Genomic DNA, 106475 nt, shown 5'->3' with positions numbered 1-106475 from the left:
GAGGGAGGTAAGCCAGTCACAAAAAGACAAATACTGTGTGATTCCACTTATATAATAAGGTGCCTAGAGGAGTCAAACTTATAGGGACAGAAAATACAGTGGAGGTCGTCGGGGGCTGGTGGAAGTGGGAATGGAAAGTTGGTGTTTCCTTGGGACAGTGTTTCAGTTTGGGGAGATGGATTTTCGTGATGGCTGCATAACATTGTGAGTGTACTTAATGCCACTGAACTATACACCTAAAAGTGGTTTAAGTGGTAATTTTATGTATGTTTTACCACACTTAATGTTTTTTGCTTTGACTATTTAATTCCAGCTTTATAAATGTTATAGACATTATGTAATTGAAAGCTCAGTGGAGAAAAAAACCACTATTGCTTTAAGTCTATCGTTCTGCCTTAATTGGAAATAACTGGCAGATTTGTGGCTACTGTTGTAGCCTTGGCTTGAATAATTGGAGACAACAGCTTCTTTGCATATTGCATGACTGTCCCTCCAAGAGACCTTTTTGGTGTCAGTCAGTCCTGTGGGCACAGTGCTTGTAGGTGTTACTCATGGAAATGTCTGCCACCTGCAGTGTCCTCACTGGCCCTTTGGAGTTTCTTCAGTAGTAAAGGCAGTTTTGGCCTAAATACAGACTATGCAAAAGTTTTCATATTCTACTCTCAACATAACTCTATCACATTAATTCCTGAATAAAAGGAAAGAGACATATATAATGTTTGAGTGGAATTTAATCATTTGACTTTCAGCAATCTTTGGTGAGGTCAGTATTTCCTTTTTTCCTGATATGTTGATTGGGTTTCATCTCAGAAATGATAAAAAATAGCTGTCTGTACAGTTTCAACACCAGTTACCCTAGTGCTAAGCAAAACAGTAGCACTGAGTTTTTAAGTTTTTGGTGTCACTTTTTCTTTTTCTTTTTTTTTTTGAGATGGAGTTTCACTCTTGTTGCCCAGGCTGGAGTGCAATGGCGCGATCTCAGCTCACTACCACCTCTGCCTCCCGGGTTCAAGCGATTCTCCTGCCTCAGCCTCCCGAGTAGCTGGGATTACAAGCACCCACCACCATGCCAGGCTAATTTTTGTAATTTTAGTAGAGACGAGGTTTTGCCATGTTGGCCAGGCTGGTCTTGAACTCCTGACCTCAGATGATCCACCCGCCTCAGCCTCCCAAAGTGGGATTACAGGTGTGAGCCACCGCGCCCAGCCTGGTGTCACTATTTTTAAGTAACATACCTGACAACCAGTTCTTTATATACAGCAAGATTGTGCAGTTTAAAAAACTGCCATTTTTGTGCCACGCATCTTATGATGCATATTTCTTTAATCTTCACATCAACCTTTTGTGCTATTGCACTCCCCATTTATAGATGAGGCATCTGAGGCTAAGAAAGGTTAGGAAGCAAGCCCTGGGTGACACAGCGGATAAGTAATTTTGAGCTGCTCAATTTCAGGACTCTATACTTGGATAATGATGGTGAAAGGTTAGGAAGCAAGCCCGGGGTGACACAGCTGAAAAGTGGCAGAGGGGAGTTTTGGGCTGTCAGTTTCAGGACTCTATACTTGGATGATGATGATGATGATGATTGAGACATGGTGTGATCACAGCTCCCCACAGCCTCAAACTCCTGGGCTCAAGTCATCCGTCCACCTTAGCCTCCCAAGAAGCTAGGCCTACAGGCATACACCACCACACCTGGCTAATTTTTTTTTTTTTTATGTTTTTGTGGAGATAGGGTCTTGCTATGTTGTTTTATGCTGGTCTCCAACTCATGGCCTCAAGCAATCCTCCCAGCTTGGCCTCCCAAAGTGCTGGGATTACCAGCATGAGCCACGATACCTGGTCGTATACTTGGATTATTACATATTGTAAAAATCACTGTAGTAGCATTAACCTTTCAGTGATTTCTCTGAAATCAGCTGCTTCTAAGATCTCGAAGATTTACACTCCTGTTTTTATTTATGCCTTTATTATACTTAGAAAACGCTTTTCCTTTCATAAATACCACATTAAAATGTACCTCAAAATACTGCCTAAAACATTTTGTGATTAAACATTTTATTCCTGAAACCCTAACTTCACATGACAGACCCAAAGCAAAGATGATGATTGTAGCAACAAGTGGAAAATCCACCAAGCAGGACTGTGGGAGCTGGAAGTAGGTCTCTATAACCAGTAATAACCTAGGGTGTGAATGTCTGTTTCCGAACCGACAGTCTCGGTTCTCCTTTGCTGCTCTGTCGTCCTGCTTACTTGGCTCTGCCTGTTAACAGCAGTGTTCTTGTGGAGCTTGGGCTTTGTACGTAACTCCTCACAGGCAAACCTGGTTCTTCCCACCATGGTGCTGAGAGAGTGGGGGTGAAGGGAAGGCCCCAGAGCCAGGCGCAGGGACAGCAGTGCTGCTGCAGGCCTCTCATCCTGAGGGCCAAAAGGCACTGGCAGGGAGGTGTTCTTCTCACCATCAGCATCCCGTCTCCTGCTTGGCAGCAGGAGGGTAAAAGGGGATTATGCTCAGGAAAGGCAGCCTCCGTGGCAGAGGCACCATGGAGAACCCCCATCTGTCTCAGTGACACACACATCACATCAGTAGCCTGTAGTTGCGGTATAAAATTTTTAAAAGTGTATTAAAAAATGCCTCGCCCTCTTGCCTTTCAATATTAATTATTCAGCCTCTTTGGACTCTAAGAGATTTCAGAACACCATTTGGATGGTGGTACAAGGAGCAAATGGAACTCACCCAGGCCCCTCCAGCAAAGCCTGGACCCTCCCTCCATTTTCCCTTTTGGGCTGTAGGATCCAAGGCTGTGTGGCGGCCAAGTAGTAACCGGACAGGTGTGGACAGGAGAGCCGAGGCTCATTACTTTACAGCAGTGCTCTTCTCAACCGGGGCAATTTTCTCCTTTCCTAGGACCATTTGACAATGTTTAGAGACATTGTTGTCACAACTGGGGGAGGGACGGCGGGAGAACAGTGCCCCTGGCATCTAGTAGGTAGGGCCAGGGATGCTGCCAAACATCGTACAAGGCACAAGACAGTCCCCACAACAGAGAATTACCCAGCCCGAGACGCCGACAGTGCCAAGGCTGAGAGCTTGCTCTGCAGCCCCGTTTCAGGGGCGTGTATGTGTCTGCTAGAGTTGAGGGGGTTCACAGTCAGAATCAACAACACTGTTATCAGCCCAAGACACCAGAATCCATTCCGACAGCCAGACTGACCATCACCACACCCTTCTCGTCCTCCCTCTGGGGAGAGCTAAGCACACGGCCTTCCCTGTCTGTTTAGCAAAATGCCAGTGGAGACGCTGAGCGGCCCACCCAGCTTCAGTCTTCTGAACTATTCTAGCTCCTTCATCCACCCCCAGGTTTCAGGTGGACGTTGAAAGGTTGGGTGCTACAGGCACAATTCCCACAGTCAGTTGTCCTTTTTCACTCTGGCACACAGAAAAATATGAAAATACTTTCACGGTACAGAGTAAACCGAGGAAGCCACTCAACAGTGTCAGCCCTGAGGTTCTGCTCTCACCCAGGCGTAGAGATCAGCATTTCCTGTTCCCTCTCCAGGGCACCCAGACTGGGTGAAAGTACCAGAATGCCAGGAAGTAACTTTCAAAGTCAATCAAGAATTTCTGTTGTAGTCACAGTTAGTAGCAATTCCTTGCAACAACTGTCTGGGAGATCTGATGTTTCCCCCCTCCTTGGTACCCCTTTAAATCTGTTCGGTTAATTTGAAAACTGAATATAAATTCAATTAATTTAAAAAATAATCGATAATTTAATGGAGTGAAGACTGCATGTGATTCTTAGAGCCTATAATGACTGATACAGTATTTGATATCCATGTTAACAGACTCTGTAACGTGGCAATGAGCTGCAGCTGTGATTCAAAAAGTCTCTGAACAGGGCTTAGAATTTTACTGTACTTTGTTCATAACAGGAGCCTACGTGAAGAAGAGAGCACACAATTTTAAAAGTTGATTTTATGTTCTCTGAGTCTTTCTTCTTGCTTCAGCAAAATTCTAGGAAATGCCATAAGCTGAAAGAAAATGACCTTCCTCAGACATCTCTTCTCTCCCTTTCCAAACCCAATCAGGAGTCATTTTTTGATTGGTGCTAGGCCATTAAGAGGTCTTCCTGCTTATGCTTTCCTCGGAGCGGATTGTTGGCTGGGCCCAGTGGCTCATGCCTGATATCCCAGCACTGTGAGAGGCCGAGGCAGGAGGATCACTTGAGTCCAGAAGTTTGAGACCAGCGTGGGCAACAGAGTGAGACCCCTTTGCCGCAGACTTCTTTCCCCATTCCCCAGCTATGAAATACAGGAAACAATATTTCTGCAGACACAGAACCCCCATCAGTGAGGACAGAATTCTGAATGCTCCGAGGCAGCCAAGTTTCTGGGGTTATTCACTAAGTGAGGAGTCCGCTTCAGCTGCCATCGCCTATCCAGGGTTAGTTCTGGCTGACGTAAATCAAGTGGTGCAGAAGGTCGATCCTGGCACACTGGTGGAGCACCTGGGCCAGCTTCCCCACTGTGGCTCCCTTAATGCCTTCCCTCATCACCCACTTTTGGAGCATCTGGTAAACCTTTTCTTTTAGTCCATCTCGCTCATAGTCATGGTCAATTTCATCAATCTGAGACTGTGTGAAGCCCAGTTTCCGGGCACAGTTTTTCCAGTGCTTTCCCAGATTTTCCCTGATTGGGTCCAGGTGTTTATCGGTCAGACTAGTGGTATTATCTGCCAAATGGGAAAGAGAAGAAGGTGTCAAGCTAAAGCCCATTCAAACATTCCAGCTTCCTGAACTGCTAAAAAACCCAAGTGAAATGAAGAGTACGAGAAGACAGGGAAAAGGATAACTTCTTAGTTCTATAGCTGTTGATGCACTGGAGACATTTCACATGCCTACTAGCCCACATGGAGTCTTTATGTGAATTACAATAGGGCATTCCTGGCCTGGCGTGGTGGCTCATGCCTATAACCCAACACTTTGGGAGGCCAAGGCAGGAAGATCACTTGAACCCAAGAGTTCTAGACCAGCCCTGGGCAACATAGCAAGACCCTGTCTCTATAAAAAAAAAATTTTTTTTTTAATTAGCTGGGTATGGTGGCACATGCCTGTACTCAGTTACTCCTCAGTTACTCAGGAGGCTGAGACAGGAGGATCACTTGAACCCAGGAGTTCAAGGCTGCAGTGAGCCATGATTGTGCCACAGTACTTCAGCCTGGGCCATAGAGCAGGATGTGGTCTCAAAAACAAAACAAATAAAAAAGAATAAGGCATTCCTTCCTCCCAGTAGACACATCCCTGAGCCATAGCTGATGGCTCTGTGAACAAAACCCCTATGTGGCTACGAGGTTGGGTGTTCTATTCAATCTTAGCCCGTGACCCTGTTGGTATTAGACGTTCCTGGATGTAAAGGGAAAAACCACCATTTTTGTTCCTTTTAGACATTTTCCACTTACATCTGGCCAGAGTGAAAGCCACTCAACTCCTGACCACCACCCCCACCCAACAGTTCACTTTCCTCTTACTTCATCAAGGAATTGTCCAGCAGGTGTGAACCCATTCAGTTACAATGCCTTCCTTGTCTTTCAAACGATGAGGTAACTACTCTTCAAGGTCTGTTTCTGGACCCTTCCCCTCCTTTACCCCACCCCGCTGCCAACTGACATTGCCTCTTCTCAAATAGCCATAACCTCTCTCCTTCTACTGGTTCTTTCCCTTAGCCCTTTGTAAAAATAATAAAAGGAAACAAAAATGTAAAACAACCACAACAAAATTCCTTAATCCCCACACGACCTCATTAAACAGAACATAAAGAAGAAAATATTTCATTTTTCCTTTCAACCTCTCTTCTTTCCTCAGCCCTCCATAATGTGGCTTGTATTGCCACCACTCGATCGTCAGCAGTCCAAGAACTTCCCAACATACTTTCCAAATTTTGTCAATATTCCTGTAGGGGGTAGATCCCGCGTTTCATTAGATTCTCACAGGTGCCCTTGACCATTCAGAATTTCTGTTCTAGGTATTTTAAAAGCAAACTATGGCCTGTGGGCCACATCTGGCTCCCTGCCGGCGTTTGTAAATAAACTTTTATTGGAACACAGCCAGTGCTCATTCACGTGTGTATTGTCTGTGGTTGCTTTTGCACTACAATAAGAGAGTTGAGTAGTTCCAAGAGAGACCTCAAAGACAGCAGGGCCTAACATTTACTACTGGTTCCTTTACAGAAAAAAAAAAAAAAAAAAAATAGCCAATCCCATGGTTAATTAGAAAGCTGGGTTCTTAATCAAGTTGTTTTGGCCTCATGACTTTTTCCAGACTGTACTTTGGGATTAGCATTATGGGCCTACACAGTAGAACCCTGTAAGAGATAGTCCTCTTGATTTTATTACAGAAGTGCTGTGGAGGGCACAGTCTTCTATCTTGTACAGGATCTCCTTTGATGAGGGCCTGACACAGCTGTTTCTTCCAGGTCTGAGCAGTAATACTGATGATGCTAATGATGAAAGTTTAACACTTTTTATAGAACTTACTATGTGTCAGGCAGTCTTCTAAGCTTTTTATACATACCAACTCATTTAATTTTCACAACAAATCCATAAATACTGTGATTATCTCCATATTAAAAACAAATAAATTGGCCAGGCGCAGTGGGTCACGCCTGTAATCCCAGCACTTTGGGAGGCCGAGACGGGCGGATCACGAGGTCAGGAGATCGAGACCATCTTGGCGAACACAGTGAAACCCCGTCTCTACTAAAAATACAAAAAAAAATTAGCCGGGCGTTGTGGCGGGCGCCTGTAGTCCCAGCTTCTTGGGAGGCTGAGGCAGGAGAATGGCGTGAACCCGGGAGACAGAGTTTGCAGTGAGCCGAGATCTCGCCACTGTACTCCAGCCTGGGCGACAGAGCGAGACTCCGTCTCAGAGAGAAAAAAAACAAACAAACAAATAAATTACAAAGGAATTATATGGAAATTACAAAGATATTTTGCAGAAGTAACATGAGAAAACTTTCAAGAAGAATTATCAGAGAAATTTTAAGATTCCACTATGTCCTTCTCACAAGTAAGAAAGTTCAAGGTTGCTAGACATGGGGTCCCTCCAGGGTATCTTACCAAAGATAGCTTGGTACTTGGAAGCTGGCTCTTCTTTAAAGTTCGTATTTGTGCTGTCTAGTAGTGATGAACTCGTCCCACCAACCTCCATATAATTGTAGGCTCCAATCTGAATGCCAGTACTATTGTATATGGCATATTTTATAGATTCATCTGAACAAAGAGAAACACATAGGTAAGTAATTCTGGATCAAAAGCAAGAGAAAAAGTACAGCATGGCAAACAAGCAGGGCTTTACCCCAAACATTAAGTTCATTATCCTATACCACCGTTCAAACTGTTCTTCTTTAAAATCTGGCTAAACCACCTCATACCCATTAGGATGCCTACAATTAAAAAAAAAAAAAAAAAAAAGACAGAAATAACACATATTGACAAAGATGTGGAGAAAATGAAGCCCCTGTGCACTGCTGGTGGGAATGTGAAATGGTGCAGCCACTGCTATAAACAGTATACTGGGCCGGGCGCAGTGGCTCACGCCTGTAATCCCAGCACTTTGGGAGGCTGATGTGGGTGGATCACCTGAGGTCAGGAGTTCAAGACCAGCCTGGCCAACATGGTGAAACCCCATCTGTACTAAAAATACAAAAATTAGCCAGGCATGGTGGTGGGTGCCTGTAATCCCGGCTACTCAGGAGGCTGAAGCAGGAGAATCACTTGAACCCAGAAGGCGGAGCTTGCAGTGAGCCGAGCCGAGATTGTGCCACTGCACTCCAGCCTGGCGACAGAGCGAGAGTCTGTCTCAAAAGAAAAAAAAAAAGAGTTATCGTGATTCTTCAAAAAAATTAAAGATAGAATTACCATATGATCCAGCAATTCCATTTCTGAGTATATACCCAAAAGAACTAAAACAGGTTCTAAGAAATATTTCTACCCATGTGTTCATTGCAGTGTTATTCACAATAGCTGAAAGGTGGAAGTCAGCCAAGCACCCATGAGCAGATGAGTGGATAACCCAACTGTGGCCTAGCTACACAATGGAATAGTCAGCCTTGAAAAGGAAGGGAATCACATCACATGCTACAACATGCATGAACCTTGAGGACATTTCCTAAGTGAATGAAGCCAGCCACAAAGACAAATGCTGCACGATTCCACTCATATGAGGTACCTAGAATAGTCAGAGTCACAGGAACGGAGAGTAGAATGGTGGTTGTCAGGGGCTGGGAGGGGAGCTGGGGAGTTGGTGTTTAATGGATACAGAATTTTAGTTTTGCAAGATCAAAACAGTTACATAGATAGATGGTGGTGATGGTTGCATAACAACATGAATGTTAGGTAATGCCACTGTAAAAATGGTTAAAATGGTATATTTTATGTTTTTGAATTTTACCATAGAAAAATGTGGCTAAGTCAGAAATCAGAGGTGGATGAACAGCACAGCACAGCTCAGCCACACTTCCCAGCAGGATCCCACGACTCTGAACATCTGTGAAGGGTCCTCCTCCTTTACCTGATAAACTCAAACCTCTCAGGTTCAGTATTCAGAAGCTAGCCACAGCTCTGCCCTACCCTCTGTCTCTGATCTTCCTTTCACTGTCTCTGCCCTCTCTCCACTCCAGAGACTCCAGTCCCACCAGATTTCCCACTGATCTGCTGACATGGTGCTCCTGCCTCTGCCTGGACTGTTGACCTTCCGACATGCTTCTCCCTATCTGTGATTTTCTGCCACAGGCCCAGCACAAATTCCCCCTCCTTCCGTGAGCCTGCACTGTAATCCTAGACTCAGCACTCTGCCCTGGGCCGCTCTGTATCTGAGCTGGGTCTGCCTGACTTCTCCACTAGAATGTGAGTCCCGAGAGGGCAGCAACCATACCCACTTGTTTTTGTATTCCTTACACTCGCTAGCCTGGGACTTGGTACGGGCATGGGCTCAGTGACATTCATGCTGAGCTGAATTTGTCAAGTGTTGGTACTGTCCCTAAAGAGCACTTAGCATATCCTTGTAGGAGAGAGAAGGTGGTCGAGAAGACAGTTCTGAGGAGGGAAATGAATAGCAGCTCTAGGTACCTTCGTCAGCACACCTGACCCTAAGATAGGCCGCCCTCTGGACCAGGCACCGTGCTCATTTGTTGCATTTTCTCTGAGGAAGCCAAGGAAACTAGGGACCCTCTCTAGAGACAGGTGTAAGAAATATAGGATGTGTACACACACACCATCTGTATGTAGTTCTGGGTGTTCGTGAAGCTGCTGAAACTGGGGTCCTTGGAATCCTAGCAAGGAACCCCTGTGACAGTCTCTGAGGTACCTACCTTCCAGCACTCAAGGCTGTCTAGGTGTTCTTGTTAACAGTGATAATAACAGTGCTAATAACAGCAGCTACCATTTACTGAGCACTTATTCTGTGCATCGGCAGGCACAGTGCTAAGCTGCCTTACCCTGTTGAATCCTCCTGGCCCACCACCTCCAGCTTGTACTGACACTGTGTTTGTCACTCACAGTCTGCGTTCACCACGGGCTTACATGGAGGTCTACCCTGAACCTCCCTACTTGGAGATTTGTTTTCTTGAATCAGTGCTTTCTGCCCAAATCTGGCCACTGGAAAAGCCATGAAAGTTATGAAACGGAGCAACGAATGCAATATTAGAAACACACTAGAGCTTACAATGTATAAATTTTCAGTCATAACATTTACATTTATAATTGAGGAAAATGAACTCTGGAAAGGCAAACGACTTTCCCAAAGTCACCCACTGCAGTGACTGGCACACGCAGGTCTCGACTTGGGTCTCCTGACCCCTAGCCCAGTGAGCTTTCCTTTTCTAACCTCACTTCAAACAGCACAGTGAATAGAAACAGTGGGTCTAGGAGCTCTTTCACTGAGAGGAAGACATTTATTTTCCTTTTGTACTTACTGGATACACACACCCTTCTTCTATGGTATGGCAAATCAGAAAACTCACATTTTGGTACAGAGTCAGGACATTTTGATAACAAAAGCAAGCAGAAGACTTATTTAAATTTGCAAGGAGAAACTCAGCATGTTCATTTACTAGCTCAATACTTAGCAGGATCATCTTTGGGAGCAGAAACACAGAAAATTCTATTATTTATTATAGATCCAAGTGCCCCCTCCCCCTTGAAAGCATCTCAGAATCCTGAAGAAGCTGGATGCCTGTACATCTGTCACTGGCAGAATCAGGAACCACAGCAAGAGTGAAAACAGAAAGCGATTTTGGCACTAAACTAGTGTATTTGGGTTGCTCATGTAGAAAGAAGATAAAAAATTACACATTAAATATTGGTTTAGGGTCTGCCTTCTGTCTACTAGGATTTAAACTGTATGAGGGAAGGGACTCACTCAGGCTGTTGGCTCAGTTATAGCTCCAGTGCCTGGAGAACTGCATGGCACAAAGTAGGAAGTGCTTTGGAATATTTTTTTTCTTTTTTCTTTTCTTTATTTGAGATGGAGTCTCGCTCTGTCACCCAGGCTGGAGTGCAGTGATGCGATCTCAGCTCACTGCAACTTCTGCCTCCCAGGTTCAAGTGATTCTCCTGCCTCACCCTCCCGAGTAGCTGGGATTACAGGCGCGTGCCACTATGCCCAGCTATTTTTTTTGGTTTTTCTTTTTGTATTTTTAGTAGAGATGGGGTTTCACTGTGTTAGCCAGGATAGTCTCAATCTCCTCACCTCGTGATCTGCCTGCCTCAGCCTCCCAAAGTGCTGGGATTACAGAATTTTTTTTTTTTTCCCTGAGACACAATCTCACTCTGTTTCCCAGGCTGGAGTGCAGTGGCATATCTCAGCTCACTGTAACGTGTGTCTCCAGGGTTCAAGTGATTTTCCTGCCTCACCCTCCCTAGTAGCTGGGGCTACAGGCATGCACCACCACGCCCGGCCAATTTCTGTATTATTTAGTAGAGATAGGGTGTCACCATGTTAGCCAGGCTGGTCTCAAATTCCTGGCCTCAAATGATCCACCCACCTTGGCCTCCCAAAGTGCTGGCATTACAGGCATGAGCCACCATGCCTGGCCAACCATGGCCCCAGCTGAAATTTTTATTGACTTAATCATGAATGAATAAAATGATATGGCAATACTAATGAAAAATTTTCTCCCCAGACATGAAGGAAACAAAAGGATATTCTGCTCATAGGATTATACATGACTTGGATACTGCTTAATGTCTAATCCAATATTTTGCATTCTACAGATCTTATAATAAAACCTATGGGAAAAATCGAGGATGTTTTCAAAGGATGTTTTTGGAGAATTTGGCGTTTGAAAGAAATTGTAACTAAGCTCTGTGGTTCTCAAAGCTTCCTGGACCTGAGTTGATTTCAGGATCTCCAGGACACTTGTGGGTATCACTGGTAGATGCCGTCCAGGTGGTTAAGGTGATGTTGGTGAGTATTATTTGATAAAAATGCTGGATATTACATTAAATCACTTCCATTCTAGACTGCCAGTAACTACTATCACGTACCTTTTACTTCACCTGATAGATATATGGGAGTTAAAAAAAATTTTTTCATCACTAATGGTAGTCTTTGAGCTATATAAGGTAAGAAACAAAAATATCCAAAACTGATTTCTTATCTTCAAAAAACAGCAAGCAAGGTAAAAGCAAATAAGCAGATAACTTCCCATTTATCAGAGATTGGGTGAAATAGGACTACTATGCACTCCACATTAGAGTCAAAGACGCCTGCCAGTCACAAGCACCTCCTGATGCTTGTGGACATCTGTGATGAATCCTAGCCCCAGATGAAATACTCCCAGACCAAGTGGCCTGGTGGAGTCCATTCCACAGTGGCAACTTGCATCTGGCAGTGGACGATACCCTCTGTCCCCATCACAACCCACAATCTACAATAGAGCTGGTTGGTTGCTTTACTTTCTGAAAAATAAAAAAAGACAAGGTTGTGACTATCAAAGACCCATTTACCTGTTAGTGGCAAGGAGGTGAATGGCATCGTGGGTGTGTTTCCTACATAGTTGGTCTCAGGCACCGGGATTTTATACAGACTAGACATAGGACTTGGAATTGGCCCATACCAAACTCTGGGACCTGCTGTTCCTGGATCCAGCGGTCTTGTTCCAAAGCCATGTGAGCTATATAATACATTGTTCCGATATGGCACTTGAGGTTGGCTGCTAAGCCCTGAGGGCTGGGGCACTGCATTACCATGACTGGCTGCACTAGAATAAGCGGTGCCTTTTACCTCTGTATTCTGAAAATTCTCATAAGGTCTTTGCTGTGCAAAAGGGTCATGGGAGACCCTTCGTCTCCTTTCCTCCTCTCTGTTGTAAGCCACATTCTGTCTGGGCTGCTGTTTCATCTGCCTGTCCATGCGGCTGCCATAGAGATGGTAGTTGGCTTCCTCTTGGAGTTTACTCTGCAGACTGGGCTCATTCTCTTCTTGCTGGTGCTCCAGGGAGGGGGCAAACCAGGACTCCTCCACAGGACCCATCCCAAGTCCCTGGGAACTGTGCAGTGAACCAGGCTGTTCTGTGGCTGAGAAGAAATGATCAACATTAGAATGGGGTTCGTGAAACATTAAAACGTAAAATAAAATCTGAGCACCATCATGAATCTGTATCTCAGAGGGACGCACAGAAAACAAGTAAGAGACCAGTCCAAAGCATTTAGGAGATGGTCCTCTTCCCACAAGCTTTACAAATAATAGGAGCTCCTCGCTGGCAGTGAGAGAGTACTAGGAAAATTATAGCAAGCAAGAGAAAAGCGGCTGTTGCAGGGATGATCAAGGAAAAAAGGGACTTGGTTTGGAGCAGAGAAGGTGGTTGTTTCCTTGGAGCGATTCAGGTGGAAAATAAGATCTGCGACCGGGCACGGTGTTCATGCCTGTAATCCCAGCACGTTGGGAGGCCGAGGCGGGCGGATCACCTGAGGTCAGGAGTTCGAGACCAGCCTGGCTAACATGGCGAAACCCCGTTTCTACTGAAAATACAAAAATTAGCCAGGCATGGTGGTGTATGCCTGTCATCCCAGCTGCTTGGGAGGCTGAGGCAGAAGAATCGCTTGAACCTGAAAGGCAGAGGTTATAGTGAGCCAAGATCACGCCACTGCACTCCAGCCGGGGTGACAGAGGGACTCCGTCTCAAAAAAAAAAAAAAAAAATTTGCAGCAGCTCTGTTCTAAGCACGTCCCATGAATTCTTTCTTTCTTGAAGAGCCCTATGAGAGGAGGAGCAATTATGATGATTTGATGGGTGAAGTTTAGAAGAGGTTAAGTAATTAGCCACAGATCAGGTAGCTAAGTGGCTGCAGTATCCTATACTCTGCCATCCTTTTTGTTACAGTGAAAGAGGTATTCCTACTTGACCTGAGACGAGCCTGTCTGCTTGGAGTCTGGCTCTAAGTCACTACGCCCTCCTCAGGGACTTTGCTCTCACATATGTCCCTTACCTTCTTCTGAATCGCCACTTCTCCCCATCAGATACGTTAGGCCTTTTGTTCAGAACACTATGACTGGCGAGCACACTGTTACTTCGTATTTCAAATACATGTAACTTGACTCTCGAATATGATAAATTCCTTTAAGGCAGGTGTTCACTTTTATAGTTTCTTCTGTTTCCCATGTGGTCCTGAGTAGCATTTTAGAGCGGAGTGAATGAGTAACCAAACAAATACATGAATGGATTTTGAGCACAGTGTAATTTACCTGAATTTGACCTGCTCGGAGGCACTGCCACACAATCAAGTTGGAGAGACTGCATTCTCTTCACAACTGCATTTTGGTTTGAATACTCTTTCTATAATTAAGAGCATAAATACACACTTTAGTGAACAGCAGAAAAGACTGAGTCCCAGAAAATTATAAATGAGAATTCATATTTTCAGAAGGTAGAAATTTCACATAGATCTTACAAGTAGTAATTTTTTTTTCATTATTGTTTTTCCCAAATAGCCAAAATGACCTTTAAAAAGAACAAGGTTGGAGGACTCACAGTTCCTGATTTCAAAACTTACTACAAACCTACAGTATTCAAAACGGTGTAGTACTGGCATAAAGACAGGCACATATGCCAGTGGGGCAGAATGGAAAGCCCAGGAATAAACCCTCCCATAAACAGCCAATTGATTTTTGACAAGGTTGCCAAGACCATTCGATGGGGAAAACTGAATATACACATATGAAATAATGAAGTTGGACCCTTATTTCATACCATATAAAAATTAACTCAAAATGGATCAAAGACTTGATTTAAGGGCTAGTGCCACAAAAATTCTTAGAAGAAAACACAGGGAAAAAGCTTCATGACACTGGACTTGGCAGCGATTTCTTGGTTATGACGCAAAAGCACAAACGAAAGTAAAAAGTAAAAATACATCAGAATTAAAAGCTGTGCATCAAAGGATACTATGAAGAGAGTAAAAAGATAACCCACAGAATAAGGAAAAAATACTTTGGGAGGCCAAGGCGGGTGGATCACATGAGGTCAGGAGTTCGAGACCAGCCAGGCCAACATGGTGAAACCTTGTCTCTACTAAAACTACAAAAACTAGCCAGGCGTGGTGGTGTGTGCCTGTAGTCCCAGCTACTCAGGAGGCTGAGGCAGGAGTATCTCGAACCCGGGAGGCAGAGGTTGCAGTGAGCCACCATTCCGCCACTGCACTCCAGCCTGGGTGGCGACACAGTGAGAGTCTGTCTCAAAAAATAATAATAATAAAAAAATAAATAAATAAAATAAAATAATGGGGAAAAATAGCAAACCATATATATCTGACAATGGATGAAATCCAGAACATTAAAAAAAAAAAAAAAATCCTACAACTCAACAACAAAAAACCAACAACCCAATTCAAAAATGGGCAAAGAACTTGAATAGCAGTTTCTCCACAGAAAATATACAAATGGCCAATAAGCCATGAAAAGATGCTCAACATCATTAGTCACAGGGAAATGCAAGTCAAAACCACCATGAGGTACACTTTGATACTCCTTAGAGTGACTGTAATATGAAAATGATAAATAAAAACTGTTGGTAAGATGGTGGAGAAATTGGAATCCTTGTGCATTGCTGGTGGGGAATATAAAATGGTGTAGCTACTGTGTAGAACAATTTAATAGTTCTTAAAAGTTAAACATGGCCAGGCATGGTGGCTCATGGCTGTAATCCCAGCACTTTGGGAGGCCAAGGCAGGCAGATCACCTGAGGTTAGGAGTTGGAGACCAGCCTGGCTAACGTGGTGAAACCCCCATCTCTACTAAAAATACAAAAAATTAGCTGGGTGTAGTGGCATGCGCCTGCAACCCCAGCTACTCGGGAGGCTGAGGCACAAGAATCACCTGAACCGGGAGGTGGAGGTTGTAGTGAGCCCAGATTGTGCCACTGCACTCCAGCCTGAGTGACAGAGTGAGACTGTCTCAAAAAAAAAAAACACCAAAAAAACCCCCAAAGATTCAAACAATGCAGAATCACACAGAATAACACCCAAACATTCCTTGAGCACCTTCTTCCATTCCCTTGAGGTAAGCCTTATCCAGAGTGTGGTGCATATCACTCTTATTCTCTCTCTAGGAATTTGCACACACATTCCAGAAATATACTATATATATGTGTGTGTGTATATATGTGTGTGTGTGTGTGTGTGTGTGTGTGTGTGTGTATTTATATATATTTTTTTGAGACACAGTTTCACTCTGTCGCCCAGGGTGGAATGTAGTGGCACGATCTTGGCTCACTGCAACCTCCACCTCCTGGGTTCAAGCAATTCTCACGCCTCAGCCTCCTGAGTAGCTGGGATTACGGGTATGCACCACCACACCTGGCCAGTTTTTTTGTATTATTAGTAGAGACAGGGTTTTGCCATGTTGGCCAGCTGGTCTCCAACTCCTGATCTCAAGTGATCCGCCCACCTCGGCCTCCCATAGTGCTGGAATTACAGGCATGAGCCACTGCACCCGGCATATATATATATATACACATATATATATATATATATTTTAACATTAAAAGGACCACACTGTAAGTATTGTTATGTGACTTATTTTTTCACTAACAGCTAATCTTGAAGATCTTTCTATATCATTACATGTTAGTTGCCACCTCTTTCTCTTAAATGGCTATTAGTATTGTGTAGTTTAGATGAATCATAATTTAGGGCATTTACTTATGGGCATTTGAGTTGTTTGTAATTTTTCACTCTTATAAACTAAGGTGCAAAGAACGGAAGCTACAACTTTGAGTGTACATGTGAGTGGTACAGATTACTGAGAGTAGAACTGCAACAAAACTTATGGGCTTGTGGAGTTTGTTGGATGCCACACCTTCTAATAAACTTCTCCAATTTACACTCTTACCAATACTGCAGAAGACTGCTTATTATTCTGCATTTTCACCAACACATTGTATCACCAGTCTTTCGAAAATTTCAATCTAATGGATGAAAAATTGTAACAGGTTCATTTTGCCTTTCTCTGCTGGCAAGGCCAAATATCTTTTCTGAAATGTGTTGTTCAGTTTCTTTTTTGAATTGTCTGTGTTGTCTATTATTTTTCTTTTGAATTATTTTTTTGTTTGTTTGTTTGAAACGGAGTCTCGCTCTGTTGCCCAGGCTGGAGTGCAGTGGCACGATCTCAGCTCACTGCAAGCTCCGCCTCCTGGGTTCACACTATTCTTCTGCCTCAGCCTCCCAAGTAGCTGGGACTATAGGCTCCCGCCACCATGCCTGGCTAATTTTTGTATTTTTAGTAGAGACGGGGTTTCACCATGTTGGCCAGGATGGTCTCGATCTCCTGACCTTGTGATCCGCCCGCCTCGGCCTCCCAAAGTGCTGGGATTACAGGTGTAAGCCACCGTGCCCAGCCTATTTTTGTTTTTTATTTGTAGGCATTCTATTAAATATTCTAGATATTAATCCTTTGCTAAACACAATTTCTCCTTTTCAACTCCCTTTCCATTTTCATGAGGTCATATACAATAATCTTTTTCTTTATACTTTGCGAATTTTGTGTGCAGCTTAAGAAACATACATGGATTGATTCTGGACTTTGTGGTAGACACAGTGATGGGCCTGTCAGATTCCCCAGCAAGGAGGGAGTTGTTGCCCTGTTGCAAGGAGCTGAGTGAACAAACAGCCTGCAGCTGTGAACTTCTTTGCCCCAGGTACTCCCCTTCTGAGCCAGTGACTGAGAAAGGCAAGGAGATAAAGCCTTGGCCATTTCAGCCTGACGTGGGATAAGCCTGAGGGGCATTTGCTCAGCGCTCCCTGCTGCCAGAGCTCTGTTCAGGCTTCGTTGCCCTCTGACTTCTTCCTCTGCTCATTCCTGCTTCCCACTCCTTCCTTGCACCCCAGTCTCCAACTCAGTGGCTGCTTCTGGAAAACCCAACCTGCAAAGACTCACCTTTTCTATTAATCTATTTGATTATCCTTGCTCTAGTCTACACTGTTCTGATCTCCTTCTTCAGAATTTTCTTAGCTATCTTTGTACATTTCTTCTTTCACACAAACTTAAGAGTCAGCTTGTTGAATTCCATAAAGAATTTGGTTGTGCTTTTAATTAGGATTGCACTCCTTTGTAAATGACGTTGGGGAGAATAGACAGCTTTAGTATGTCAAGTCTTTCCATTCATCAACACATTTCACTGTTTATTTGGATTTATTTCATGATGTTTAGAAAAGCCTTGCCATGTTTGCCAATGTTTAGATACATAATATTATCTTATTGTGGTTTTAATTTGCATTTCTCTAATTACCAGTAAAGTTGTGCGTTTTTTTGGTATATTTATTCTCTTTGGTGAAGTGCCCATTCAACTATTTCATCCCTGTTTTAACTGGGTTGCGTACCTTTTCCTTTCTGATTTATAAAATTTCTCTAGATTTTATGTATTCAAGTACTTGGTCAGTTATGTGTGTGTCACACTTCTCCCATTCTGTGACTAGTTTGCTTGTTTATTATTTATTTATTTATTGGATATGGGGTCTTGTTCTGTAACCCAGGCTGCAGCACAATGGCGCAGCCTCCCAGGCCCAACCAGGCTTCTCATCTCGGCCTCCTGAGTAGCTGGGACCACAGGTGCACACCACCATGCCCAGCTAATTTCTTTTTTTTTTTTGAGATGGAGTCTAGCTCTGTTGCCCAGGCTGGAGTGCAGGGGCGCAATCTCGGCTCACTGCAAGCTCCGCCTCCCGGGTTTACGCCATTCTCCTGCCTTAGCCTCCGAGTAGCTGGGACTACAGGCGCCCGCCACCATGCCCAGCTAATGTTTTGTATTTTTAGTAGAGACGGGTTTCGCCGTGTTAGCCAGGATAGTCTCAATTTCCTGACCTTGTGATCCGCCCGCCTCGGCCTCCCAAAGTTCTGGGATTACAGGCATGAGCCACCGTGCCCGGCCCTAATTTCTTAATTATTATTTGTAAGGGGGTCGTCTCACTATGTTGCCCAGGCTAGTCTCGAACTCCTGGCCTCAAGCGATCCTCCCACCTCAGCCTCCCAAAGTGCTGGGATTACAGGTATGAGCCACCATGCCCAGCCTCCATTCTCTTAATAGTTTATTTTGATGAATGAAAGTTTTTAAATGAATTTATAAATTAATTTAAACATTTTATAAATTTATAAATGTATTAAATGTATCTATAAATTTATAGAATTTTACAATGAATTCATTTACAAATTCATTTTAAAAATTCATTTAAAATTTTGTAAATTTTAAAATTTATCAATTCTTACCACTACAGCTAATGCTTTTGTGTACTGTTGAGGATTCCCTGTCCTGATATGAAGAAACTCTCCTATATTTTCCAATAGCTTTATAATTTTATCTTTCACATTTCTGTCAGTAATCAACCTGGAGCTGATTTTTTGGTATGGTGTAAGGTAGAAGCCCAATTTCATTTTTGTACCGTGCGGATACCCAGTTGTCTCAGCACCATTTATTGAAAAGACTGTCATTTCCCCACTGCTCTGCAGTGCCATCTCTGTCAAAATCAAGTTTCTAGGTATGTGTAAATCTATGGGTTTTCAACTCCATTCCAACAGTATCTGTCCACCCCACACCAATACCACTGTCTTTTTAATATAGCTTTATAATTCTTGACAAGAATCTGATAAGGCAAGCCCTTCACTACTAGTCTTGTCCTTCCTCAAGGGCATTTTGGCTGTTCTTACGCTCTTCTTTACCTTTTCATATGGATTTCAGAGTGGGTTTGTCAAGTTCCACTCCTCACACCCACTTTCCACACACACAAAACTAAAAGGTTGAGATATAGGCCTGGCGTGGTGGCTCACACCTGTAATCCCAGCCCTTTGGGAGGCTGAGGCAAGTGGATCATTTGAGGCCAGGAGTTCAAGACCAGCCTGGCCAACATGGTGAAACCCTATGTCTACTAAAAATAAAAAAATTAGCCGGGCATGGTGGCGCACGCTTTTAATCCCAGCTACTCGGGAGGCTGAGGCAGGAGAATCGCTTGAGCGCAGGAAGCAGAGGTGGCAGTGAGCTGAGATTGCGCCTCTGAACTCCAGTTTGGGCAACAAAGCAAGACTCTGTCTCAAAAAACAAAAAACTTGACTGGGCACAGTGCCTCACGCCTGTAATCCCAACATTCTGGGAGGACAAGGCGGGCAGATCATGAAGTCAGGAGATTGAGACCATCTTGGCTAACATGGTGAAACCCTGTCTCTATTAAAAAATACAAAAAAAAACAAAAAAAAAAAACAATTAGCCGGGCGTGGTGGCGGGCACCTGTAGTCCCAGCAGCTACTCGGGAGGCTGAGGCAGGAGAATGGTGTGAACCCAGGAGGTGGAGCTTGCAGTGAGCCAAGATAGTGCCACTGCACTCCAGCCTGGGGGACAGAGAGAGACTCCGTCTCAAAAAAAAAAAAAATCTTCAGTTGTAATTGTGGATTTGTCTGTTTTTCTTTGAGTTCTGTCACTTCTTGCTGTGTTGACTTTGAGATCATGTTATTGACGATGGATTCACATTTAAAGTGGTTATACTTTCCAGATGCATTGGGCCTTTTATCATTATGAAATATTCCTGATTGTTTGAGGGAATGCTTTTTTGCCTTAGAGTTTATCGTAGCTGATTCCAATCTTTTTTAAATTATATTTTAAAATCTGTTTGCCTGTTTCATTTGCCGTAGCCTCCTGTTCATGACTATGGGGGTAAGTTGCTGGAAGACGTATGGCAGTAGCCTGATTCCAGAGTCGGCGGGGGCGGGGCAGGGTGGTCTCCATTCCTCTTAGTTGACTGGTTCCTAACGGGGCCTTGTCATGCCCCTCTCACCCCAGACACCACCTCCTTGCTTCAGTCTTGGGCAGATGCTACTGCCATCTGTTGCTAAGTACAGGGGAAGTAGGGAGAGAAGCCAACTTTCCTAACTAGCATAAATGAGGTTCTCAAGTGACTCCCCTGTCAGCGTCCCAGGTGACTGTGCTGTTACTTCTGTACACTGACCCAAGACTGCCCCTCCGGTACTTCTTCCTCAGCATTATGTCGTGGGTTAGTATTCCTTTTCTGTTATATGTCTCCGCAGAATAAATCTGTGGTCTTTCTATCTTTCAAGAATTCCTCAAAATGACTGACCCACTTATGGTACTTTCCATTCTTTGCCAGTGACACTGTGCTTTTGTTTTCATATTGCTATATATTTGTTCTCTCATTTCATGAGTTTTGAAGGAGAAATGGGTCCAGTATGCCAACAGGGTGATATTTGCAGACAATTGCTCATTTTGTTTTATATGTTTACCAAGCTAGCTTACCTCAAATCTCAATAACAAATCACATTGTTTTGGTTTTCACGATTGACAGTATATATTTTGATATGTTAATATTTCAAGCATCTGCTATATTGCCTACCTTTAAACTCTTCACATCCTCTTCTACACTTTCTTCTAATTGACTTAAATAAAAAGGCCTAAATTTTTCTTCAATGCCTGTAAGAATAAAATGTACTTTAAATTTCTTAATTATTTTCTAACGTAAAATAAAAAATATTAGCCATCTATTATCTTTGAATTACTTACCTCAGTCTGTGGGCAAAGCAGTAAAATAAAAACTTAAGCTCCAAATCACTGACTCTGATAGAGACTAATAAGATGAATAGAACAAGGGATGGGCTAACACAGGAAACCAGGGGTTTCTGCTGAAATAGCCTGTGCTCTTTGTGCTTTTTATTCGTGCTGCAGTTTCTCCGGCTGCAACACAAACCGCTCCCTGATGTGAGTCCATCTCCAGCTGGACAGGGATGGGCGAACTCCCTGTTTCTGTCCCTCTGGCATCAGATTTATGAGAGGTCGGGATACTCAGAGCAAGGATTTAGAGTAATGGGTTACAGCTGTTAGCCTTCAAAGAAAAAAGAAACTTCCAGTTCCAGGAAGATGAAGTGGACATACTTTCTTCTTATTCTTCCTTCTAAGCACAACAAAAACATCCTCTATATTATTTATATAGACGTACAGAGTCTCTGAAAGGAGAAGAGAAGAAGGCAGACCAGCGGGAAACCTCGGGATCAGATGAAACACACGATAGCGAGTTCACTGGATTTTCTCTTTTCCTCATATCTCAGACTTGGCTGAAAAGGTGGCAACCTCAAACCATCAATGGCCACAGATAAAAAAATCTCCAACCAAAGCCTGCTCTTTCTAGCCAAAGAACTAAGCAAGGGGCAGACAGAAAACTAACTTTAGCCAGTCTACAGCCATGCCATCCTGAACGTGCCCAAGCTTGTCTGCCCTTGGAAGTTAGGCAGGGTCAGGTCTGGTTAGTGCTTGGATAGGAGAAAACTTTTAGTCAACAACCACTCTATTCCAGCCAACCCCCACAGACAAACCCTGTGGCTGCACCCCGACCCACAGCAGCTAAGGCCAAGTGCAGAGCCTCCACATCCAACCACGTGAGCCAGTAACAACGTAACCCAACAAACCCAACATCCCCGCCGGGGTAATGTCAGAGAAGGCCCAACAGGAAGCCAGGGCTGTCCTACCCTGCCAGCTGATAATGAGCCCCTCCACTCTTACGGTGTCAGGAGAACACAAGAATAGCCTGGATTTGCTCCACATGGCAGTAACAAGACCCCCCTTCCCTTCCCCACTGGGGAAGTGTCAGAGGAGGTCTAGTGGAGAATCAGGACTTTTAACATTGTCCAGTCGTAATGAGGTGCCTTCACCTCTGTGTCAGTGGGGACTATGTGGGCTCTGCCAGAATTCCCACCCCTCACCAGCAGGGAAGAGGAGCCTCTGACTTTGGGCGTCAATAAGGGCTGAGTGGAGAGGCTGAACTTCTACCTCCACCCAGCACTAGTAAGGTGGCCACCACTCTTCCCTTGTCAGAGCAGTCTCAGAAAAGCTCAGCCAAAACAGAAGGCTTAAAGAGGATACAGATTCTCACAACACAGTAACAAAATGTACAAGTTTCAACAGAAAAATTACTCCTTATATGAAGAACCAGAAAGGTCCCAAACTGAATGAAATAAGACAATCAACAGATGCCAATACTGAGATGACAGCAATGTTAGAATTACCTGTCAAGGATTTTAAAACAGCCATGATAAAAACAATTCAATTAATAGTTATGAACCTGCTTGAAACAAATGAAAAATAGAAAGTCTCAGCGAAAAAGGGGAGAATATAAATTTTAGAGCTGAAAACTTCAATGACCAAAATATAATAAAAAGCTCAGTAGGCCTGGCGCAGTGGTTCACGCCTGTAATCCCAGCACTTTGGGAGGCCGAGGCAGGCGGATCATGAGGTCAGGAGATTGAGACCATCCTGGCTAACACGGTGAAACCCGTCTCTACTAAAAATACAACAAATTAGCCGGGCAGGGTGGCGGGCGCCTGTAGTCCCAGCTACTCGGGAGGCTGAGGCAGGAGAATGGAGTGAACCCGGGAGGCGGAGCTTGCGCCACTGCATTCTCCAACCTGGGGGACAGAGGGAGACTCCATCTCAAAAAAAAAAAAAAAAAAAAAAGGCTCAGTAGATGGTTCAACTGTGGAATCAAGGAGAAACAGAAAAATCAGTGAACTGGAAGACAGAATGATAAAATTATACAGTCTGAACAAGAGAGAGGAAATTAACTGAAAAAAAAAAAAAATAGAAGGCCTCAGGGACCTGTGGGACTATAACCAAAGACACAGTTTTTATGTTGTCACAGTTCCAGAAGGAAAAGAGAAAGAGAGTGGGGGCTAAAAAGTACTTACAGAAATAATGGCCAAAAGCTTCCCAGATATGGTAAGAGGCATAAACCTACAGATTCAAGAAGCTGAGCAAAACCTAAACAGAATAAACCCAAAGGAATCCACACCAAGACAAATAACAACTAAATCTCTGAAAAATAAAGACAAAGTCTTGAAAGCAGCAAGAGAAAAATAACACCTTACCTATAAGGAAAAAAATTTTGGAATGACAGAGTTCAGACATATCCTAAAAGAATGATTAAGGAAAGTTCTCTAAACAGACAGGAAACAATAAAATAAGACACCTTGGAGAATCAGAAAGGTTTGGTTTTGTTCATGGCAGGTAGCACCTAAAATCCTTGGAGTCTTCTAAGAGTGTCTTTTGGGTGGGGTCAGAAAACTAAGCAGCTTCAGAATGGGGGCTAGCAACCAGAAAGACCAAGCTATAATTAGAAGGTTGGGACTTTGAGCTCCACCTTTGACTTCCAGTGAGGAGAGAAGGACTGGAGATTAAGCTCAAGCACCAATGACCATGATTTAATCAATCATGCATATGTAATGGAACTTCCATAAATCACCTTAAATGGGAAGGTGTGGAGAGCTTCAGGTTGCTGAACACATAGAAGCACCAGAATGTGGTGTGTCCTGAAAGGCTATGGAAGCTCTGTACACCCTCTTCCCATACCTCACCTTGTACATCTCTTCCATTTGGCTGCTTCTGAATTGTACCCAGTACAGTGAAAGGGGAGACATAAGTAAAATGTTTTCTTGAGTTCTGTGAGTCTTTCTAATGAATTCCCAGACCTGAAGTGGGGCTTGTGGGAATACTCAAATAAATTTGTAGTTGGCTGAGCAGAAGTGTGAGTAGCCTGGGTACCCAATGCTGGTGAGGATGCAAGAACCTGCATCACGCGGACACCGAATATAAAATGGCACAGCCCCTCTGGGAAAATGTTTGGGAATTTTTTAAATAAACTGTACATGAAACTACCATACAACCTAGCTATTGCACTCCTTGGTATTCCAGAGAAATGAAGACTTATATTCACACAAAAACATGTACATGAATATTTACAGCTGCTTTAGTCCCAACAGTTAAGAACTGGAAACAAGTCTTTCAAGGAGTGAATAGTTAAACTGTGGTACATCCGCACCATAGAATACTGCTCAGCAAACATCCAGGCACCTTTCCCCATCCCTGTATGACAGGGCCAGTCTAAATGGCAAAATACTTTCTAAAGATGCCAGCTAAACAAGGGAGGGGATGGAAATAAAAGAGGTGAAGAAGCAAAGAAGGCTGGTGAAAGCTACCGAAGTGCCCATACACGGATGAATGGAGAAACGAAATGCAGTCTATTCATACAATGGAATATTATTCAGCCTTGAAAAGGAAAGAAATTCTGACATCTGCTACAACACAGATGAACCTCGAGGACATCATGCCAGGTGGAATCAGCCAGACACAAAAGGACAAATATTGTATGGTTCCACTTATATACGGTACCCAGTGCAGTTAAATTCGTAGAGACAGAAAGTAGGATGGGGGTTGCCAGGGGCAGGGAGAGAGATGATGGGGAGTGAACGTACTGTGGGACTGTACTTACTGCCCCTGAACAGTGCACTTGAAAACAGTTACAATGTTAAATTTACTGTTATGTATATTTAAACCCAAGTTAAAAAGTTAGTTACAAAAAAAGGAAACAAGAAGGCCTTATGTGCCTTCATGCTTTTGAGAGAGATGGCTTCTTTGCATTGAACAACATGTCTGAAATCTAGAAAATCAGTTTAAAACCACAAGTAAAGTTGAACTTAGTTTTCTGAGGATTCAAACCAAGTTCCTAACAACATCTTACTAGGAAAATCACCACACAGGATGCATCCTACACAGTCAGAAAAGATGCTCTCACCAGGAAATGTCGGCCGAGCTTCTGGATTCGCTTCCCAGCAGAGCTTCATGAGGCTGATAATTTCTCTTGGGCAGTGCTCAATGATGGCGTCCACATCTGGCCTGTTTCCCGATTTTATGCACATTATCAACTGCTGCTCACAGATAGCATCTGTAAAGCAAAGAGGAGCTGAGGTTGAGACTTTCTTTCAGGTCTTGCTCCTCTCTCAGGCAGGAAGGTGACAGAACTTGAACAATACTGCTCATTTTTTTCAGCCTCTGGTATGCCTGTGGTACAGCTGCCTCATTCTATAGAGTGGAATATGTCAGACAAAGAGCTGACATATTCCACTACAGAGATGACCAAACAATAGCTTAATGTCTGCAGATAAAACAAAATTCTCAACAAAGCTACCTGCTGATGGAACAGAGATTATGTGGGCAAGGCCAGTGGCACGCTCCATGTGCAAAGGCAAATACGGGACAGTCCTTGCCTTTAGGAGCTCAAGTTAATGAGAGTGGCTTAAAACACAAGAGTGATCATTGCTATTCAAAAAGGATGGGGCTGGGCACAGTGGCTCACGCCTGTAATCCCAGTACTTTGGGAGGTTGAGACAGGCGGATCACGAGGTCAAGAGATCAAGACCATCCTGGCCAACATGGTGAAACCCCGTCTCTACTAAAAATACAAAAATTAGCTGGGCGTGGTGGTGCACACCTGTAGTCCCAGCTACTCGGGAGGCTGAGGCAGGAGAATTGCTTGAACCTGGGAGGTGGAGGTTGCAATGAGCCGAGACTGCGCCACTACACTCCAGCCTGGTGACAGAGTGAGATTCTGTCTAAGAAAAAAAAAAAAAAAATTTGTACAAGGGGCTCCAGTAGCACAACCCTGACTAAAAAGGTCCAGGAAGGCTTTGTTGAGTCCAGAAAAACTAGCAGGTAAAGAATGGGAAAGGGGGACTTAAGGAGGAGAACTCCAGGCAAGAGAAGCAGGATATCAACAGACTAGAAGTCACAGAGATCATGACACATCCCAGAAATTCCTCACTCAGTCTAACTGACAAAGAAGGGAGGGTTAGGGATGAGGCCAGTAGAGAAGCAAAGGCCAGAATATGAAGGCCTTGTATTCCACATTGAGGAATTCGAACTTCATCCTGAAGACCATGGAGCATCTGGGAAGGATTTCCAATATGTGACGGAAAGGGTCACATGTGCCTTTTAGGACGACCATTTTGGCTGCCACATGAATGGTGGACAGTGGAAGGAGTCGCAGAAACAGTGAGGGTTTGAACTAAGCAGAGGCCAGTGGGGACAGAGAGAGGCAGATGGGTTGCAGATATATCTTTAGTCATATATATATCTTGAATTCATAGGTTTTGAGATCTGATAGAATGTGGGAGAGAGGGGCAAGGGCAAGTCTGGGATGACTCTAAGGTTTCTTATTGGGCAACTTGGTAAAAGGATGGCCATGCCACTTCCTGAGCATATGAGGAGGAGTGAAGCAGGGCGAGCTGCAGGACAGTGTCGACAAGATGGGTGTGTTTGGGGGATGCTGCTTTGGAGGTTCCTTTGGTGCCTGCAATGGATCTGACCATAAGACAAGTGGATATCCAGGCCAGAGCCAGAGACACACATTTAAGAAGCATTTGCAAAGAGATGATCATCAAACCACGGGAGCTGATGATCACTCAAGACGAGTATGTAGGAAAACATCCATTAGTTCATGCACTTAACAAACTGAAGAGTGTCTCTGTTCTCCTACACAAGCCACGACTTACTCATCTTTATATTCCCAATGCCGACTAAAGTGCCCACAGTAGGGACTGAAAAGAAAGAATTCTTGAATGAAGGAGTAAGTGAATGAGTGAAAGTATGAAGTGTATGCCTTGTAGTGTGAAAGGCTAAGTCCTCACAAGCAGAAACAATCAACTTTCCTATCTAGGAAGAACCCTGGAATTTTACAGCACCTCTCAAGCTAATGACACGCTATCAAGAGTCCTATTCATCCTATGATCACTGATTCCTAAATGGGGTTACTCATTCATTCAACAAAAATTTACTGGGCACCTATTAGTTCCAGGCACCGTGAGTGTAGATGCTGAGGAGACAGCAGAGGATAAATCAGATATGGTCCTTGCCCTCACGGAACTCACAGTTGAGCAGGCAAGACTGACATTAAAAGAATAAACAATTATAAACCGGCCGGGCGCGGTGGCTCAAGCCTGTAATCCCAGCACTTTGGGAGGCCGAGACGGGCGGATCACGAGGTCAGGAGATCGAGACCATCCTGGCTAACACAGTGAAACCCCGTCTCTACTAAAAATACAAAAAACTAGCCGGGCGAGGTGGCGGGCGCCTGTAGTCCGAGCTACTCCGGAGGCTGAGGCAGGAGAATGGCGCAAACCCGGGAGGCGGAGCTTGCAGTGAGCTGAGATCCGGCCACTGCACTCCAGCCCGGGCTACAGAGCAAGACTCCGTCTCAAAAAAAAAAAAAAAAAACAATTATAAACCTTAACTGATTTCACTGAAGTCCATTACTTCATATGGCAGTGTTGGTTCATATCAAACCCCACTCCTCTAATGCCTTACTTTCATATGGCTCCTTATTTGCAAATATCGCCCAAAGTACGACAGCAAAGCTGTACACATCTGACTTCTCCGTGGGCTTTGCGTTGACGTCGTTCAGGTGCTCGGGTGCCATGTAGTAGAGGGTGCCGCCGTTCTTCTTAGAGGTACTGTCCACTTCCTTCAGCTCATTGTGCTCTTCTTTACTCAGTTTGCTCCACATCTTAAAGGAAGCAAGGCCGAGGTCTGCAATCTGCGAAAGACATCAAGCCACGGGGATTATTTGGTGAAGGCCATAAGCAAATCAGATCTGACTTTAAATCTAGGGCTTGTCCAGTATACATAAGGTATGGTAAATTTTCCTGAAACGGTTTCACTGGGCAGGTTCAAAATGGCGACTTGTCAACAGACTCATAGAAACTGTGTGTCTCCTCAGCCATTTGTAAAATCTCCGCGCAGGAAACGTTACATGAAATTCTGGTATCGCATTCCTTATGCAATAAGGGGGAGGGGAAAAGCAGAAGAGGTTTCTGACAAGAACAGTAACAACCAAACATATTTGTTCTAATTCCCCATTGACTCTGCATATGTTTTTCAACTATTTCTGGGGCTTGGGGGAAAAATGGTTATTTTCTTCTCTGCACATTTATGTAGCAGACAGTGGCTAAGTACTACACCTTCTATTTCCCCAAATGGCGTCCAGAGGCCCATGGATGCGAGTGTCCAAGGATCCCAAAGACACGCTGAGGATAAGGACTGCAGTGTTGCTTGTTTTGAGCTGTAGCCTGAACCTAAGAGAAGAAGGGGTGGGAAGGAGGAGAAAAACAGACAAAAAGCAGAGAGAAAAATACCAAAGTCAGACACAGAACAAGACAGAGTTGGCAGGGCAAAATGACAGAGCAGTGCAGTGAAGAAGAGAACACAGGTGCCAGTTCCACTTCTGCCTGCAGGAATCCAAGCAAGCATGTGGGGATGAACTGTGGCACATGATTACCTAAAATCCACAGATTCTAACCCACGACATAAGAGGGAAGTCACGAATTTGAAGATAGGTTATGAATGAGGAATTTTTATTCCTAGGCCTTTTTTTAAAGGCCTGTCCAAGACTAGGACAAAGCACTAGACGTAGAACCTGCTGGTGGAGAGGGGCCCCTGTGTCAGCAGCTCCTGAGTGCCTCCCCCAGGGCTGCTTCCCCTTTTGGATGCTTGTGCTTGGATTCCTGCTGCGAAAGCCAATTAGATATGACACTCCCCGCTAGCTAAATCCTGCCCTTGAATGAACAAAAGAAAAATCCCTTTCCCTTATTCCCTTTACGACAATGGAAAGAACGTGTTCAAAGGAAACTGATTTTTTAAAACACAAAAGTAAATAATCAAATAAAAATATAAAACAAAATTTCAAAGTAGAAGTTTTTGATGTACTGCTGATCTCTTCTTTTTTTTTTTTTTTCTTAGAGGCAGAGTTTTGCTCTTGTGGCCCAGGCTAGAGTGCAATGGCACAATCTCGGCTCAACACAACCTCCGCCTCCCGGCTTCAGGTGATTCTCCTGCCTCAGCCTCCCAAGTAGCTGGAATTACAGGCATGCGCCACCACGCCTGGCTGATTTTGTATTTTTAGTAGAGATGGGGTTTCTCCATATTGGTCAGGCTGGTCTTGAACTCCCAACCTCAGGTGATCTGCTCACCTCAGCCTCCCAAAGTGCTGGGATTACAGGCGTGAGCCACCGCACCTGGCTGCTGATCTCACTCTTAGGCCATATCTGAACTCTAAAGATTTTCTGCACACACCCTCACATTCCCCTGCATTTCCAGAGGAGGGGAGTCTTGGTGACACATTATGGCACCAATGGCCCATTCCAGGATGGAAAGGGCAACTTTTGAATGTTTCTAACAGAGGAGAAAAACATAATCTAGGAAAGAGGACTTCTCATCTCCCCCACTCAATTCCACTCCTCCCCAAAAGATATGAGTTATCCTGACAGTTATCTCCTGATCCCATCAAGCCTGCGTCTTTCCTTTCAATCGCTGGTAGAGCCCTTCAGCACCATCATCACCAGTTATAAGCTGAGCTAGGTCTTCCTTTAGCTTCTCCAGTTTACAAGAATGGATTTACACTGGAGAATTAAAACCAAAATCACCCAACTTTCTGGAAGCCTACAGATGATGGTTTACCTTAATGTGGAAGTCATCATCAACAAGGATATTTTCGGGCTTCAGGTCCTTGTGTATCACGCCTTTTCCATGTAAGTAGCACATCCCTTCAATGATTTCCACAATTATCCTTCCTTTTACAGAAAGCGGGGTACTCATCTAAAACAAGTGACATTAAGTCTATGAAATGGAAAGGTAATCAAATAGGCCAAAGCAACTGTTTCATGAAAGGGTGGTGGGATCTGAGCCTGAGGAGAGGGTTACAGGTTTCCTTCCAGCAGACGCACCACAGCACTGCTGTCACTGGAAAACAAGAAAGATTGCATTCTTGGAGGGCAAAAGGTATTCATGTTGTATTTTGTTAGTGTAAAAACAAAAATCCCACAATAATTTGGTAATGCATAAAATACTATAAAATTAAGCTCCTTGAGAACAAAAATATATATCATTTAGGACTGTATCTTTAGAACCTAGGATTATACCTGGAATGCTTGCTGAATGAATGGATGAATAAATACACAAGCAAGCATTTTCTATGGGATACTCATACGATGTCATACTAAGTTTACATTAAGGATATGAACAATGCCATGGAAATGTCACATGTAAAACAACATTAAGAGAAAAAAGAATACAAGGGAACATGTTCACACTGATTACAATCATGGAAAAATCTGAGATAAACATGATGTTAAAACGACAAAGCTTCAGTGAATTAATATCTATTTGATGACCTGGTAGCAGATACTTCAGGCTTTTGTAGAGTCTCAGGTCACTGGTTCCTATAATTGTATTCTTCTTATGTGAACATCAATATTAACAGAAACAATTCCAGTTTCTATTATAGTGATTAAAATACAGTTTTGCTTAACAACAAAAAATCAGTATACAAACAAGATGTTTCCTAAAACTTTATATGTATTTTGGTTGTTGGTTAACAGGAAAAAAATTTTAATGACAAAAGTGAGATTCCAAGTCTATCCCTGAAACCATATTTATGACATAACGTAGCTGAGCGACACTGTTAATAGCTTGATCACCACCAAACAGAAAGTAGCAGAAGAGATGTTTTCCCTTCTTCTTTGGTATACCTTTGGACTTAGGGAAAACTTCTGAGCAAGCAAAGTAAGTTGGTCCCCCTCTCTTCTCTTTCTGCTTCTCTCTCAGGTCCTCCTGATGTCCTGACTGAGTCCAAACAGGCACACCTGAACTTTCCCTGATCCTGCAGAATGCCTCATGTCCCAAATGATTTCTCTCTCATCTCAGAAACTAAGCAGTCTGAGTTAGTACTTGGATGGGAGACCAAAGACTTATTTCCCAATCAAAATGTTTACTTCAAACAGCTGATTTTCTCTCGTTCTGGGGTGGAGAGCAATCTGATCAAACTATAATACCATGAGTGTAAGTGATCACCTCTTTTCCTTCCCAAAGGTATTTTTGTGAGATGCCTGTTGGCTTGGCAATTGTGGGGTAGGAGAAGAAAGTGGAAAAGTGGGAGTATTTGCCATAAAGGCAGCCATATCCCGCCACCCCTCCCCATACCTTGTGCAATCTATGCTCTAGCCAAACCCAGGAATTTACAGTTCCCCAAATTTGGCAGTCTCTACATGGTATTCTCTCTGCCTAGAACACTTGTTCCCTAATTCTCTGCTTCAAAACATCTACTTGTCATTCACATTAGAAGCCCTTCTTGTCTATCCCAAGCTGAGTGGGTGCCTCTCGTCTGTACTCCCACAGCAGACGATGAGTATGTCTATCAAAACACCCTCAGCTGGGAGTGGTGGCTCATGCCTGTAATCCCAGCACTTGGGGAGGCCAAGGCGGTTGGATCACGAGGTCAGGAGTTCAAGACCAGCCTGACCAATGTGGTGAAACCTTGTCTCTACTAAAAATAAAAAAATTAGCCAGGCATGGTGGTAGGCGCCTGTAATCCCAGCTACTCAAGAGGCTGAGGCAGGAAGATTGCTTGAACCAGGGAGGTGGAGGTTGCAGTGAGCCAAGATCGCACCATTGCACTCCAGCCTGGGTGAGAGAATGAGACTCCTCTCAAAAAAAAAAAAAAAAAACAACCCCCACCACATAGCTGGGTGCAGTGGCTCATGCCCATAGTCCCAGCTACTCAGGAGGCTGAGGTGAGGGGATCATTTAAGGCCAGGAGTTCAAGCCTCCAGTGCACTGTGACTGTGCCACTGCATTCCAGCCTGAGCAACACAGTGAGATCTCGTTCTCTTAAAAAAGAAAAAAAAACCACCATCACACCATACCACTCATTTAGTTACCTGCCTCCTTTTACTGCCTGCATCCTATTAGCTATTGATTTATAAGCTACTAGCACAAGGCCTTCATCTTAACAGGCACATTAGCTTTTAAAAATGTTGTCAAATAATTTGATCTTGGTAAACAATTTTTATTTTTGTTTTAAATCCTATCCAGTGTTGTTGCTGCTAATGTTCTATAATTATTTTAAAATAAAACTTTGTTGAATGGTTTCAAAGTGCAACCACGAATATTCTGTCTGCTCTTACAGTCATTTATAGTGTACATCCTTTCGTTAATCAATCCATATTTAATTGTCATCCCATTGTGCACACACTCCACATCAGATGATGTCTGCATCGTGAAGACAGGGCCTATCTCTGAACTGTAGATTGCAGAACAGCAGACAGGTATGGGAAACAGCCAATCACATTCCTAAGACACAGACTACGGAGGACGGTCCGCAGGATCGAGAGGATGAAGAGACCACTCTCAAGGCAGCAAAAGGCAAGGAAGAGTTTCTCTTTTTTTCAGAGACAGGGTCTTGCTCTGTTCACATGCACCTTTTATTTTTTGTAGAGATGGGATTTCACTGTGTTATCCAGGCTGGTCTTGAACACCAAGGTGCAAGTGATCCTCCTGCCAAAAGTGCTGAGACTACAGGAGTGACCCACTCACTGAGCCGGATCAAGGCAGAGATGTTTTAAGGAGAAACTGACTTCAGGAAATTGAGCCTGTAATCCCAGCTACTTGAGAGGCTGAGGTGGGAGGATCGCTTGAGACCAGGTGTTCAGCCTGGGCAACATAGCAAGACCTTGTCTCTATAAGAAAAGGAAAAGAAAATTCAAACTACCAAGCAATTTGCAAATTTTATACTAATGAGCTGCAAACACACACCCCAAGGACAGCCATAACAGACAGCCAGGGCCCAGGCGCTGGGGATCCCCGTGTGGGGGGGCACTCTCTACCTCGGCTTTTAGCACGTGCATCAGGTTGCCCTTCTCCATGTACTCCATCACCAGGGAGTAGTTCCCTTCCTCTATGATGACGCCCAGGAGCTTTACCACCCGGCTGTGTCTCAGTCTGTTCATCATCTTCGCCTCCTCCAGGAGGGCCTCGTTGTGCCTGTGGGCAGGAAAGGTGCTATGCTGAGGTTGGCAGAGCCAGCACCTCAAGAGCCTGGTGTACACCTCCAACGCATCACTCCCACCTGCTGGGCTCATGCTTGAGTCTGTACCTATCTCTTCCAGGCACAGGCCAGAAGCATTAGAAGGCAGAGCAGCTTCTCACTTCTTCATAGTTCTCCTACCCAGTAACTGGCAGTGCATGCTCAAAAAATGTAAATCAATGAAGGAATGAATGAATGAATCAATGAATGAAAAGTACATGAACAGCAGCAAGGTAACCTGAAAAAACACCGTGCTGGACCGTGTGATTGAAAAAACAAAAAACAAACAAAAAAAAAAAAACAGCCTCTCTCAAAACCACTCTGACAAAGGACGGATAGGGGTAAAACCACTCTACTGGTTGCTTTCAAGGGAAGGTTCTCAGAACCTCTCAGGAATGAACTGCCTTTTTATTTTCATACTTAGGGCTGGTCCTCACTGAAAATGTGAAGAAAGTGAATAGGTCTGTCTTCACCCATCCTCCTGTTTCCTTTTCATTGTCCCCCTCACCACACTTATCTCTTTGTCTTTCTCTATTTCCTTCTTGTTCATGTCTCTTCTGTTACTCACTAGCTGTGAGCCCTTCACTACCCAGCCTCGGAGTCCGCGTCAGTGACAATAACATAAGAGCCGTCGTCACCCTGGCATCTTGGCAGGCTCTCTCTCACTCTACCCACCAGCGGCTCTACAGCAGCCAACGTCCCCACCCCGCTCCGAGCTTGCCCACCCACCCCTGCTCCCCACTCACTCAATGCAGTTGGGCCCCTTGTACACTGTTTTCATGATCACGAATCCCTGGGTTCTGTGGAAACACAGAGACACCTTCCCGAAGCCTCCGCTGTCCAGTTCTGCGCTCTCCAGGAAGTCACTGGATTTCATCTTAATGACATTCAAGGACATGTCTGGTTGCATTCTGAAGCTCAAGAATATCCAAAATGGTGCCACTTTTCTCTCCCCTGTCAGAGCTGTACCCTGTGAAGAAAACAGAGACAACACCTCAGGGCAACAAGAATATATATATTATTATTATTATTATTATTATTTTCTCCTTTGGAGACAGGGTCTCACTTTGTCACTCAGGCTGGAGTGCAGTGGCACAATCACAGCTCACTGGAGCCTCGACCTCCTGGGCTCAGGCAACCCTTCTCCCTCAGCCTCCTTGAGTAGCTGAGGCCACAGGTGCACCCCACCATGCCCGGCTGATTTTTCAATTATTTGTAAAGAGTTGGGGGCAGGGGCAGAGTGGTCTCACTATGTTGCCCAGGCTGGTCTCGAACTCCTAGGATCAAGGGATCCTCCCACCTCAGCCTCCCAAAGTGCAGAGATTACAGGTATGAGCCATTGCCCTTGGCAGAAAAGATCATTTTTAAAAACTTTTGTAACATTCTACATGCTTGGTGTGCTTTGAGGATAGACTTACAGTCATCTGATGAGCTAATTTTCATATTTTTAAGAATCACAGAAGACTATAATATTTATTCCCTCAGCCTTTTTATTTCTGGCAATATGGAGCATTAGGAAATTTTAAGAACTCTCCGGCTATAAAGGACATAAGTATGTTGGACAACATAATACAAACATTCGTTGAAATGCATACCAGAACTCCGTGGAAAGGAAAAGAACTGTGGGGACAGAAACGGCACCAGAGGCAGGCAGTAGCTCCCACAGGGCAGTGCCAATCTCACCATCCAGAATTCAAGGTTTAAAGCCCAGCTGAGGTCAAGGAATGCAAGAAAAGCGGGTAGAATGAAGACTCCTCGCTTAACATGGCACTGCTCAATGTGCTACCCCTTGATGAAAGGATGAACTAGAAAAAAAGCAGCCTGTGGCAAACAAACATATTTCTCTTCGACTGGGCACAAGGTATTTAAAAAAAAAAAAAGTCTGTGCAAATTTATAACCTTGGGCCTGTCTTCAAATAGATACAGACTTTGAAATGAGAGGATCCCCTAAACTATGAACAGGAAGTGGTCATAGGCTGATGCCATCCTGAGGTTATTGGCTAAAGCAAACAATACCCTCAAGCCAGGCCAGACAGAATTCCCACAAATACAAATTTAACATAAGCTCCCTTTCCAAAATTATAAAACACAAAAGAAAAAATTCGCCGTGAGACAGAGCCTGCAGCTACAGCAAACAGCAGTAGTAAGCACCAAAGAACTTCAGTAAATTAACAACTGAAAGGCAGTAGAAAATGAATAGGTTTAAGAAATTATGAACAAAAGGAATCTGAAGAATATAAAAAGCACAATGCAAACTCTAAGAAGAAAATGTGAAAAAGGAGTAGAATTTGGAGAATATCCATCAGGGCTGTGAAGTATACAGTGTCAGATCTCAAAGCACAGCTATTTGCTTCATCCTTCCTCCCTTCTTTTCTTCCATTCATTCATTTTCCCCAAACTGAAATGAAGAATAAAAACCCATGGAGAACCACAATGAGACACCACTACACAACTACCAGGATATCCAAAATTAAAGACTCATAGCACCAAATACTGGCAAACATGAGAAGCAACCAGACCTCTCAAACATCATTGGTGGGAGTATAAAACGGTACAAACACTTTGGGAAAAGGGCTGGCAAAGAGCTTCATGGCAAAACAGAAACTCTATGCAAACCAACAGGACACGGACACACTGGTGTGTGCATGTCAATGTGCATATCTGTGTTTTGATTTGAGAGTAGGAGGAGGGCTATGAATGTTTTGTATTCCAGGAATACCCAAATCCCAGCTGGGCGCGGTGGCTCACGCCTATAATCCCAGCACTTTGGGAGGCTGAGGACGGCAGATCGCAAGGTCAGGAGTTCAAGACCAGCCTGGCCAACATGGTGAAACCCCGTCTCTACTAAAAATACAAAAATTAGCCAGGTGTGGTGGCACGTGCCTCTAATCCCAGCTACTCAGGAGGCTGAGGCAGGAGAATTGCTTAAACTTGGGAGCCAGAGGTCGCAGTGAGCTGAGATCGTATGCCACCATACTCCAGCCTGGGCAACAAAGTGAGACTCTGTCTCAAAAAAATTAAAATGAAATAAAATAATAAATATGTACATCCAAATACAGACCATGAAAAATAACCTTTCTGGGGCATAAAATACTCATAGAAATTTCACAGGCATATATTTTGTTTATAAAACCACGAACACCTGCACTATGACCCAGCAATTCCAATCCCAAGAGAAATGAAAACGTATGTCGGAAAACACTTGTAAAATGTGCATAGCAACTTTATTCATAATAGCTCCAAACTGGAAACAGCTGTCCACCAATAAGAGAATGAGTGAACACAGTGTGGTATAGGAACACAATGGGATACTACTCAGCAATAAAAATGACTGCTGATACACATGAATGAAAACAGCATGAACGAAATGCAAAAACGTGATGAGTGAAAGTATACGAAAGAATACATACTATGTAATTCTATTTATATGATGGTTCAGAAGTCAAAACCAATCTGTGCCACAAAAAGAACACTGGCCGCCTGTGAGCATGGTGAGGCTGAGCGGGCAGGGGCATGAGGGAACTTTCTGGGGCGAGGATAATGTTCTAAGATATCAGTGGGGGCTAGGGTTGCAGGCATACGCATCTGCCCATACTCAGCAGATGTACTCCTAACAACTGCAGGTAAATTTTACATCAAAAGACAAACCTGTGAACATGTTGAACTCTAGCTAGTGGTATGCATGCTGAAGTATTTAGAGATGTGTACTTGGAAATACATCAAAAAGTCAGATAGAATGATGGACAGATGACGGGAAGGGAGATGGAGAATTACATGATGAAGCAAGCGGTGTTAAGACAATACTCGTGGTGGACGTAACCTTCGGACTTTGGTGTTTTTCATGATAAAATGTTGGAGGGCGGGGAGTTAAAAGTGAAAAAAATAAATACCTTGGGGAGGGGGGATTCTGGACACCCCTTGGCTGCCCATAGTGGTGTGCAGTGGGCGGCTCCAGGTGACTCAGGTAACCAGCCTTCTACGCCTCATCTAAAGGCTGTGGGCCAGCTCTGTCTAGCAGAGGAAGCTCACACAGCAGCATCTATGCGCCTTCTTTCCTAGGACATAAGACATTACCAAACAAGAGGAAGTGCCCTCAGGAAACAAGTACATCAGTGGGACATGGGCAGTGGGTGGAGGTGAGGGGCTGCCTAGATGAAGGCCTGAAGACTGAGGGGTGGGGTTAGGCAGGCGCTCGAGGTAAGTGACCAGGGGCCATAGCTCCAAGAGCACGGGCCCTCCACTATGAACGTGAACTCTAGCTCTGTGACTCACCAACCTGTGACCTTGGGGCACTTGTGCCTCAATTTCCTCATCTGCAAAATGCAACAATGACCGCCTCACAGAAGTGGTAAGGATTATGAGAAAACAAAATGTATACATTTATATATGTAGACATATATACATATATTTGTATATGTATAAATATATATGATACATGATATAAAATATATATTTGTGTATATATACATATATTTGTGTATGTGTATACATATATTTGTGTATGTGTATATGCATATATATTTGTATACGTAGACATAGCTATATTTGTATATATGTATATACATATACGTGTATATATTGTATATGCATATATATGTACATATGTATATATTTGTGAAAACACGTTTGTTACCTGCTTTATGTCTCTGGCTATGGCTGGCCCAGCCACCCACGTGTTTATCCACACGGATGGTATTTCCTTGGGCTTTGAGAATGCCAACATTCTCAGCTGGGATCACTGTCAGCAGGGCCCTACTGAGCAATCCTAGTGAGAATGAGGTAGGAGGGGGTGGAGACAGAGGGCTTAAAAGATAACATTGATTTTAGGCCTCCTTTTTCATTCACTACAGATCACTGGAGCATGCAGAACTGTGAAGTCTTCCCCATTCCATAAAGGTCATCTGTCCCACCCTCTTAGGCCACACTCTTCCAACTTCTTGCCTGGTTAGGTGTCAGGGAACTGTCATTTTGTCAAGGAAGCCATCCTAAGTCTTCCCATTAGACATTTTCACAGGTAAGACAGTACTGTAATTGAGAATTATTTCTCATGAAGTTCACGGAAGGCAGGAAACTTGTCTTGTGCACTGTTTCCAGAGCCTAGCAGAACCCAATGTATGCCGGCCCATCATCAAATGAATAACTATTTTCAAAAGAGAACTATTTAATTGTCCAAAAATAAAAAATATTGTTAAATGAATTACAGCACACTCCTAACAGAATATTGTATAGCCATTCAAAATTGTTTTTGACGAATAAATCTGTAAAAATTATATTCACATTTGTGTGATATATATGTATGCAAATAAAGATGTAAGTACAGAAAAAAAGACATAAAGACACCAAAATGTTAACAAGGATTGTATCTTGATGGTAGGGTGATTTTTGCTTTCTTCTTTACACTTTTACTATGTCTTCCAAATTTTCCCCAGTAGACATGAATTAAATGTAAAATTAAAATTTTTTTTTGAAAGGAATAATTCCTTGACTCAGTATTTCTTTACTCTGAGGGATCAAATCAGAGACGCTGATAAAGATTATGTGCAAAGCTGTTCCTGGTAGCATTACATAGAACAGCAAAAGTAGGTAAAACACTTAGCACGTACAGAGAAGAGAATCAGTTATGTCCATCAACACTCTGAAATATATCTAGCAGTTTGCAAAAGTGATGCTGTAAGAATGTTTAATAATATTAAAAATGCTCACAGACAGTAAAGAAACAAGCAGGAACTACAACATGCCCTGAAAAATGCCCTTTTGGGTAAAAGGTTTCTACTTTATGAGGAGTCCTATCTGGTATCTCTCCTTCAGTCTCTGCCACGTCTCCTCAAATTTGTCAAGACCAACTAGGACCTGCAGGTGCTCCTGAGTGTGGTGGAGCTTGGGAAGGCCTCTAGTTGGGTCCACTGGATTTTGGGAGCTTAACTCCTGACCCAAGTCAGTTCTCCTTACAGTCTTGCGGTTTGCTAGTTTAGTCTCATGTTAATCTTATGCATCTTTTGCATGGTTTTCAGTGATTTCCTTCGTTTTTGCCATCCACCCCTCTTTTTTCCACACGAAAGATTCAACTTTATGAGCACTGTGTATCTTAGGAAGGCCTTGTGAGTAGCTGAATGAAAGAAATCCAAAAACACTGAATTTAGGCAGCTTATATAGACATATTGCATAACCATATTATTACAAAGCCACGTTACAGAGTAAGAAAGACGTGCTGGCCTGTTATATCAACTAATTTTAACTAATAATTATGTCCATTTGAATGCAATTTGTAAATGTTTTCCATAAATAAATATTAATTCAGGGACTCAGGACAGTGAATTTTTTTCTATTGAAATTAATGTGAAATCCCAAGGAATTTCACAAATTACCTTCTAAGGCAGGGTGAGTATACATATAAAAATATTCTAATTAACTTTTCCCCATTTTTCTGTGATGACCACACATAACAAGAGAATGGCAGAAAATGCTAGTTGCCCACCTGCCATTGCCCTCTTTCTTCCCACTAACAGAATTCTGATTTTGCTCAGTTATCCAAGTGACCAGAGGATTTCTCCAACTTCCTTGATTACAGCAGCCTGATGCTTTCCCGGGATAAACAAAACTTCCGAGCAAGGAAGAGACTTAAGGACCAGCAAGAGACAAGAATTGAAACAGAGTTTAAATAAGCATCATGACCCCTGAAGCAAATTTTATCATGATTTCAATTTGCAAATAAAGAAACTAAGATTTGGAACTAAATGATCCACCTAAAGTGGCAGGATCCTGGAATGAAATCTTTGTCCCTTCATTCAAACTTTCACTGTTGGCTCACTAATACATGCTACTTCTCTAGATAGCAAATAATCTGTCTTCGGAAAAATCCAGATGCAGAGACCCACTCTTACAGCCTTACTCATCTATATTAAATGAATATGCCACAGTCAGAAACACGGAGAAAGTGCAGAATAAATTTTTTAAATACAGGAAGGCGGGGCGAAGGGGCTCATGCCTGTAATCCCGGACTTTGGGAGGCCGAGGCGGGCAGACTGCCAAGAGCTTGAGACCAGACTGGCCAACCTGGTGAAACCCTGTCTCTACTAGAAATACAAAAATTAGCCAGGCGTGGTAGTGTATGCCTGTAAACTCAGCTTCTTGGGAGGCTGAGGCAGGAGAACTGCTTGAACCCCAGAGGCGGAGGTTACATTGAGCCACAATCGTGCCACTGCACTCCAGCCTGGGCGACAGAGCAAGACTATGTCTTCAAAAACAAAAATAAAAATAAAAATACAGGAACATACGGCTCAAAATCAATGTTCTACAGATTAATACAGTCAACCATTTTTGCCAGAATGTAATATCCAACTAAAGCATGGGAAGTTAAATATTTTCTTCAGATTCCCAGATCATATGGGTGTTAACAGGTTATAAATTAATAAGCACCAAAATGTAAGCTGCCCAGTTTGAAAGAGGCTATTTAAGAACTTTTCTTAATACTCATTAATATTCACAATCCAGAAAGTACAATATATCTCTGGGGCTCAGTATAGTGCAGAGGAAAATGAGTATTAAAGTTATCATTTTTGCCATTTTATCAGTAATAATGATACACTCCAAATTTCATTTTAAACAAGCCTAGTCTTCTCTTCACTTTTTGTGAAGAGTTGCAGTACTCCACATTATTTTATTTTATTTTTTTTTGAGACAGAGTCTCCCTCTGTCGCCCAGGATAGAATGTAAGTGGCACTATCTCTGCTCACTGCAACTACCGCCTCCTGGGTTCAAGCCATTCTCCTGCCTCAGCCTCCCGAGTAGCTGGGATTACAGGGACCCGCCACCACATTCGGCTAATTTTTGTATTTTTAGTAGAGACGGGGTTTTGTGATGTTGGCCAGGCTGGTCTCGAACTCCTGACCTCAGGTGATACTCCCACCTCGGCCTCCCGAAGTGCTCGGACTACAGGAGTGAGCCACCGTGCCCGGCCCAGTACTCCACATTTCTAATATGACAATTTCCTCTTGACTCAATCCATCTTCCTAGCAGTCACAGAACGCAGGTGAGTACTAAGTCACTGCACATTTCAAAGTTCACCTCCTGCCCTGGCTTCTTCAAGTGTAAATCAGGGAAGAATTAATCGTTGGAGCAGCCTCCTTCTTTGCCCAAGATAAAAAAAGCTCTGATTAAGGGAGAGTCAAACGGTCAGCAAGAGAGAAAGAACCACCCCAGACCTTCCCCTGCCCCCGCAACCCCCGCGTCCCTCTGAAGCTTTGTCAAATGCTGAGGGAAGAAGGATGCAGCCTATCCTCTTCCCAACCCTGAAGAGGGTCTGCAGCACTTCACAAAAGCACATGCCAGTGACCACCAAAGCAGCCTGCTAGGGTTACCACATTCGTCCCCTCAGTCGTCTAAGATCACGCAGAAAAGGTTTTGTTTTTGGAACCTGCTGTGGCCTCAAGTGCAACAGTAAAAGGCCCTTTCAAAGGGTTGGTGGGAAGAGCCCAAACTGTTTTTTCTTAATGATAGGGCAGTAAGGGCCCACCGTCTCCACCAAAACAACAACGACATTAACGGCGTCTGGGACGGCCTATTCCACCCTCACGCCGTAATCGCGGCCCAAACGCAGGTCTCCGCCCGCTACCAGTCCAGCACCCAGACCTCCGGCGCAGAAGCAGCCAGCTGACCCCGGATAAGCTGGGCTAGAGGCGCACCTCCGACTTCCGGGAGCGCCCGGCCCCGCCCACTACCCGACTTCCGGTACCGGCGGGGCCCCGCCCGCCGCGCGCACGCCGGGCGGAGTCCCCCTCCTTCCCGGAAGCCCGCGGCCGCCCCGGCCTCCGCGCAAGCACCTGAGTTACTTTCGTTTCCGCGGCAAACGTCTGGAGGCCCGAGTGAGGGACGAAGCGGCGGCGGAGGGTTGGGGATTACTCCGACGCTGCGGCAGCCTTGCCGGGGCGTGCTGGGGGACGGCGCGCGAACCCCGACTAGGGGGTCGCCGGGACTGAGCGCGGCGGCGGCCTCCGGAGTGTTCTGCGCGCGGTGCCAGCCCGCTCACCGCGCCCGTCTCCGTAGCCGCGCCGTCCAGCCGAGTCCCGCCGCGCTCCCTCGGCCCCGCCCGGATGGCCGCGCTCTGGCGCCCCAGCTGTGGGTCCTCTGGGCTCGCCGCGCCCCGGGAGCTGGTCAGCCGTCCGCCGTCCGCGTCGAGCGCGCCCGGCAGGTGGGCGTGGACTGCTCGCGCTGCCTCCTCCCCCTGCCGCGGCCCTTGCCAGGGAGGAGGACTGCGACAGCGCCGCCCCGCCGCTCGCGGGACCTCGCGCCCAGGATCTGAATCCCGGAGCTCTCTTGCGGGCTAGAGGATCGCGGACTTTGTTTTACCAGTGGGGCGGCCTACGTAAAAGAGGAAACCGAAACCTCCGCGCGCACGAGAGGGAGATGGGCCTGGAGGGAAGCACTGGGTGAATTACAGCGGAGGCGCTATCCGGAGGATTCGGAGCTCTGCGGGTTAGCATTCCTCTCCCTTCACCTGTAAAGTTGGGCTGTCGAGGAGGAAATGTGATTATTTTGCAGCCCTTTAAAGTGGTAATTGTGAACTCGAGCAAAATTGGAACGTCATGCTATTCATGTTATATTAAAAAGAAAGTAATAAAATTACATGCACAACAGGCCGGGCGCGGTGGCTCACGTCTGTAATCCCGGCACTTTGGGAAGCCGAGGCGGGCGGATCACTTGAGGTCGAAGTTCGAGACCAGCCTGGCCAACATGGTGAAACCCCATCACTACTAAAAAATACAAAAATCAATTGGGCTTGGTGATGGGCACCAGCAATCCCAGCTACTCGGGAGGCTGAGGCAGGAGAATCGCTTGAACCTGGGAGGCGGAGATCGTAGTGAGCCGAGATCGCGCCACTGCACTCCAGCCTGGGCGACAAGAGCGAGACTCCATCTCAAAAGGAAAAAAAAAAAAAAGCACAACAGGATTACATACTGTACAAAGATATGTTTGTCAAGAGTTCGCAGGAGCCACATTCACAACACGAGCCACAGACTGGGAGAAAATATTTGCAAAAGACATACCTGATAAAAGACTGTGACCCAAAATATGCCCAAAAAACCCTCTTAAAATGCAACAATATGGAAATGTGCAACCTGATTAAAAGTGGGCAAAAGCTCTGAACAGACACCTCAGCATATGTACATGCATATGAAAAGATGCTCAACATCATAGGTCATTAAAGAATTGCAATAAAAAAACTGAAATACTATTACTTATTAGAATGGCTAAAATTCAAAACACTCTCAACACCAAATGTTGATGAGGATCTGGAGCACAAGGAACTCTCATACATTGCTAGTGGGAATGCCTAATGTTAGAGACTTTGGAAGACGTTTTGGCAATTTTTTTTTTTTTTTTTTTGAGACGGAGTCTCGCTCAGTAGCTCAGGCTGGAGTGCAGTGGCGCGATCTCGGCTCACTGCAAGCTCTGCCTCTCGGGTTCATGCTATTCTCCTGCCTCAGCCTCCCAAGTAGCTGGGACTACAGGCGCCCGCCACCACGCCCGGCTAATTTTTTTTTTGGCATTTTTAGTAGAGACGGGATTTCACCGTGTTGGCCAGGATGGTCTCGATCTCCTGACCTCGTGATCCACCTGCCTTGGCCTCCCAAAGTGCTGGGATTACAGGCGTGAGCCACTGCGTCCGGCCCATTTTGGCAATTTCTTAACCAAGGTCTTCTTACCATAAGATGAAGCAACTCCACACCTTGATATCTACCCAAACGAGTTGAAAGCTTACGCCCATACAAACACCTGGACAAGAATGTCTATAGCAGCTTTATTCATAATTGCCAAAACTTCAGGGCATCTAAGATGTCATTTAATAGGTGGACAGATAAGCTGTGGCACATCTATACAATGGAATATGAAGTGCTCAAAAGAAATGAGCTCTGAAGCCACACACACACACACACACACACACACACACACAAATTCTGGAGCAATCTTAAATGTATAAATCTAAGTGAAAGAAGCCAATCTGAGAAGACTACATAATGTATGAGTCCAACTATGCGACATTCTGGAAAAGGAAAAACTATGGAGATAGTAAAAAAGATTCGTGGTTGCCAGGGATTTGCAGGGAAGGAGGGATAGGTAGGTGGAGCACAAGGGATTTTTAGGGCAGTGGAATCTGATATTACAGTGTTGGGTACATCTCATTATACATTTGTCAAATGTATCTTGAATGTACACAAAGAGCAAAACCTAACAAGCTCTGGACTTTGATAATGTATATGTTTTATCCATATTGGTTCATTTTTATAACCATGTAGCTATGTTGGTTCATCAGGTGTAACAAATACCCCACACTAATGCAGGATGTTGATGGTAGGGGAGGCTATGCGGCCCAGGATGTTTGTGGGAGGGGATATTTTCTTTCTGCTTTGTTTTGCTGTAAACTAAAACAGCTCTAAAAGTCTATTCATTACTTTTTAAAAGATGTATACATACCAAAAAAGACGAAAGGCAGAGCTATTCACTCAACAAAGCTTTCTACTGTATGCCAAATAGGTACTAGATACAAGAGTATCTGGTGATAGATACAAGAGATACAAAAAGGAAGTCATTCCTTCAATAAATATTTACTGAGCATCTGTTCTAGGCAGTGAAGCCTCGGTTGTGAATTAAACATAAAAAAAAAATCTCTGTTCTGGCTGTGTGGAGTGGCTCCCTCCTGTAATCCTAGCACTTCGGGAGGCTCAGTCGGGTGGATTGCCTGAGCTCAGGGGTTACGGACCAGCCTGGCAAACATGATGAAGCTAAAAATACAAAAATTAGCTGGGCGTGGTGGCGCACACCTGTAGACCCACCTACTCAGGAGGCTGAGGTGGGAGAATTGCTTGAACCCAGAAGGCGGAGGTTGCTGTGAGCCAAGATTGCACCACTGCACTCCAGCCTGGGTGACAGAGCAAGACTCCATCTCAAAAAAAAAAAAAAGATAAATAAATAAAAATCTCTGTGTTCCATTTGTGGAACTTGCATTCTAATGGGGAAGACAAAAAGTCATTGCCCATCACTGTCCTCTGGACATCATGTGATCTTGGAAGATTGGAAATGCATTGTTTTTGCTTCATTTTGTTTTCAGTGCTCTAACTCAGAAACATCTATTTGGGAGCTTTACTCATTACTCCCAGCAAAAGCCATGAGTGTAGATGGTGCATGAGACGAAGGAACTGGTCCTTGCAGAACGCCAGAATGGAAAAGGCAAGAAACAGCCCAAGGTGAGGAAGGAAAACCAGCGAGAACAAAGAGCTAGTACTACCTCTGAAGCTAGTGGAAGCCAAAGTGTGAATGTGAGGGGGTGGGTCTCTTGGCCACAGGTCTGAAACCAAATGAACCCCCACCCCCCAGGCTGCAGTTCCCAGTGCCCTTGGAAATGAGACCCTCACTTCTCCAGGTGAGCCTGGGAGACCTCCCTGACCCCTTTCCATCCCCCTCGTCCCCCACACCCATCCCCAAGGCCTGCCCTCTACGCCCACATTTCGCCCACATTTCTTTCCACTTCGGATCCTGTGCCTGGCCTAATGCGCAGGCCCCCTCCCGAGCCTCTGGTCACCTTAGAGCCACTCCTCACTGTCGGGACACCTCATGTGTGCTCCCCAAAACGCCACGCAAAGCACTGGAGAGCCTTGGACAATGAACACAACCCGCTTCCCTCAGCCACCACCGGGCCACAGCCACACAACATCCTCAGAAAGCGGTGTCTTAATCCTCTTGTCCTTCCTCCTAAATCTCCCGGAACCCTTAGGATCCGCTCAAAGCCACCTTGTTAAAACGGTTTCTTCTCCACCTGCCCCCTCCCTGGATCCAGCCTCGCTCAGGTCACAGCCTCCACCTCTGGGCATCCTGAACCCCTCCCAAAGTCACCTCTTCACAAACTCCTGGTCCCCCTTAGAAGGCCCCATGTCCATCACGGGATTAATTCTACTCACCCTCAAACACCGCGGCCCGGAGGCTTGATTCCCACCCTAAAGGAGGTTCCCTTGACCCCGCGGGCGCAACCCTCCCTAGCAGGACCGTTCGTCCCGAAGGTGACTCCTCATCTTGCTGGCGGTCCCCACAGACCGCAGGCCCTGCAGGCGACGGCTGAGCCTGGCTCCGCGGATTCACAGTCCCTGGAGGAATGCTCCGGGGAAGGACGGGCCCCATCCGTTTCGCTGAATTATTGAAAGAATTAGGATGGGTAAGAGTGCTCGGATTTGGAACTGGAGACTGGTGACTTTGAAAGACAAGTACCGGGACAGACGTCATCCTGCGGATCCCAGAGCAGAGAGGAGCAGTGAGAAAACAGGGCTGGCAGGTGGGGAGGGGCTGCAGGGGAGAGCTGCGGCCGGAGAAGGGCAGCTAGGAGGCGTCGGGGAGGGCGGCGTCCCCGCTGGCGGGGAGCTGCGGAGGCGGAAACCGGCTGCGCGCTGCAGGGGACCCCCCCCAGAGACCGTTGCTGACCCCGCCGAGACACCACCGCTTCCCCGGGCTCTTGGATGAGCGACCTCTCCTGTCCTCAGGTCCCATCTTTCGGTGGCAGCCGGGGGACCTGAAGCTCGCCATTCCCGTTCCCGACCCCGGCCCTGCGCGGGGACGCCCTCACCTGCCACCTCGTCTCCGTGCCGCGCTCCGAGCCTGGACGCCGATCCCCGGGGCCCAAGACGTGACTCTGCTGCTGCTGTTGCCGCGGACTCCCGCTCGGGCCTTGGCGGGCGCCGCCTTTTATACTGCAGTGCATCCAGGAGCTTTTACGCTCCTCCCATACTTGACAAGCCGCCTGACTGGGGCTGCGCCTACCGGGACTAGCCAGGGAGGCGGGCGCGTTCGCGCGGGGGCGGCGGACAGGGTATGAGAACATGGGAGGGTCAGGGAACCCCCAGTCCGCCCCGCCCAGAGCTAAGTCCGCGAATGCTCCCGCCAGTCTGAGGCCGGCCAGGTCCCCAAGGCGCGCGCCCGGCCTCGGCCACCGGCAGCTCCAGGGCCGCTTCGGGATCGGGTTCTGAACCCAGAGAAGTTCTGAGCCCAGAGAAGTGGGTGGGAGCCTGCGGGGCCCAGGGCCTCCGCGCCGAGAACAAGGGGTCTGCGGGAAAGGAGACAGAGCCTGGAACCCTGGGCTTTTCTACCTCAGGAAGCAAAGTCGGGTGACAGCCAAGCTCCATGTTCCAGTGGGAAGGCCCCATGGGTCTGTGTTCCACACCTCTTGTCATGAATATGAGGGATTCACTTAGAACCAAAGCGTTTGTTCCAGGTCCCACCACTAACTAGTACCATTTGTTCCAGGTCCCACCACTAACTAGTACCATTTGTTCCAGGTCCCACCACTAACTAGTACCAGTCCCGGACCCAGAACCAGGCTCCTCACTCCTGGCACCCGAGCCCCTCTCCAGCCACAGGTGCTTGGGCTGCGGTGCGGTGTAAGCAGCCCCATTTTCCCACGAAGTGATGGGAAGAGACACTGAGTCACATGGGCTCCGGACACTCCTTGTGTCCTCTATCGGGGGTCCAGAGGCAGGGACTCGGGGGAGTTGATGCAGCAGTTCGTAATGTCATCAGATATCCCCCCACCCTGCTCCATCCTAGGTTGGACGCAATTGGAAGCATTTCATGTCGGCACGGTGACGTCCAGAGGAAGAGAACGGACCAAATGCCTCTCTCTGGAGCACGGAGTGTCTCCCAGAAGCCGTGTCCTCCTGTTTCGAACTGACCAGAATTAGAGCTTTCTCCTGAGGGCCTGAATTAGGGAGAGGCAAGCCAGGTGCCTAAGACACAACATTTCAGGAGGGCCACACTCATAGGTGCCAACCCTGCATTTTGCGTGGCCCTGAGAATCAGAGCCTCCTTCAATTTTATACCTTAGGTGCCTAGCTTGTTTTTTTAAAATAACACCCTTATTAAGGTTGGGTAGGTGGTTCATGCCTGTAATCCCAGCATTTTGGGAGGCCAAGGTGGGCAGATCACGAGGTCAGGAGTTCCAGACCAGCCTGGCCAACGTGGTGAAACCTCATCTCTACTAAAAATACAAAAATTAGCCGGGCATGGTGGCGCATGCCTGTAGACCCAGCTACTCAGGAGGCTGAGGCAGGAGAATCGCTTGAACCCAGAGGCAGAAGTTGTAGTGAGCCGAGATTGCACCACTGTACTCCATCCTGGGCGAGACAGGGCAAGACTCCGTCTCAAAAAAAAAAAAAAATCCCAAAATATAAATAAATAAATAAATATATATATAAAAAATAACACCTTTATTAAAATACAGTGCACATACCATAATATTCATCCTTTTAAAGCATACAGTGGTTCTTAGTATATTGATGAAGCTATCCAACTCTTACTACTGTCTAACTCCAGAAGATTTTCATCACCCGAAAAGCAACTGTGATACCCATTAGCAATTATTCTCCATTTCCTCCTCCCCATAACCCCTGGGAACCATAGATTTATTTTCTGTCTCTGTGGATTTTCCTAGTTTGGGGATTTCATGCAAAATGAACCATACAATATGTGGTCTTTTGTGACTGCTTCTTTTACTTAGCATAACGTTTTAAAGGTTCATTCATGATGGTTCCAGGTAGCATATATCAGTCTTTATTTCTTTTTATGGCTGAATAATATTCATAATAATATGTATATATATATCCATTTTTTTTATTCATTCATCAATTGACAGACATTTGGGTTTTTTCCATCTTTTGTCTATTATGAATAATGCTGCTATCAACATTCATGTTTGAATATATGTATAGATGTATGTTTTCTTGAACTTATCATAAATATATACCAGTGGGTAGAATTGGTGAGTCATGTGGTATAACTCTATATTTAACTTTTTGAAGAACTGCCAAACTGTTTTGCAAAGCTACTGTGCAATTTTACATTCCAGCCAGCAATCTACAGGCATTCCTCAGAGATATTGTGAGGTAGGTTCCAAACCACCACAATAAAGTGAATACCACAATAACGCAAATCACACAAAGTGTTAGCAGCCCTATGCATATAATAGTTATATACTATACTGCAGTGTATGAAGTGTGCGTTATGTCTCAAAAATGTAGATACCTTAATCGTAACACATGTTATCACCAAAAAAATGATGACAATCATCTGAGCCTTCAGTGAGTCATAATCTTTTTGCTGGTGGAGTGACCCACCTCAATGTTGATGAACCTGACTGATCAAGGTGGTGGTTGCTGAAGGCTAGAGTGGCTGTTGCAATTTCTTGAAGTTTGCTTTGTCAATTGATTCTTCCTTTTCTGAAAGATTTCTCTGTAGCATGTAGCGCCATTTGATAGCATTTTATGCACAGTAGAACTTATTTCAAATTGGTATCAATCTTCTCAAACCCTGCCACTGCTTTATCAACTAAGTTTACGTTATATCCTAAATCTTTTGGTTTTTGTTTGTTTGTTTTGAGACAGAGTTTTGCTCTGTCAGCCAGGCTGGAGTGCAGTGGCAGAATCTTGGCTCACTGCAACCTCCGTCTCCCGGGCTCAAGCAATTCTCCTGCCTCAGCTTCCCGAGTAGCTGGGATTATAGGCATGTGCCACCACACCTGGCTAATTTTTGTATTTTTAGTAGAGACGGGGTTCCACCATGTTGGCCAGGCTGGTCTCGACCTCCTAACTTCAGGTTATCTGCCTGCCTCAGCCTCCCAAAGTGCTGGGATTACAGGTGTGAGCCACCACACCCGGCATGTTGTCATTTCAACAGTGTTCACAGCATCTTCCCCAGAGGCAGATTCCATCTCAAGAAACCACTTCCTTTGCTCATCCGTAAGAGGTGACTCCTCATCTGTGAAAGTTTTGACATGAGATTGCAGCAATTCTGTCACATCTTCAGGTTCCATTTCTAATTCTAGTTCTGTTGCTATATCCACCACATCTGCAGTTACTTCCTTCACTAAAGTCTTCCATGAGCATTGGAATCAGTTTCTTCCAAACTCCTGTTATGTTGATATTTTGACCTCCTTCCGTGAATCGCAAATGTTCTTAATGGTGTCAAGAGTGGTGAGAATCTTTCTAGAAATTTATCAATTTACTTTGCCCAGATCCACCAGAGGAATCACTATATCTGGCAGCTAATAGCCTTATGAAGTGTATTTTTTTATTATTTATTTATTTATTTATTTATTTATTTATTTATTTATTGAGATGGAGTCTCACTCTTGTCGCCCAGGAAGGAGTGCAGTGGCGCGATCTCGGCTCACTGCAACGTCCGCCTCCCGGGTCCAAGTGATTCTCCTTACTCAGTCTCCCAAGTAGCTGGGATTACAGGCACCCGCGACCACGCCCAGCTGATATTTGTATTTTTAGTAGAGACAGGGTTTCCCCATGTTGGCCAGGCTGGTCTCAACCTGCACACCTCAGGTAATCCACCCGCCTTGGCCTCTTAAAGTGCTGGGATTACAGGCGTGAGCCACTGCGCCCGGCCGGAAGTGTATTTTTTAAATAAGACTCAAAAGTTGAATTTACTCCTTGATCCATGAGCTGTAGAATGGACGTTGTGCTAGCAGGCATGAAAACAGCATTCATCTCCTTGTACATCTCATCTCCATCAGAGCTCTTGGGTAATCAGGTGCATTGTCAATGAGCAGTAATATTTTGAAAGGAATTTTTTTTTCTGAACAGCGAGTCTCAACAGTGGGCTTAAAATACTTAGTAAACTATGCTGTAAAGAGACATGCTGTCACCCAGGCTTGGTGGTTCCACTGAGAGAGCACAGGCAAAGTAGGTTTAGCATAATTCTTTCTTTTCTTTTTTTTTTCTCATTAAACTTTTTAAATGGGTCTCAAAATTCTGTGACAAATTTTTGGTCAAGTTGTTTTCATTAAAAAGTACTGATTTTAAAAACTAATAACTTAAAACTGCCACACGCAAAAAAGAAAACCAAAGTGGTCCACAAAACATTCTCCTTTCCTTCTGAAGGTTTTACGAGGCATTGTTACCATTAACCAGTCTTTTACTACTAAACTTAAATGGCCAATTGAAACAAACAGTTCTGAGACCGTTCTTCCACCACTGATTAAGAGTGGGGTGGCAGGTATTAGAGATAATATTCATTTAACCTTCTGAGCTTTCTGGACAGACTTGGTGACCTTGCCAGCTCCAGCAGCCTTCTTGTCCACTGCTTTGATGACACCCACCGCAACTGTCTGCCTCATATCACGAACAGCAAAGCGACCCAAAGGTGGATAGTCTGAGAAGCTCTCAACACACATGGGCTTGCCAGGAACCGTATCAACAATGGCAGCATCACCAGACTTCAAGCATTTAGGGCCATCTTCCAGTTTTTTACCAGAACGGCAGTCAATCTTTTCCTTCAGCTCAGCAAACTTGCCTGCAATGTGAGCCGTGTGGCAATCCAATACAGGGGCATAGCCAGCACTTATTTGGCCTGGATGGTTCAGGATAATCACCTGAGCAGTGAAGCCAGCTGCTTCCATTGGTGGGTCGTTTCTGCTGTCACCAGCAACGTTGCCACGACGATCATCCTTGACAGACACATTCTTGACATTGAAGCCCACATTGTCCCCAGGAAGAGCTTCATTCAAAGCTTCATGGTGCATTTCGACAGATTTTACTTCAGTTGTAACGTTGAGTGGAGCAAAGGTGACCACCATACCGGTTTGAGAACACCAGTCTCCGCTCGACCAACAGGAACAGTACCAATACCACCAATTTTGTAGACATCCTGGAGAGGCAGGCACAAGGGCTTGTCAGTTGGACGAGTTGGTGGTAGGATGCAGTCCAGAGCCTCAAGCAGCATGGTTCCACTGGCATTGCCATCCTTACGGGTGACCTTCCATCCCTTGAACCAAGGCATGTTAGCACTTGGCTCCAGCATGTTGTCACCATTCCAACCAGAAACTGTCACAAATACTACTGTGTCGGGGTTTTAGCCAATTTTCTTAATGTAAGTGCTGACTTCCTTAACAATTTCCTCATATCTCTTCTGGCTGTAGTGTGGCTCAGTGGAATCCATTTTGTTAACACCAACAATTAGTTGTTTCACACCCAGTGTGTAAGCCAGAAGAGCATGCTTTCAGGTCTGCCCATTCTTGGAGATACCAGCTTCAAATTCACCAATACCAGCAGCAACAATCAGGACAGCACAGTCAGCCTGAGATGTCCCTGTAATCATGTTTTTGATGAAGTCTCTGTGTCCTGGGGCATCAATGATGGTCACATAATACTTGCTGGTCTCAAATTTCCACAAGGAGATATCAATGGTGATACCACGTTCCAGCTCAGCTTTCAGTTTATGCAAGCCCCAGGCATACTTGAAGGAGCCCTTTCCCATCTCAGCAGCCTCCTTCTCAAATTTTTCAATGGTTCTTTTGTCGATGCCACCGCATTTGTAGATCAGATGGCCAGTAGCGGTGGACTTGCCCGAATCTACGTGTCCAATGACGACAATGTTGATATGAGTCTTTTCCTTTCCCATTTTGGCTTTTAGGGGTAGTTTTCATGACACCTGTGTTCTGGCGGCAAACCCGTTGCGAAAAAGCTAGCATAATTCTTCAAGCCCTAAGATTTTCAGTATGGTAAATGAGCATTGATCTCAAAGTCACCAACTTGCATTAGCTCCTAACAACAGAGCCAGCCTATGCTTTGAAGCGTTGAAGCCAGGCATTGACTTTTCCTCTCTAGCTATGGAAGTCCTAGGTGGCATCTTCTTCCAATAGAAGGCTGTTTTATCTACATGGACAATCTGTGTAGTGTAGACACCTTCATCAATGACCTTAACTAGATCTTCTGGATAACTTGGTGCAGCTTCTACATCAGCACGTCCTGCTTCATGTTGCACTTTTATGTTACAGAGATGGCGTCCTCCCTTAAACATCATGAACCACCTCTGCTAGCTTCCAACTTTTCTTCTGCGATTTCCTCACTTCTCTCTTCCTGCATAGGATTGAAGAGAGTTGGGGCCTTGCTCTGGATTCGGCTTTGGCTGAAGGGAGTTCTGTGGCTGGTTTGATATATGCAGACCACTAAAATTTTCCCCACATCAGCAATAAGGCTGTGTTACTTATCATTCACGTGTTTACTGAAGTAGCACTTTTAATTTCCTTCAAGAACTTTTTCTTTGCATTCACAACTTGGCAGGTTGTTTGGTGCAAGAGGCCTTGCTTATGACATATCTTGGCTTTTGACATGTCTTCCTAACTTTAATCATGTTTCACTTTTGATTTAAAGTGACAGGCATGCAACTCTTCCTTTTATTTGCAGGTTTAAAGGTCATTATAGGGTTGGTCAATATTGCTGTGTTGTCTCAAAGAATTTGGGAGAGGGAGAGAGATGGGGAAATGACTGCTCGCTGGAGCAGTCAGACCACACAGAACGTTTATCCATTAAGTTTGTCAACTTATATGGGTATAGTTTGTGGCACCCCAAAACAATTATAATAGTAACATCACAGATCACTATAACAGAGGTAATAATAATGAAAATGTTTGAAATATTGTGAGAATTACCGAAATGTAACACAGAGACAAGAAATGAGCACATGCTATTGGGAAAATGGTCCCCAAATCCTGCTTGACACAGTTGCCACAGACCTTCAATATGTAAAATACACAATATCTGTGAATTGCAATAAAGCAAAATGCAATGAAATGAGGAATGTCTGTATAAGACAAGAGAAAATCATAAAAGCAGCAAGACATGTACAAGGGATCCTCAATAAACTCATATATCTGTGGCCAAGGGTGCTAAGCGATATTCAGTGTGGGAAAGAGTAGTCTCATCAATAGATGACAGGGAAGGACTGTATTTCCACATGCAAGAGTAAAGTGAGACCCTGCTTCACATCTCGTCAACAGATGACAGAGAAGGACTGAATTTCCACATGCAAGAGTAGAGTGAGACCCTGCTTCACACCATATAAAAAAACCCCTCACAAGTAATGACCTAAATATAAAAACTAAAATCATAAAATTCTTAGAAGAAAACGTAGAAGTAAATCTTCATAATTTTGGGTTTGGTAATAGGCTCTTAATATGATACCAAAATCTCTGGCAAAACAACAACCAAAAAAACAAAAAGAAACAAAATCCATTGGGAGTATACTTCATTAAAATCTGAAATTTTGTGTATCAAAGGATATTACCAAGAAAGACAACCTACAGAGTGAAGGAAAATGTTTGCAAATCATATATCCGATAAATTCAGAATATAAAGAACTTCTGGCCGGGCGCGGTGGCTCAAGCCTGTAATCCCAGCACTTTGGGAGGCCGAGACGGGCGGATCACGAGGTCAGGAGATCGAGACCATCCTGGCTAACACGGTGAAACCCCGTCTCTACTAAAAAATACAAAAAACTAGCCGGGCGAAGTGGCGGGCGCCTGTGGTCCCAGCTACTCGGGAGGCTGAGGCAGGAGAATGGCGTGAACCCGGGAGGCGGAGCTTGCAGTGAGCTGAGATCCGGCCACCGCACTCCAGCCTGGGCGACAGAGCCAGACTCAGTCTCAAAAAAAAAAAAAAAAAAAAGAACTTCTACAACTCAACAACGAATAGACAAACAATCCAATTAAAGTATAAGCAAAGGACTTGAATAGACATTTCTCCAACAAACGTATACAAATGGCCAGTAAACACATGAAAAGATGATTCAAGTCATTAGTTATTAGGGAAATGCAAATCAAAAACACAATGAGATACCACATCACAGCTGCTAGGATGGCTATAACTTAGAAAAAAAAAAAAAGCAACATAACAAATGTTGGTGAAAACATGGAGAAATTGGAACCCTCATACACTGTTGGTGGGAATGTAAAATTGCAGACACTGTGAAATGCATTTTGGCTATTCTTCAAAAAGCTACACATAGGATGATGATAGAATTGTTGTAGTAGCAATTCCATTCCTCGATAGAGACAAAAACTATTAAACGCAGGGAGTCACACAGACACATATATGCCAATAATCATTGGTACATTATTCACAAATCTCAAACGACCTGTGCATTTTTAATATTCAGCCAAAAAGAAGTGAAGTTCTGACTCATATTACAACACTGATGAAACTTGCCAACAAGGTTTTCAAGGGAAATAAGCTGAGTGTAAAGGCCCATTGTGTAGGATTCCATTTAAGTGAAGTACATGAGATAGACAAATCATGGAGACAGAAAGTAGATTAGAGGCTACTGGTGATGAAAGGAGGGGGGAATGGGAAGTTACTATACAATGAGTACCGTGTTTTTATTTGTTCTGTTGAAAAAGGTTATGGAAATAAATAGCAGGAAAGGTTGTACAACATTGTCAATGTAATTAATGCTTCTGAACTGTACACTTAAGAATGGATAGGCCGGGCGCGGTGGCTCACGCCTGTAATCCCAGCACTTTGGGAGGCCGAGACGGGCGGATCACGAGGTCAGGAGATCGAGACCATCCTGGCTAACACGGTGAAACCCCGTCTCTACTAAAAAATACAAAAAACTAGCCGGGCGAGGTGGCGGGCGCCTATAGTCCCAGCTACTCGGGAGGCTGAGGCAGGAGAATGGCGTGAACCCGGGAGGCGGAGCTTGCAGTGAGCTGAGATCCGGCCACTGCACTCCAGCCTGGGTGACAGAGCGGGACTCCGTCTCAAAAAAAAAAAAAAAAAAAAAGAATAATGAGACTAAGAAAACTGGAGTAGGCTGGGGTGCAGTAGCTTACCTCTGTAATGCCAGCACTTTGGGAGGTTGAGTTAGGCAGATCATTTGAGGTCAGGNAAAAAAAAAAAAAAAAAAAAAAAAAGAATGGATAAAACAGCATATCTTATGTTGTACATATTTGACTACAGAAAAACAAAGTTAAAAAGTACAAAAATCTCTGTTATTAAGAGTCAGTTTCCCAAAGGGATGGGGATGCTGGTAGCAGAAGGGAAAGAAAGCTCATTAAATAAAAACAAAAGCAATGACCTCTTCAGGAGGTGGCTCAGCTAGTTTAGCCTTACCTTAGCTCCACAATGGTCCATTTTATTCGGAAGTATAAACATGGGGCGTTGGGGAGAAGAGATGTGTACCTGCCTCAGCTGCCTCCCTGCCCAGAATGCCGACTCCGACTCTTGCATTCCACTAAGGCTGGGGATTAAATGAAAAGTGAGAATCTGGAAACCCCCAGATATGATGTTTGTCGTTGGAGCTGATTTTGTCTAGTTTTAGTAGCATGACCTCCTCCTCAGACTCAGGATGCAATTATGGTCACATCTCATTTGTTTGCAGTAATTGCTCAGCTCCAATACCAGATTAGCAGGAAGTTCTGTTATTTTCCTTTTGACGATGGGCTCCTCCTGAACTGTCCTGGAATCTACCACCGTTCAGCTTACACGATTCAAAAGACCCAGGGAACTAGGCCAGTCCAGCTTCCAACCCCAACCAGGGAGCAACTTGCTCAGTCCACGTTGTGATATCTCCTCGCTGCCACAAGGTGGTGACGTTGCGTCACAGACTCGCCTGATGGGCGCGCAGGCGCCAATGCTCCCAGGACCTGCCGTTCCATTCCTAAATGAAAGCTGCTCCCAGGATCTGGACTCACGAGACAAGGCAGCCTGTTCCCCGCTGGGGAGCTTAGGGGCAAGAGGGCATCTCAGAGAGAGGGCACATTCTCACCTCTGAAGACAAGGAGAACATCATCAATACATAGACTAATGCCAGCACTGCACCTTAGGATGGGCAGGGCCACTGTGAGTTAAAGCAAAATGAACGAAAGAATGAACCAATAAGTATATGAGAGGGAAAGTCCCAACGACCCTCAGGAAGTGCAATCAACAGTTGCAGTTATTTTCATTAGGAACATTCTAAACACAGGGGAAACCTTCCTTCTTTCTGCTCTGTTGTTGGAGTAGGACATCAATGGTTCTGGTCTCTATTTGTAGAGACACCAGAAATCAAGGTATAGAGTTTGGAGTTTGGAAAGGGGTCTTGGGGAGGTCACAGTGGGAGGTGACTGCCAAATGAGGTGGCAGAAGCCAGCAAGCTCTAGAAAAAAAGACAATCGGCCCAAACTGTTCACCAGCACCGCCCCTCCCCCAACCCCCCATTGGCTCTGGTTCCAAGACTCCATTTTCTAGGTATTTACTTGTCCTTAAACCATTTTCCTTTAATTGAACTTTTTCTGTGGAGCCATGCACCCTTTATCCGGTTTCCCACAATGGTGGCATCTCATAGCCACACCCACCCGCCTCCCTAACTCCTGGGCACCGCTAAGGAGTCCTGCATTTCTCTCCTCTGTTCTTTGGAGAAATTGATCATCCGTCTGTGATCTTTGGGACTGGTTTCTCTCACCAGCGTAACTCCCCGGGAGATCTAGCAGGCTGATGGGTGCGGAGTACCAGTGGCTCATTCATTTTGTCGCACCGCAGACTCTCATTCTGTAACCTGGATATCTGCCAGGGATGGGGAGGGGAGGCACAGGGCAGGGGCGTCCCTCCCCGCACAGCATCAGCATCCCAGCACTCCAATTTTTTTTTTTTTTTGAGATGAGTCTCACTGCACTCCAGGCTGAAGTGTAATAGCACCATCTCGGCTCACTGCAACCTCCGCCTCCTGGGTTCAAGCAATTCTCCTGCCTCGGCCTCCCAAGTAGCTGGGGCTACAGGCGCCCGCCACCACTCCCAGACTAATTTTGGTATTTTTAGTAGAGACGGGGTTTCACTGTGTTGGCCAGGCTGGTCTCGAACTCCTGACCTCAGGTGATCCGCCCGTCTCGGCCTCTGGGATTACAGGCGTGAGCCACGGCGCCCGGCCTCTGCGATCCATTCCTGTGGGTCCAGTTTCCACCTTCTCGAAAGCCAGCAGGGTCCTCCCCAACCCGGAAGGGCTGGACGAGACCGGGGGCGGACTGCAGTGGTGTGGCGTGGGCGGAGCTGTATGGGCGGGGCTCGGGGGCGGGGTGCGGCCTCGGCATGGGCGGGGCCTGCGTGTGGCCGGAGCTGCGGAAGCAGACCTGCAGTCCTGCGGCCCTGGTCCTGGGTTGCTTGGGTGTGTGCGGGCCACTGGTCCCCGCGGGTGGAGCCGCAGCGCGCTTGCCTCCTCGGCGTCTGCGGAACGCGGCCCTGTAGCTGGAACCTGGCGCATCTCCGAGAGCTCCTCGCAGAGGCGCAGGTTCCAGCCCTGCGGCTCCTACCCGGGCCTGCTCTGGCCGGAGGGTGAGCGCCCTACCGGGGACCGGGGGACTTGGGAGGGGCAGTTCCCTCCTGCAGCCTCCCCGGAGGTTCTACGTCACCATTCACTGTCCCTGCTCTGAGGCACCTTCCTGGAGCACTTATGTAAAATAGCAAACATTCCCCTGCTGTTTGATCAGCTAGAGTATTTTATTTGCTTATCACTATTAGGTGCCATGGTTCTGGTACTTACCGCCACCTGGAATTTTGTGGTGCTTTCTTTGCCGGCTTTATTGTTTCTTGCCCGCCCCCCACCCCCCCGCCGCTTACCCTCCCCGAAGAGTACAAAGTCCATTCGTATCTCCCTTGTGGTCCCAGCACCTGCCCAGAGATGAGCCCACCTGCCAGGAGGGGTCCAGCTGAACGAACGTGTGTGTGGGTTATAGGAACTGTGTCCCTCTCACTGCTAGTAACAGAGTCAACTCCAGCGGCTTTCACAGAACTCGTGAAGAGCCTGGAGCTTCTCAGAAACCATCACCCGCTCCGGAACCTCCGTGACTCCGGGCTCCATACTCACCTTCCAATCTTTTTTTTTTTTTTTTTTTTAAACAATCATAGCTATTTTTAAAAATTATTATTATTATACTTTAAGTTCTAGGGTACATGTGCACAACGTGCAGGTTTGTTACATGTGCCATGTTGGTGTGCTGCACCCATCAACTCGTCATTTACATTAGGTATATCTCCTAATGCTATCCCTCCCCGCTCCCGCTCACCTTCCAATCTTAGTTTCGCCTCCACGTTGACCTTCAACCCTCCTGGGGTCCTGTCCGTAATAGTGCTTAAGATTCTTCCCCTGGTTTTGGCCGGGCGCGCGGCTCACGCCTGTAATCCCAGCACTTTGGGAGGCCCAGGCGGGCGGATCACGAGGTCAGGAGATCGAGACCATCCTGGCTAACACGGTGAAACCCCGTCTCTACTGAAAATACAAAAAATTAGCCGGGCGAGGTGGCGGACGCCTGTAGTCCCAGCTACTCGGGAGGTTGAGGCAGGAGCATGGCGTGAACCCGGGAGGCGGAGCTTGCAGGGAGCCAAGATCGCGCCGCTGCACTCCAGCCTGGGCGACAGAGCAAGACTCCGTCTCAAAAAAAAAAAAAAGATTTTTCCCCTATTTTTAACCTAAGAGCACCTGCCTCACCTTAGACCTGCGCTCCGCTGGCCTCAGGGTCCCTCCACGGTGTGCGCCATGGGCAGCCGCCTTCCCTCTAGCTTCCCGATAGATTGGGAGTGAACTGAGAAGGTGGCCAAGCAGTGGGGAGAAGCAAGTCCTGAGCTGCCTGGCCAGGCCACGCCCGTGGGGTCAGAAGAAGGCCCCTCCTCCTCGGCCTCACCGACCAGACTTCTGCTTCCCTAGGCTGTGCCAGGCCTCCCTGTGCGCTGTGACAGCCAGAGTTTGCTTTCTACAAAGTCACCTCCAGGCAGTGACTGTCTACCAGGGCACTCCTGAGCCTCCCAGCTAATGATGAGGCCATTCACTGTCCTCTCTTTTTCCTTTGAGATAAATCCCTTTCCCGACCCGCCGTTTTGGCTCGCAGCCCTACTTAAGTTACAGCCCTACTTCTCACTGCCAAGCATGGGTGTCACTGCTGGCTCAGGGAGTGTGGATCCTGTAAACTTGCCTCATCAGGAGGCTTTAAGGAGTGACCTCCAGGGACTAGAAAGTAGCTTGTTCTTCACAATCAGTGCCCTCCCAAGAACATCCAGGGTTTCAGCCTCAGTGCTAAGGCAACTATGTCTCTCCTTGATGTATGCTCGCTGCTGGTAATTCTAGGGAAGGCAGAGGGCTGTGCAGGTGCCCCTGCCCCCAGGCTAGGAGAGCTGGCAAATGCCTAGAGACCCAAAGGCCTCATCCTCAGGGAGGCCAACTCTTCTGTTTTAGTGATATTTTATTGTGATTTACAGTGCAACGTACCGATTCAAACAATACCACCTGTATTCATAAACTTTCTTTTTCCTTTCCTTCCTCACTGCCCAGCTTTAGTTCATCCTTGTAAGTGTTGCTGGTGTCAGAATAGGAACCTCCCTGCACTTTGAATGGATGAATGTGACCTCTCCCACATTCTCCGGTGCTGTGATGTGCCTTAAACACAGCACGGTATTTGGACACAAAGCCTGTGCCCGGAGCCCTTATGCAGTTTCAGACTGACAGGCCATAGCCCTCCCTACAGACTCAGTGCCATTGTAGAAGTTCCTGCGTGGAAAATACATAAACACAAATATCTGCGGTTAGCAATCCACCACTGTGTTGCAGCCCCAAGAAAGCCTCAGGAATCCAGGTTCTTTTGGTATTTCTGCTCCCTGCCCTTGGTGCATAGCCTCCATCCCCAGGATGACAAGAAGGCTGACAGCCCTAGCATCATCCCACAGTCCAGCTGGGAAGAGAGCCAGGGACAAAGCCGGAGGGAACTAGCTCCACACCTCCCAGCCCCAGCTGAGTTAGCTTCTTGAGGGTATTTCCCGGAAGCCCTGCCTGTCACTTCTGCTGACACCTCACTGGCCATCTCAACTGCAAGGCAGCCTAGGAAGTGTAGTGTTTCCCTGGACGCATGGATTCCTGGAATCAATTCAGGGTCTGTCCTTAGGGAACCAGAGTGAGGATATTCAGTCACCAAAGATGCAGGTTCCCAGCTGTCCAGTGAAGTCAAGCGAATGGGGAAGGGTTTGAACTCACCTTTGGGTGTTTGGAGTGATCAGAGCTGTCTGACTCCTTAGGGGGTGACAGTGCCCCACTCTGTTAAACCCCATATTTGCCCCCAACTCAGCTTCAGCCACAATTAGGCTCTTTTCCTTTATGTCCACAGGGCACCTGGCCTGGGTGGAGCCCACTCCTCCGCGCCCACCTCACTTCTTGCAGTATTCTGCAGACCCCAGCCCTATGCCTGTGCTCTAGGCAGCTGGAGATAAGGAGTGGGCCCTGGAAGATGCTCAGTCAGGCTCTGCTCCAGATTTTAGTTTAGGAGATAAGCACAACTATGTCTCTGTTCTTTTTGTTATGCTGTAAAGACACACTGATAGGTTAAAATTGTTGTTTGGACACAACGTGGATCATGCAGTGTCTTCACATTAACCCCTAGTCACACACTCTTAAGTTGTCTGTTTTCTTCCCCCAATATTTTTATTGTCATAAAAACATGCCGAGTATAAAAACCTTAACCAGGCCAGTTGTGGTGGCTCAGACCTGTAATCCCAGCACTTTGGGAGGCCAAGATGGGTGGATTACTTGAGGTCAGGAGTTCAAGACCAGCCTGACCAAAATGGCAAAACCCTGTTTCTACTAAAAATACAAAAGTTGGCTGCGCACGGCGGCGCCCGCCTGTAGTCCCAGCTACTGGGGAGGCTGAGACAGGAGAATCTCTTGAACCGGGGAGGCAGAGGTTGCAGTGAGCCAAGATCATGCCCCTGCACTCCAACCTGGGCAACAGAATGAGACTCCATCTCAAACAAACAAACAAACACCGTAGCTTTTTATCTTTCAGTTGTGTTCTCCCTGTGTTTTCCAGGCTGGAGAGTAGTGGCTTTTTACAGGCATGATTATGGCACACTGCAGCCTCCACCTCCCGGGCTCAAGTGATTCTCCTGCCTCAACCACCTGAGTAGCTGGGGCTACAGGCATGTGCCACCATGCCACGGTATTAACAATCTAAACAAAAATATGATCATCTCAAAGATACAAAAAAAGCATTTGACAAATTCCTACATCCATTTCTGATAAAAACTCTCAGCAAACTAGAAATAGAAGAGAACTTTTTCAACTTGATAAAGAGCATCTGTGAAAAACCTATAGCTAATATCACACTGAGGAAAAAATGCCCTTTGCTGTAGGTTCTACTCAGTGCAGTAAGCCAAGAGAAAGAACAGATTGGAAAGGAAGAAGAAATGTTGTCATTCGTAGCAAGAGATATAACTGTCTATGTAGAAAATTCAATGGCATCTATAAAAGGCTACTAAAATAAGTGACTGTAGCAAGTTATCAAGGTTGAAATACACCTGCTGTGTGAATGCCTGGCTGTCCTCACAACAGCTGGCACTGCACCTGAACATGAGACCCTGCGTGTTCTGCATGTTCTCTCTTTCCAGACTCTTCACCGTGGAGTCCACCACCTCCTGCACCTGCAGCTGCTGCAGCTCCACCATGGCGACCCTGCGCTGCCCTGCTCTGCTTAATTTTTCTAGAAATCTAAACTATTCTAAAAAAATTAAGTCTTGCCAGGCACAGACCCACAGTGGCTTACGCCTGTAATCTCAGCATTTGGGGAGGCCGAGGCGGGTGGCTAGCTTGAATTCAGGAGTTCAAACCCAGCTTGGGAAACATGGCAAAACCCCATCTCTACCAAAAATAAAAAAACTAGCTGGGCATGGTGGTGCACACCCATGGTACCAGCTGTGGGAGGCCAAGGTTGGGAGGATCACTGGAGAGCAGGAAGTCGAGCCTGCAGTGAGCCATGATTGTGCCACTTCAGTCCAGCCTGGGCAACAGTGAGATCCTGTCACGAATAATAATAAGAGTAATAATAATAATGGTCTATTAATTTTAAAAAGGATTAAAAAAGTCTATTGGCCATATGTATGTGGATCTATTCCTCTCACTCTCCTCTCTCTACTGTTTCATTTACCTTGCATCTATTCCTTTGCCAATATCATACTGTGTTTGTTAATTAAAGTACCTTTAGAGTAAATTTTAAAATTGTGCAGGGTAAATCCAATCTATTCTACTTTTTCAAAATTGTTCTAACTATTCTAGCTTCTTTGCTTTTCTGTATAAATTTTTTGAATCAACCTGTCTATGTCTCCCAAAAATTCTCTGGGATTTTGATTGCAATTGTATTAGTGTATGTATAAATTTGGGAAGAATTGTCATCTTTTTAATATTGATTCTTCTAATTCATGAACACGGTGTCTTTCTCCATTTATTTAGACCTTCTTTGGTGTCTTTTATCAGCTATTTTTAGTTTTTAGCATAGAGAGCATGTACATGTTTTGTGAGATTATTTTATTTGAGGATCTACTGTGAATTTTTGTTGGTATATAAAAAGACAATTTACCTTTACACATTGACCTTGTATCTTGCTAAATTCTCTTATTAGTTCTAGAAGGGTTTTTGCTTTTTCTTTTTCTTTTATTTTCTTTCCTTTTTTTTTTTTTTTTTTTTTTTGTTGAGACAGTTTTTTTTTCTTGTTGCCTAGGCTGGAGTGCAATGGCACAGTCTTGGCTCACTGCAACCTCCGCCTTCTGGGTTCAAGTGATTCTCTTGCCTCAGCCTCCCGAGTAGCTGGGATTACAGGCGCCCTCCACTACGCCCAGCTAATTTTTGTATTTTTAGTAGAGATGGGGTTTCGCCATGTTGGCCAGGCTGGTCTCGAACTCCTGACCTCAGGTGATCCACCCACCTAGGCCTCCAAAAATGCTGGGATTACAGGTGTGAGCCACCATGCCTCGCCTTGTTTTGTTTTTTCTTTTATATATTCCTTGAAATTTTCTACATATACAACCATATGATCTGCAAATAGGGATAGTTTTATTGCATACTTTCCAATTTGTGTGCCTTTTTGTAAATTTTCCTTTTCATTGCACTGACTAGGTGAGAATGGATATCCTTGCCTCATTCTTAATTTTATGAGAATAGCATAATGATAGCTGTAGATATTTAGATGTCTGTTGTCAAATTAAAGACATATTTTTCGGCCCAACATGGTGGCTCTCACCTGTAATCCCAGCACTTTGGGAGGTTGAGGCAGGTGGATCACCTGAGGTCAAGAGTTCGAGACCAGCCTGGCCAACATGGTGAAACTCCTTCTCTACAGAGCAAGACTCTGCCTCACACATAAAAAAAAGACTTTTTTTCCTATTCCAAGCTTGCTAAGAGGTTCGTTTTCCCCATGAATGGACATTAAGTTTGGTCAAGTGCTTTTTCTACATTAATTAATATGATCATGTGGGTTTTTTTCTCCTTAGTCTATGGTAGATTACATTGGTTGAGATCCAAATATTGAGCCATACTTGCATTCCTGGAATAAACATTATTATGTCTTGCTATGCTATTCTTTGTATACATTGCTAGTATAATAAACATTATATCATGCTGTACTATCCTTTTTTTTTTTTTTGAGAAAGAGTCTCACTCTTGTTACTCTTGTTGCCCAGGCTGGAGTGGGGTGGTGCGATCTCAGCCCACTGCAACCTCTGCCTCCCAGGCTCAAGTGATTCTCCTGCCTCAGTCTTCTGAGTAGCTGGAATTACAGGCATGCGCCACCACATCCGGCTAATTTTGTATTTCTAATACAAACGGGGTTTTGCCATGTTGGCCAGGCTGGTTTTGAACTTCTGGCCTCAAGTGATCCACCCCTCCTCAGCCTCCCAAAGTGCTGAGATTACCAAAGTAAGCCACTGTGCCTGGCCTATACTATTCTTTTTATACATTGCTCATATAATAAACACCATTATGGCATGCTGTACTATTCTGTTTATATGTTGCTGATTTGCAAATGTTTTGTTGAGGATTTCTTTGTATTCAAAAACACATAATGGTATAGGTATAGTGGTTTATAATTTTCTTTTTTGTACTATCTTTGATTTTGTTATAATAATAATGAAAGCCTCATAAAATAAGTTGGAAAGTGTCCCTTTTCTATTTTCTGGAAGAGATTGTATAGAATTGATGTTTTCTTCTCATTTAAATAGTTGGTAGAATTCATCAGTAAAATCATATGGGCCTGGAGGTTTCTTTTTAGAAGACGTTTAACTATACATTTGATTTCTTTAAAAGTCATAGGATTATTTAATTATGTCTGTTTCATCTTAGGCATGTTTTAGCAGTTTGTAGTTTTCTAGGAATTGGTTCATCTCATCTAAAGTGTTTGTGCCTAGAGGTTCTCATGGTATTTGTTGTGGGGAGCAACAACTATCCAGGATAGTGGTGTGGGGGTATAAGAATTTAACCAAGACAGGCCGGGCACAGTGGCTCATGCCTATAATCCCAGCACTTTGGGAGGCTGAGGCAGGCAGATCACCTGAGGTCTGGAGTTCAAGACCAGCCTGACCAACATGGAGAAACCTCGTCTCTACTAAAAATACAAAATTAGCCAGGCGTGATGACGCATGCCTGTAATCCCAGCTACTCGGGAGGCTGAGGCAGGAGAATCGCTTGAACCCGGGAGGCAGAGGTTGCAGTGAGCCAAGATTGCACCATTGCACTCTAGCCTGAGCAACAACAGCAAAACTCCATCTCAAAAAAAAAAAAAAAATTACCAAGACAGTTGTTGGTGGTAAAGAAAGGCAGGTTTATTAGAGAAAGTAGGACAATACATTGCCAGAGAGATAATGGGCATGTCAGCAGAAGCTGACTGCAAAGAAACAAAGACTTGTGGAGATTTTGTAGGGCAGTGCTTGTGCTGAAGAGGGTTTGTGTAGTACTGGTAATACCAAGATTGCAGTCAGTTAACTTGCAGGTGTCCTGTGATAGCTGGGTGCAGGAAGACTGTGAGTTATTTGCACAGGAGGGCTGTGTATCCCAGACCTTGAGAAAGGCAGACTTGTAGCTTATCTGCTTTCTCTTTTTGCTTTCCCTTGGTCCTGCAAACCTGACTCCCTTCCCCGATTAGGACTCCACATCTCCCCACTAACAGAGCAACAATAAGAAATCTTTAGCATGTGGGTGAGGATTTCATCTTCCAACTGCTTCCTGCTGACCAGAGGCATCGAGCTGGCCCGACCTAATCCTGCTAGTCTGTCAGTAGGTTACAAGGGCCTAAATCCTTGGCTTGGGAGTTAATTGGGCAGAGTCATTGTGTAACCATGGGTTTGGGGGCAGCATTTGTAGCCTGAAATTTTGTCCTGCTGTATCCAAAGGAGAGTCATGGAGTTCTTTTAGTCCTGATACCCTCACTGCAGTGACATTTTAGTTTGAAATTGTTGTATTCTAGAAGACACAAAACAAGATATTGCATTAATAATACATAATACAAATAAGCTAATATAAGCATTATTATAGGTGGGAGAAGTGGGGCCTGAGAGATAAGATTTCTAAATGTTAAGTCAACAAGAGAAAATCAAGGAAAAGTTTGTAGATGTACTAGTGAGGAGTTAGTTTAGTTTTGACCTTTATTTCTATATATTCCATTCCAGTTGCTGAACTATGTACAGGTATGAAAGAATTACTACACATTTTGCTGGCATTAACTTCATTGTTTCCCCACCATAGAAAAAACCTGTGGAGGCGCACAGTGAACTTGTCTCCCATTCCTGGTGTGTCTGATTATAGTTGAGGGTGTAATTGCAATGGGCTCGAATTAAAGCCCCTAGGACAGGGCCAGACCCCTTGGAGTTTGTGGTATAGAGGTGAGCCTTACAGCCTCTACATATGATGAAGGCAAACAAATTTTTAATAAGAGGCATTTTTATGGAAACAGAAGGAAAAAACAAACATTAACATTGGGCACAATTTATCCAGATGTTAAACTCAACGCATTTTTAGTTATAGAGGAGGAAGGCAGTGGCCATCTTACCCTTTTCATTCTTTTGCTTGTATTTTAAAGAATGAACTGTAGTTTGCAGGACCTTAGGAAAGAGGCAATAGCAACTCCATTGAGTTTAAATTAGAAAAATAAAAGGAAAAAAAATGTTGAATGCATTGGGAACTTGTAGTGAAAGAATTCAGGATTTGGTTAAAATTGTGAAAAATAATAAAAAACTTTAAAACAGTGGACAAGACTAGAATTTGATGACAGGTGTACTACAGCTTTTCTGAAACGTAATTTTTCTTTCCAGTTTACTAAAAACAAATTATAATAGAAAAAATCTATTGGTAAAATAAGTTTTAGTCTTATTATACTTGGCTTGAGTATTTGCATGAAGTTAGCAAGAATAATTATTTTGCATATAGACTCTTTTATTTTTTAAATTTGATTTTGCTGAAACTTTATTCCGTAGAGAATCTCAGATTTGACTTTAATGCCTTAAGCCCAGTTATGGGTTTGTGCCATTAAACACCCGTATGAGTTGGGTAAATTCTTTTCCTTTTGAGGTCCCAAGACAACTTGGGGCTCCCGGGTCTGTTAGAAAGTGACATTCTTTACTTATCACGGTTAGGAACCCTGCACAGGGACTGCGTAGATAAGGTATGAGGCCAGCTTTTCCAAGGAACTTTTATTGGCTTTATAAGTTAACTTTGATTCCGCCTCCCCACCCCCCAAAAAAGGCATGCCATTCCAGTTAAAGCTTGGTAAAAATAACCAGTGTCTCCAACTGTGACCTGCTACAAAAGAAAACAGATCTTTTTTCTTTTCTTTTTTTTTTTTTTTTCGAGACAGGGTCTCGCTTTATCACCCAGGCTGGAGTGCAGTGGCGCAATATCAACTCACTGCAGCCTCGACCACCCAGGTTCAAGCAATCTTCCTGCCCCAGCCCCCCAAGTAGCTGGAACTACAGGCATGTGCCACCATACCCAGTTAATTTTTTGTGTTTTTCATAGAGACAGGATTTTGCCACATTGCCCAGGCTGATCTCAAACACCTAAGCTCAAACAATCCAACTGCCTGAGTGCTGGGATTACAGGCATGAGCAAGGGCACACAGCCAGAAAATAGAAAATAGATTTTCACGCCATGGTGTGAGCCACGGCACACAGCCAGAAAATGGGCCATAGCACACAGCCAGAAAATGAGCCATGACACACAGTCAGAAAATAGATTGTTAATGAATATATGCAAATAACTATAGTTTTTAGTTTTTTTTGTTTTTTAGTTTTTAGTTTTCCATTAGTTTAGTTTATGTAATTAACTTCTGTTCTGCTCGATATTTATGAACACATTAGCTTTTAATGGGAGTCTGGGAAGTTTTTTTCTTTATTCTAACGTTACAATTTCCAAAGTTATTAGAAACCTGCACTCAAGAGCACCTGTTAGAGTTCTACAGGTGATTATAAAACCACCTTGATCTAAGGCAGACAGAAAAAGAGGACAATAAAGAGCTTTAGAAAGCTTTATTTAACTCTATAAGGCAAGTTAACCATTTGAGCTCTGAATTTTTCTTGTTGCAACTTGCTCATAAGTTTAAAATGTACATGAAAACAGGCCACAATACGCAAGCAGCTGGAGTTTTAAAGAGAACAATAAAATCAAAGATTAGGATGTTAGAAACTGTCTTTCCCTTTTAAGGCTGGATCTTTGGATTGAACAGAAAAAGAGAAAAGGAAAAGAATGAATGGAGAGGCAAGGGTTCAGCTTTACAGGAGGGTTTGTGAGCCTCCCAGTTACTGCACGGTGTGGAGCTAGCACTCTTTTCCACTTTATCTCTGTCACGGAGAGCTTCAGCACTTCAGACCTGCAGAATGTGGAACAAATGTGTCCCACCTCCACAGGTTACTCGTTAAGCTGCGCTGCTTTTAGCTGGAGCAGAGAGCGCCTTTAGATTAAAGCCACTGGCGGTTGAATTTTTGTTCTGGGGGTCCTTCAGCTTTCAGGGCAATCCTGTTTCCAGTGGCCAAGCTTGTGGCAGAGTGGGTAAGCTGTGCACAGCTTCTCCTCATTTATTTTATGGGGTAAGTTGCCCTTTAGTGGCCTGACCTTTTGCACAGATGGCAGTTATTTGGAGGAGTGTCCTTAGGGAAACCTGGAGAAGCTGGGGGCTTGTAAAGCAGCCAGCCATTGAGCCTGCCTCTTGTCCCTGCATTTTCGTTTTTTTCTTTTTCTTAGCCCTGTTTTCCTTATTTTGCTTTTGATTATAAAGACTGAGGAGGTTCATTTGAGGATTTCCTGAATAGGGGCCATGCTGTGTTACAAAAGAAAATTAGGTATTTCTTTTTTTGAGAGTCTGAGGGTTAAATTTGTCTTAATGCTTTAGGATGCAGCCTAGCGGTGAGTCTGAAGGAATAGACGGGGTGTGTCCCACGGTGGAACTGGAAAACACACGCCTCGGGGGCAGTGCCACTCAGGGTCATGAACCGCCCTTCTGCTTGAGACGTCCTGCCAAGACGAATGCGGAGATGTATGCCAAGTTCCACGGACGTCTGCTGAGGGACTTGGCGTGCACTTTATAAAGGGGCATCCCACCTATTAGTAAAGATCATCCAGGGGGCCCTGCGGCTGGACAGCCAGTCCAGGTTCTCACTCACGCCGGGTGATCAGCCCAGGTATGAGGAAGGAGGGGTACAGGAAGATCTACACCCGTGCTGGTCCAGGAAAGGGAGCGGGCAGGGGATCACTATTCTGAGGGTGTCTGAAATTACCTAATTTGGCAACATCTGGAACAGGATGGCTGGGTGACTCTCCAGAGTTTTTCTTTGTTTATTTCTTAAGGTATAGGCTGATATTATTGATTCAAGACCTCCTTTTCTAATATAAGCCTTTTAATGCCATGAATTTCCCTGGAAACTTTAGTTGCATCTTACGTATTTTCATTTTCATTCAGTTAAAAATACTTCTAATGTCTCTCAAGACTTCTTTGACCCATGGGTCACTTATAAGTATGTTTAATTTCCAAGTGTGTGGTATTTCTTCTATTGTCTTCCTTTTATTGATGTATAGTTTAATTCTATTATGGTCAAATGACATATTTTGTATGATTCCAATTTTCCTGAATTTGTTAAGCTGCAGGATATGATCCATCTTGGTAAATGTTCCCAGTGTGCTTAAAAAGAATGTGTATTCGGTCATTGTTGGATGGAGCGTAATATACGTGTTAATTAGATCTAGTTGATTAATGATTGCGTTAGTCTGCTTTGCACTGTTATAAAGGAATATCTCAGGCTGGGTAATTTATAAAGAAAAGATGTTTATGTGGCTCATGGTTCTGCACGCTGTACAGGCACAGCACCGGCATCTGCTTGGCTTCTGGGGAGGCCTCAGGAAGCTTCTAATCATGGCACAAGGCAAGGGGAACCAGTTTATCACATGGTGAGAGAGGGAGGAAGAGAGACGGAAGGGAGGAGGTGTCAGGTTCTTTTAAACAATCAGCTGTCATGTGAACTGGATAATATATAAGCTGTTTCAACTGGATAATAGAGTGAGAACTCACTCATCACCAAGGGAACGGCACCAAGCCATGCACGATGGATCTGCCCCCACGTCCCAAACACCTCCCACTAGGCCCATCTCCAACATTGGAGGTCACATTTTAACATGAGATTTGTAAGGGACACACATCCCAATCACACCAATGATGGAATGGCATCTCCTTGATGATTTTCTGTCTCTAGTTCTATGTATTGCTGAGATAAATGGTTTCTGATGAGAAATCTACAGCCATTTGAATTGTTGTTCCCCTATGGGTAAGATGTATATTTTTTATTTGACTGCTTTCAAGAGTTTTTCTTTATCCTTACTTTCATGTGGTTCTCTATGATATATCTGGATGTGTATTTCTTTTGGTTTATGTTGTTTGGAGTTTGAAATTGTATTTTGGTTATTGTATTTTTCAGTTGTAAAATTTCCATTTGCTTCTTTTTCCTTTATTTTCCTTTTCCAGACAGTATAAGTCTGTCACTCAGGCTGGAGTGCAGTGGCGTGATCACAGCTCACTGCAGCCTCATACTCCTGGGGTCAAGCAATCCTCCTGCTTCAGTCTCCCAAGTAGCTATGAATACAGGCACGTGTCACCACACCAACCTAATTTTTTTTTTTTTTTTTTTTTTCTTTTCATAGAGATGGGTTCTCACTACGTTACCTAGTGAGAACTCCGGGTCTCAAGTGATCCTCCTACCTTGGTCTCCCAAAGTGCTGGGATTAGATGTGTGAGCTATCGTGCCTGGCCTGTTTCTTTTTTATATCTTCCATTTCTTTACTGAGACTTTTTCCTTTCCCCTGGTTTCTAGAATATTTGTGATTGATCATTGGAGGGTATTTTTGGTTTTGGTTTTGTTTTTTCTGTTTCCTTTCCTTCTTGTAATGACGGAATTTTATTGTCTTATAGATCTAGCCAGAAGTCTGAAGTCAAGATGTCGACAGGACTGGTTCCTTTTGGAGGCTGTGAGGGTAGATTTGTTCCATGCCTCTCTCCTGGTTCCTAGTGGGCGTAGGTAATCATCAGCGCCCTTGGCTTGCAGCAGCCTCACTACAGTCTCTGCCTCCATCTTCACATGGCCTTCCCCTTGGGGGTTTCTCTGGGTCTCAAATCTCTCTCTGCTTTCTCTTATAACAACACAGCCATTGGGTTTAGGGTCCACCCTAAATTCAGGATGGTCTCATCTTGAGATCCTTAACTTATTTATGCCTGCAAAGACCTTGTTTCTAAATACGATCTTATGTTGTGTTTCCAAATACGACATTCTTAGGTATCAAAGGTTAAGACTCGTGCATGCCTTTTGAGGGGGATACAATTCATCCCACTACAGGGAATAATTTACATATGATAAAACTCAACAATTTTAAGTGGCCAGGCATGGTGGCTCTCCCCTATAATCCCAGCACTTAGGGAGGCCAAGGCAGAAGGATCGCTTGAGCCCAGGAGCTTTGAGAGCAGCCTGAGCAACACAGAGAAACCAGACCCCACTTCTACAAAAAATAAAAGATAATATTTGCCAGGCGTGATGGTGCATTTCTGTAGTCCCAGCTGTTCAGAGAGATCTCTCACCCTATTTCCACCATGTGAGATAGAACGAGCAGTTGGCAGCATGTAATCTGGAAGACGGCCCTCACCAGGACTGGACTGTGTTGGCGCTCTGATCTCGGACTTTCAACATCCAGAACTGTAAGAAATTAATTTCTGATGTTGATAAGCCACCCAGTGTATGGTATTTTGTTATAGCAGCTAGAACTGACCAGGACACTCTTTTAAGAAATCTGTACTTGACATTTGGAAAATATTGAGAAAGGCAAATATGACCAATGCCAAATTTGGAGCCAGATGAAATTGTTTCTTTCTTTTATTTTAAACTAGAGACTGGGTCTCACTATGTTGCCCAGGCTGGTTTTGAACTCCTGGGCTCAAGCAATCCTCCTGCCTTGGCCTCCCAAAGTGCTAGGATTACAAGTGTGTGCCACCACACCTGGCCAAGGTTGTTTTAGTCTAGTAATGATGAAAATGCATCTCAGGCGCATAAGCTTGGCAGGTACCTCCTGAGTAGTGGCTGAGGGCATTTATTTGTCTGCACTTGAACTATGGGTGTATATTTTTACCTTGGAAATGTTAAGGAGTACCATTAGTTCTTTTCTCTAAACCCCTATTCCTGGCCCTCGTTCTGCCATTCAGTATGTGGTCATAGTTGGACAGTTTCTTATGAAGAAAGAAAGGGAATCCTTAAGGAAGAGACTAAGACGTTAATTAATCCAGTAATTCACCAGCGATGTCTTTCCTTATAGCCCTTGGCTCAAAGTCCATGGCATGTAAATCAGACACGGTGACTGTGCAGCCCTGCCTGCTCAGTTCACCACACCCATGTTATTCAAGGATGCACATAGATGTACACAAGAGGGCACGTAGATGATGACCACTTTCTTACCTAAGTCACGAGCAGCGAAAGAACCTCATGGGAAAAAAGTTCTTCTTAGTCATAATTCAAGGAAGAAGAATACCATTAGCAAATGCATCGCTGTAGTCAAAGCTGAAAAATAAGACTTTCAGTACACACTCTTAAAATGGTGATCGTTTTACACTATTTTAAGGGATAATTTATAAGGTTTACTTTCAGCTAATTTTACAATACACAGTCTTGGAAAATAAAATGGAATAAATCTATGCCCTCTCCAAATGAAATTACTAAACTTTATGAAAAGTCTGATATAATGTGGCTATTCTAGGTGAGAGGTTTTAGCCTTGTCCTTCTGAGAATAATAATAGTTCATGCTGCATGTTGAATTCACCAGGGCACTGACTTTTGCTCTTAGCCACAGTCCAACCCTGACAAATATCAATCTGATCATAAGAATGTTTAGGTTTTCTTCTCCTCCAAGCACAGGGGAATTTGGTACCTAACACAAAGCAGAAAGAATGGCCAAATATCCCGGGAGCCTGAGGCCCATCCTCTTTGGGTGGTGATACAGGTAACGGGGAGAAATCTGGCAGTGGCAATGTCTCATGGCTTCGATTATGTGGGCACCTCACCCATCCCTAGTGTGGCGCATTCTCATTTCAGAAATCCCTAGAAGACTTCTCGTCTTTCTGGAAGACAAATGGGCAAACAGCTTCTGTGCCAGAGAGAGTTGAATGAAAGGCAAAACGCTGAAGTGTGAGCTAGGGCAACTGTGATTATAATGACAGAGTCTGGATTTGGAACCGTCTGTTCAGGCCCTTCAAAAGAAAAAATATTGTACATAACGCTAAAATCACTGGTTTCAGTCCAACCTACCAACAATAGGAGTTGAGAGTTAAGCAATGTTATTGTTAAGGTTTTTAATCCTGATCCCCAGAGTCCATGTTTCATGTCTTCTAAAAGTAGCTTAATTTCTTTTCCTGAGAATTTAATTTATGGCACCAGTCTGAATATCGCAAAAAGGAGGAGCCCCGATAGATAGGCCAGCAACAACCTCTCTAGGAGCCAGCCTCGGTGGGGCGGGTCTGTGAGGTTGTCCCAGGGCTCTGCTGCCACCTGCAGCCCGTGCAGCTCAAAGGCATATTCGTGACAGCCAGCCGGATGTCAAGTGCTCCTGGCGTCCTCTGCGGCACAGGAGTGGGGATCGGATCCTGGGAGGTCCAGGCTGCAGTGGGCCGTGATCGCGCCACTGCACTCCAGCCTGGGTGACAGAGTGAAAACCTTGCCTCAAAACAAAAATGGAAACAAAAATCCAGTGAATCTCATCGGTCCCTAAATGCCCTTAATAACCGCCCTTCCACCCTTAATAGCATAAGAATGCTGAGCGTTTTCTTTTTTTTTTTTTTTTTGAGACGGAGTCTCGCTGTGTCTCCCAGGCTGGAGTGCAGTGGCGTGATCTCGGCGGCTCACTGCAAGCTCCGCCTCCTGGGTTCACGCCATTCTCCCGCCTCAGCCTCCCAAGTAGCTGGGACTACAGGCGCCCGCCACCACGCCCGGCTAGTTTTTTGTATTTTTAGTAGAGACGGGGTTTCACCATGTTAGCCAGGATGGTCTCGATCTCCTGACCTCGTGATCCACCCGCCTTGGCCTCCCAAAGTGCTGGGATTACAGGCTTGAGCCACCGCGCCCGGCCGCTGAGCGTTTTCTTTCAAACCTTGAGAGGTGAACTGATAGCAAAGTCTGATGTAACCACGAGCACGGGTGCTTTGACCCTGCCATTCTGGGGTCACTGTTGAGTTTACATCCTGCACGGGCTCATGGACATGGGTCCACTAGGGTGGACATGCCCTTGAGTGCTCAGGGCTCACACTCTTGAGGAGACCCCCGTGTGAACTCTAAAGGTGCCTCTCTTTCAGGTCCATTGACTCAGCTGTTGTCCCCAAAGCAACATCCCCTGCCTCAGTGGTAGGCCTCAAGAGGTTTGTTTTGACAGGGGAACGAGTGGTGTTTTGTTTTGAGACAGGTTCTCGTTCTATCACCCAGGCTGGAGTGCAGTAGTGTGATCATGGCTCACTGCAGCCTCAACTTCCCAGGCTCAAGTGATCCTCCCACCTCAGCCTCTCAAGTAGCCGGGACCACAGGCGTGCACTACTATGCTCAGCTAACTTAAAAAATATATATATTTTGTAGAGATGGGATCTCGCTATGGTGCCCAGGCTGTTTTCCAACTCCTGGGCTCAAGCAATTCCCCTACCTCAGCCTCCCAAAGTGGTAGGATTACAAGTGTGAGCCACTGTGCCTGGCCAAGAGGATTTTTAACACAATGTGCATCCAGATTTATTTTATTATTATTACCCTTTCTTATCACAAACTATTTCACACGTACAAAAGTAAACTTTATAGAAATTGATTTATACATGACAGTGAAATGAATACTTGAATACTCACCATTTAGCTGAAGACATAGAACATTAAAAATACCTTTAAAGACTTGTGTGCCCCTCCCATCACATTACTATTCTGAATATTTAATTATACTTTTCCACATGAATTTGGCAGGTGATTTTTTATTTGATATGGTTTTATACTTGAACTGAGTGATATCTAAAACCTGTATTTTTCACTCAACTTTATAATTATGAAATATACACATCTTGATGTGTGGACCTGTAGTTAATTATTTGTTAATTGGGTAGTATAGTGAGATGTGTAAATGCTCAATTTTACAGTCAATTTTTGAACAATGGACACTACCCACCAGTGGACTATGAATTCATCTGTTGACCCACAGTCTTACTAACACCTGGTATTGTCTACACTGCTGGGTGCAGTGATTTTTTTATACCTATGAGATCAATTTTGTTCAAAATTTTTTTAGACAGAGTTTTGCTCTGGTTGCCCAGGCTGGAGTGCAATGGTGCGATTTCGGCTCACTGCAACCTCTGCCTCCCAGGTTCAAGCAATTCTCCTGCCTCAGTCCACTGAGTAGTTGGGATTACAGGCATGTGCCACCACACCTGGCTAATTTTGTATTTTTGGTAGAGACGGGGTTTCCTCCATGTTGGTCAGGCTGGTCTCAAACTCACAACCTCAGGTGATCCGCCCACCTCGGCCTCCCAAAGCGATCGGACGACAGGCGTGAGCCACCGCACCTGGCCAATATTTATTATTTTAATGGCATCCATTTGACTACCACTTACTAAGAGATGTGTCCTGAAATCTACCACTCTGAGAGTGGATTTGTCAATTTCTTTTCATAATTCAGTGTTTGCTTTACATACTTCAAAGCTGTTTATTAATGCATACCAAGTTTGGAAGTGGTATAACTTCATATTGAATTGATACATTCATCATTACACAGAGACCTTTTTTATTCCTAATCATGATTTTTGCTCTAATGTCTATTTGTGCTTGATATTAATACAATGATCCTACCTGCTTTTGAGTATTTGCGTGGTATATCTTTTTACATCCCTTTACCCTTAACTTTTTGTGTGGATGGCTTAGATATATCTCTTGTAAACTGAAGGTAGCTAAATTTAAGCTTTTTATCCAGCTAGACTCTTTTAACTGATATTTTTGTCCATTGACCTTTTTTGTGATTACAGATATATTAGGATTTTTTTTTCCACCATTGTATTTTGCATCGCCAATTTGTCCTTCTTTTACTGTTGATTTTTTTCCGTTGTCTTCTTTTGGATGATAGCATTTTTTCTTATTCCATTTTTCTCCTCTACTAATTTGACCTCAATTTCTATTGTTTTAATACTTATCCTAGAAACTTGAATATACATATACCACTTAAAAATCTAAATCATTAGCGTTATCCCCCCTCCCTGAAAAAAGAACTGACTGTTTTTATTTAGATTATACCCTCTATATGTTATTTTTGCCCAGGATTATAGTTTTATCTGCTTTTTAACCCTATAAATTAGGCTATATTGTTATTTATTTACTTTTGAGACAGGGTCTCACTCTGTCACCCAGGCTGGAGTACAGTGCAATCATAGCTCACCACAGCCTTTAACTCCTGGTCTCAAGGGATCCTCTCACCTCACCCTTCCAAGTAGATGGGACTACAGGCAAGCACCGTCACAGGCAGCTAATTGTTTTTAATTTTTTTAGAGATGAGGTCTTGCTATGTCGCCCAGACTGGTCTCAAACTTCTGTTCTCAAGCTGTCCTACCACTTTGGCTTTCCAAAGTGCTGGAATTACAGGTGTAAGCCACCGTGCCTGGCTGCTAATCTACTGTTTAATTTATTCAGTCTTTAATTTCAATGTTTATGCATTTCAATTCTAGACGTTCCTTTCAGTTGTGTTTTAAATCTGGTCACTTTTGAATGTCTTTATTTCTTTAAACATTTTGTATGTGGTTATTTTGTGTCGTGTGTCCCATAATGCCAATATTTGAAGATCGTAGGTGATTAAACCTATTGCTTAGTGTTTTTATTTCCAATCATAATGTTTTGTTTCCTCATGTGTTTGGTCATCTTGCAGGGCATATATTAGACTCCGCTTAATCAAAGGGAATCCTGATAGGCATGAGGTCATGATTTTCTCCAGAGAGAATGTGCGTTTACTTACTTACTATACTGAAGGTGGCTATCACTTGGGATCACTTAACTTCTTTAGATTTTGCTGACTTGTGGATGTGGGTAGAATAAATTCCAAATCCAGACCCTATGGAATAGGAGGGGTTTGTCTTTCTACCCAGAGCTGAGACGGAGATAGGCTACCTGCCTGTCTCCCTGTAAGGGCGAACGTATTTTTCTACCCAACTTGGAGCCCCTCTACAAAGTCCTGATTCCGCTGCCCACATGGCACAGCCCCCAGGCCTGGTCTTGCTCCCTTTCGCTCGGTTATCGGTACCAGTATTTGATGCCGACGCAGCCTAAGTTTCCACACTTACTTTCCAGACCGCTGGCAGCAACTTGTTTATTGTTGTTGTGGTGATGGGGGTGGTGGGGTGAGGGGTGGGGGATACGCTTGGGTATTTTCCTTCACTTTTTATGATCTTAGTAACACATTTAAAAGTATATTTGTTGTGATTTACTTGGCATCTAGAAGTGTTGCTTCAGCAGAGCTTTCCAGATGTCTTGTCTGCCACGAACAGGAAGTGAAAGTCTCTGCGTGGATTTTGACCTCACCCAGCCATGACACAGAACAATCTCTGACCCACAAAACATGAGGCCCTTGTAGACCCGGGGACCCCGCCTTAGGTTTCTGCTGTTCTCACTGCGAACTCCCCAGGAGAGTCTTTAAGGGTCGCTTCTTAAAAATGGCCTTTGTTCCGTGCTGCTTCAGTTCCCCGAAGGGTTCCTTGCCCCAGTGGAGCAGAGCACAAGCTTTGGAAAAGGCTGCCTGGGTTTTAGTTTCCACGCTGCCTCTTGTAGGGGTGGAGCCTGGGTCAAGTGACTTGAGCTCTGTAAGTTTTGGTTCACCGTCCGTAAAATGGAGATAACAAAACCTTCTTACAGATTGTCAACTCAGGCTGCAAGACATCAACAGAGGACATACCTTCCATCCATGATTCAAGAGTTCGGATGACACACACTCGGATTCTGACCAGCTTTACCTTCAATAGATTCTCATCGAACACGTCACTGGCTGCATCGACGTTCCAGCATATCAGCCCACTTTACGGGAAGAAAGAAATGAGGAGAGATGAGCAGAAATCAGACTTCCCAGCAGACACAACCCGAGGCAGGGTCAGCACCTGGGCCGTTGGGATCCCAGACAGGATTTCAAGCTCCTCCTGGGATCCTAGAGGGAAGGTTTCTCGTGACAGGATTGAGGACACGCTGGCACCTAGCGTATCAGGTGGGGCAGCTATGGAAGCCAGACTCCTTTTCTTTCATAGATGGGGAAACTGAGGCCCGAAGAGGTGTAGGGGCTTGTTCAGGGGTACTCAGCTGCTGGCAGAGCTGGGCCTGGATGCAGGACTGCATCAGCCTCTTCTCCCTCTGTCACTTCCCCACAAGGGCAGATTCTTCCTCACGTTTTCCTCTTCCTTCTTTGTGTATATACTTAACCTGCTTCATGAGGAGATATGCTACTGTAAATTTTGTTACAATTTTTTTTTTTTTTTTTTGAGATAGAGTCTCGCTCTGTCGCCCAGGCTGGAGTGCAGTGGCCGGATCTCAGCTCACTGCAAGCTCCGCCTCCCGGGTTTATGCCATTCTCCTGCCTCAGCCTCCTGAGTAGCTGGGACTGCAGGCGCCCGCCACCTCGCCCAGCTAGTTTTTTGTGTTTTTTATTTGTTTTTTTTTTTGAGACGGAGTCTTGCTCTGTTGCCCAGGCTGGAGTGCAGTGGCGCAATCTCGGCTCACTGCAAGCTCCGCCTCCCGGGTTCACGCCATTCTCCTGCCTCAGCCTCCCGAATAGCTGGGACTACAGGCGCCCACAACCGCGCCCGGCTAATTTTTTGTATTTTTAGTAGAGACGGGGTTTCACCGGGTTAGCCAGGATGGTCTCGATCTCCTGACCTCGTGATCCGCCCGTCTCAGCCTCCCAAAGTGCTGGGATTACAGGCTTGAGCCACCGCGCCCGGCCCTTGTTACAATTTTTATATACCTCTATGAATGTTTTTAGATTATGGTCTTCAGATTCCAAAATTAATTTGTTTTGTTTTCACTGGAGTACTGCATATTCCCATGTAGATAGTCACCATGCTTGCAGCATTATTTAGGATTCTTTGATTGTAACTGCTATACGCTCAACTCACAGCACTAAGCAAAAAAGGCAACATTTTGCCTCACATAACTGAAGAGCTGAGGAGGAAAAGCTCCAGTTCAGGCAGGGGTGGATGCAGGTGTTCACAGCGTGTCACTAGGAAGTTGTCTCTCTGTGTGGCTTGGCCGCACCGTCCTCTGCCTGGGCGCGTTTGTGGGCCAGTGCTCTCAATGTGTTGGCCCCTGACCCACTTGCCTCATCACAGCTCCAAGTCCAGAAGCAAGAAAGGCCTCTCTTTCCTGATAGGTCCAGTGAACCCCTGAGTTCAGTCTCACTGCCTGGGGTGGTTAGGCAGTGCCTGGGCTAGGCCACGGAACACTGTGGTCAGTCAGGGCTGTGAACTGCCACTCCTGGGTTTGGAGGAGGGGCTAACCCTATGAACACCACACAGCTTGGTGAAAGGGCCTGGTTCCCCTACACGCAAAAAAAACCAAGGTGTTGCCATCAGAAGGAATGGGAATAGATATGGGACAGGCAAAGATGACTCTTCACAGTGTCTGCCATGTAGCAGCTCAGAGTGCTTCGTCACCACCCCAATCACAGGCACTTTGGTTGCTTCCAGAGAGGAACCAGACACCCTGGGTTCAAACCACATCAGCCCTTCTACAGCTGTGACCCTTGGGCAAATGTCTTTTTTTTTTTTTTTTTTTGAGATGGAGTCTCACTGTGTGGCCAGGCTGGAGTGCAGTGGTACGATCTCACCTCACTACAACCTCCACCTCCCGGGTTCAAGCCATTCTCCTGCCTCAGCTTCCCGAACAGCTGGGATTACAGGTGTGTGCCACCATGCCCAGCTAAGTTTTGTATTTCCAGTAGAGACAGGGTTTCACCATGTTGGCCAGGATGGTCTCGATCTCTTGACCTCATGATCTGTCCACCTTGGCCTCCCAAAGTGCTAGGATTACAGGCGTGAGCCACTGCGCCTGCCCTCCTTGGGAAAATGTCTTAGCTAACTTTGCCTCAGCCTCCTCACCTGTCAAGTGGAGACAGCAATAGCTCTTGCTCTGAGGGCTGTTATGGGGACTAGATGGGCCACTAACACACATAAAGACTACATCAGCCCTGGCACCTCGAGGAAGCACCCAACATATGTTAGCTGCTGCTTCTCACTTATAATCAGCATTGCTAAAATCAAAACATTTAATTTGCAAGATAGTGTTTACTTTCTCTGTATTTCCCTAGAATCCCTTTCTGCACATGGAATTACCTGGCTAAAGGTCCAGCTGTGTTCAGAGTGCTTGTATTTCACTGCCGGATAGCTCTCAGCTGCACGAGCTGATGATACCGTCCTGGCACGGTGCCTTGTACGGTGCAATACACATGACCTTGAGGCCGAGAGTCTTGCAACACTTTTATCATTGTTTTCTTTTCCTTTTTTTTTTTTTTTTTTTTTTTAGACGGAGTCTCACTCTGTTGCCCAGGCTGGAGTGCAGTGGGACGATCTTGGCTCACTGCAACCTCCGCCTCCCAGGTTCAAGCGATTCTCCCACCTCAGCCTCCCAAGTAGCTGGGACTATAGGCATGTGCCACCACGCCCGGCTTATTTTTGTATTTTTTAGTAGAGACGGGGTTTCAGCATGTTGGCCAGGCCGGTCTTGAACTCCTGACCTCGGGTGATCCTTCCGCCTCAGCCTCCTTTCAAAGTGCTAGGATGACAGGATGGAATAACACTTTCATTTAAGGGCCGGCAAAATCACTTGAGCATGCATCCATCAGAGGGAGGGCGGCTTTTAGGAGAGGTTCCACACAGTGTCCACTGCTGAACTGTTCATTAACTAGCTTTTTTTCTGCATCCTCCTCTTATTGCTATTTTCTGGGGCTTGGTTTTGCCCTCTTGAGAAAGAAATAGCCCTGTGCTTATTTCCCTCTCCCCTGGAACAAGGCACCATCCACTCTCCTGAGCTGCCGGGAACTTCTCCAAAATTCCTGGTGCTTTCTCACATTGAGCAACATGAGTCTCTTTCCTGTTTTTACCAGCCTCCGCCCATGCAAGGCTCTGAGACAAACTGCACGACCGAAGACGTCTTTCTGAACGCACAAAGCCCTGTTTGCCTAAGAAAAAGGTCGCGGGCCCAATCACACACATCTGGCTGCAGTCAGTTCCAATTTTCATTTTTTTTTGAGACGGAGTCTTGCTCTGTCGCCCAGGCTGGGGTGCAATGGCCGGATCTCAGCTCACTGCAAGCTCCACCTCCTGGGTTTACGCCATTCTCCTGCCTCAGCCCCCTGAGTAGCTGGGACTACAGGCGCCCGCCACCTCGCCCGGCTAGTTTTTTGTATTTTTTAGTAGAGATGGGGTTTCACCGTGTTAGCCAGGATGGTCTCGATCTCCTGACCTCGTGATCCACCCGTGTCGGCCTCCCAAAGTGCTGGGATTACAGGCTTGAGCCACCGCGCCCAGCCCAGTTCCAATTTTCTTTCTTTCTTTTTTTTTTAATGGCAATTCCTGCTGCCCTGCTGATACTGAATTTATTTTCATTTTAAGTTTTTCAGCAATAAGATCTTAAAAACCGGCCAGGCATGGTGGCTCATGCCTGTAATCCCAGCACTTTGCGAAGCCAAGGTGGGCGGATCACCTGAGGTTGGGAGTTCAAATTCAGCCTGACCAACATGGAGAAACCCCATCTCTACTAAAAATACAAAATTAGCTGGGCATGGTGGCACATGCCTGTAATCCCAGCTACTTGGGAGGCTGAGGCAGGAGAATCGCTTGAACCAGGGAGGTAGAAGTAGCGGTGAGCTGAGATCGCGCCATTGCACTCCAGCCTGGGCAACAAGAGTGAAACTTCGTCTCAAAAACAAACAAACAAACAAACTTAAAAACCGGCAGAAAATGTATCAGGGTGCCCGGTACTATGGGAGATGAGATATAGGCTAGAGCCCAGCCCTCGAATTGCTAACAGTTTTGCTTGGGAACCAGAATTAATGTCTTCCGCATACTCAGGCCAAGGTGACAGCACCGGCTCTCAGAGCAGCTGGATTTCAGGAACTTCCCATCCTCTCAACCCACACGGGAAGGGACAGGCCCCTCGGCAGTTAGAGAACGCACTTGGTCACACTTCAGGGTTGCCGGAGGGAGGGTGGAGGACTTCCTACCTCACGGTGATCTGAGGTCCAGCAACCCTAGGGACCTCAACTTGAGGCTCTGTAGGGCTGTGACACAGCCTCTTTGCCTGCCAGCCCTGCCCCGGATGCAGCCTGCTGAGCGAGCGTGGAGGAGGGGAGCTATGTGGCCAAAACTCTGAGGCACTGAGGAGCACGAGGGAGCCACCCTTCCTGGCATTTCTCCTGAGGCTGTCTGTCCTTCCCCAGCCTCTTGAGCCTACAGTCCCAATCAAGAGCCAGGCCGGTTTCTGCAAGTCCAGGAGCAGAAGAGAAACCAGTGAAGATTTCACCACTACATATCAGACCAACTATGGCTGCTGGGTGATGGCGCTGCTCTGCTGCCAACACACGATTGCAACACTGAGAAACTGCCACCAAGAAAACCCCCAAATCCACTGATCCCACAAAGAGCGGACAAAAAGGAAGGCTTCATGCTGAAGAAGAAGAAATACAAATGTGTATGTGCCGTTTTGCCTCTTGACATTACCGTGGAGGCATTCACACGCCTGTCCATTTGGCATCGTCATGAGCGATCCCCAGACAGAGGAACCAAAGGTCAAGTTTTACAAAGATAACCAAGGACATCTTAAAGGAGACGGGCTTTGCGATCGTTAGAAGACGGAAGCTGTGGATCTTGCATTCATGCGTTTGGATGAAGATGGGACATTAGAAACTGCACGTTGCAGGTTGAGGTGGTCAAGTTTCAATGGAATGGGAAATATGAGGCTTCAGGAAGGAAATACAGGAACCACAGGAAGGCTCTGTCTCTACAGCAGAAGCGGCCACGCCGCGGGCCATCCAAACGCCACGACATGAGTGAGTTGTCCTCATCGAACACATTTCATCCTGTGAATTTTGAGGATGGCCAGAGAAGTGTGGGGAAAAGAAAGAGATCAGCTTCTTACTGTGTCTATATAGAAAGAAGTAGACATAAGAGACTCCATTTTGTTCTGTATTTGAGATGCTGTTAATCTGTGACCCTACACCCAACCTTGTCCTTGCAAGAGACATGTGCTGTGGTGACTCAAGGTTTAATGGATTTTGGGCTGTGCAGGATGTGTCTTTGTTAAACAAGTGCCTGAAGGCAGCTTGCTGGTTAAAAATCCTGCCTGTCCCTGGGCAATGGAACATCTCGGGGTGAGACCCCGATTGTATGCTCTGTTTACTGAGATAGGAGAAAACCGCCTGGCGGCATAAGGCGGGACTTGCTGGAGCAATGCTGCTAAGAGGTTTATGGAGATGTTTGCATATGCGTATCAAGGCACAGCATTTTCCTTTGAACTTACCCATGTCACAGAGATCTTTATCCATATGTCTTACTCCTAATTTTCTCCCTAAAATGATCCTATTGTCCTGCCACTCCCTTATCTTTAAGATGGTAAAGATAATTATCAATAAATACTAAGGGAACTCAGAGACCGGGTGCCGGCGTGGGTCCTCTGTATGCTGAGCGCTGGTCCCCTGGGCCCACTTTTTCTTTCTCTATACTTTGTCTCTGTGTCTCATTTCTTTTCTCAAGTCTCTCGTTCCACCTAACGAGAAACGCCCACAGGTGTGGAGGGGCAGACTACCCCTTCAAGAAGACCTTCAAGGACAGTCAAGTTTGGACCAACTCGGAGGCTCATTCTCTTTGACAGACACCTGGCTGGTGAACCTGTGTCATGGAGGAATGCAGGAGCAGCTGCTCACTGTATTCAAACCTTTGATGGAAGGTGGTTTGAATGATACGGTTGAGCAGACTCCAAGGCTGAGAGGACGGGCGGCTTCCTTCAGTGTCCCTGAGGCCAACACACTCAGTGCTTCGATTCCACAGAGGGGGACTTTGGGTGGCGCTGGGGGCGTTGAGGAAGAAAGGGCCCTGGGCACAGGCAGCAGCGCCGTCCTCAGTAGTGGGCACAGGCAGCAGCGCCGTCCTCAGTAGTGGGCACAGGCAGCAGCGCCGTCCTCAGTAGTGGGCACAGGCAGCAGCGCCGTCCTCAGTAGTGGGCACAGGCAGTAGCGCTGTCCTCAGTAGTGGGCACAGGCAGCAGTGCTCTCCTCAGTAGTGATGACAAGGAGGAGGAGGAGAAGGGAAAAGAGGAGGATATGATGACTAAGATGATATTTAATCCCTTAAACTTGCTTTTAGGGAAGTTCCTCCATCTGCACGTGCCTGTCAGGGTAATTATTAGTAGTGTTACGTGAACACATGCACAGTGGTACAATGCCATCAGACTAAATTTTTAAAAAGTTTTAAATTTTCATTGTAACTGGCAATTAATGATTTTTAAATTATTTTTATTTATTTATTTATTTGTTTTTTGAGACAGGTCTCATTCTGTCACCCAAGGCTGGAGTGCAGTGGTGTGATCTCAGCTCACTGCAACCTCTGCCTCCCAGGCTTGAGCAATTCTCTCACCTCAGCCTCCAAAGAACCTGGGACTGCAGGTGTGCGCCACCACACCTGGCTGTTTTTTTTTTTTTTTTTTGTAGGGTTGGGGTTTTGCCATGTTGCCCAGGCTGGCCTCAAACTCCTGAACTCAAGTAATCTGCCCATCTTGGCCTCCAAAAGTGCTGGGATTACAGGTGAGAGCCATCACGCCTGGCTATTTTTAAAAAGAGTCTTGCTCTGTCATCCAGGCTGGAGTGCAGTGACACAGTCATGGTTCACTGCAGCCTTGAACTCCTGGGCTCACGTGACCCTCTTGCTTCAACCTCCTGAATAGCTGGAATTACAGGTGCATGCCACCATGCCTAGATAATGTGTAGTTTAAGATTTTTTGTAGAGATGGGGTCTCACTATGTTGCCCAAGCTAGTCTTAACTCCTGGCCTCAAGCAATTGTCCTATCTCAGCCTCCCAAATTGCTGGGATTATAGGCATCACCCACGGTGCCCACCCATTAATTTTTTTTTTTTTTTGACAGAGTCTCTGTTGCCCAGGCTGGAGTGCAGTGATGCCAATCTTGGCTCACTACAAGCTCTGCCTCCCAGGTTCACGCCATTCTCCTGCCTCAGCCTCCCGAGTAGCTGGAACTACAGGCACCCACCACCACGCCCGGCTAAATTTTTGTATTTTTAGTAGAAATGGGGTTTCATCGTGTTAGCCAGGATGGTCTTGATCTTCTGACCTCATGATCTGCCCACCTCGGCCTCTCAAAGTGCTGGGATTACAGGCGTGAGCCACTGCGCCCAGCTAAGCCAATGATTTTTAAATACTTTAAATAAATTAATTTTGTAATGTTTCACTTAAAAAAAGAGATACATTCTGAGAAATGTATCATTAGGTGATTTCATAATTAGTTGATTTCATTGTCAAGCAAACATCATAGAATGCACTTACACAAACCTAGATGGTACAGCCTACTACACACCCAGGCTTTATGGTAGAGCCTATTGCTCTTGGCTGTAAACCCCTAGAGATGTTACTGTACTGAATACTGTAGGCAACTGTAACACAATGATAGGTATTTGTGTATCTAAACATAGAAAAGCTACAGTAAAATTACAGTATTAGTCCAGGTGTAGGTGGCTCATGCCTGTAATCTCAGCACTTGGGGAAGCTGAGGTGGCTGCTTGAGACCAGGAGTTCAAGACCAGCCTGGGCAACATAATGAGATCCTGTCTCTACCAAGAATTAAAATAATTAGCCAGGCGTGGTGGCATGTGCCTGTAGTCCTAGTTACTAGGGAGGCTGAGGCAGGAGGATCACTTGAGCCCAGTGAGCTACGATCATGCCACTGCACCCAGCTGGGGCAACAGATTGAGACCTCATATATAAAAATAATAAAATAAATCTTAAATAAATTTTAATAAATAAAATATGGCATTATAATCTTAGGGGACCACTATCGTACATGCAGTCCATCACTGATCAAAACATCATGCAACGCGTAACTACATGTGTTAATTGGCTGTTCAATTAAAACTTCATAATCATAATGTAAATTTAAAAAACAAGAGAAGAAGAAAATTAAGAAACAGGCCCAAACACGGCAATAAAACAATAGCTATGAATAGATTAAACTTTTCTATGAAAAAATAGAAACTCTCCTGTTGAGTCATAAAATAAAAAAACTAGCAAATCCAGCTCTATGTTCAGAGAATTACCAGAAAAGAAAATTACATGAAGCTTGAATATAGGGAGATGGAAAGGTACTAGACAAATATTAAAGAAAATCTGGGCCGGGCGCGGTGGCTCAAGCCTGTAATCCCTGCACTTTGGGAGGCCGAGACGGGCGGATCACGAGGTCAGGAGATCAAGACCATCCTGGCTAACATGGTGAAACCCCGTCTCTACTAAAAAATACAAAAAACTAGCCGGGAGCGGTGGCAGGCGCCTGTAGTCCCGGATACTCGGGAGGCTGAGGCAGGAGAATGGCGTGAACCCGGGAGGCGCAGCTTGCAGTGAGCTGAGATCCGGCCACTGCACTCCAGCCTGGGCGACAGAGCGAGACTCCGTCTCAAAAAAAAAAAAAAAAAAAGGAAAATCTGGGTCAGGTGTGGTGGCTCACACCTGTAATCCTAGCATTTTGGGAAGCCCAGGTGGGAGGATTACTTGAGGCAAGGGTTTTGAGACCAGTCTGGGCAACACAGTGAAGCTCTTGTCTCTTTAAAAAAGAAAGAAAAGAAAATCTCAGTGCCTGATGGTCAGAATAGAATTCAACATAACAAGCTCATTATTAAAATATTTGATCTGGCTGTATAAAATTCAGAAGACACTCATTCATGTACTTCATTAAATATTTCTAGTTTGCTAAAAATAGAATTACCCTTCAGCAATCCCATTACTGGGTATCTACCAAAAGGAAAAAAAAATCATTCTACAAACCGATGCCTGCCCTTTATGTTCATCACAGCACTATTTACAGTAGCAAAGACATGGAATCAACCCAGGTGCCCATCAACAGTGGACTGGATAAAGAAAGTGTGGTACACAGACACCATGGAATACTAGGCAGCCATAAAAAAACACGAAATCCTGTCCTTTGCAGTAACATGGATGCAGCTGGAGGCCATTATCCTAAGTGAATTAACACAGAAATAAAACCAAATTCCCCATGTTCTAATGTGTAAGTGAGAACTAAACATTGGGTACACAGGGGATCAATAGACACTGGGAATCCAAAAGCGGGAAGGGAGGAAAGGAAGTGTTGAAAAACTATCTATTGGGAACTATGCTCATTATTTGGGTGATGAGATCAATAGAAGCCCAAACCCCAGCGCCACACAATATTTCCCTGAAACAGTACCGCCCATGTACTCCTTAAAGCTAAAAGTAAAGACAGACAAACAAACAAACAAAACAAACAAAAGAAAAACAGAAAGAGAAAAGTATCTCCAGGTAGCTCCGTTGTAATTTTATTTCATGACAGCACCGTCTTCTCTTTGCCTGCGCCTGGGTCTCCTAGTGTGCTGCTTGCGTGATGCCCACGTGCCACAGAGTTATTGCCCGAAGTACCAGGGGGCCGTGCAGGGGATGGGCTTCTCCTTCCAGATGGTCTGCAGCCTCTGGGACCACGCAGCCACCATCTCCTTTCTTTCTTCTTCGGATGCAATTTCAGGAGCAAAACTGATCTGAGGGGCAAGGACTTTAAATCCACAGAAGTGCAATGTGCCGTGCTAAAGCCACAGGGGAAGAAAAGAACTCATTAGAAACTACACCTGTTACATACCATTCAGTTAAATGATGTAAGGGGGGAAATGGTGTGAAACAAACCTTCAAAAAATCATGAAACAACCTTAATGTTACAAGGCAAGTGAAAGCTAAACTTCCCTATGGCTTTAGGATGCAAGCCTTGCATAAGAGCAGGGAAGAAGTTGGGGCAGCTGGAATTTCCAAGTTCTATTTTTATAACTGCAATTAACCTACAATCTTTGCAACTGATTCAGACACCAAACATGATAGTTCTGCTTGATTGGGCAAATTATGGTACATTCACACTACAGATTATTCCAGAATGAGGTTATTCTAGCTATAATGTGTACCATGGAAGTTTGTTCAAGATATCTGTTAAATGAAAACAACAACGAATTTTAAGCAATATTTATGATATACCATAAGAGCAGTAAACGTAATAAACTTATAATAAAAATTATATGTGTGAGAAAATATATAGGCCGTAAGAAAATAAATCAAATGATTTAAAGTGATTCTTTCTGAGGTGGGGGATTAAAGGGACTTTCTCTTTTTATATTTCATATCGTCTCTTTTTTTTTTTTTTGCCATAAAATGTACTTCTGCAAACTGAAAAAAAAGTAAAGATTTTTTTTTAAAAGCAAGAAGAATTTGAACTTGGCTAATGACACGTAAGAGACCGGCTGGCCTGTGAAGAAGCAAGGTCAGGCTTGTAAATTATGATTTCCTTCAGTAGACCATAAGTAATTGGAACCACATACTTTCTCCTTTCAAAGAAGATCACTTTTTTTTTCTAAAAATATCACACTCAGCCCTCTGCATTACGTCCTTTAAAACCCACACCCTCACCTAGGCCTGCCCTGTCAGGTGAGGAGTGAGAGGCCCACACACCACTTTTTACATTTTTTTCCCCTCAGGCAACGTGATTTTATTTATTTATTTATTTTATGACTCAGCATGAGAGTTTCCATTTTTTCATAGAAAAGTTTCATCTATTCATAGCTATTGTTTTATTGCTATGTTTGGGCCTGTTTCTTAATTTTTTTCTTTGTCTTGTTTTTTAAATTGACTATGAAGTTTTAATTGAACAGCCAATTAACATATGTGGTTATGCGTTGCATGATGTTTTGATCAGTGATGGACTGCATGTGCGACAGTGGTCCCCTAAAATTTATTTTATTTATTAAAATTTGTTTAAGATTTATTTTATTATTTTTATAGATGAGGTCTCACTCTGTTGCCCCAACTGGGTGCAGTGGCATGATCGTAGCTCGCTGGGTTCAAGTGATCCTCCTGCCTCAGCCTCCCTAGTAACTGGTACTACAGGCACATGCCACCATGCCTGGGAGGTGGGTGTGGGCTGGCTCCACAGGCCCCTTGCCCGTATGGGGGTTGGCATGGCCAGCAGAGGCCAGCATGCGGCCATCAGAATGTAGGGCCTGGAGCGCCACTTGCCGGGGTCCAAGGGCAGTGCTGCTCTCACCAAGCACTGGCAGAGCATGTGGACAGCTTCACCCGCACGGATCACAACACACGCAGGGCCACCTGGGGGCTTCTCTGCTGACCAAGAGCAGACATCAGGCTAAGCAGATTTGGCTTAGCTTCTGCCCAAACTATATCAAAAGCTGTCATTAGGGCACATTTTCCCTATCGGTCAAGCTTTTCAAATCTGTCAAGTAAAACATTTAAAAGGGTCAAAATGTTATAATTTTCTGTATCCAGGGGAGTCCAAATGGTGTGGGGCATCACGCTTCCATCCCATCTCATCTCACCCCTCGGGGAGCTGAGGGCATGTATGTGTGTGCGCGCGTGTGTGTGTATAGATGTGTGCATCTGTGTCTGTGTGTGCGTGCGTGTGTGTATAGATGTGTGCATCTGTGTCTGTGTGTGCGTGCGTGTGTGTATAGATGTGTGCATCTGTGTCTGTGTGTGCGTGCGTGTGTGTATAGATGTGTGCATCTGTGTCTGTGTGTGCGTGTGCCAACAAGCAAGGGATCCACTTGCAGCTGGTCTACCTGGAGTGGCCACAGGAAGTATCGAAAATCCCCATTGACTCCCGTCTTCGTGTACATCTCGGCCGTGCCTCCTGTGGTTACGGAAAGGAGCCCTAGTTTACCCTGCAAAGGAGAAAGCAGATGCATTTGTGTGGACTCCAGAAGAGGAAGGAAATGTTACTGAGCCTCCAGCACACGGGCTTAGCACAGCCAGCAGGGAACATGCGTGTGGGCACCCTCCAGGGATGGACAAATGCAACACTCCCATCCATAGGTGACAGTGACATCCCAACAGGAGGAGGAGACAATCCAAGTGAATGTACCAAGCCAACACAGAAGCTCTAACATGCCCAGGTTGCTGGTGGAAACCAGGTTTCCATGACGCCATGTGTGATGGATACAGCCCAGGCACTGGCCATAGGACAAGGTTCCCAGCACACAGGGCCGCTCAGTAAGTGGTAGCACCATTTGTGGTCCAAGACACATCTTGGTTACTCAGTATGTTTCCCTTACATGCATTTACTTTCTGAAGCTTTTAGAATTTAAAAATCATTCCTTTTTTTTTTTTTTTTTTTTTTTTGAGATGGAGTCTCACTCTGTCGCCCAGGCTGGAGTGCAATGATGTGATCTCGGCTCACTGCAAGCTCCACCTCCCAGGTTCAAGCCAGTCTCCTGTCTTGGCCTCCCAAGTAGCTGGGACTATAGGCACCTACCACCATGCCTGGCTAATTTTTGTGTTTTTAGTAGAGACAGGGTTCCATGTTGGCCAGGCTGGTCTCGAACTCCTGGCCTCAAGTGATCCACCCTCCTTGGCCTTTCAAATTACTGGGATTACAGGTGTGAGCCACTGCACCCAGCCTTAAAAATCATTCTTTTAGTAAGAATTCATAGCTACCACGTGTTGCACATCTACCAGGTTCCAAGCTCTCCTCACCCTGCTATGTGGGTGTCACAGGATCTTGGTCTCACAGCAGGCACATGATGCTCAGGGGAGTGAACCTGTGCCAGGCCAGGGCTGGACTCTGCACCAAGAAGGAGCTACTCCCTCTGGAGCCAGGGCTGACTGCTGGGTTGCCCACATAAGGTTGCCCAGGTCCCCTGTCACCTGACACCTGGCCCACTCCCTTGTTTGCCATGTGTGTGGTATGCTGTAGATGTGTCTGCAGCCCCACTAGACAAAAAGCTCCACGACTTCAGACATGATGCCATGCCCACTGTATGCAGCACATGGTGCTTTGTACATAGTGGGAGCTCAATGAATATTTGCTAAGAAAAGAAAGCAAACTAGAAATATAACTTGACAGAAGATGCATCCTTCCGTCCCCTCACTCCAACCATCCACAGCGATCCTTTTCCAAGAGCCATACCTGGAGCAAACCGGAATCGTAGAATCCTGGGATGTCGAAGGCAAAGCCCCGGCACAGCACCCTATCCATCCAGCCCTTCAGGATGGCCGGCACGCTGAACCAGTACAGCGGGAACTGTGGGCGACAACACCAAAGAGAAACTGAGGCTGCGGCTCACCTCAGGTTTCCTAGTTTAGTCTATCTGGTGATTTGGAATGAAGCCCACAGCCCTTCTCTTCCCTGGCAGCTGGGCAGGTGAGGGTAACCCATGTGGTCAGCTCTGAAAGGTGCAGTGGGGACGTGAGATGGGAAGGGGATGACAGTGGTCCTTGTTGCTGTTACAGGTAGCTCTGCATCCCCCAGTGATGACAGCCGCTGATGCTGGCCCCGGGCAGGCAGGGAGGGGATGAGGAGCTCTGGATGACGCTGGCATTGGAGCAGCAGTCTGTGACTAAGCCAATCGAAAGGAAGGGTGGGGAAAAGCATGCCCTTTCCCCTGCCTGGGGTGTGTTGTTAGCATCTGGGAGTCGGACTGAGTTAGGTGCTAGCGGCTACGGATTTTGACGCCAACTAAAGTCATATGTTTGTATTCCATAGACCAGCAGTAAGATCTCCCTATCCCATAGATGCCCTAACATTACATCCAGTGTTACCACCTGGGAAGGGAAATACACATAGGCAATCATCTGTTATCAAAGGTGGAAGCCAATGTCTCATGTGCTTTCAATATAAAACAAATTCAGGACTTGGCATTGAAACCCAGGCTCCACAACCTGCTGTTGTGTGACACTGGCAAGTTACTTGACCTCCTTGTGCCTCCTTTTTCCTGATTCATCAAATAGGGCTCCTAATAGTTCACAGCTCACAGCATCCTGGTGAGGATTTGAGGACACACCACAGTGCCCCAAACAGAATCAACGCTCAGTGAGTGGTGGGCTCTGATACTAGTGGTGTAGTAGTGATGAATGACATTTTTATTAATGTTGAATAAAAAAAAACTTACAATGCAGACCCTCTGGACAAAGTATCAGAAAAAAAGAGAAGGTAGGGAAATGGAGTGAAATGAAGTGAAACAAAACAAAGGCCATTATAGAAAGGCCAGGTCTTAGCCTACCCAGCCACCGGGTTATGGGAGTGGAGTGGGAGCGAGGAGGAGAAGCGGGCTCCATGTGGCCGGCCGACCCGAGGGGGACAGGAGAAGCAGAGCAGAGAGCTCAGTGTGGTTCTGCTGGGACCACGTGCCCCAGGATACAGGCCCATCATACTGGCATGGTATTAAAGCACAGATGGTAAACTGCATGGTCACCTAGGCCTGAGGACTATGAGTCCACCCACCTGTAATTAGGACGAAGAATATCCTGCACTTTGGCCGGATTAGCAGCTCACAGTCACTGAGTAAAGAAAGGGCTTTACTCACTGAGTCAGGAAAGGGTGCGCAGAGGCAAGCCTGGGTAGGGATGAGGCAGCCCTCTTCCCGCACATGCAGGTTGCTTTTCTGAAGGCTTGGGAACCTCCTCATTCTGGACATGTGGTTTTGTCTGGAAAGTGGTCACATGCCCCTTATCCCCTGCCTTGCACTCACATGGTGGGCTCATGAGAACAGTGCTCTCGTTCTCCCACCCATTCCCCGTCCTCAAGCAGGGTTGGAAAACAGACACGATCTGAACCAGTCAGATCCTATGCTTGGAAATTCTGGATCTAGGGGATCCAGTCCCTGCCATGCAGTGAGAGAGAACAGAGCCAAGAGGCAGAAAAGAGCAGATGGAGATCCGAGGATGAGAGCAGCTACAGCTCTGCCCGTGGGATCCAGGAGGCCCAAGTGACCAGAGCCCTTATAATAGATTCTCCTTTCTTTCTAGTTGGACAGGAATTTCTGTCAACCCAACCATACCCTCAAAGCTCATGTGTGTACTCTGCTGCCAGGCTTCCACAGTCACAGCCATGCCTGCACATCTTCCTTGCAGGGCGGGAAGTGGCCTGATGAGTGAGCACTCCTGGAGGCCATTTGGTGGGGCCAGTTCACTCTGCAGTGGCATCACCTCCTTCTGAACAAATACAGGAAGGTGGCTGGGTTGGGGGCGAAGCAACCACTGAGAGGATAGAAAGCAGAGATGTTCCTCTTAATGATCAGGATATTTAAGTCAGGCTATTTAAGGAGATGCATTTGGCCTGATTTACCCTGATAAACATTTGTGCAGAGAAATGTGGCCCCAGAACGTTTCAGGGCAGGAACTGGAAGAGAAGGGAAGCAACAAGACTGGCAGGTTTCAGATGATTCTTGGACCACTGGGCTAATGGAAAGATCCTTCATTCCTATTTACATGGCAGTCGGGATTTGGAGTGAGTGATATTGGCTACATGGATATCTTTACCCCATTAGGTAAAGTGTTAAAAGTAGTGTTACAACTAGGTAAAGTGTTTAAAGTAGTGTTGTAACTAGGTGAAGTGTTGTAACTAGGTGTTGTAACTAGGTTATAATATTTGCTCAGTAAGTGTGCAACGGTGCTAAAAGCATTGATGCCACTTCTAGAAGCAGCACAAAACTCAATATTCAGAAAGAGTTTGTACATAAGATGAATCTGATTCAATATATTAATTGGAGGAAAACAAACCTGAAATATCACTAGGTCAGCCTCCCGAACCTTTTCCTGCTCATCAGTGATGTCGCTAGCCAAAGACTTTTGCTTGTAGGCTTCGTAGGTTTCCACTCCGTAATTGAAAACCTCAGGATTAGAAAGAGCAGCTGTGGGGGAAGAGGCCAAACATTCTCACTCCTAGGTGGGCATCCACAGCCCATCCCAACCATCCCAGTAGCACTGTGTATACTGGACTCCTCAGAGCAAGTCAAAGACTTGCTGCAACCTGACCAGAAGCTGCACCCCGGGTCCAAGCTAGGGAAAGAGAAGCAGTCTGGGAGGGCCACTGACTGAGCTCTTCCTACCTAGCAGGTGCTGTGCTCTACACACATCACCTTTCTTCATAACAACTGGTGAATCTGGTGTATTTCTCAATTTACCGGAGAGCAAACTGAGACCTAAGAGAGGCTGGATGTCCTGTTCAATGCCAAGCAGGTCTAAAAAAATAAACTCTACACTTTAATTTCATGCTCACCTCCACATTTTTTAGTATTTGTGTCTCGATTTACATATTTTATATTGTGTATCTCTAACTCTTAACAGGTCGCCGTAGTGATTATTGTTTTTGATAGCTTTGTCTGTTAGACTTAATACTAGTAATGAGTGGATTGCACACAACCTAATAGTATTAGAGTGTTCTGTGTACTTACTTACTTTTACTAGTGGGTTTTACATCTTCAAATGTTTTCTTTTTGCGCATTAGTGTTTTTCTTTCATATTGAATTCCCTTTAGTATTTCTTATAAGGTGGGTCTGGTGGTGGTGAATTCTGTCAGTTTTTCTTTGTTTGGGAAAGACTTTCTCTCTCTTTCAGAGTTGAAGGCTAGATTTTCTGGGTACAGTATTCTTGGTTGATAGTTTTGTTCTTTCAGCACTTTGAAAATGTCCCACTCCCTCCTGGCCTGTATGTTTTCTGTTGAGAAATCTGTTGCCAGATGAACTGGAGCTCCTTTATATGTTATTTGCTTTTAGGATCCTCTTTTTGTTCTTGACCTTTGAGAGTTTAATAATTATATGCCTTGGGGCAGTCCTATTTGAGTCAAATCTGTTTATTCTATGACCAGGATATTTGTCTCTTTCTCAAGTTTCGGAAAATTTTCTGTTATTATTTCTTTGGATAAGCTTGCTATGCCTTGCTGTTGCTCAGCTCCCTCTTAGACACCAATCATTCTTAGATTTGGTCTTTTGAGGTAATTTTCTATATTTTATAGGAAATCTCCATACCTTTTTCTTTTTTCTGCTCTGTGTATTTTCAAATCGCCTGTCTTTGAACTCACTGATTTTTTCTTCTGCTTCATCCATTCTGCTGTTGAGAGCCTCTAATTAATTTTTCAGCAAATGTATTTCTAGTTCCAAGATTTCTGTTTGATTTTTTAAAAATTATTTCAATCTTTTTGTTAAATTTAGCTGATACATTTCTGAATTGCTTTTCTCTGTCATCTTGAAGATTACTGAATTTCCTTAAAAGTGCTATTTTGAATTCTTGATCAGAGAGCCCAAAGAGTGCCATCTCATTAGATTCAGTCACTGGTTCCTTGCTTCGTCTATGTGGAGAGGTTATGGTTCCCTGTTTACTGTTATTTCTTGTGGACAACGTCTATTTATTTCAGTCTTCTATGTCTGACTTGTTTTCATTTTTATTACATATATTTGCTTAGAAAGTCTTTGCAATTTTCTTATTAAATTTCTTTTTTTTTTTTTTTCTCTACTAAATCACTGCCTCCTTTTCGGCACTAGATTGTGGTTTAGGCCTGGGTTTGCCTCAGCTCCAGTAACTGTTCTGAGTAATGCCATTCCTGAATATGAGAGGTTCCAAAGGGGATAGCATGGTAGTGTGGGAAGGCTGGCTAACAGTTCATGCCCAGGAAACCTGCTAAATGTACCTCTACAGTGTGGTGCTGCTGAACAGCCACTCTGGTTTGGCATCTCCTTTGGCTAATTTGCAGATGAGAGTTTCCAGGGCTGGGGACGATACTCCCATCTCCCTCCTTTGTCTCCGGCTGTTGTCAGGGATATTTCTTCCTTTAGGCACTCCTGATGTTTCCCGTGGGTTGAGGCAGGAACAGGTCTCCTTCCTGCCTGTTTCTGGGAATCCCAGAAAATTGGGAAGCTGATTGTCCACCTTGATCTCTTTTTCCAGTGTAGAAGCTCTGATGTGGGAGGAAATTTCCCACACAGTTGGTGCTGGCTAGTTTGTGAGGAGGGGTGTTGTGGATATAATAGTCCAATCTCTTACTGTCTGCTTGCAGTTTTTTCACTTATGTGGTCTTGGGAACTACTTCATCTTCATATTTGACTTCTGGGATATTGCTGGTGATCATCTCAGTGCTATCTATTTGTTTTTGGAAAGTGAAGCTAGCTTGCTTCTATAATGCCATTTTGCAACTGGAAGTCAACATAAAGTAAAAAACATAAAGATGGTTTTTACAAATAGAGCATTTATCCCATGACTCACCAGTGATATCTTTCCTTGTGGCCCTCGGCTCAAAGTTCATGGCGTATAAATCAGACACTGTGACCGTGCAGCCCTGCCTGCTCAGTTCATCTACAGCCACATTCTTCAAGGATCCGTTGAAAGACCTGGGTTCCTCGTGCGCATAGACAATGAGTACTTTCTTCCCTAAATCAGGGTAAGAAACAGTTCCTCTTGAAGAACAACCTCTCTCTGTTAAATTCAGTGGAGACTAAGATTAAAATTGAACATTTAGGTGTGTCATAGTAATTGAAGCTAAGAAATAGCAAATTTTCTTTTCTTTCTCTCTCGCTTTTTTTTTTTGAGACAGTCTCGCTCTATCACCCAGGCTGGAAATGCAGTGGCATGATCTCAGCTCATTGCAACCTCCGCCTCCCACGTTCAAGCGATTCTCATGCCTCAGTCTCCCGAGTAGCTGGGACTACAGGTGTGTGCCACTATGCCCAGCTAATTTTTTGTATTTTTAGTGGAGATAGGGTTTTGTGATGTTGGCCAGACTGGTCTTGAACTCCTGGCCTCAAGTGATCCACCTGCCTTGGCCTCCCAAAGTGCTGGGATTACAGGCATGAGCCACCGCACTTGGCCAGAAACACCAAACTTTCTTTCTTTTCTTTCTTTCTTTTTTTTTTTTTTGAAACAGAGTTTCGCTCTTGTTGCCCAGGCTGGAGTGCAATGGCACGATCTCAGCTCACTGCAATCTCTGCCTCCCAGGTTCAAGCAATTCTCCTACCTCAGCCTACTGAGTAGCTGGGATTACAGGCATGCACCACCAAGCCTGGGTAATTTTTTGTATTTTTAGTAGAGACAGTTTCTCCATGTTGGTCAGGCTGGTCTCGAACTCCCAACCTCAGGTGATCTGCCTGCCTCGGCCTCCCAAAGTGCTGGGATTACAGGCATGAGCCCCCACACCTGGCCCCAGAAATACCAAACTTTCTAATAGGTAGCAGTTTTAAAGTAATGGGCATTTAAAAATCCAGTTATTCATAGCTCAACATCACTTGAGATTACCAGTATACAAAAATACAATGGGTCAAATTATATCTCCTCAAAAATACCACCACTAAATCTTTTAAAAGACCAACTTAATTTGATTGTGCTCTATAAGAAGGTTTAGACCAGCTCCCTAACATCGAAATAAAGAACAGCTGGAATTAATCTTCCATGCTAACCCACATTTACACATATCAGCTACAGGCACCTTTCAGTGTGGCACGGTTCTGCGTCCATCTCCCCCGGTCCATCAAAATCTGACACTTAAACAAAACGTGAGGAATCGGACCCGCTGGTCTCGCGGGAAGGCAGGGCCACATGGAGCCCATCTTTCATGGTGATGCTGATAACAAAGAGGACTCTAGGAAGAGAATCAGGCCTTCCCAGCACTGGCTGTATCGTTCACACCAATACTGCTTCTGGAGTAATATTTTCCTCATTGTTAAGAGTCTCCAGGATTATATACTGACTTCCTCTGGGAGGCAGCCTGGTGATTTGCTTAATTAAATTTACCCTGGTAACCTTTAAGAGGATGTTAAACTCTTGATTTAAATTTTTCATAATGAGATTTAAGGAGAAAATACACATATCAGTTTGAAGCAACGGTTTCAGGTCATTGAGCTGGCTACAAAGGTTGAATTCCGTAAGTCAGATTAATGGTTAACATTTTAACTTCACTTTCTCAGACTCTTATTTCAATAAAGGAACTATACTCAGGGGCTTCACAGGAGAATAGATGCACATGAAATACCTACACCAGTGGTTCTCAACTGGGGGCAGTGTTGTGTCTGCCAGGGGACACTTCTCAATGCCTGGAGACATTTTGGTTTGTCACAGTTAGTGGGGGAGGGGTGCTATTGGCACCTGGTGGGCAGAGGCCAGGGATGGTGCTAAACATGGTGCACAGGATAACCCCCCAAAACATAGGATTATCTGGCCCAAAATGTCAGTAGCGCCAAGGTCGAAAATCCTAATCTACACTATAATGTATAGTATAAGGTGAATCTGTGTGTTCTAACATGAAAGGCTCTCCATGTTATATTGTTAGGTGAAATAAAAAAGTTGCAAGATTGTTTGTTCGTGTATATGTGCATGATAAGCAGTTGCAAAAGTAAAGATAGAATCCTTCTGAATTTTTACCCAAGGTGCCTCCTGGGGTTCATTCACTTGAGCCCCTGCTATGGCCCAGGGATAATTTCAGGGCCTGGAGGCACAACAAAGACAGGATAGGCAGGGCCCCACTTTTGAGGAACTTACATTCTGAAGGGAGTCGAAAGGAACAATAAAACAAGAAAGAAAATAGAAAACAAAATAATTCCAGATAGTTTATACACTTCCATGTGGCTTGGATTTTTTAAGACAATGTATTCAATTTCTGATTAAGAGTCTAACTCCTGCGCCGGGCGCGGTGGCTCACGCCTGTAATCCCAGCACTTTGGGAAGCCGAGGTGGGCGGATCATGAGGTCAGGAGATAGAGACCATCCTGGCTAACACAGTGAAACCCCGTCTCTATAAAAATACAAAAAAATTAGCCGGGCGCAGTGGCGGGCGCCTGCAGTCCCAGCTACTCGGAAGGCTGAGGCAGGAGAATGGCGTGAACCCGGGAGGCGGCGCTTGCAGTGAGCTGAGATCCGGCCACTGCACTCCAGCCTGGGCGATAGAGCAAGACTCCGTCAAAAAAAAGAGTGTAACTCTTACCTGAAAGGTCAATGTGGGAGGGTCACTTGAGCTCAGGAGTTTGAGACCAGCCTGGGCAATACAACAAAATCCCGTCTCAAAAAAAAACAAAAAAGGTCTTACTCCACACAGTGAATCATTACCGGCCATGGCGTAAGAAGATGGATTCTTTCCCTCTGATTTGGTGGGTGGCTGGGGCTTTCATGTACAGTCTCTCTTCCGCGAGCCCAGCAGTCTGAAAGACAAAACGAATCCAGGGGAGGTGGGGAGAGGCACAGGTGAGGTCGGCTGTACCACATCCAGGCGTCACTGCTGCTCCCTGACAGACATGCAAACACATCAGAGAAAGACCTCGAGAGAGAGGCCAGGAATCTTCTGGAGACTTAGGACTCAGAGGACAAGCCATGCAGGATGTCAGAACCCACTTTTTTTCTTTTTTGAGAGGACTCAGAAACTTCCATCCAGACAGTCATACAGCAAAGGAGCTAGGAAATGAGCCACCGTAGGAAGCAGGAGTTCAGCCTCCTTGGCCTTCCTGCCTTCCCCAGTTTTCCCTTCAGATCGAGCAGAAGGCTGGGAGATCAGCGAACCGCCACACGGGCGGCCTGCGCTCCTCGGCTGGTGCCAGACACTGGTGGCTCAGCAGTGGCAATTGTTGGTCCTTCCCCTCACTTGAAAATAACGGGAGTTGGCTTAGACCCAGGCTCTAACCAGAAGTCTCAGAGATTCTCCAGGGATGCAGCGGAGGCCGGAGGAGACCCCCACGTCCGACAGACTTGGTGCAATTTCCAGCTCTGCCCGTTGTAGCTGTGGGCCCTGCAGCACATCCCTCCACCGCTCTGTGCCTCAACCTCCTCATCAACAAAGTCACAGCATGACCCAGAAGAGTGAGGGAGAGACAGTTGCAACGTGCGGTGGCTGGCACACAATGGGGCTACGGAAAAATGTGAGCTCTCCCCAGGGGGGCCTTTGGCCTCGCCCCCCGCCCCCCCCCCCATCTCTGAAATTCTGGCTTCCTTCTGGGAGAGACAAGGAGCCTCCAACAAACCCACTCTCCCGACCAGAAAAAACAGCTCAGATAAAACTTAACAACAAAAAAGCAAACAACTCAATGCAAAAATGGGCAGAGGGCTTGCATAGACCTTTCTCCAAAGAAGATGTATGAGTGGCCAGTAAGCCATGAAAAGATGCTTAGCATCACTAATCATTAGGGAAGTGCAAATCAAAACCACAATGAGATCCCATCTCACACCCGTTCGAAAGGCTACTACTACCAAAAAACCAGAAAATAGCACGTGTGGGTGAGGAGGCAGAGAAATTGGAACCCTGTGCACCGCTGGGGAAAGGTCGAGTGCTGCAGCTGCTGTGGAGGTGCTGTGCCCCCAAAAATTACAATTAGTAAGTTAGAATTAACATGTGACTCAGCAATTCCATTTGTTACTCTGAACCCAAAAAACTGAAAACAGGGTCTTGAAAACCACTTGCCCACCCATGTTCAAAGCAGCATTTTCCACAACAGCTAAAACATGGAAGCAGCCCAAGTGTCTATCAGGACATGAATGAAAACAGCCAGAAAACTCTACCCTTCAAAGTGGTTAAAATGAGGTCAGGCACCGTGACTCACACCTGTAATCCCAGCACTTTGGGAGGCCGAGGCAGGTGGATCACCTGAGGTCAGGAGTTCGAGACCAGCCTGGCCAACATGGCGAAACCTTGTCTCTACCAAAAATACAAAAATTAGCTGGGCGTGGTGGTGTGCACCTGCGATCCCAGCTACTCAGAAAGCTGAGACAGAGCGAGACTCTATCAAAAAAAAAAAAAAGAAAGCGGTTAAAATGGTAAATTTTATGTGAGATGTTTTTTACCACAGTAGGAAAAAATGGGATAAAAAATGAAACAATGCAGAGAGTGTGACTAGGGCTTAGTGTGAGGACACGCATCCCGCGTGTTGTGTCCAAATGACAATGTGAACCTATCAGTGTGTCTTCACAGCAAAACAAAAAGCACAGAGACACACAGAAGTGGTGCTTGTCCACACCAGGACTAGAATCTTGAGCAGGGCCTGAATGAGCATCTTCCAGGGCCTGCTCTCTACCTCCAGCTATCCAGGAGGGCAGGCATAGGTCTGGGGTCTGCAAAATACTGCAAGAAGTGAGGTGGGTGCAGAGGAGTGGGCTCCACCCAGGCCAGGTGCCCTGTGGACATAGAGGAAAAGAAGTTACATCATTGTGGCTGAAGCTGAGTTGGGGGCAGGCATGGGACTTAACAGAGTGGGGCACTGCCACCCCCCAAGGAGTCAGACAGCTCTGATCACTCCAAATACCCAAAGGTGAGTTCAAACCCTTCCCCGTTTTCTTGACTTCACTGGACAGCTGGGAACCTGCATCTTTGGTGACTGAACATCCTCACTCTGGTTCCCTAAGGACAGACTCTGAATTGATTCCAGGAATCCATGCGTCCAGGGAAACACTACACTTCCTAGGCTGCCTTGCAGTTGAGATGGCCAGTGAGGTGTCAGCAGAAGTGACAGGCAGGGCTTCTGGGAAATACCCTCAAGAAGCTAACTCAGCTGGGGCTGGGAGGTGTGGAGCTAGTTCCCTCCGGCTTTGTCCCTGGCTCTCTTCCCAGCTGGACTGTGGGATGATGCTAGGGCTCAGTCAGCCTTCTTGTCGTCCTGGGGATGGAGGCTATGCACCAAGGGCAGGGAACAGAAATATCAAAGAAACCTGGATTTCTGAGGCTTTCTTGGGGCTGCAAGATGGTGGTGGTTTGTCAACCGCAGATATTTGTGTTTATGTATTTTCCACGCAGGAACTTCTACAATGGCACCGAGTCTGTAGGGAGGGCTATGGCCTGTCAGTCTGAAACTGCATAAGGGCTCCGGGCACAGGCTTTGTGTCCAAATACCGTGCTGTGTTTAAGGCAATCACAGCACCGGAGAATGTGGGAGAGGTCACATTCATGCATTCAAAGTGCAGGGAGGTTCCTATTCTGACACCAGCAACATTTACAGGGGTGAACCTAAAGCTGGGCAGTGAGGAAGGAAAGGAAAAAGAAAGTTTATGAATACAGGTGGTATTGTTTGAATCGGTACGTTGCACTGTAAATCACAATAAAATATCACTAAAACAGAAGAGTTGGCCTCCCTGAGGATGAGGCCTTTGGGTCTCTAGGCATTTGCCAGCTCTCCTAGCCTAGGGGCAGGGGCACCTGCACAGCCCTCTGCTTTCCCTAGAATTACCAGCTGCGAGCATACGTCAGGGAGAGACATAGTTGCCTTAGCACTGAGGCTGAAACCCTGGATGTTCTTGGGAGGGCACTGATTGTGAAGAACAAGCTACTTTCTAGTCTCTCGAGGTCACTCCTCAAAGCCTCCCGATGAGGCAAGTTTATAAGATCCACGCTCCCCGAGCCAGCGGTGACACCCACGCTTGGCAGTGAGAAGTAGGGCTGTAACTTACAGGGTGAGCCAAAACGGCGGGTCGGGAAAGGGATTATCTTAAAGGAAAACGAGAGGAGAGTGAATGACCTCATCATTAGCTGGGAGGCTCAGGAGTGCCCTGGTAGACAGTCACTGCCTGGAGGTGACTTTGTAGAAAGCAAACTTTGGCTGTCACAGTGCATAGGGAGGCCTGGCACAGCCTAGGGAAGCAGAAGTCTGGTGGGTGAGGCCGAGGAGGAGGGCCCTTCTTCTGACCCCACGGGCGTGGCTTGACCAAGCAGCTCAGGGATTGGCCACCTTCTCAGGTTGCTCTCAATCTATCCGGAACCTGGAGAGAAGGCGGCTGCCCCTGGCGCACACGGTGGAGGGACCCTGAGGCCAGCAGGGAGCAGGTCTAAGGTGAGGCAGGTGCTCTCTGGTTAAAAACAGGGGAAGAATCTGAAGGACAATTGCGGACGGGCCCCCAGGAGGAAAGCTCAAGGTGGAGGCGAAACTGAGATTGGAAGGTGAGTATGGAGCCCGGAGTCACAGAGGTTCCGGAGCGGGTGATGGTTTCTGAGAAGCTCCAGGCTCTTCACGAGTTCCGTGAAAGCCTCTGGAGTTGGCCGGGTGCGGTGGTGGCTCAAGCCTGTAATCCCAGCACTTTGGGAGGCCGAGACGGGCGGATCACGAGGTCAGGAGATCGAGACCATCCTGGCTAACACGGTGAAACCCCGTCTCTACTAAAAAATACAAAAAACTAGCCGGGCGTGGTGGCGGGCGCCTGTAGTCCCAGCTACTCGGGAGGCTGAGGCAGGAGAATGGCGTAAACCCGGGAGGCGGAGCTTGCAGTGAGCTGAGATCCGGCCACTGCACTCCAGCCTGGGCGACAGAGGGAGACTCCGTCTCAAAAAAAAAAAAGAAAGCCTCTGAAGTTGACTCTGTTACTAGCAGTGAGTGGGACAGTTCCTAACCCATACACACGTTCGTTCAGTTGGACCCCTCCTGGCAGAAGGGCTCACCTCTGGGCAGGTGCTGTGCCAGGTGCTGGGGCTACAAGACAAATAAGAAGGGAACTTTGTACTTTTTGGGCAGAGGGCAGGGGTGGGCAAGAAACAATAAACAAGCCAGCAAAGAAAGTGCCACAGAATTCCAGGAGGCGGTAAGTACCAGAACCGTGGTACCTAAGAGTGATAAGCAAATAAAGTACTCTAATGGACCAAACAGCAGGGGAATGTTTGCTATTTTAGATAAGTGGTCCAGGAAGGTGTCTCAGAGCAGGGGCTGGTGACCTGGAACCAGCCACGCAAAGATCTATAAACAAAAGTCCAGGTAGATGGGATAGTAAGTTAGGGCCTGAGATGGGTGCTGGTTTCAGGTTCAGGAAACAGCAAAAAAGTCTGAGCTAGGCTCAGTGGCCTATGCCTGTAATCCCAGCACTTTGGGAGGCTGAGGCAGGGGATCACTTGAGCCTAGGCATTTGAGACCAGCCTGGGCAACATAGTGAGATCCCATCTCTACCAAAGATTTTAAAAAATTAGCCAGGTGTGATGGCACATGCCTGTAGTCCCAGCTGCTCAGGGGGCTGAGGTTAGAGGATTGCTGCACTCCAGCCTGGGTGACAGAGTGAGACTCTGTTTCAAGAAAAAAGAGAAAGTAAAAGAAAAAAAAAGAAAGCCTGTTTGGCTGAAGTATGGTTAAAAAAAAAAAAAAAAAAAAGAGTTGGGTGGTGGGAGATGCAGTCAGGGAGGTGGGAGGGTCTGACCCCTCCTAGGGTAGGGTGAGATTTTATTCTAAGCCTGACAGAAAGCCCTTGGAGCCTCTTAAGCTAGAGAGTAATACGGAATGATGGCCAGTTGTGGTGGCTCACACCTGTAACCCCAGCATTTTGAGGGGCCAACATGGGGCGATCACCTGAGGTCAGGAGTTTGAAACCAGCCTGGTCAATGTGGCAAAACCCCATCTCTACTAAAAAATACAAAAATTAGCCAGGTATGGTGGCACGTACCTGTAGTCCCAGCTACTTGGGAGGCTGAGTCAGGAGAATTGCTTGCACCTGGGAGGTGGAGGTTGCAGTGAGCCAAGATTCTGCCATTGCACTCCAGCCTGGGCAACAGAGCAAGACTCTGTCTCAAAAAAGAAAAAAAAAAAGAGTGATACGAAATGATTTACCTTTGTAAATGTTGCCGGTGTTTCTGCAGCCTGGGGGAACACCTTATCCTGATTCCCAAAGTGATTGCCCGAAGACATGTTGTTTGTATGAAATGCTTCATTTTCACTCTTCTAGACAGTGCATCCATTCTTCAGTGTCCCCAGCTCACCACACCCTATTGTATTCCTTGGCCCAGTTTACATGTTTACATCATATGCCTGGTGGCATGTGAGTCTGTGACTTCTGTCTCCATCCCCCTAGTGGTTAAGAATAAGAATCTGAGGTCCAAGAGCTGAGTGACTCAGCTCTATTTGAGTGACTCAGCTCTATTTTCTATACTATTTGAATTAGTAGAGAGACTCCAACCCAGGCTCTTGACTTGCAGTGCATCACTGTTCACTTCACCCCAGGCACTTCCCTTGGCACCCCATCCACAGCAGTGACAGTTCTCTCCCTTGTTAGAAACTATGCACCTACCCAGGCCTACAGGAGAAAGGAGCCATGTGCTTATTAAACTGTATATACCAGGTCAAATGGGCTCTGATATTTTTGATGTGTACGTTATTTGATTTTAATCAGCATGCAAAAATTATTTTGTAACGTTTTCACTTTATTTCCTGTGCCTCTTTCCATGTGGACAAGTCCCCATGCTGGGCATTCTAACAGACAACACTTCACAGTGTATTCAGTGTGTATTCATGCTGCAGCTAAACCATTGCCTGCATACCCTTGTGTGCCCATCTTCCTATTTCTGGGACCTTAGGTTATTTCCATTTTTTTTTTCCCAGCACTATAAACAGCACAGCCAGAAGTGCATATTATTTAATACATATTTCTTTTCATGTATTTCTTTGGCTGAGGTCTTCGGAGATTAAAGGTTAAACTGATTTATTTTTTCACAGATTAAAGGTTAAAGAAGCTGATTTGTGGCCGGGCATAATGGTTCATGCCTGTAATCCCAGCACTTTGGGAGGTAGAGGCAGGCGGATCACCTGAGGTCAGGAGTTTGAGACCAGCCTGGCTAACATGGTGAAACCCCATTTCTACTAAAAATACAAAAAATTAGCCGAGCGTGGTGGCGAGCACCTGAAATCCCAGCTACTCGGGAGGCTGAGGTAGGAGAATAGCTTGAATCTGGGAGGCGGAGGTTGCAGTGAGCAGAGATTGCACCATTGCACTCCAGCTTGGGCAACAAGAGCGAAACTCCGTCTCAAAAAAAAAAAAAAGAAAAAGAAAGAAAAATGAGTTCAAGACCAGCCTGGCCAACATGGTGAAACCCCTGCCTCTACTAAAAATACAAAAATTAGCCAGGCATGGTGGCGGGCGCCTGTAATCCCAGCTACTCCGGAGGCTGAGGCGGGAGAATCGCTTGAACCCCGAAGGCAGAGGTTGCAGTAAGTGGAGATTGCCCCACTACACTCCAGCCTGGGCGACAGAATGAGACTCTTCTCAAAAAAAAAAAAAAAAAAAAAAAAAACCAGGCCGGGCACGGTGGCTCACACCTGTAATCCCAGCACTTTGGGAGGCTGAGGCGGGCAGATCACGAGGTCAAGAGTTTGAGACCAG

At 45.4% G+C, this 106475-nt stretch overlaps 2 protein-coding genes and 2 pseudogenes across 15 annotated transcripts in view; 1 reads left to right on the top strand and 3 right to left on the bottom strand.

Moving 5' to 3' along the window:
* Positions 1-2601: 2601 nt before the first annotated feature.
* On the bottom strand, positions 2602-47057 carry RIPK1 (receptor interacting serine/threonine kinase 1). Of its 8 annotated transcripts, XM_025381539.1 has the most exons (13): positions 46835-47057; positions 37116-37280; positions 33972-34195; positions 33026-33182; positions 29823-29960; positions 28328-28441; positions 27675-27903; positions 25108-25257; positions 20884-20960; positions 13742-13832; positions 12005-12574; positions 7115-7267; positions 2602-4732 (listed from the first exon to the last, which is right to left on the bottom strand). In XM_025381539.1, exons 7-13 carry the CDS (start codon positions 27871-27873, stop codon positions 4446-4448), a joined length of 1527 nt encoding a protein of 508 aa, XP_025237324.1. In that variant the 5' UTR covers positions 27874-27903; positions 28328-28441; positions 29823-29960; positions 33026-33182; positions 33972-34195; positions 37116-37280; positions 46835-47057; the 3' UTR covers positions 2602-4445. The 8 variants fall into 8 exon arrangements, with proteins under 8 accessions (XP_025237324.1, XP_025237321.1, XP_025237322.1 ...); XM_025381536.1 differs by lacking the exon at positions 37116-37280; XM_025381537.1 differs by lacking the exons at positions 37116-37280; positions 46835-47057 and adding an exon at positions 42054-42848.
* Positions 47058-50974: 3917 nt separating this feature from the next.
* Positions 50975-52724, bottom strand: LOC112622231 (annotated as a pseudogene). Its single transcript, XR_003118961.1, has one exon. The product of XR_003118961.1 is annotated as an elongation factor 1-alpha 1 pseudogene (transcript).
* A 30406-nt stretch (positions 52725-83130) lies between these two features.
* Positions 83131-85704, top strand: LOC112623428 (annotated as a pseudogene).
* A 2218-nt stretch (positions 85705-87922) lies between these two features.
* Positions 87923-106475, bottom strand: part of NQO2 (N-ribosyldihydronicotinamide:quinone reductase 2) — a 26542-nt gene continuing 7989 nt past the window's right edge. For 3 of the 6 annotated variants that reach the window (XM_025383847.1, XM_025383843.1, XM_025383846.1), the window contains exons 2-7: positions 99480-99571; positions 96651-96815; positions 94173-94303; positions 91582-91695; positions 90236-90337; positions 87923-88204 (exon numbers count right to left, since the gene is read on the bottom strand). In XM_025383847.1, coding sequence (XP_025239632.1) covers positions 88028-88204; positions 90236-90337; positions 91582-91695; positions 94173-94303; positions 96651-96815; positions 99480-99486 — 696 coding nt within the window. In that variant the 5' untranslated portion in view covers positions 99487-99571 and the 3' untranslated portion in view covers positions 87923-88027. Of the gene's footprint in view, positions 88205-90235; positions 90338-91581; positions 91696-94172; positions 94304-96650; positions 96816-99479; positions 99572-101374; positions 101532-102243; positions 102364-104765; positions 104801-104929; positions 105167-106475 lie in introns of those variants that run through there. The other 3 variants (XM_025383845.1, XM_025383844.1, XM_025383848.1) reach the window with 3 other exon arrangements.

This window comes from Theropithecus gelada, chromosome 4, assembly GCF_003255815.1.
Source record: "Theropithecus gelada isolate Dixy chromosome 4, Tgel_1.0, whole genome shotgun sequence".
NCBI lineage: Eukaryota > Metazoa > Chordata > Mammalia > Primates > Cercopithecidae > Theropithecus > Theropithecus gelada.
The sequence above is the reverse complement of the archived record's forward strand: the minus strand, read 5'-3'. Positions and strand labels throughout refer to the sequence as shown.

What these genes read in the sequence shown, in the direction of transcription:
- RIPK1 (XM_025381532.1), bottom strand. Translation starts at nt 46,969, where the DNA reads ATGCACTGCAGTATAAAAGGCGGCGCCCGCCAAGGCCCGAGCGGGAGT. An exon ending in ATGATGACTTCCACATTAAG is followed by an intron (nt 27,904 to 29,822) that starts GTAAACCATCAT and finishes TGTCTTTCGCAG; the next exon opens with ATTGCAGACCTCGGCCTTGC. An exon ending in CACCTCCTTGCCACTAACAG is followed by an intron (nt 7,268 to 12,004) that starts GTAAATGGGTCT and finishes CTCTTTGTTCAG; the next exon opens with ATGAATCTATAAAATATGCC.